Below are 144179 nucleotides of genomic sequence, written 5' to 3'. Positions count from 1 at the left end.
ATCACCTTGGGGTGGACATGCTGCATTATTGGAATAATGCAGACATTTCCGGATGGCCTCAAACCGGGGACGTGTCATGACCATACTGTACAGTGGGGTCTGGTATAGGACGTCCCCACTCCAGTATTGCCTGACACTGGGTTTTTGGACTAGACCCATATGCAGCACGAGGCCCCAAAATGTCCTCATCTCGGCTGCACTGACCGGTGTCCAGCCACCGGGTCTAGCCAAAAATGAGCCTGGGTTTTGAGCGACGAACTGTTGGGCGTACAGATTCGTCTGCTCAACCATCAGATTTACCAGTGGGTTACTGAAAAAAAAATAAAAAATAGTCAATTTCAGTAAACCCCACTGTGGTAATCTGGTGGTGGGGGGGGGGGGCAAGTGGGGGCTGGTGGGGGGGGGCAAGTGGCAGGGGGGGGTCTGGGGTCTGATAGATGGATCAAAGAAAGTTTTAAATAAAAGTGCTTTTTTTTCCCTAACTAACTTTTCCCTTCTTTCCCTGCCTAACGGTGCCTCTCCCTCACTGACCCTAACCTACCTGGGTGGCGATAGGTGCAGGATGGTGATGGATATCGATTAGGGGGACTCAGGAGCTGGTGCTGGACGATGCTGCCGGGTGCTCGTGCAGAACAGGAAGAGGAGGGGAGAGAGGAGCGCAGGAAGTTTGAATCTCGCGCCTCTCTCCCCTGCACCAATCAGCACCCTGGACAGCAGTATTCAGCACCAGGGCCAGCACCGCCTCTCCAAATCTTTGGACTGCGATTGGTGGTGTATAATTACACCACCGATCTCAGTCTTTGTCCGGTTCATCGGGTCACAGGACACTCGAATGGACCGGAAACGCAGAAAAACGCAGGTCTGAATTGACCTGCGGTTTTCTGCGATCGCCGATACGGGGGGTCAAATGCCCCCCCCCCCCCTGCGTTGTTACGGGATGCCAGCTGAATGATTTCAGCCGGCATCCCGTTGCGATTAACCCCCGCGGCGCCGGAATCCCGATTTCAAGTACCGGTACGCCCTGAGTCCTTAAGGATTCGGGAAATAGGGCGTACCGATACACCCTGCGTCCTTAAGGGGTTAAGCTATGGGGGCTGAGGTGGTTAAACCAAAAGGTTCTATTACACACCTTGCTTTTTGTGTGATCTCTCTTTGTTAACTACTCCTGGGAAGGGTAATGATGGTCTTGAATTTCCTCCATTTGTACACCATCTGTCTGACTGTGGAATTCAAAGTCTTTAGAGATGGTTTTGTAATCTTTTTCAGCCTGATGAGCATAAACAACTTTTCTTCTAAGGTCCTCAGAAATTTCCTTTGTTCAGGCCATGATACACTTCCACCTGATTGTCTTCTCATTGAAAACACCTGACTCCAATTTCATGTTAAAATTTTTGCTAATCCTAAAGGTTCACATACTTTTGCCACTCACAGATCATTTTCCTCAATAAGTAAATTACTGAGTCTAACATTTTTGACTCATTTCTTTAAGGACTTGCATGAAATTTATGCACAAATATAGAACATTCTAAAGGAAAACCTTCAAGAACCACTGTAAGTATGTTAGAGGATAATTATTGATATAAGGCTATGTACTCTTTTACAACAATTTATGACTACTCCCATTGACCTAAAACAAAACAAAAAACATTTTGGATTAAAAATCTCCAGTAGTTTTGTGTCACCATGGTTACAGACTACAAATAAATAAGTCTGATCTTAGGCTCAGTTCACACCTGAGCGTTCTGAAAGGTGCGCTCTGTATGCGCGATTGTACGGGCGTTTACAAGCGCGCATACAGAGACAAGTGTGGACACAGTGTCGCGCGTTCCCGAAAGTCTATGTACGGGAACGCGCGACAAGCGCCCAAAAAAACGCTCCTGTACTTGTGTGAGCGTCGGGCGTTTTACAGCGCGATCGTACGCGCTGTAAAACGCCCAGGTGAGAACCAATCCCATAGGGAAGCATTGGTTTCTCCTTGTTGAGCGTTTTACAGCGCGTAGGAACGCGCTGTAAAACGCTCAGGTGTGAACTGAGCCTAATGTGTTAAGTCTCATGCACGTGATAAAACCATAATACAGAATTATATGCTATTTAGTAATATACTGTTAGAAGACTGTTACTTAGGAATATTTATAGAAGTGATTTAGCTTTTTTGAGATCAATTCGAGCAAAAAAAAATAAAAAATCTTAACAGTGAATCTCAATCCTTGTGTGTTTTGCTTTAGGGAATGTACTTTTGCTTTTTGTGCTGCTTTATAATTATTCAAAAGAGAATATATATATATATATATATATACAGTATATATATACATACCGGTGTGTGTATATATATATATATATATATATATATACACACTCACCTAAAGAATTATTAGGAACACTATACTAATTTGGTGTTGGATCCCCTTTTGCCTTCAGAACTGCCTTAATTCTACGTGGCATTGATTCCACAAGGTGCTGATAGCATTCTTTAGACATGTTGGCCCATATTGATAGGATAGCATCTTGCAGTTGATGGAGATTTGAGGGATGTACATCCAGGGCACGAAGCTCCCGTTCCACCACATCCCAAAGATGCTCTATTGGGTTGAGATCTGGTGACTGTGGGGGCCATTTTAGTACAGTGAACTCATTGTCATGTTCAAGAAACCAATTTGAAATGATTCGAGCTTTGTGACATGGTGCATTATCCTGCTGGAAGTAGCCATCAGAGGATGGATACATGTTCTCATTCTGTTTACGCCAAATTCGGACTCTACCATTTGAATGTCTCAACAGAAATCGAGACTCATCAGACCAGGCAACATTTTTCCAGTCTTCAACAGTCCAATTTTGGTGAGCTCGTGCAAATTGTAGCCTCTTTTTCCTATTTGTAGTGGAGATAAGTGGTACCCGGTGGGGTCTTCTGCTGTTGTAGCCCATCCGCCTCAAGGTTGTGCGTGTTGTGGCTTCACAAATGCTTTGCTGCATACCTCGGTTGTAACGAGTGGTTATTTCAGTCAACGTTGCTCTTCTATCAGCTTGAATCAGTCGGCCCATTCTCCTCTGACCTCTAGCATCCACAAGGCATTTTTGCCCACAGGACTGCCGCATACTGGATGTTTTTCCCTTTTCACACCATTCTTTGTAAACCCTAGAAATGGTTGTGCGTGAAAATCCCAGTAACTGAGCAGATTGTGTAATACTCAGACCGGCCCGTCTGGCACCAACAACCATGCCACGCTCAAAATTGCTTAAATCACCTTTCTTTCCCATTCTGACATTCAGTTTGGAGTTCAGGAGATTGTCTGGACCAGGAGCACCCCCCTAAATGCATTGAAGCAACTGCCATGTGATTGGTTGACTAGATAATTGCATTAATGAGAAATAGAACAGGTGTTCCTAATAATTCTGTAGGTGAGTGTATATATATATATATATATATATATATATATATATATAATGTGCTAAATAGCCCAAAATGATTACTTTATACCTTATCCAGTCCACAGTGAGTGTGTGCTGACCTCCGCTATCCTCCCACTTCAGGCTTCCCACTCCCTCGGGAATGGATATATGTTCCTCCTTTGGGGACTTTCAGTTGGCATGATTACCCCAATTAATATCATGTAATAATATATACTACTCACAAAAAGTTAGTGATTAGGGATGAGCGAACCCGAACTGTATAGTTCGGGTTCGTACCGAATTTTGGGGTGTCCGTGACACGGACCCGAACATTTTCGTAAAAGTCCGGGTTCGGGTTCGGTGTTCGGCGCTTTCTTGGCGCTTTTTGAAAGGCTGCAAAGCAGCCAATCAACAAGCGTCATACTACTTGGCCCAAGAGGCCATCACAGCCATGCCTACTATTGGCATGGCTGTGATTGGCCAGTGCACCATGTGACCCAGCCTCTATTTAAGCTGGAGTCACGTAGCGCCGCACGTCACTCTGCTATGATCAGTATAGGGAGAGGTTGCAGCTGCGACGTTAGGGCGAAATTAGGCAGATTAACTCCTCCAAAAGACTTCATTCTGTGATCGATCTGCAGCTGTGGATCATTGAAGTGCTATTATTGACTTGCTCACTTTTTTGAGGCTGCCCAGAGCGTTTTTAGATCACTTTTTTTCTGGGGTGATCGGCGGCCATTTTGTGACTTGTGGTGCGCCAGCACGAGCTATCACCAAGTGTATTTAACCATCGATAGTGTGGTTATTTTGTGCTATATCCTACATCAGTTGCAGGCTGAGCCTGTGTCACCGAAGTGCATTTAACCATCAACAGTCTGGTTATTTTTTGGCCATATACTACATCAGCTGCAGGCTGAGCCTGTGTCACCCAAGTGCATTTAACCATCAACAGTCTGATTATTTTTTGGCCATATACTACATCAGCTGCAGGCTGAGCCTGTGTCACCCAAGTGCATTTAACCATCAACAGTGTGGTTATTTTTTGGCCATGTATTACATCAGGGGCAAGTTGAGCCTGTCACACAGCGCAAAAAAAAACAGGTCTCACATCTCTATTCAACCAAATCTGCACAGTTTTAGCTGGTCAAGTTATTTTTAGTGACCGTAAAAGCAGACTTTTTGTTCTGGGTTGAAAAAGCATTCCCAAATTTGCCATTCTGAAAATAACTAGTTTGTGGTATTTGAGGCCTACTTGAAATCTATCCCAAAAAGAAAATCTTACATTGAAGGTATTGATAGTGTCATTCAGAAAAACCTAAGACACACGCTAGCGTGCTGATAGAAGTGTCATTCTGTGATTAAACCTATAACTGTCACACAGCGCAAAAAAAAACAGGTCTCACATCTCTATTTAACCAAATCTGCACAGTTTTAGCTGGTCAAGTTATTTGTAGTGACCGTAAAAGCAGACTTTTTGTTCTGGATTGAAAAAGCATTCCCAAATTTGCCATTCTGAAAATAACTAGTTTGTGGTATTTGAGGCCTACTTGAAATCTATCCCAAAAAGAAAATCTTACATTGAAGGTATTGATAGTGTCATTCAGAAAAACCTAAGACACACGCTAGCGTGCTGATAGAAGTGTCATTCTGTGATTAAACCTATAACTGTCACACAGCGCAAAAAAAAACAGGTCTCACATCTCTATTCAACCAAATCTGCACAGTTTTAGCTGGTCAAGTTATTTGTAGTGACCGTAAAAGCAGACTTTTTGTTCTGGGTTGAAAAAGCATTCCCAAATTTGCCATTCTGAAAATAACTAGTTTGTGGTATTTGAGGCCTACTTGAAATCTATCCCAAAAAGAAAATCTTACATTGAAGGTATTGATAGTGTCATTCAGAAAAACCTAAGACACACGCTAGCGTGCTGATAGAAGTGTCATTCTGTGATTAAACCTATAACTGTCACACAGCGCAAAAAAAAAACAGGTCTCACATCTCTATTCAACCAAATCTGTACTGTTTTAGCTGGTCAAGTTATTTGTAGTGACCGTAAAAGCAGACTTTTTGTTCTGGGTTGAAAAAGCATTCCCAAATTTGCCATTCTCAAAATAACTAGTTTGTGGTATTTGAGGCCTACTTGAAATCTATCCCAAAAAGAAAATCTTACATTGAAGGTATTGATAGTGTCATTCAGAAAAACCTAAGACACACGCTAACGTGCTGATAGAAGTGTCATTCTGTGATTAAACCTATAACTGTCACACAGCGCAAAAAAAAACAGGTCTCACATCTCTATTTAACCAAATCTGCACAGTTTTAGCTGGTCAAGTTATTTGTAGTGACCGTAAAAGCAGACTTTTTGTTCTGGATTGAAAAAGCATTCCCAAATTTGCCATTCTGAAAATAACTAGTTTGTGGTATTTGAGGCCTACTTGAAATCTATCCCAAAAAGAAAATCTTACATTGAAGGTATTGATAGTGTCATTCAGAAAAACCTAAGACACACGCTAGCGTGCTGATAGAAGTGTCATTCTGTGATTAAACCTATAACTGTCACACAGCGCAAAAAAAAAACAGGTCTCACATCTCTATTCAACCAAATCTGCACAGTTTTAGCTGGTCAAGTTATTTGTAGTGACCGTAAAAGCAGACTTTTTGTTCTGGGTTGAAAAAGCATTCCCAAATTTGCCATTCTCAAAATAACTAGTTTGTGGTATTTGAGGCCTACTTGAAATCTATCCCAAAAAGAAAATCTTACATTGAAGGTATTGATAGTGTCATTCAGAAAAACCTAAGACACACGCTAGCGTGCTGATAGAAGTGTCATTCTGTGATTAAACCTATAACTGTCACACAGCGCAAAAAAAAACAGGTCTCACATCTCTATTCAACCAAATCTGCACAGTTTTAGCTGGTCAAGTTATTTGTAGTGACCGTAAAAGCAGACTTTTTGTTCTGGGTTGAAAAAGCATTCCCAAATTTGCCATTCTGAAAATAACTAGTTTGTGGTATTTGAGGCCTACTTGAAATCTATCCCAAAAAGAAAATCTTACATTGTAGGTATTGATAGTGTCATTTAGAAAAACCTAAGACACACGCTAACGTGCTGATAGAAGTGTCATTCTGTGATTAAACCTATAACTGTCACACAGCGCAAAAAAAAACAGGTCTCACATCTCTATTCAACCAAATCTGCACAGTTTTAGCTGGTCAAGTTATTTGTAGTGACCGTAAAAGCAGACTTTTTGTTCTGGGTTGAAAAAGCATTCCCAAATTTGCATTCTGAAAATAACTAGTTTGTGGTATTTGAGGCCTACTTGAAATCTATCCCAAAAAGAAAATCTTACATTGAAGGTATTGATAGTGTCATTCAGAAAAACCTAAGACACACGCTAGCGTGCTGATAGAAGTGTCATTCTGTGTTTAAACCTATAACTGTCACACAGCGCAAAAAAAAAAACAGGTCTCACATCTCTATTCAACCAAATCTGCACAGTTTTAGCTGGTCAAGTTATTTGTAGTGACCGTAAAAGCAGACTTTTTGTTCTGGGTTGAAAAAGCATTCCCAAATTTGCCATTCTCAAAATTGTGGTGAACGGGAACAATGAGGAAAACATCTAATAAGGGACGCGGACGTGGACATGGTCGTGGTGGTGTTAGTGGACCCTCTGGTGCTGGGAGAGGACGTGGCCGTTCTGCCACAGCCACACGTCCTAGTGAACCAACTACCTCAGGTCCCAGTAGCCAGCAGAATTTACAGGGATATTTGGTGGGGCCCAATGCCGTTCTAAGGATGGTAAGGTCTGAGCAGGTACAGGCATTAGTCAATTGGGTGGCCGACAGTGGATCCAGCACGTTCACATTATCTCCCACCCAGTCTTCTGCAGAAAGCGCACAGATGGCGCATGAAAACCAAGCCCATCGGTCTGTCACATCACCCCCATGCATATCAGGGAAACTGTCTGAGCCTCAAGTTATGCAGCAGTCTCTTATGCTGTTTGAAGACTCTGCTGCCAGGGTTTCCCAAGGGCATCCACCTAGCCCTTCCCCAGGGGTGGAAGAGATAGAATGCACTAACGCACAACCACTTATTTTTCCTGATGATGAGGACATGGGAATACCACCTCAGCACGTCTCTGATGATGACGAAACACAGGTGCCAACTGCTGCGTCTTTCTGCAGTGTGCAGACTGAACAGGAGGTCAGGGATCAAGACTGGGTGGAAGACGATGCAGGGGACGATGAGGTCCTAGACCCCACATGGAATGAAGGTCGTGCCACTGACTTTCACAGTTCGGAGGAAGAGGCAGTGGTGAGACCGAGCCAACAGCGTAGCAAAAGAGGGAGCAGTGGGCAAAATCAGAACACCCGCCGCCAAGAGACTCCACCTGCTACTGACCGCCGCCATCTGGGACCGAGCACCCCAAAGGCAGCTTCAAGGAGTTCCCTGGCATGGCACTTCTTCAAACAATGTGCTGACGACAAGACCCGAGTGGTTTGCACGCTGTGCCATCAGAGCCTGAAGCGAGGAATTAACGTTCTGAACCTTAGCACAACCTGCATGACCAGGCACCTGCATGCAAAGCATGAACTGCAGTGGAGTAAACACCTTAAAAACAAGGAAGTCACTCAGGCTCCCCCTGCTACCTCTTCTGCTGCTGCCGCCTCGGCCTCTTCCTCCGCCTCTGGAGGAACGTTGGCACCTGCCGCCCAGCAAACATGGGATGTACCACCAACACCACCACCTGCGTCACCAAGCATCTCAACCATGTCACACGGCAGCGTTCAGCTCTCCATCTCACAAACATTTGAGAGAAAGCGTAAATTCTCACCTAGCCACCCTCGATCCCTGGCCCTGAATGCCAGCATTTCTAAACTACTGGCCTATGAAATGCTGTCATTTAGGCTGGTGGACACACACAGCTTCAAACAGCTCATGTCACTTGCTGTCCCACAGTATGTTGTTCCCAGCCGCCACTACTTCTCCAAGAGAGCCGTGCCTTCCCTGCACAAACAAGTGTCCGATAAAATCAAGTGTGCACTTCGCAATGCCATCTGTGGCAAGGTCCACCTAACCACAGATACGTGGACCAGTAAGCACGGCCAGGGACGCTATATCTCCCTAACTGCACACTGGGTAAATGTAGTGGCGGCTGGGCCCCAGGCGGAGAGCTATTTGGCGCATGTCCTTCCGCCGCCAAGGATCGCAGGGCAACATTCTTTGCCTCCTGTCTCCTCCTCCTCCTACTCAGCTTCCTCCTCCTCTTCTTCCACCTGCTCATCCAGTCAGCCACACACCTTCACCACCAACTTCAGCACAGCACGGGGTAAACGTCAGCAGGCCATTCTGAAACTCATATGTTTGGGGGACAGGCCCCACACCGCACAGGAGTTGTGGCGGGGTATAGAACAACAGACCGACGAGTGGTTGCTGCCGGTGAGCCTCAAGCCCGGCCTGGTGGTGTGCGATAATGGGCGAAATCTCGTTGCAGCTCTGGGACTAGCCGGTTTGACGCACATCCCTTGCCTGGCGCATGTGCTGAATTTGGTGGTGCAGAAGTTCATTCGCAACTACGCCGACATGTCAGAGCTGCTGCATAAAGTGCGGGCCGTCTGTTCGCGCTTCCGGCGTTCACACCCTGCCGCTGCTCGCCTGTCTGCGCTACAGCGTAACTTCGGCCTTCCCGCTCACCGCCTCATATGCGACGTGCCCACCAGGTGGAACTGCACCTTGCATATGCTGGACAGACTGTGCGAGCAGCAGCAGGCCATAGTGGAGTTTCAGCTGCAGCACGCACGGGTCAGTCGCACTGCGGATCAGACCCACTTCACCACCAATGACTGGGCCTCCATGCGAGACCTGTGTGCCCTGTTGCGCTGTTTCGAGTACTCCACCAACATGGCCAGTGGCGATGACGCCGTTATCAGCGTTACAATACCACTTCTATGTCTCCTTGAGAAAACACTTAGGGCGATGATGGAAGAGGAGGTGGCCCAGGAGGAAGAGGAGGAAGAGGGGTCATTTTTAGCACTTTCAGGCCAGTCTCTTCGAAGTGACTCAGAGGGAGGTTTTTTGCAACACCAGAGGCCAGGTACAAATGTGGCCAGACAGGGCCCACTACTGGAGGACGAGGATGAGGAGGAGGTGGAGGAGGATGAGGATGAAGCATGTTCACAGCGGGGTGGCACCCAAAGCAGCTCGGGCCCATCACTGGTGCGTGGCTGGGGGGAAACACAGGACGATGACGATACGCCTCCCACAGAGGACAGCTTGTCCTTACCTCTGGGCAGCCTGGCACACATGAGCGACTACATGCTGCAGTGCCTGCGCAACGACAGCAGAGTTGCCCACATTTTAACGTGTGCGGACTACTGGGTTGCCACCCTGCTGGATCCCCGGTACAAAGACAATGTGCCCACCTTACTTCCTACACTGGAGCGTGATAGGAAGATGCGCGAGTACAAGCGCACGTTGGTAGACGCGCTACTGAAAGCATTCCCAAATGTCACAGGGGAACCAGTGGAAGCCCAAGGCGAAGGCAGAGGAGGAACAAGAGGTCGCCAACGCAGCTGTGTCACGCCCAGCTCCTCTGAGGGCAAGGTTAGCATGGCAGAGATGTGGAAAAGTTTTGTCAACACGCCACAGCTAAGTGCACCACCACCTGATACGGAACGTGTTAGCAGGAGGCAACATTTCACTAACATGGTGGAACAGTACCTGTGCACACCCCTCCACGTACTGACTGATGGTTCGGCCCCATTCAACTTCTGGGTCTCCAAATTGTCCACGTGGCCAGAGATAGCATTTTATGCCTTGGAGGTGCTGGCCTGCCCGGCGGCCAGCGTTTTGTCTGAACGTGTATTCAGCACGGCAGGGGGCGTCATTACAGACAAACGCAGCCGCCTGTCTACAGCCAATGTGGACAAGCTGACGTTCATAAAAATGAACCAGGCATGGATCCCACAGGACCTGTCCATCCCTTGTGCAGATTAGATATTAACTACCTCCCCTTAACAATATATTATTCTACTCCAGGGCACTTCCTCATTCAATACTATTTTTAATTTCATTTTACCATTATATTGCGGGGCAACCCAAAGTTGAATGAACCTCTCCTCTGTCTGGGTGCCGGGGCCTAAATGTGTGACAGTGGCCTGTTCCAGTGGTGGGTGACGTGAAGCCTGATTCTCTGCTATGACATGAATACAGATTCTGCGCTGACATAAGGCCAGATTCTCTGTTACGGGACCTCTCTCCTCTGCCTGGGTGCCTGGGCCTAAATGTGTGACAGTGGCCTGTTCCAGTGGTGGGTGACGTGAAGCCTGATTCTCTGCTATGACATGAATACAGATTCTGCACTGACATAAGGCCAGATTCTCTGTTACGGGACCTCTCTCCTCTGCCTGGGTGCCTGGGCCTAAATGTGTGACAGTGGCCTGTTCCAGTGGTGGGTGACGTGAAGCCTGATTTTCTGCTATGACATGAATACAGATTCTGCGCTGACATAAGGCCAGATTCTCTGTTACGGGACCGCTCTCCTCTGTCTGGGTGCCGGGGCCTAAATGTGTGACAGTGGCCTGTTCCAGTGGTGGGTGACGTGAAGCCTGATTCTCTGCTATGACATGAAGACTGATTCTGCGCTGACATGAAGCCAGATTCTCTGCTATGGCATGAAGAGACTGATTCTCTGCTGACATGAAGCCAGATTCTTTGCTATGGCATGAAGAGACTGATTCTCTGCTGACGTGAAGCCAGATTCTCTGCTATGGGACCTCTGTCCAGTTGATATTGGTTCATTTTTATTTTTTTAATTTTAATTTTAATTCATTTCCCTATCCACATTTGTTTGCAGGGGATTTACCTACATGTTGCTGCCTTTTGCAGCCCTCTAGCTCTTTCCTGGGCTGTTTTACAGCCTTTTTAGTGCCCAAAAGTTCGGGTCCCCATTGACTTCAATGGGGTTCGGGTTCGGGACGAAGTTCGGTTCGGGTACGGATCCCGAACCCGAACATTTACGGGAAGTTCGGCCGAACTTCTCGAACCCGAACATCCAGGTGTTCGCTCAACTCTATTAGTGATATTTGGCTTTCGGGTGAAATTTATGGAAAACGTAAAAAGTTGATGCTACAGTGATATTATATCATGAAAGTAGGGCATTTAAAGAGGACCTTTCATTACAATAAAAAATCTAAACTAAGTATTCAGACATGGAGAGCGGCGCCCAAGGATCTCCCTGCACTTACTATTATCCCTGGGCGCCGCTCCATTCTCCCGGTTTAGGCTCTGGTATCTTCAGATTTTCGGCTCAACTTGGAGGAGCCTGCTCTTGTTCTCCTAGGCGTCTCCTTCTCCCAAGCTGGAGTGCTGGCCAATCGCAGCACTCAGCTCATAGCCTGGGAGAAAAAAAACTCTCAGGCTATGAGCTGAGCGCTGCAATTGGCCAGCGCTACAGCCTGGGAGAAGGAGACGCCCAGGAGAACAAGGGCAGGCTCATCCCGGTTGAGCCGAAAATCTGAAGATACCGTAGCCTAAACCGGGAGAATGGAGCAGCGCCCAGGGATAATAGTAAGTGCAGGGAGATCCCTGGGCGCCGCTCTCCATGTCTGAATACTTAGTTTAGATTTTTTATCGTAATGAAAGGTCCTCTTTAAGTAGAAGCAGCAATGGTGATTTCCTCATCTAACACCAGTGGTGGGTGTACCCCCACCAAAAAATGTTAATGTCTCAATAACTTGTTATGTGGCCTTGAGCATCAATTACAGCTCGACAACGACGTCTCATGCTATTCCCAAGTCGACTTATTGTCTGCTGAGGCATGGCATCCCACTCTTCTTGAAGGGCGGCCCTCACGTCATTGAGGTCCTGGAGTACAGAGTTACGAGCCTCTACACGGCGACTCAGCTGATCCCATAGGTTTTCAATGGGAATCAGGTCTGAAGAAAGAGCAGGCCACTCCAGTTGAGGTCCCCCAGTCTCCAGCAGCTGTTCCCTAATGATGCGACCTCGATGAGCTAGTGCATTGTGGTCCATGAAGATGAAATTAGGCCTGTGTTGTTCATGTAGAGGAACAATGACTGGATTAATGATGTTCTTCGAGTAGTATGGGCTTGTCACTGTACCATTCAAAAAGTGTAGGGCATTTCTGCATTGACTAGACACCTGCCCACCCTGTAACACCACCACCAAAGGCTCATCTGGTGACAACAGTGGCTGATGCATAACATCGTTGGCGGCCATCATTTCTGCTCAGAGTGAATCGACTTTCATCTATGAACAGCACTGAGGCCCGCTGGTCCCTCGTCCAGTGTAGACGCTCCTTTGCCCATGAAAGACGATGATGCCTGTGCCTGGTGGTGTGGTCAGGTCATTTAGCACGCAGACCACGATGATGTAAATGTTTTTGAATGGTCTGACGTGACACTTGGGTGCCTCTCACCTCTTAAAAATGTGCTCGGAGTTGTGTAAAAATCATCATCGGGTGCCGCAGGGCATTGTTCACAATGAAGCAGTCATCAGTATGGGATGTGGCCAAATAACCTCCACTTCTATGCCTTTCTGTGACTCTTCCAGTCTCTCTGTATCTCTGTGACAACCTGCTGATGACACTCTGGGACAGTCTAAGCTCAGTGGTCACTTACGTCTGAGAATATCCTGCTTGAAGCCTTGCAGTGGTGAGGTACTGTTGATCAATTGTTAGGAGTCGTCTTGGTCTCATGATGTCAAAATGTGAACAGCATGATGAGGAGGACTGTGTAAATACCAATTCAAACTGAACCAGGAAATTTATTGGGCGATTCATGGATCAAACACCTGTTGTGCATTTTGCCTTTAAAGCTCCTTGTTAGAGAACAGCAAGTTGTGCAAGTACTGAAACATTGTACAGTTGGACATGTGCAATCAAAAGTTTAGAGAAGGTCACATTAAGTTCACCTGTAATGGTTAGAGTGCATTTCAGGTTCATTCTGAAATTTCACCCACAAGCCAAAGATCCATAACTTTTTAGTAGTGTATATTGACTGACATGTATATGGCATCACTCTGTGTCTCTTCATTTGTTTGTGACCTGAAATTTGACCATGTGATCTTATTTCAGTTGTATTTATTGTATAATTTCTTTGAATGTCAATACACAATGATTTGACAAAAAATACTACTGTGAACATAAAAATACAAGTACAGTTATTAACTGTTGATACACAGTGGTTAAAAATGTACACAGACACAGTGTAATAGATACACCTAGTGAATTATGGCTTTTCTGAAGAAAACCGGCTTAAAGGGGTTTTCCGGGACTTTAATATCAATGGTGGGGGTCTGACACCTGGCACCCCCTGCAGATCCGCAGGTTGAAGAGAAGGCCACATGCCCATTGTTTACTTCCACACTGTTGACATTGCAGCGGCGAGCTTAAAAGAAGGCATCCATCCCATTCACTTCATTGAGAGACACGTATCTGAAGTGCAAGGGGGCTGCAGTGTTAGATTTCATAATCTACATTATAATCAGAGATTTTAATAAATAAAATACAAGTTACGTATAATAAATATTTTCCTACAAAACTATATTTCAATCTTCTCAGCTCCTTCTGCTCTATAACATGCTGCACAGATTGCACTGCATTTCATGGTGAAAGGTTTTCTTTAACAAAACACTGATCATATTCCATTCCCTCTTTTAAATGGAGAGCTATTGGTGGCAGAGGTAACCCAATGCTCCTGTACTTTGCATCCATATGTTTTCTACCTACGTTGACACCATTTTCACTGCATACTCTCCATAATGCAGACAGTCCTTCTTTTAGCTCTTATTGTGACCTCTTTCTCAGGAATAACCCTCAATGGCTTTGCAGCGGCTGTCAATATAAGGGACTGGAAATTCAAAGCTGATCTGAAAGCTTCTGATTACTATTTAGCTATTGTTGCCTTATCCAATCTCTCTCACCAGTTGTGGTTAGGATTCACGTGGCTCTGTGATGATGGCTGGAATTATGACACCTTCTGCCAAATTACCTTTGCCCTGAAGATGATGTCCACTCAATATAGCATTGCAGTGGCTGGAGGTATGTGCTGGTTTTATTGTGCCAAAATAGCTGGGTTTACCCACTGGTTACCGAAGATGTATAGCCGACTGTATCTTAAATCACCCAGGGTTGTCATCGGTCGCATCATCATTGTGTGCACCACCCTGGGGTTACCACTATTCTGGATGAAAAAGCTAGAACCGTCTACCAGCTCAGACTCTTCTTTCCACAACTCAAGTTCCTTATATGATTGGCAATTGGAAGAATATTTTGAAGTGTATAAAATTTTAGTTTTGATTGCTGGTTATACACTTCCGGTCTTGCAAAGTTTGTTTTCTGCTGGTCGTATTACATTATCTCTCATGAAGCACATGAAGAGGATGCGAGGCACCATGGAGAAAAAGCATGGCGTTCTCATAGAAGCCCACCGCCGTGCTGCCATTACGGTGTTGTCTTTGCTTGTGTTAATCCTTGTGCGCTTTGTGACTTCTGTTATTATTCTGATGGAGGTGTTTCCTCAACAAGATTTCCGCTCAACTCTCTGTAAAGTTATCTCTAGCTTGTATGCACCGATGCTTGGGATTGTCCTTGTTACAGGTAATTCCAAACTCAGGAGAGTGGCAAGCGAGATCAGAAGGAAAATAATTGGGACGTTAAAGCTACAAACATCAAAAAAAGAAAACAATCCGTCCATCAGATAAAACCTTACTTCAGTTGTTTCACAATAAATAGCAGTTTCTTTTTACGCTGAGTTTATATATTGTACATACGATAATCTGTACGATTGAGCAGTGAGGACCAATTAAAGGGAATATGTCTTCACAAAATTACCTATTGTTTAAATTACGTTTTTATGTTTAACATATTTTTTAAGAATTTTTGATGATGTAATTTTTAATTTTCCATGTCAATATATATATATTTAAACAAAAATCATAAAATCCTGCAGTTTTCACACTGGCCACTAGGCCTAATAACATGTGCCACTTCTTGGTCTATATAGATTACTTGACTGCAGTTACCTGCTTATCTGTCATTCTAATCCTACCTGTAATGATACCACCTCTGTCTATAGATAAGACAGGATCCACCATTCACAGTAGGTGATTGTCAAAGCTTATCTTTTCTTCCCTTGTACAATGACCTCTGCACAGGTCACAGAGCGTGCCTAGAAAACTCTCCTATAGAAGTCAATGAGGTTAGCTCTAGGGATGAGCGAACCCGAACTGTATAGTTCGGGTTCGTACCGAATTTTGGGGTGTCCGTGACACGGACCCAAACCCTTTCGTAAAAGTCCGGGTTCGGTGTTCGGCGCTTTCTTGGCGCTTTTTGAAGGGCTGCAAAGCAGCCAATCAACAAGCGTCATACTACTTGCCCCAAGAGGCCATCACAGCCTTGCCTACTATTGGCATGGCTGTGATTGGCCAGTGCAGCATGTGACCCAGCCTCTATATAAGCTTGGGTCACGTAGCGCTGCACGTCACTCTGCTGATTCAAGCATAGGGAGAGGTTGCTGCTGCGACGTTAAGGCGAGATTAGGCAGATTAACTCCTCCAAAAGACTTAATTCAGTGATCGATCTCCAGCTGTGGATCATTGAAGTGCTGATATTCAATTGCTCACTTTTTTTAGGCTGCCCAGAGCGTTTTTATATCACTTTTTTCTGGGGTGATCGGCGGCCATTTTGTGGCTTGTGGTGCGCCAACACAAGCTATCACCAAGTGCATTTAACCATCAATAGTGTGGTTATTTTGTGCTATATCCTACATCAGGTGCAGGCTGAGCCTGTGTCACCCAAGTGCATTTAACCATCAACAGTGTGGATATTTTTTGGCCATATACTACATCAGGTGCAGGCTGAGCCTGTGTCACCCAAGTGCATTTAACCATCAACAGTGTGGTTATTTTTTGGCCATATACTACATCAGGTGCAGGCTGAGCCTGTGTCACCCAAGTGCATTTAACCATCAACAGTGTGGTTATTTTTTGGCCATATACTACATCAGGTGCAGGCTGAGCCTGTGTCACCCAAGTGCATTTAACCATCAATAGTGTGGTTATTTTTTGGCCATATACTACATCAGGGGCAAGTTGAGCCTGTCACCCAGCGCCTAAAAAATAGGCCTGACATTTATATTCAACCAAATCTGTACTGTTTTAGCTGGTCAAATTATTTGTAGTGACCGTAAAAGCACAGTTTTTGTTCTGGGTTGAAAAACTATTCCCAAATTTGCCATTCTCAAAATTAGTAGTTTCTGTTATATCAGGCCTACTTTAAATCTATCCCAAAAAGTATATCTTAGATTCAAGGTGCTGATAGTGTCATTCTGAAAAACTTAACACACACGCTACCGTGCAGATACAAGTCTAAGGCTCCATTCACACGTCCGCAATGTGTTTTGCGGATACACGGAGACACGGATCCGCAAAACACGGAAAGCGGCAATGTGTGTTCCGCATTTTGCGGGCCGCACATTGCCGACATAATAGAATATGCCTGTTCTTGTCCGCAATTGCGGACAAGAATAGGACATGTTCTATTTTTTTGCGGAAACGGAAGCACGGATGCGGAAGTGCGGATCCACAAATGTGGATGCGGACAGCACATTCCGTCCCCATAGAGAATGAATGGGTCCGCACCCTTTCCGCAAAATTGCGGAAAGGTTGCGGACACATTTTGCGGACGTGTGAATGGAGCCTAATTCTGTGATTAAAGGTATATCTGTCACACAGCGTGTAAAAAATAGGCCTGGCATTTATATTCAACCAAATCTGTACTGTTTTAGCTGGTCAAGTTATATTTAGTGACCGTAAAAGCACAGTTTTTGTTCTGGGTTGAAAAACTATTCCCAAATTTGCCATTCTCATAAATAAGTAGTTTCTGCTATATCAGGCCTACTTTAAATCTATCCCAAAAAGGATATCTTTGATTCAAGGTGCTGATAGTGTCATTCTGAAAAACTTAACACACACGCTACCGTGCAGATACAAGTCTAATTCTGTGATTAAAGGTATATCTGTCACACAGCGCGTAAAAAATAGGCCTCACATTTATATTCAACCAAATCTGTCATTACTTGTGTGCCTGTATTAGTGTAATACGGTACCTAAATAGATAGCCAGACAGTGTTAGGTGTCTGTAAAAAAAAGGCCTGAATTTTAATTCAATACATTGGCCCGAATAATATTTTTCTTATTGTGGTGAACGTTAACAATGAGGAAAACAACAAGTAAGGGACGCGGACGTGGACATGGTCGTGGTGGTGTTAGTGGACCCTCTGGTGCTGGGAGAGGACGTGGCCATTCTGCCACAGCCACACGTCCTAGTGTACCAACTACCTCAGGTCCCAGTAGCCGCCAGAATTTACAGGGATATTTGGTGGGGCCCAATGCCGTTCTAAGGATGGTAAGGCCTGAGCAGGTACAGGCATTAGTCAATTGGGTGGCCGACAGTGCATCCAGCACGTTCACATTATCTCCCACCCAGTCTTCTGCAGAAAGCGCACAGATGGCGCATGAAAACCAAGCCCATCAGTCTGTCACATCACCCCCATGCATATCAGGGAAACTGTCTGAGCCTCAAGTTATGCAGCAGTCTCTTATGCTGTTTGAAGACTCTGCTGCCAGGGTTTCCCAAGGGCATCCACCTAGCCCTTCCCCAGGGGTAGAAAAGATAGAATGCACTAACGCACAACCACTTATGTTTCCTGATGATGAGGACATGGGAATACCACCTCAGCACGTCTCTGATGATGACGAAACACAGGTGCCAACTGCTGCGTCTTTCTGCAGTGTGCAGACTGAACAGGAGGTCAGGGATCAAGACTGGGTGGAAGACGATGCAGGGGACGATGAGGTCCTAGACCCCACATGGAATGAAGGTCGTGCCACTGACTTTCACAGTTCAGAGGAAGAGGCAGTGGTGAGACCGAGCCAACAGTGTAGCAAAAGAGGGAGCAGTGGGCAAAATCAGAACACCCGCCGCCAAGAGACTCCGCCTGCTACTGACCGCCGCCATCTGGGACCGAGCACTCCAAAGGCAGCTTCAAGGAGTTCCCTGGCATGGCACTTCTTCAAACAATGTGCTGACGACAAGACCCGAGTGGTTTGCACGCTGTGCCATCAGAGCCTGAAGCGAGGCATTAACGTTCTGAACCTTAGCACAACCTGCATGACCAGGCACCTGCATGCAAAGCATGAACTGCAGTGGAGTAAACACCTTAAAAACAAAGAAGTCACTCAGGCTCCCCCTGCTACCTCTTCTGCTGCTGCCGCCTCGGCCTCTTCTGCTGCTGCCGCCGCCTCGGCCTCTTCCTCCGCCTCTGGAGGAACGTTGGCACCTGCCGCCCAGCAAACATGGGATGTACCACCAACACCCCCACCTGCGTCACCAAGCATCTCAACCATGTCACACGGCAGCGTTCAGCTCTCCATCTCACAAACATTTGAGAGAAAGCGTAAATTCCCACCTAGCCACCCTCGATCCCTGGCCCTGAATGCCAGCATTTCTAAACTACTGGCCTATGAAATGCTGTCATTTAGGCTGGTGGACACACACAGCTTCAAACAGCTCATGTCGCTTGCTGTCCCACAGTATGTTGTTCCCAGCCGGCACTACTTCTCCAAGAGAGCCGCTCCTTCCCTGCACAACCAAGTGTCCGATAAAATCAAGTGTGCACTGCGCAACGCCATCTGTGGCAAGGTCCACCTAACCACAGATACGTGGACCAGTAAGCACGGCCAGGGACGCTATATCTCCCTAACTGCACACTGGGTAAATGTAGTGGCGGCTGGGCCCCAGGCGGAGAGCTGTTTGGCGCACGTCCTTCCGCCGCCAAGGATCGCAGGGCAACATTCTTTGCCTCCTGTCTCCTCCTCCTCCTACTCAGCTTCCTCCTCCTCTTCTTCCACCTGCTCATCCAGTCAGCCACACACCTTCACCACCAACTTCAGCACAGCCCGGGGTAAACGTCAGCAGGCCGTTCTGAAACTCATATGTTTGGGGGACAGGCCCCACACCGCACAGGAGTTGTGGCGGGGTATAGAACAACAGACCGACGAGTGGTTGCTGCCGGTGAGCCTCAAGCCCGGCCTGGTGGTGTGCGATAATGGGCAAAATCTCGTTGCAGCTCTGGGACTAGCCGGTTTGACGCACATCCCTTGCCTGGCGCATGTGCTGAATTTGGTGGTGCAGAAGTTCATTCGCAACTACCCCGACATGTCAGAGCTGCTGCATAAAGTGCGGGCCGTCTGTTCGCGCTTCCGGCGTTCACACCCTGCCGCTGCTCGCCTGTCTGCGCTACAGCGTAACTTCGGCCTTCCCGCTCACCGCCTCATATGCGACGTGCCCACCAGGTGGAACTCCACCTTGCACATGCTGGACAGACTGTGCGAGCAGCAGCAGGCCATAGTGGAGTTTCAGCTGCAGCACGCACAGGTCAGTCGCACTGCGGATCAGCCCCACTTCCCCACCAATGACTGGGCCTCCATGCGAGACCTGTGTGCCCTGTTGCGCTGTTTCGAGTACTCCACCAACATGGCCAGTGGCGATGACGCCGTTATCAGCGAACATTTCCGGGAAGTTCGGCCGAACTTCTCGAACCCGAACATCCAGGTGTTCGCTCAACTCTAGTTAGCTCCTGTCCACTGTGTCTATGGACCATGGAGCTGCCTTAAAGCAATTTTCGTAATTTTCTTAAGATGGTCGCCCCCATAATCATGTTCAGGAAATAGAATAAAGAAATCTGCAATCAGAAAATAAAAACTGATTAGAAAAAATGATATGTGTCGCTATCTGGTTTTAACCGGCAGATAACATTTTTGATGACACATTTCCTTTAAGAGCAATCTATAAATTACAACATTACACATGCAGCATATTAAATACAATGAGTGTAAATAGCATGTGTGAGTTACACAAACCTTACATTGAAGAAGCAAATTCAGGAGCATGTAAGAGATTCAGACAACCCTACTACTCCTCTAATGTATCTCACCATTTTCAGCCTGACCAGGGAGGCAAATGGACAAGACAACTACTTAAACAGGTTATCTCATGACTAATGTAAAAAATGAAAATCAAACATCATATACTAAATGACCATCTCTTGCTAACAAAGCTAGAACCAGCCCTACATAGTAACATAGTATATAAGGCCGAAAAAAGCCCTCTGTCCATCCAGTTCGGCCTGTCATCCTGCAAGTTGATCCAGAGGAAGGCAGAAAAAAAACCTGTGAGGTAGAAGCCAATTTTCCCCACTTAAAGGGTTTCTACCACCAGATTTTGACATATTTAGCTGTCTGACACTAGCGATCTGCTAGTGTCTGCTGTACCTAACCGTGTTCTTGTATTACCTTTGTCTGCTACGGTTAACCTTAAAAACTTACTTTTATTGATATGCAAATGAGCCTCTAGGTGCTATGTGGGCGTCTTTTCAGCAGAGGCTCCGTCTACTCTCCATGTCTACCGCCCATCTCGTCCCTCCAGCCCGCCCCTCTCGTCTAGATTGACAGCGTACTTCGCTCCATCTCGGCCGAATTCTCGCGCCTGCGCCGTGCGTTTCTGTATTCGGCACAGTGACTGTCGGACCGCTCCCTGCGCCGAAGATGGTGGTAGAAACCCTTTAAGGGGGAAAAAATTCCCAAACAATCAGAATAACTCCCTGGATCAACGACCCCTCTCTAGTAGCTATAGCCTGTAATATTATTATGTCAGTGTAAGGCCTCAGGCACACGACCGGTGTGTGCATCCGTGGCCGTTGTTCCGTTTCCCGTGATTTTCTGCAGACCCATTGACTTTCAGTGGGTCCGTTGAAAACTCGGAAAATGCACCGTTGTTCATCCGCGGCCGTGATCCGTGTTTCCTGTCCGTCAAAAAATATGACCTGTCCTATTTTTTGGACGGACAACGGTTCACGGACCCATTCAAGTCAATGGGTCCGTGAAAAAACACGGATGCACACAAGATTGGCATCCGCGTCCGTGGCCGTAGGCTACTTTCACACAGACGGATCCGCAGATCCGTCTGCATAAAAGCTTTTTCAGAGCTGAGTTTTCACTTCGTGAAAACTCAGATCCGACAGTATATTCTAACACAGAGACGTTTCCATAGTGATGGGGACGCTTCAAGTTAGAATATACTACGAACTGTGTACATGACTGCCCCCTGCTGCCTGACAGCACCCGATCTCTAACAGGGGGCTGTGTTCCGCACAATTAACCCCTCAAGGCACCCCCCCTCCCCAGTTTTAAATTCATTGGTGGCCAGTGGGCCCCCCTCCCTCCCCTGTATTACTGTACATTCATTGGTGGCCAGTGGGCCCCCCCTCTCTCCCCTGTATTACTGTACATTCATTGGTGGCCAGTGGGCCCCCCCTCTCTCCCCTGTATTACTGTACATTCGTTGGTGGCCAGTGGGCCCCCCCTCCCTCCCCTGTATTACTGTACATTCATTGGTGGCCAGTGTGGCCCCCCCTCCCTCCCCCTCCTAATTAAAATCCCCCCCCCCATCATTGGTGGCAGCGGAGAGTTCCGATCGGAGTCCCAGTTTAATCGCTGGGGCTCCGATCGGTAACCATGGCAACCAGGACGCTACTGCAATCCTGGTTGCCATGGTTACTTAGCAAGTTTTAGAAGCATTATACTTACCTGCGAGCTGCGATGTCTGTGACCGGCCTGGCGCTCCTCCTACTGGTAAGTGACAGGTCTGTGCTATAAGCAATGCACCGCACAGACCTTAGGAATTTTGTCTAGGGGGGGTCCAAAAGACAAAAAAATGTGGCAGGTGTAGTGCGCTGTGCCGAATCTTTTGCCTGCCCATTTTTTAAATGCGGGGGGGGGGGGGGGGGGGGGGCGTAGTGTGTTGCGCTGATTCTTTTACTTGGCCATTTCTAAAAGCTCCTTAGGGACAGAACAATGCGGTGCGCGCCCATTATTAAAAGCCCCTCCTACATATAATAGGCCACTCCCAACAAACACTGTACAGCTGAAATTCTATAGTTGAGGCCTGTCTACACATCATATGGAGAGGGGGGGGGGTCTGTCCTGGCTGCACTGCCTGCTCATACAACAAGCTACAGCCAGGAAGCTCCTCCGCTCTCCTCCCTCCCCAGATCCTGCTCAAGGCCTGTGGTTCCCCTCACCATCTGCCACCCGCCCCCGTGGCCTGCTGCCCCCTTTGGCCGTCCTCACCCAGCTCTGAATCCTCCTTCTGCAAATAGCAGGGGGGGGGGGGAGCCGGAGCATCTCCTCTCCTACATAGCGCCACATACCTCTTACATCCAGTGATGTCCCCTTTGTTGTAGACGTTCTCTTTCCTCATCTTCTCCATTCAGACCAGACCGCCATGATGATTTTTCAGCCATCTCCTGTCTCTGCAGAGATTAACAAACAGACATTAGTTTCCCACATTTTCATCATCTTAACATCTTCTGAACACCCTTTCCTGCCACCCCCAATACTATACTGCAGAGAAAGTCCCCCTGGGAATACTACTACCACACAGATAGTGCCCCCTTCAACAATTATTGGCACACAGTGCTCTAAAAAATAACTGCGCCCAGACACTAATAGTATAAAGATAATGTCCCCCAAAAATTATTGTGCTAAGCTGATACTGTGCCAGGGTGCCCCCCAAAGTAACAGTGCTCCCCAAAATCCCACCAATAGAAATAATTCTCTGCCAGAGCACACTTAGTAGTAATAATGCCCCTATAGTGCCCATACTAGTAATCATGTTCCTCATAGCCCCCCAGTAGTAGTAAAGCTCCGCATAATACCTCCTAGTAGTAATAATTCTCCCTATAATATGACAGTACATGAAATACCCCCGCTTAGTGCCCGCTGTTGAGCTAATGTCCCCATAATGTATGCCAGTATAAAATACCCTATATAGTGCCCCAGTAAATGCCCTCATAGTGCTCCTCTCCCCCTTCCCCATAGTGTCCCCCATAATATGCACGTAAAAAATGCCCCTTCTAAGTGCCACCATATGCCCCAATAGTGCTCCACTCCCCCATAGTGCCCCCAAATAATGCCCCATAGTGCCGCACTCCCCTATAGTCTCTCATAATGTGCCAGTAAAAAAAAGCCCCTTTAGACCCCCCAGATGCCCCCATAGTGCTCCTGTCCCCCATGGTGCCCCCCCCCCCATAATTTGCCAGTAAAAAATGCCCCTTCTAAGTGCCACCATATGCCCCAATAGTGCTCCACTCCCCCATAGTGCCTCCCATAATGTGCCAGTAAAAAATGCCCCCTTAGTGCCACCAGATGCCATAATGCCCCCCATAATGTGCCAATAAGAAAATAAAGGCCCCTTTAGAACCTCCACTTCCCTATAGTGCCCCCGAATAATGCCCCTATAGTGCAGCCAGATGTCCCATAGTGCCGTTCTCCCCTATAGTGCCCCCCATAATGTGTCAATAAAAAAAAGCCATATGTCACAGAAATTGTAAGCTATTCAATTAAAATATAACTTTTAATAGATAATGTTAATAGAGGTATAATTTTCCAAAATTTCTTGATATATTTTCACTTGATATTTATCAATTGCCAGAATAAAGGTAGAAACAAGACCCACCGTGGACTTCAATGCAGTAGGTCATATGATAAGGAAGGTAAGAGGTGTAGCACTTACAGTTAGATGTTTTCTAAGTGAGATCCGGTGAGGTCAGGAGGAACAAGTATCCCTGTTGATACCCTAAGGTGTCTACCCCTGCCTACAGGCAGAGCACCCGCCCCGAAAGGGGCGACCCCACCTCTCGGTGGCTAAACCCTTTTCTTACCCTCACGTGACCCTAGATGTTACCTCACGGCGGGTTCAAATGTTCTCCTCTGTTGAATAGGACAAAGGTGTCAGTCCTAAATGATGGAATTTTTGTTGACCCGACGCGTTTCCCCAAGTCAGTCCTTGGTTCCTCAGGGGACCATGATGGTTAAATTCACGTAGCCGAAGGATGGTGGCTATATGCTTGCAGTGGCTGATGATCTGCCCCTTTAGAGCCCCCATAGTGCTCCTCTCCCCCATGGTGCGCCAGTAAGAAATGCCCCCAGAGTGCCACCCCCCAAAAAAATTGGGCTCTAAGAATTGTCAGATGCCCCCATAGTGCCAGCTCCCCACCTCCAAAAATAAAAAATTAAAAAAAAAGAATTACCTCCATCAGCAGCGATGTGAAGCAGGCCTCTTCCGGCCTATGTCCCTGCTGTGTGCTGCCCGGCTCAGGCGACGCGATGATGACGTCATCGCGCCGCCTGAGCGGCCTCTGATAGGCTGCAGGCATTAGTGCCTGCGGCCTATCAGAAGAACAGGGGAGGGACACGCCTCTCCCTCCCCTGCCGCAGCACAGGCATCTGTATCACTGATTTTCAGCGATACAGATGAATATGGAGATGAGCGCTTCTCTCCTACTGCCCCCCCCTTCCCGCACCGCTGCCGCAATTACATCCAGGGCCGCGCCGCCTGTGGTGATCTGCAGTGCGGCCCTGAGGGATAAAAAAAATTAATATTGGCTGGTTGTTCTAGGGGGGGGGGGGGGGGGGGGGGGGGGGGGGGGGGGGGGGGTCCAGACCTGCTGGACCCCCCCCTGTAGGTGCGCCACTGCCTGTACCTCACATGGATCCAGAGATCTCCACATTCATTGCTCTGCTAGATTTATATCAAGCTGACAGCTCAAGGGGAGTGTCTTTTCTGTGGCAGCAAATGGGGGCATGTCCATTCTGCTGCAGCTCTCTCCCTATCACAACTCAGGAAGCAGTTGAAGGTTGAAACAGAGCATGTGCAGCCATCTCAGTGAGCAGGACAAAGAAAGAGAACAAACAGCAGGTGGCGCTATACAGATAGATTTTATTGAATAGCTCAGTAGCAGGAGCGGACATACCGCCTGTGCAGCCAGTTTGGCTGCACAGGGGCCCAGTTTAAGAGAGAAGGGGGGGGGTCCTGTGCAGCTTCGGTGGCAGGGCAGCTTAGGCTACTTTCAAACTAGCGTTAATATTTTCCGGTATTGAGATCCGTCATAGGGTCTCAATCAGTGGCGGATCCAGAGCCTGGTCTCGAGAGGGGCACTTCCAGATTATTTTCTGTCCGCCGCCACAAAACAATGGTGCTTATAGAACAGACTACACAGTGTAGAGGTATACTGTATATTGTGTGGCACAGTGTAGAGGTATACTGTATATTGTGTGGCACAGTGTAGAGGTATACTGTATATTGTGTGGCACAGTGTAGAGGTATACTGTATATTGTGTGGCACAGTGTAGAGGTATACTGTATATTGTGTGGCACAGTATAGAGGTATACTGTATATTGTGCGGCACAGTGTAGAGGTATACTGTATATTGTGCGGCACAGTGTAGAGGTATACTGTATATTGTGTGGCACAGTATAGAGGTATACTGTATATTGTGCGGCACAGTGTAGAGGTATACTGTATATTGTGTGGCACAGTGTAGAGGTATACTGTATATTGTGTGGCACAGTGTAGAGGTATACTGTATATTGTGTGGCACAGTGTAGAGGTATACTGTATATTGTGGGGCACAGTGTAGCGGTATACTGTATATTGTGTGGCACAGTGTAGAGGTATACTGTATATTGTGTGGCACAGTGTAGAGGTATACTGTATATTGTGTGGCACAGTGTAGCGGTATACTGTATATTGTGCGGCACAGTGTAGAGGTATACTGTATATTGTGTGGCACAGTGTAGAGGTATACTGTATATTGTGTGGCACAGTGTAGGCTATATGTGTATAACATAAACATATTTCACATGAAAACTTACAATTACTTGGCTTGGCCCTTGGGGATCTTGGACACCACTTCAACACTTTGGCCGGGGGCTGGGTGGAGCTGATGTTGTGTTTTATCCTAATGAGAAAGATTTCATAATAAGGATTTGGAGAAGGGGCAGAGGAATAGCAGAGCAGGGAGAGGCCGGTGCTGCTACTAGGGGGCTCATACCATGGGGGAGTAATAAAGCCCACCTTAATGCCCCCCCAGTAGAAATAATTCTCCTTATAATGTCACAGTGCAAAAAATACCCCCTTGTAATGCCCCCAGTTGAGCTAATGTCCCCATTGTGCCCCCATAATGTGCAAGTATAAAATACCCCTTCTTAGTGCCCCCGTAGATGACCCCATAGTGCTCCTCTCCCCCCTTCCTCATAGTACCCACCATAATGTGTCCCACTATAAAATTCTACTGTACAGAGCCCCCCATATAAAACACCCCTTCTTTGTGGCCTCAGTAGATGCCCCTATAGTGCCGCCAATAATGTGCCAGTAATAACAGCCCCCCCATGTGCCAGTAATAACAGCCCCCCATCATGTGCCAGTAATAACAGCCCCATCATGTGCCAGTAATAACAGCCCCCCCATCATGTGCCAGTAATAACAGCCCCCCATCATGTGCCAGTAATAACAGCCCCATCATGTGCCAGTAATAACAGCCCCCCCATCATGTGCCAGTAATAACAGCCCCCATCATGTGCCAGTAATAACAGCCCCCCATCATGTGCCAGTAATAGCAGCCCCCCCATCATGTGCCAGTAATAATAGCCCCCCCATCATGTGCCAGTAATAACAGCCCCCCATCATGTGCCAGTAATAACAGCCCCCCATCATGTGCCAGTAATAACAGCCCCCCCATCATGTGCCAGTAATAACAGCCCCCCCATCATGTGCCAGTAATAACAGCCCCCCATCATGTGCCAGTAATAACAGCCCCCAGCAATGAAAGCGTTCATCTCCCTGTGCCCCGCCGCCGCCCCCCCCCCCCACACTTCTGAGCAGCTCGGATCCATTCATAACGGATGCAGATGGTTGTATTATCAGTAACGGCAGCGTGTTTGCTGAACCCTGCCGGATCCAGCAAAGACACTAGTGTGAAAGTCGCCTTATCTCTTTATATTCATCTGTATTGCCGTCCTCAGGAGAGCAATACAGATGAATGGTGTGGCGTGGCAGGGGAGAGGCATCTCCCTCCTGTTTCTCTGATAGGCTGCAGGCCTAGTGCCTATAGCCTATCAGAGGCCGACGCAGGCGGCTTAATGATGTCATCACGCAGCCTGAGCCATACAGCTCGGGACACAGGCCAGAAGAGGCCTGCATCGCATCGCTGAAAGCGGCATTGAGGTAAGTATGTGAGTTTATTTTTTTCATTTACGCTATGCTAGGGGCCCTATCTTATATACTGGCACACATGAGGGGCACTATGGAGGGGGAAAAGAACTATGAGTCCCTATCTTATATACTGGCACACGGGGGGCACTATGGAGGGGGAGAAGCACTATGGGGCGCTATCTTATATACTAGCACACATGGGGGGCACTATGGAGGGGAGGAGCACTATGGGGCCCTATCTTATATACTGGCACACATGGGGGCCCTATGGCAGGGGAGGAGCACTATGGGGCCCTATCTTATATACTGGCACACATGGGGGGCACTATGGAGGAGTTCTATGGGGGCCCTATCTTATATACTGGCACACATGGGGGGCAATATGGAGAGGGAGAAGCACTATAGGGGCCCTATCTTATACTGGCACACATGGGGAGTACTATGGGGGCCCTGTCTTATATACTGGCACACATGGGGACACTATGGAGGAGGGGGAGAGGAGCACTATGGGGGCATCTACTGGGGCCCTATCTTATATATTGGCACACATGGGGGCCCTATCTTATATACTGGCACACATAGGGGGCACTATGGAGAAGGGGGGAGCATTATTGGGCATTTACTGGGGGCCCTATCATATACTGGCACTCATGGGGGACACTATGGAGGGTGAGGAGCAGTATGGGGGCCCTATTTTATATACTGGCACAAATAGGGGCACTATGGAGAAGGGGGGAGAGGAGCACTATTGGGGAATTATATAGGGGCATTATACTGGCACACATTATGGGGGCATTTTATACTGGCACATTATGTCAGGCACCATGGGGACAAGGGGAGGAGCACTATATATGAGTATTTTATACTGGCGCAAATTAAAGGGCACTATAGGGGACCTTAGCTCAACTGAGGGCACTAAGAGGGTTTTTTGAGCACACAGTAGGAAGACATTGGCACATTATGAGGGCACTATGGGGACATTGGCTCTGCTGGGGGCATTAAGAGGAGGTATTTTTTATACTGCCAAACAACAGGGCATTTTTATGTACTGGCGTACATTATAAGGGGCATTTTTCTACTTTCACACATTATAAAGAGAATTATTACTACCGGGGGCATTATGGGGGGCTTTATTATAATTGGGGGACTATGAGGAACATGAATACTAGTATGGGCACTATAGGAGCATTATTGCTTTTGGGGCACAGTGGGGACATTATTACTGTTGGGGGCCCTGTTACTACTACATGCAGTCTGGCAGATAATTATTTCTATTGGTGGGACTTTGGGGAGCACTATTACTGTGGGGCACACTGGCACAATATCAGCTTACCACAATTATTTTTGGGGAACATTATGTTTACACTATTAGTGTCAGGGGCACTGTTTCCTGGGCACAGTTATTTTTTAGGCCACTGTGTGCCAATAATTACTGAAGGCGGTACTATCTGTGTAACTAGTATTTTCAATGGGACTGTGTCACGGCTGTAAGTGAGCAACTAGAGCATACACAGAAAATAGAGCTACTGACCGGACCCAAACTAGGGAGGATAAAGGGTGACCCCTGTCAGACCCTCAAAGCTTTCCCTATGCTGCTAAGCACATACCCGGATCCTAATGGTGGAACGAGGCATGCCCGCGTTCCTAAGACTAATGACCACTGTAACCCCTACAATAGTGGAAGGGGCACGGCCACCAGTGCCCTGCTCAGTATATGGAGGGAACCGTGGTCGCCTCGGATCCGGTCAGAAAACAAACAGAGACACTACAATGTCTGCACACTTAGCTGAAGGTGCTGCGGCAGCAGAGAAGACGGATCCAAAGACAGGAGGCAATATCCGGAGTACTTGCTGCAGCAGAACAAAGGTCCAGTGAAATGATAGCATACAAGTGAAGATACTCAAGCAAGAGCTACAACTCAAATGAGAAATATAATCCACACTCTACAAAAGGAGGAGGGGTGATTTAAAGGCAGAGAAATCAAACATAGGAGGAACAGCTGGAAGGAAGGAAACAGAAAGTAATGACCTCATCCCAGGGGCGGAGAAACAGAGCAGTGAGAACTCCTCCAAGCTCTGGTAGTGACATCATCACAGGGGTGGAGAAACAGAGCTGTGAGAACGTCTCAAAGCTCTGGTAGTGACAGTACCCCCCCCTCTACGGGTGGACTCCGGACACCCAGGACCCACCTTCTCAGGATGAGCCCTATGAAATGCCCTGGTGAGGCGAGTGGCTTTAATGTCCGACACCGGAACCCACATCCTCTCCTCAGGACCATAACCCTTCCAATGAACGAGGTACTGAAGAGAACCGCGGACAATGCGAGAGTCCACAATTCTGGAAACCTCAAACTCCAGATTGCCATCAACCAAAATCGGAGGAGGAGGCAAAGAGGAGGGTACCGTGGGCTGGACATATGGTTTTAAGAGAGATCTGTGAAATACATTATGTATCTTCCAAACCCGTGGAAGATCAAGACGGAAGGCAACAGGATTGATGACTGACAAGATTTTATAAGGCCCAATAAACTTGGGACCCAATTTCCAGGAGGGAACCTTCAGTTTAATATTTCTTGTAGACAACCACACCAGATCACCCACATTCAGGTCCGGACCAGGCACACGTCTCTTATCAGCCACACGCTTATACTTCTCACTCATCTTTCTAAGATTACTCTGAATCTTTTGCCAAATGGTAGACAAAGACGAGGAAAATCCGTGATAAAGTCCATGGACAGGTGTGTCCAAGGACGGGAAGGTATGGGTAACGGGAGAAGGGAACCTGAAGGCCGTGAACGAGGGACCTTAGCGCGAGCGCACGTCTCACAAGCAGCCACAAAACCCTCCACCGACTTACGAAGAGCCGGCCACCAAAATCTCAGAGCAATGAGATCTACCGTGGCTCTACTCCCGGGGTGACCAGCAAGAACAGTATCATGATGCTCCTTGAAGAGTTTGTGACGTAGCTCAGGAGGCACAAACAACTTCCCAGAAGGACAACGGGCAGGTGCCTCAGTCTGGGCAGCCTGGACCTCGGCCTCCGAATCAGAATATAGAGCAGAAACAACTACCCCCTCCGCCAAAATGGGACCCGGGTCCTCGGAGTTTCCTCCTCCCGGAAAACAGCGAGAGAGAGCATCAGCCTTCACATTTTTGATCCCAGGGCGGAATGTAACGACAAAATTGAATCTGGAGAAGAACAGAGACCATCTGGCCTGTCTCGGATTCATACGCCTGGCCGACTCCAAGTATGCCAGATTCTTATGGTCGGTAAAAACGGTGATAGGGTGCCTGGCCCCCTCCAACCAATGGCGCCATTCCTCGAAAGCCAACTTGATGGCCAACAACTCCCTATCTCCCACATCATAGTTTTTCTCTGCCGGGGAGAGTTTTTTAGAGAAAAAGGCACAGGGTCGCCATTTGGAGGAGAAGGGCCCTGGGACAAAACCGCACCCACACCCACCTCGGAAGCATCCACCTCAACAATAAAAGGTAAGGAAACATCGGGATGCACCAAGACGGGAGCAGACGCAAAACTCTCTTTAATCTTAGAAAAAGCTGCAAGCGCCTCCTCCGACCAAGAGGAAAAATCCGCCCCCTTTTTTGTCATGTCAGTGAGAGGTTTGACAACAGAGGAATAATTCAAAATGAACTTTCTGTAATAGTTCGCAAAACCCAGAAAGCGCATCAATGCCTTCTGATTCTCGGGAAGCTCCCAATCAAGTACAGCACGGACCTTCTCCGGATCCATGCGAAAACCAGAAGCAGAGAGGAGAAAACCCAGAAATTGAATCTCTGATACCATAAAAACACATTTCTCCAGCTTGGCGTACAATTTATTTTCCAGCAGAATCTGCAGAACCTGAAAAAGATGATCCTGATGGGTCTGAACATCAGGGGAAAAAATCAAAATATCATCAAGATACACCAATACAAATTTCCTCATTAAATGGTAGAAAATACTGTTAACAAAATGCTGAAAGACGGCCGGAGCATTCATCAGGCCGAAAGGCATAACGAGATTCTCGAAATGCCCGTTAGGGGTATTAAAGGCCGTTTTCCATTCACCCCCCTCTCTGACCCTGACCAGGTTGTACGCGCCTCTCAAATCCAATTTGGAAAAAACCTTGGCCCCAACAATTTGGTTGAAGAGGTCCGGGATCAGAGGAAGGGGATAGGGATCGCGAATCGTGATACGGTTCAGCTCCCTAAAATCTAGGCAGGGTCTCAGAGAGCCATCTTTTTTTTTAACAAAAAAAAAAACAGCGGCAACAGGTGATTTTGAGGGACGAATATGCCCCTTATCGAGACTCTCGGAGATATAGGTTCGCATTGCGATTCTTTCCGGTTGTGAGAGATTGTAGAGGCGTGCTTTTGGCAGCTTGGCGCCGGGAATGAGGTTAATGGGACAGTCAAACTCCCGGTGAGGAGGTAGCTCCTGAACACCGCTCTCGGAAAACACGTCCGAGAAATCAGAGAGAAATGATGGCACAGTTTTAGTAGACACCTCTGCAAAAGTCGCTGTGAGACAATTCTCTCTACAAAAGTCACTCCACTCATTTATTTGCCTTCCTTGCCAATCAATAGTGGGGTTATGTCTAGTGAGCCAGGGTAACCCCAAAACTAGAGGAGAAGGCAATCCTTTAAGGACAAAACAAGATATATCCTCCACATGAGTGTCACCCACAGCCAACCGGATATTGTGAACAATGCCCTTCAGAGATCTCTGTGAGAGTGGAGCAGAGTCAATAGCAAAAACAGGTATATCCTTTTCTAATGTACAAACCTGAAAACCATGCATGGCTACAAATTGAGTGTCAATAAGATTGACGGCCGCTCCACTATCGACAAAAATCTCACAAGAAATGACTTTGCTCTCTAGCGCCACCCTGGCAGACAGGAGAAAACGGGAACTGCAGGTCAGAGGAAAAGCATCAATTCCTACATCAACTTTGCCCAAAGTAGCAGATGAAGCAGAGTTTGATGATTTACCTATTGAGATTTTTCTCTTATTATCGCTCTTAGTACAGTTCAAGAATCTCCTAGACGGACAAACATTTGCCAAATGACCTATGCCCCCACAACAAAAACACACCATACTCTGAGGACTAAATCCTCTTTTATCAGGGGCAAGTCGACCTAGCTGCATGGGCTCCTCCTCAGAGGGGACCGAGACAGGATGAGGCCCTTGCACACTGAATGAGTCCGCACCACTGCCCCTAGACTGACAATGGCTGGACAGAGAGGTCTCGTTTCTTTCTCTTAGACGCCTGTCAAGGCGTACCGCCAATGACATGGCAGACTCTAAGGACGTTGGTCTCTCATGGAAAGCAAACGCATCTTTCAATCTCTCTGAGAGACCATGACAGAACTGACTCCGGAGTGCAGCATCATTCCAACCGGAATCAGCTGCCCATCTCCCAAATTCAGAACAATAAAACTCTGCAGACAGTTTGTTCTGGCATAAAAAACGTAAGTTAGATTCGGCCAGCGCAACACGATCCGGGTCATCATATATCTGCCCCAGGGCCACAAAAAATCTTTCCACGGATCGAAGGGAGGGATCCCCTGATGGCAGCGAAAATGCCCAAGTCTGAGCATTACCCCTGAGCAGGGAGATGGCAATCCTCACCCTCTGCTCTTCATTACCAGAGGAATGGGGACACAAGCAAAAATGGAGTTTGCATGCCTCTCTGAAGCGAACAAAATTCTCACTGCCCCCGGAGAACGTTTCCGGAAGTGAGACCTTTGGCTCGCAACAGACTCCATGGGCCGGAGCAGAGCCCAATGCTTGAAGCTGAGTCATAGATTGACGGAGATCCGCTACCTCCAAAGAAAGACCCTGCATGCGGTCAACCAGGCCAGAAAGCGGATCCATGTAAAAAAAGACGGTTTTGGTGGATTATAATGTCACGGCTGTAAGTGAGCAACTAGAGCATACACAGAAAATAGAGCTACTGACCGGACCCAAACTAGGGAGGATAAAGGGTGACCCCTGTCAGACCCTCAAAGCTTTCCCTATGCTGCTAAGCACATACCCGGATCCTAATGGTGGAACGAGGCATGCCCGCGTTCCTAAGACTAATGACCACTGTAACCCCTACAATAGTGGAAGGGGCACGGCCACCGGTGCCCTGCTCAGTATATGGAGGGAACCGTGGTCGCCTCGGATCCGGTCAGAAAACAAACAGAGACACTACAATGTCTGCACACTTAGCTGAAGGTGCTGCGGCAGCAGAGAAGACGGATCCAAAGACAGGAGGCAATATCCGGAGTACTTGCTGCAGCAGAACAAAGGTCCAGTGAAATGATAGCATACAAGTGAAGATACTCAAGCAAGAGCTACAACTCAAATGAGAAATATAATCCACACTCTACAAAAGGAGGAGGGGTGATTTAAAGGCAGAGAAATCAAACATAGGAGGAACAGCTGGAAGGAAGGAAACAAAGTAATGACCTCATCCCAGGGGCGGAGAAACAGAGCAGTGAGAACTCCTCCAAGCTCTGGTAGTGACATCATCACAGGGGTGAAGAAACAGAGCTGTGAGAACGTCTCAAAGCTCTGGTAGTGACAGACTGTTTCTGCAGTATGGTATTGGGGAGCACAGTATTGGGGGTGGCAGGGTGGGGTGTTCAGAAGGTGGGAGGATGATGGAAAACTAGGAAACTAAGGGTACTTTCACACTAGCGTTTAAGTTTTCCGGTATTCAGTTCCGTCATAGGGGCTCAATACCGGAAAAAACGCTCCAGTTTTGTCCCCATTCATTGTCAATGGGGACAAAACTGAAGTGAACAGAACGGAACGCTCCAAAATGCATTCCGTTACTTTGCGTTCCCAGTACATGTTGTAGTTTGCTTTCCGTCCTGGGATGTGAAGCAAGACGGATCCGGCATTACCCCCAATGCAAGTCAATGGGGACGGATCCGTTTTCTCTGCCACAATAGAAAACTGATCCATCCCCCATTGACTTTCAATGGAGTTAATGACGGATCCGTCTTGGCAACGTTAAAGATATGTTAAAGATAATATAAACAGATCCGTTCATAACGGATGCAGATGGTTGTATTATCAGTAACGGAAGAGGTTTTTGCTGGACCCTGCCGAATCCAGCAAAAACGCTAGTGTGAAAGTAGCCTAAGATGTCTGTTTGTCAAACTCTGCAGAGAGAAGAGATGGCTGAAAGAAATCATCATGGCGTTCTGGTCTGAAAGGAGAAGATGAGGACAGAAAACATCTACATCAAAGGAGACGTCACTAGATGTAAGAGGTATGTGGCGCTGTATTAGGCTACTTTCACATCTGCGTTAGTGATTCTAGCAGGCTGTTACAGCAGAGAACAGCCTGCCAGAATGCTCCAGCACTGCTGGATGCAGGCGGAATGCCCGCTGGCCCCATTGTCTATAATGGGGTCCGGCAAAGATCCGGGCACAATCTGGCAAAAATGCTGAGGTGGTCGGATCGTAGGTGGCCGGATCGTAGTGGTCGTAAACTGCTGTGTGACCAAACGGCAGGGCGCAGAAGGAAAGGAACGCCGTATAGTTTCTGGAAGGCAGATTTTGATGGCCTTTTTTTTTTGGCACCATGTCCCATTTGAAGCCCCCCTGATGCACCCCTAGAGTAGAAACTCCATAAAAGTGACCCCATCTAAGAAACTACACCCCTCAAGGTATTCAAAACTGATTTTACAAACTCGGAGCAAAAACAGAATCGGAGCAAAAAATATAGCATTTTGTTTAGCTGTTAACCCTTGCTTTGTTACTGGAAAAAATTGAAAGTTTGCCAAAAAATCTAAATTCTGAAATTTTATCTCCATTTGCCATTAACTCTTGTGCAACACCTAAAGGGTTAACGACGTTTGTAAAAATCAGTTTTGAATACCTTGAGGGGTGTAGTTTCTAGAATAGGGTCATTTTTGGATGGTTTCTATGATGTAAGCCTCACAAAGTAACTTCAGACCTGAACTGGTCCCTAAAAATTGGGTTTTTGAAAATTTCTGAAAAATTTCAAGATTTGCTTCTAAACTTCTAAGCCTTGTAACGTCCCCAAAAACTAAAATGTCATTCCAAAATGATCCTAACATGAAGTAGACATATGGGGAATGTAAAGTAATAACTATTTTTGGAGGTATTACTATGCATTATAGAAGTAGAGAAATTGAAACTTGGAAATTTGAAATGTTTTCCAAATTTTTTGTAAATTTGTTTTTTTTTTTATAAATAAAAATGATTTTTTTTACCTCATTTTACCAGTGTCATGAAGTACAATATATGACGAAAAAACTATCTCAGAATGGCCTGGATAAGTAAAAGCGTTTTAAAGTTATCACCACTGAAAGGGACACTGGTCAGATTTGCAAAAAAATTTTTTGTTACAAACCCAGTCTTCAGCCGGAGCCTCATGTTGTATTACTAAATATCATGTGTATATTTCATGGGTTTTCTACTATGTTTTTAATATGTTTGTTTGGGATTAGTTATTCACCTGCTTTACATGAATATAGATGTGGACTGTTTCAAGTTTCACATGAGGCTATGACTAATGACCTGTGAGGTCAGAAATGTGTCAGCCAATTTACTTGTCTCTGTACATTTGCCTAGGTTTATTTTAATGATGATGAAATAAAGCTCAAGTTTTATGGAGCCTAGTGCCTGTCAGGTTTTTGTATAATTTCAGTAAATGCCTGACTGAACATGCTGTATGTACATTTTAACCCTCTCCCACACATTAACATAAATGTACTTTAAGTTTTTGACTACCCCCTTTCCCAATTTTACATATAAAAAATATAAACAATAAAATAATAAACATATGAGGTATCGCCGCGTCCGAAAATGTCTGAACTATTAGAATCTTTAAAAAAAAATCCTGTACAGTGAACGCCTTAACGGAAAATAAATGAAAAACACACGATTCACCATTTTTTATCATCTTGTCTCACCCCAAAAAAAATTGAATAACAGTGATCAAAAAGTTGTACATACCACAAAAACGATACCAATAAAAACTACAGTTCGTTACACAAAAAAACAAGCCCTTATACAGTTCTGTAGACTGAAATATAAATTTTTTTATGGCTGTCAGAAGTAATTAAAGAGGACCTTTCACCTGTATAAACGATGTTAACTGAGTATGCTGCCATATAGAGCGGCGCCCGGGGATCTCACTGCACTTACTATTATCCCTGGGCGCCGCTCCGTTCTCCCGTTATAGGCTCCGGTACCTTTGCTTCTTAAGTTATAGTAGGCGGGTCTTCTCTTGTCCTGTGGGCGTCTCCTTCTCCTAGGCTGCAGCTCTGGCCAATCGCAGCGCACAGCTCACAGCCTGGGAGGTTTTTTTCTCCCAGGCTGTGAGCTGTGCGCTGCGATTGGCCAGCGCTGCAGCCTAGGAGAAGGAGACGCCCACAGGACAAGAGAAGACCCGCCTACTATAACTTAAGAAGCAAAGGTACCGGAGCCTATAACGGGAGAATGGAGCGGCGCCCAGGAATAATAGTAAGTGCAGTGAGATCCCCGGGCGCCGCTCTATATGGCAGCATACTCAGTTAACATTGTTTATACAGGTGAAAGGTCCTCTTTAAACTAAATAAAAATCGCTGTAATCGTATTGAGCTTCAGAATAAGGAAGTAATTTCATTTTTAACACACAGTGAACACCATGATGTTAAAACCCCAAAAACCTTGGTGGAATTGTGTTTTTTTTGTTTTTTTTTTAATTTTACCCCACAAAGAATTTTTTTCCTGTTTTCCAATACAGGACATGGTAAATTAAATAGTGGCATTAAAAAAATGTATCTTGTCCCGCAAAAAATAAGCCCTCAGATAGCTATGTGAATGGAAAAATAAAAAAGTTACGGCTATTGGAACGCGGGGAAGAAAAATTCATTAATCCAGTCTTTTTTTTTTTTTTTTATTCTTTATTTAAATAAATACAAAAGTCCAAATATCCAAATATGCATTAGTAAAATCATACAATACAATCCTTGTATCAGATATATAGGACATCAACGATATCCCATCATACATCAATTCCCATAATAATATCTTATGGCATTTGTGATATAATGAAAGGAACCTCGTCGGAGCGAGGACCCTTTTCGACTGGCCCATAACCATATCAGGCTAAGAAAAGAAAAAGCAAATAAGAACATAACCCTAGCATTAAAACAACATTACCAGTATGAGTAAAGTGCATAAATGGACACAGGCTAGGAAGAGCCGTTTTTAGACAATAACAACAGTAGTAGAATGACAATACACACTGACAATAGACACTAAGGGGGGAGGGGGGGGGGGGGGGGGACTGAGTATAGGGTGAATCAAAAGTATAAAGTAGAATCCGCAGTTTAGACCAGAAGGTCCTGATACTCCTGAGACTCCTGAAAAGAAAACCAGGGGGCCCATGAATCAAGAAAGGCTTTATGCCTAGCCCTCAGCTGGGAGGTAAGTTCCTCTATTCTCTGGATCTCCTCCACCTTTTGGATCCAAAAACTGATAGTCGGAGGCACCGAGAGCTTCCACCTCGCGGGGATACATGACCTAGCCGCTATCACCAGGGAGCACAGACAAGACTTCCGGAGAACACTCATTGGCAGATCCGAGAAAAATAGTAAAAAGAAACCAGGGGTGTGTGGAATCGTAAATCGGAAAATTGAAGACAAGGTCTTATGTACCAGCCGCCAAAAAGGACGAATTTTTGGGCAATCCCAGAAAATGTGTAACATGGAGCCCATATCGGAGTCACAGCGCCAGCAATTAGGAGACGCAGATGGGAACATTTTCTGCAATCTAGTTGGAACATAGTACCACCTGGACATTATCTTGTAGCCCGCCTCTTGGAACCTACTCGCTATGGAAGACTTGTACAGTAGAACGAAGAGTTTTAACCAGTGGTCGGGAGGGATGTTAACTCCTAGGTCTTGTGACCATTTAGCCACAAACGGAGGAAGGTAGTCCTGACGAGGAGCTATCAAGGACTGATAACATTCAGAAAGGGAATGTCTGTAGGCGCCTACCCCAACACAGGTTTTTTCAAACGATGTGAGAGCCCTGTCATATCCCGTGGAGGTCGGAATAGAAGAAAGAAAGTGCGTCAATTGCCTAGCTCTCCAGAAGCGCAAGGAGCAGGGATCTGTTATACTTAGAATCTCGTCATAAGTGCGCCATCTGCCTGAGGTTCTGAAGAAGGGAGCTCGGGACCTACCATTAGTTCTCCACTGCAGGAACGGACCGCCCTTGCATCCCGCTGGGAAAGTGGGATTCCCCAAGATGGGAAATAAAGGTGAGGGGGAAGGGGAGATCAGAGGATTATCTCTGATTCTATGGAACTGTGAGATAGTGGGTCCAATTGTGGGATGATTAGCTAGGGCTGAAGGTAGTTTAACAGCCACCCAGGGCAGAGACTCTAATGGGTAGTTCGAGCATAATTGTTCAATTGATACCCATTGCTTGAGCTGCGAATGCCTACACCAATCCACTATCCTCTGGAGCAGGGAAGCCGAGTGGTATTTACGTAAGTCAGGTACTCCTAGCCCCCCTTTGTCCCTCGGTATATGTAAGAGAGATCTGGCAAGTCTCGGGCTACCCTTTGCCCAAATAAACCTAAATATGTCTCCATGCATCTTGTTAAAAAAGCTAGCAGGTAGTTTGATAGGGAGGGTCTGAAAGAGGTACAACACTCGTGGGAGAATATTCATTTTGAAAATGGCGCATCTTCCAAACCGTGTGCAGTCCTTTCGACCACTTCTTAAGGTCTTCCCTAATCCGTTCCCGGAGAGGGATAAAGTTTCTGTGCTATACCTCTTTCAGATTTGTGGGGATATATGTACCTAAGTATTTCACTGCCCCAGAAGCCCACTTGAAAGGGAAGGAGGCCACTAGGTCTGCCACGAGTATAGTAATCCAGTCTTTGTGCCTCTGCATGAACAACACAGGCCTAATTTCATCTTCATGGACGACAATGCGCTAGCTCATCGAGGTCGCATCATTAGGGAGCGGCTGCTGGAGACTGGGGGACCTCAAATGAGTGGCCTGCACTTTCACCAGACCTGAATCCCATTAAAACCTATGGCTCGTAACACTGTACACCAGAACCTCAATGACCTGAGGGCCGCCTGGCCCATGGGATGCCATGCCTCATCAGACAATAAGTCGACTTGTGAACAGCAGGAGAGATTGTTGTCAAGCTTTAATTGATGCTCAAGGAAACATGACAAGTTTTTGAGACATTGACATTTTTGTGGGGGTATACCCACCGCTCGTGTTGGCTTTTGTTTCAATAAATTGTTTGAGATGAGGAAATCACCATTGCTGCTTCTACTTAAATGCCCGATTTTCATGATATATCACTGTAGCATGAACTTTTTACGTTTTCCATAAATTTCACCCGGAAGCCAAATATCCCTAACTTTTTAGTAGTGTATATCAATCTGCTCAGCTCCTTCTGCTCTATAACATGCTGCACAGATTGCACTGCATTTTATGGTAAAAAGTTATCTTTAGAAAAACACTGATTGTATTCCCCTCCCTCTTGTAAATGTAGAGCTATTGGTGGTAGAGGTAACCCAATGCTCCTGTACTTTGCATTCATATGTTTTCTACCTACGTTGATGCCATTTTCACAGCATACTCTCCATGATGCAGACAGTGCTTCTATTCGCTCTTGCTGCGACCTCTTTTTCAGGAATAAGCGTCAATGGTTATGTAGTGGCAGTCAATCTATGGGACTGGAAATTCAAAGGTGATCTGAAAGTCTCTGATTACTATTTATGTAGTGTTGCCTTATCCAATCTCTCTGTCCAGTTGTTATTGGGATTTATGTGGTTCTGTGATGACGGCTGGAACTACGGCACAGTCTGCCAGATTACCTTTGCCCTGAACATGATCTCCACTCATTATAGCATTGTACAGTCTGGAATTATGTGCTGGTTTTATTGTTTCAAAATGGCAGGGTTTACCCACTGGTTACTGCAGAAGTTTAGCAAACTGTACTTTGAATCACATAAACATATCATCATTCGTGCCATGCTTTTGTGCACCGTCCTGGGGTTACCACTATTCTGGATGAAAAAAACAGAACCGTCCACCAGCTCAGACTCTTCTTTGTTCAACCTAAGTTCCTCCTCCAACTTATATGATTTGAAAGTGGAAGAATATTTTCAAGTATATAAATTTTTTGTTTTGATTGCTGGTTATACACTTCCGGTCTTGCAAAGTTTGTTTTCTGCTGGTCGTATTACATTATCTCTCATGAAGCACATGAAGAGGATGCAAGGTACCATGGAGAAAAAGCATGGCGTTCTTATAGAAGCCCACCGCCGTGCTGCCATTACGGTGTTGTCTTTGCTTGTGGTAATCCTTATGCACTTTGCGACTTCTGTTATTATTCTGATGGAGGTGTTTCCCAAACAAGATTTTCGCTCAACTCTCTGTAAAGTTATCTCTAGCTTGTATGCACCGATGCTTGGGATTGTCCTTGTTACAGGTAACTCTAAACTCAGGAGAGTGGCAAGCGAGATCAGAAGGAAAATAATTGGGACTTTAAAGCTACAAACATCAAAAAAATAAAATGTGTCCGTCCATATTGTTTAGCTGAAACCTCACTCCAGTTGTGTTAATTCCAGACTCTGGAGTGTGATACGAGAGATTACAAGGAAACTAACTGGCACAATAAAGCTACAAACATCAAAAAAAGGATACAATCCGTCCATGTTATTAAGATAAAACCTCACTCTAGTTGTTGTACAATAAATGTCATTTTCTTTTTATCAAAAAGAAGAAGTCCAGCTCAGTTCAGGTGCAAAATAAGTGGCTCTTTTATTCCAGCGGTTATAAAATTTCCATGCAACAAGGTGTAAACAGTGACGCGTTTCAGACCTCTATAACATAAGGGTTCTACCTCATGACAAACACACAAAGTAGTAGGAGCCCCCTCTGATAAATACCTATCCAATCACAGACTGATTAATATCACCTGGGAGAGGGAGGTGTCAGGGAGAGGTCCCACTGAGTCTTTAGTTAAAAAAGTATAAGATATGGCTATGTGATTAAAATCATAGAGGCAGTAATGCGTTCATATATGTTTTGACAAATAAATATATATGTCTTCACACAAGTACAAAAAACAAGAACAGAAAGAAAAATTGAAAAAATACAATACAATGGGCAGAAAATAGTGATGTCGGTAATAGTAGTATTAGCATATTCAATATGGCAGCATTGCAAGATATTATCAACATATTCAATATTGCAAAATAAGGTCATGACGTTTATTAAGACCTACTGGCTGACGGGATCCCATCTGAAAAATCCAGAAGACCTCTCTATTAAGAAGTTTCCTTCTATGGTCTCCTCCCTGTTGGTGGTAAGAAAACCCTCTCTATACTCTGCACTTTCAGGCCAGATATGTCCCCTTCATGCAATACCGCAAAGTGTAGACTAGCAGCTGAAAGGTTGCGGCTCCTATAATGCGGTATGTCCAAAATGTGCTTGCGTATCCGGTTTTTTAGTGGATTAATTGTGCAGCCCACATATTTCAGTTAGCATATTTCACAGGTGATCAAGTACACCACGTATTTGGTATTGCAATTAATATATGATTGTATGTTGAACATTTTACCATCTGCTGTGGACTTGAAAACCTTGTCGGTGACCATATGCTCACAGCAAGCACATTTACGGTGTCCGCATTTAAAGCTACCTTTAAATTAAGCCATGTGGGTTGTATAGGTTTTTCTTCTATGAAAAAACTCGGACTAATTGAGTTACCCACAGTTGGAGCTCTTTTAGCAGCACATCTCATGCCATCAGATACAATATTAGCCCATTGCCCATCAAAATCCAAGATGTGAAAATATTTTTTCATGATTTTACAGATCTTGGGAAATTCCTGACTGTATTGTGTTACAAAATAGGTGGTACATTTTTCCATATTGGGAGCACTAGCTCGTGCCTGGTTAGAACGAAGCTTAGGAAATACCAACTGATGTCTATCCATGTCCGAGACTAATCTATTGGCTCGTTCTATGTTGCTAGGTGTGTATGCCCTACGCAACAGTCTGGTTTGTATCTCAAAAGCTTCTTTGTTGTAAGTGTCAATGTCTGAGCAGTTACGGCGTGCTCGTATCAATTCTCCTTTTGGAATGTTACGGATGGTGTGGGGTGGGTGGCATGAGTGTGCGAATAACGTGGTATTGCCAGCCAGTTCTTTGCAGTAGGTGGATGTATTAACCCTACCAGTTAAAGGGTTGCCCCTCAGGCACAAATCCAAAAATTGAATTTCTGCAGTGTCAAAATGAAAAATAAATTGTATCGGATCCAAACAAGAATTAAAGTAAGCAATCAGCTCTGGTATGGACGCCACACCACCAGACCACACCATAAGTAGGTCATCGATGTAACGTCCATACCAGAGCAGGCGATCCATAAAAGGAGAGGTGTCGATGAGGAGAAAACAACCCTCTCACCATGCCATAAATACACTGCTCAAAAAAATAAAGGGAACACAAAAATAACACATCCTAGATCTGAATTAATTAAATATTCTTCTAAAATACTTTGTTCTTTACATAGTTGAATGTGCGGAGAACAAAATCACACAAAAATAAAAAAATGGAAATCAAATTTTCCAACCCATGGAGGTCTGGATTTGGAGTCACACTCAAGATTAAAGTGGAAAAACACACTACAGGCTGATCCAACTTTGATGTAATGTCCTTAAAACAAGTCAAAATGAGGCTCAGTAGTGTGTGTGGCCTCCACGTGCCTGTATGACCTCCCTACAACGCCTGTGCATGCTCCTGATGAGGTGGCGGACGGTCTCCTGAGGGATCTCCTTCCAGACCTGGACTAAAGCATCTGCCAACTCCTGGACAGTCTGTGGTGCAACGTGACGTTGGTGGATATAGCGAGACATGATGTCCCAGATGTGCTCAATTGGATTCAGGTCTGGGGAACGGGCGGGCCAGCCCATAGCATCAATGCCTTTGTCTTGCAGGAACTGCTGACACACTCCAGCCACATGAGGTCTAGCATTGTCTTGCATTAGGAGGAACCCAGGGCCAACCGCACCAGCATATGGTCTCACAAGGGGTCTGAGGATCTCATCTCGGTACCTAATGGCAGTCAGACTACCTCTGGCGAACACATGGAGGGCTGTGCGGCCCTCCAAAGAAATGCCACCCCACACCATTACTGACTCAATGCCAAACCGGTCATGCTGGAGGATGTTGCAGGCAGCAGAACGTTCTCCACGGCGTCTCAAGACTCTGTCACGTCTGTCACATGTGCTCAGTGTGAACCTGCTTTCATCTGTGAAGAGCACAGGGCGCCAGTGGCGAATTTGCCAATCTTGGTGTTCTCTGGCAAATGCCAAACGTCCTGCACGGTGTTGGGCTGTAAGCACAACCCCCACCTGTGGACGTCGGGCCCTCATATCACCCTCATGGAGTCTGTTTCTGACTGTTTGAGCAGACACATGCACATTTGTGGCCTGCTGGAGGTCATTTTGCAGGGCTCAGGCAGTGCTCCTCCTGTTCCTCCTTGCACAAAGGCGGAGGTAGCGGTCCTGCTGCTGGGTTGTTGCCCTCCTACGGCCTCCTCCACGTCTCCGGATGTACTGGCCTGTCTCCTGGTAGCGCCTCCATGCTCTGGACACTACGCTGACAGACACATCAAACCTTCTTGCCACAGCTCGCATTGATGTGCCATCCTGGATAAGCTGCACTACCTGAGCCACTTGTGTGGGTTGTAGACTCCGTCTCATGCTACCACTAGAGTGAAAGCACCGCCAGCATTCAAAAGTGACCAAAACATCAGCCAGGAAGCATAGGAACTGAGAAGAGGTCTGTGGTCACCACCTGCAGAACCACTCCTTTATTGGGGGTCTCTTGCTAATTGCCTATAATTTCCACCTGTTGTCTATCCCAATTGCACAACAGCATGTGAAATTGATTGTCACTCAGTGTTGCTTCCTAAGTGGACAGTTTGATTTCACAGAAGTGTGATTGACTTGGAGTTACATTGTGTTGTTTAAGTGTTCCCTTTATTTTTTTGAGCAGTGTATATTGGCAATGGAGGAAGAGAATTTTGCCCCCATCGACACCCCTGACATCTGCAAAAAAAATGTATTGTCAAATAAAAAATTATTGTGCCTGAGGAGAAAATCCACTACTGAGATGACATATGCTCTGAGTTCAACAGTGTAATTGCTATAATGGTTAAAAAACCAACTTAGGGACGTGAGGGCTAAATTATGTGGAATGTCGGTATACAGTCGTGGCCAAAAGTTTTGAGAATTACATAAATATTGGAAATGGGAAAAGTTGCTGCTTAAGTTTTTATAATAGCAATTTGCATATACTCCAGAATGTTATGAAGAGTGATCAGATGAATTGCATAGTCCTTCTTTGCCATGAAAATTAACTTAATCCCAAAAAAAACTTTCCACTGCATTTCATTGCTGTCATTAAAAGACCTGCTGAGATCATTTCAGTAATCGTCTTGTTAACTCAGGTGAGAATGTTGACTAGCACAAGGCTGGAGATCATTATGTCAGGCTGATTGGGTTAAAATGGCAGACTTGACATGTTAAAAGGAGGGTGATGCTTGAAATCATTGTTCTTCCATTGTTAACCATGGTGACCTGCAAAGAAACGCGTGCAGCCATCATTGCGTTGCATAAAAATGGCTTCACAGGCAAGGATATTGTGGCTACTAAGATTGCACATCAATCAACAATTTAGAGGATCATCAAGAACTTCAAAGAAAAGAGGTTCAATTCTTGTTAAGAAGGCTTCAGGGCGTCCAAGAAAGTCCAGCAAGCGCCAGGATCGTCTCCTAAAGAGGATTCAGCTGCGGAATCGGAGTGCCACCAGTGCAGAGCTTGCTCAGGAATGGCAGCAGGCAGGTGTGAGCACATCTGCACGCACAGTGAGGCGAAGACTTTTGGAAGATGGCCTGGTGTCAAGAAGGGCAGCAAAGAAGCCACTTCTCTCCAAAAAAAACATCAGGGACATATTGATCTTCTGCAGAAAGTTTGGTGAATGGACTGCTGAGGACTGGGGCAAAGTCATATTCTCCGATGAAGCCTCTTTCCGATTGTTTGGGGCATCTGGAAAAAGGCTTGTCCGGAGAAGAAAAGGTGAGCGCTACCATCAGTCCTGTGTCATGCCAACAGTAAAGCATCCTGAGACCATTCATGTGTGGGGCTGCTTCTCATCCAAGGGAGTGGGCTCACTCACAATTTTGCCCAAAAACACAGCCATGAATAAAGAATGGTACCAAAACACCCTCCAACAGCAACTTCTTCCAACAATTCAACAACAGTTTGGTGAAGAACAATGCATTTTCCTGCACCATGGAGCACCGTGCCATAAGGCAAAAGTGATAACTAAGTGGCTCGGGGACAGAAAATGACATTTTGGGTCCATGGCCTGGAAACTCCCCAGATCTTAATCCCATTGAGAACTTGTGGTCAATCCTCAAGAGGCGGGTGGACAAACAAAAACCCACTAATTCTGACAAACTCTAAGAAGGGATTATGAAAGAATGGGTTGCTATCAGTCAGGAATTGGCCCAGAAGTTGATTGAGAGCAAGCCCAGTCGAATTGCAGAGGTCCTGAAAAAGAAGGGCCAACACTGCAAATACTGACTCTTTGCATAAATGTCATGTAATTGTCGATAAAAGCCTTTAAAACGTATGAAGTGCGTGTAATTATATTTCACTACATCACAGAAACAACTATAACAAAGATCTAAAAGCAGTTTAGCAGCAAACTTTGTGAAAACTAATATTTGTGTCATTCTCAAAACTTTTGGCCACGACTGTATAAAGACTTAAAGAGGACCTTTCACTACTCTACAAACTAAAAACTAACTATATCAGTGGGCAGAGCGGCGCCCAGGGGTCCCCCTGCACTTACTAGTATGTCTGGGCGCCGCTCCGTTCGCCCGGTATAGGCTCCGGTGTCTGCGCTCCCTCAGCTGTACTGGAGTGATTTCTTGTATGAGGCGTGTCCCTTGTTGCAGCGCTGGCCATTCGCAGCGCACAGCTCATAGCCTGGCGTACCGGGCGAACGGAGCGGCGCCCAGACATACTAGTAAGTGCAGGGGGACCCCTGGGCGCCGCTCTGCCCACTGATATAGTTAGTTTTTAGTTTGTAGAGTAGTGAAAGGTCCTCTTTAATGTCTGCTGTGATCGACACAAAGTCCTCCTTCCACTCAAAATCTGAGAAGGCTAGTAAAAGGAGGGAGTCTACCCATTCTGAAAATTGTTCAGAATAGGATCCAATCCCAGCTACAATGGGCCTGAGGGGGGGAGACATTTTTGTGGATCTTGGGCAGTGCATGAAAAATTTGAATCACCGGGTGTTCCACATAGATGTAATCCTTTTCTTTGCTGCTGAGACATCCAGATGACACCCCTGTTTCCAAAATACTCCTCATTTTTCGTTGAAAGGAAATGAGGGGATCACCAGATAATTGGGTGTACACCTGCGTGTCATGCAGCATAGTTATGACAAGCTGTTTGTACAGGCCCCTATCCAAAATTACCACCGCTCCGCCCTTATCAGCCTCCCTTATTATAATATCCTGTCTATCCTTTAAATCCCGAAGTGCAGCTCTCTCTGCCGGAGTCATATTAGAATGACTGTTAGACCATATGGTGTCATGTAAGAGACATAGGTCTTTTTCTACTAGTCCCTGATATTTGTCTAGTGCTGCAGATCGGGATTGTATCGGATAGAAACCTGAGTTGGAGGTCCTAAAGTGACTTGAAGAATTAATATGACCAGGCTCATTGTTCAGCATGGTTTGTAGAGAGTTGCAATGTACCATCTCAACAAATACCAAACCACTAGTGTTACTAATAGTAGATGGCACATTGCAGCTCCCACCTTCCAAGTCATTAAGAATATCACACGATAATGTAACTAGGGGGGACATATGGATCGACCCCTCACATGCATTTATTACAGGTGATACAGAAGGGGAGGATACAGTGGTGAAATCGCGAGTATCTTCTATCGACCCATCTTGGAAATGTTTTTTCAAAGTAAGATTACGGGCAAATCTGTTAACGTCCAAAATGGTATGATATAAATCAAAATGATGAGTAGGGGAAAAAGATAGGCCTTTTTCAAAACATCGACCTGATCCGATGAAAGGATGGACGCCGACATATTAAGTAATCAAATGGCCAAGAGAGGAGAGAAGGCGCTCATAGGTGAGGGTAAACAAATTGATGTCCCTTCCCCCTACCCAGGATGAGTGAAGTTAATCACCTGGTTTGGTTTGCACTAATTGTGGTGCAACCTTAGTGGAGGGAGGTTCGAATGGTGGAGGTTGTCTGGGATGGTGCTGCCGGATGGTGTCCGAGACGACTCTGGGCGGGGGCCAAACCGCCACTTGGGTGGATATTTGGATATATAAAAAAGGTCTCGTCTGCACTGGATTCGTGCGGCGAGCCGATGGACTTAAGGCGCAAATCACAACGCAAGCTTGGATACGAGATTTTTTATTTTGAAAAGACGACGCGTTTCGGGGTACTCAGGACCCCTTTATCAAGTCTGTATCCTCGGCACCGTGAGCCCGCTGGTGCACTCTCCTGGAGGGTCCCTTTCAAAAGGAATACTAGTCAGCGCTGGTAATTGATGTTGGAGAGTGTTCTGTTGTAGCGGCGCTGCTGTGCTTGCTGCACGTGCGGTGTGCAAAGATGGCATTCATTTTTCTCACCATTTCATTGTCATTATCCATCAGGCGTAATGATATATGTACCATGTTCCACACAGGAGTAAGGAAAAAAGCCGCTGTGTTTGGATAAATCCACGCAGGGAGTGCACGCCACCAGGTAACAGTCAGATAATTGAACGTAAGGCAGCTCTCATCTGCTCCACCACACCCTCTGGGCACGGACACCGCGCCTAGACGCGGAAATGGATCCAATGTATCAAAAAGAAGAAGAAGTCCAGCTCAGTTCAGGTGCAAAATAAGTGGCTCTTTTATTCCAGCGGTTATAAAATTTCCATGCAACAAGGTGTAAACAGTGACGCGTTTCAGACCTCTATAACATAAGGGTCCTTCCTCATGACAAACACACAAAGTAGTAGGAGCCCCCTCTGATAAATACCTATCCAATCACAGACTGATCAATATCACCTGGGAGAGGGAGGTGTCAGGGAGAGGTCCTACTGAGTCTTCAGTTAAAAAAGTATAAGATATGGCTATGTGATTAAAATCATAGAGGCAGTAATGCGTTCATATATGTTTTAACAAATAAATATATATGTCTTCACACAAGTACAAAAAACAAGAACAGAAAGAAAAATAGAAAAAATACAATACAATGGGCAGAAAATAGTGATGTCGGTAATAGTAGTATTAGCATATTCAATATGGCAGCATTGCAAGATAATATCAACATATTCAATATTGCAAAATAAGGTCATGACGTTTATTAAGACCTACTGGCTGACGGGATCCCATCTGAAAAATCCAGAAGGCCTCTCTATTAACCCCTTAGTGACCACCCATACGTGTTTTTACGGCGGTCACTAAGGGGCCTTAGGCTGGGCCGCCGCGTTTTTACGGCGGCACAGTTTAAGCGCCGCGCGGCTCCCCCGTGCAGCGGGGAGCGCGGACCTGGCTCTCACATGAGAGCCGGGTCCCTGCTCTAACAGCCCGGAACGGCAGGAGTGCCGATCCGGGCTGTTTAACCCTTTACATGCCGGGCGCAATGGCGCCCGCTGCATGTAAAGTGGTGACAGAGGGAGCGGACTCCCTCTGTCTCCCATCAGCACCCCGAAAATGCGATCGCGGGGTGCTGATGTGCTGGGAAGCTTACCTTGCTTCCGATGAGGGCCCGAGCCTGTCTTCAGTTACTTCCAGCAGGCTGTGCCTCTCTGGCGCAGCCTGCTGGTCAATGTTCGAATAGCATTGCTATTGAAATGCAATGCATTATAGAGATAATGCATTACATTTTAAAAGCAATCAAAATACTGTATATTATAGTCCCCTTGTGGGACTATTAAGTAGTAAAAAAAATAGAAAAAAAATACACATTTATTAAATAAAAAAAATTCCATAAAATAAAAAAATATGCCTTTTTTTCCATTGAAAATACGCTTTTCAATGAAAAAAATTGCAAAAAGAAAATATCCCCCATATGTTTGGTATTGCCGCGTCCGTAACGACCGGGACTACATAAATATTACATAAATTATCCCCTATGGTGAACGCCATAAAAAATAAAAAAAGACAGAATTTCTAATTTATTCTTAGTTTCCACCGAAAAAAAACGTAATAACAAGCGATCAAAAAGCGGCATTTACTCCAAAATCATACCCATGAAAAATACAAGTCGTCTTTCAAAAATCAAGCCCTCACACGATTCCATATAAAAAAATTAAAAAAAGTTATGGGTCTTGTGAAGTGGCAATGCAAAATAATTTTTTGGGTTAATAAAAGGTGTTTTATTGCAAAAAAAAGTAGTAAAACGTAAACAAAATTATAAGTATTTAGTATCACTGTAATCGTACTGACCCAGAGAATAAAGATATTATGTTATTTGCACCGAAAAATGAACGCCAAAAAATGTATAATGTAAAAACGCAGTGGCAGTATTGCTATTTTTCCCCATCTCCCTCCCAGAAAGAGTTAATAAAAGTTAATCAGAAAGTTATGTGTACCCCAAAATGGCGCCATTAAAAACTACAACTTGTCCCGTAAAAAACAAGCCCTCATAAAGCTATATAGACGAAAAAATAAAAAAGTTATAGCTCTTGGAACGAGACCATAAAAAAAGGAAGAAAAACGCTTGGTCATAAAGGCCCAAACAGGCTTGGTCACTAAGGGGTTAAAGGGTTTCTGTCACCCCGCAAAACTCATTTTTTTTTTTTTGGATAGTTAGATTCCTCATAGGGCGATATAGGAGAATATAATGCTCTTACTTACTTTCATGCGGCCGATTCTTTATAAAACGAACTTTTATAATATGTAAATGAGGGCTCTACCAGCAAGTAGGGCGTCTACTTGCTGGTAGCTGCTGCAGAAATCCGCCCCCTCGCCGTGTTGATTGACAGGGCCAGCCGTGATCTCCTCCTCCGGCCGGCCCTGTCAGTAATTCAAAAATCGCGCGCCTCGCGTCATTCGGCGCAGGCGCTCTGAGATGAGGAGGCTCGTATCCTCAGCACTCCCTCAGTGCGCCTGCGCCGATGACGTCTTCTCTTTCGGTGATGTCATCGGCGCAGGCGCACTTGAGGGAGTGCTGAGGATACGAGCCTCCTCATCTCAGAGCGCCTGCTCCGAATGACGCGAGGCGCGCGATTTTTGAATTACTGACAGGGCCGACCGGAGGAGGAGATCACGGCTGGCCCTGTCAATCAACACGGCGAGGGGGCGGATTTCTGCAGCAGCTACCAGCAAGTAGACGCCCTACTTGCTGGTAGAGCCCTCATTTACATATTATAAAAGTTCGTTTTATAAAGAATCGGCCGCATGAAAGTAAGTAAGAGCATTATATTCTCCTATATCGCGCTATGAGGAATCTAACTATCCAAAAAAAAATATATGAGTTTTGCGGGGTGACAGAAACCCTTTAAGAAGTTTCCTTCTATGGTCTCCTCCCTGTTGGTGGTAAGAAAACCCTCTCTATACCCTGCACTTTCAGGCGCGGTGTCCGTGCCCAGAGGGTGTGGTGGAGCAGGTGAGAGCTGCCTTACGTTCAATTTTTTTTTTATGTTGCATTTATATATTGTACATATGCAAATGATAATCTGGACTCTGAGACGAGATTCATCTCTGTACAGTATTGGAGTGTATGATTTCGTTGAATAACTTTGGTAGTTGATTTTTAAAGTGGAAAACCAGGTTCCGAGGTACAAGTCAGAACCAAAGCCGAGTTCAGTTTCCAGTTTTAAAGTGGTTTTCCACTACTGATCAGATACTGATGACCAAAAACACTTGGAAAACTCCTTGAATCAGCCTGACCAGGGAGGCAAATGTAAAAGGCAACTACAACTAGTTTTCCTTGTTTGCTTGGGATCATTTACCTGCTACAAATGAATATAGATGTGGACTGTTTCAAGTTTCACATGAGGCTATGACTAATGACCAGTGAGGTCAGAAATGCGTCAGCCAATTTACTTGTCTCTGTACATTTGCCTATGTTTGCTTTCATGAAGATGAAATAAAGTTAAAGAGGACCTTTCACTACAATAAAAAATCTAAACTAAGCATACAGACATGGAGAGCGGCGCCCAGGGATCTCCCTGCACTTACTATTATCCCTGGGCGCCGCTCCATTCTCCCGGTATAGGCTCCGGTATCTTCATATTTTCGGCTCAACTGGGTGGAGCCTGCCGGCGTCTCCTTCTCCCAGGCTGGAGCGGCGCCCAGGGATAATAGTAAGTGCAGGGAGATCCCTGGGCGCCGCTCTCCATGTCTGTATGCTTAGTTTAGATTTTTTATTGTAGTGAAAGGTCCTCTTTAAAGGGGTTATCCAACCCCTATAATGCCTCCCCAAATGCCCGGGCCCCACACACAGATTGTACTTACCTCACTCGCCGGCACCCGCTGCATCTCCCCGTCGTGTGTATGAAAACATCCGGGGATGTGAGGGCGGGGCAGCCAATAGCAGGCCGCGACGGGAATGAGCCTCCCTAGCCTCATCCGCTTGATTAGCCCCCCACAGTTCTGACTTGGTATAGTTGAAGAAAAAGCTGTATTCGTACCAAAGTGACTCCACCAGTATGTACCAACATTGGGAACGTGTTGCTCCTACAAAAACCACATGTATATCCAAATCATACAGAGTCAAAATAATCATGAAATAACAATTCCTTTATTTCATCATCATATTAATATTAAAACCATAGAAAAGAGTCCACATAACAAGGGTGAAACAAATACATAAGTGAGGGACCACTGGAAAAAGGCTAGCAATATTTCTCTCAACATCCAGGCAGACAGGAATCCATAGTAACGTATCACCGCCTCATTACTCTCATAACAGAGGTAATCTTAGCAGTAAAACAGTTTTAACATTTGTCCAACCATAAGACTAAACATATAAACCATGTGTAAACTGAAAGTACATCTGCCATACCAGTGTCCCTCACTCACCCAACGTGTTTCACTGCACCTGCATATGGTCTCACAATGGGTCTGAGGATCTCATCCCAGTACCTAATGGCAGTCAGGGTACCTCTGGCTAGAACATAGTAGTGTTGAGCGCGAATATTCGAATCGCGAATATCGCCACTTAGAGAATTCGCTAATATTTCGAATATAGTGCTATATATTAGTATTCGCGAATATTCTAATTGCGAATATCGGCACTTAGCAACATCCCTAGCAACCAATAGAAAAAGTTGCCTATAGGAGTAGTGTTGATCGCGAATTTTCGTATAGCAAATTTTATTGCGAATTTTCCAATTTTTCGCAAGCAAGAAAATAATGACTGGAGATCACGAATTCTCAAATATATGACGAATATTCGCCCAAATATTTGCAAAATATTGCAAATTCAAATATTGCCCCTGTCACCCATCACTGGAACATAGAGGGCTGTACGGCCCTCCAAATAAATGCCTACCCACACCATTACTGACCCACTGCCAAACCGGTCATGCTGTAGGATGTTGAAGGCAGCACAACGTCCTCCACGGCATCTCCAGACTATGTCCCATGTGCTCAGTGCAAACCTGCTCTCATCCGTGAAGAGCACAGGGCGCCAATGTCTACTAATCTTTCTGTTCTCTGGCAAATGCCAATCGCCCTGCATGGTGTTGGGCAGTAAGCTCAACACCGACTTGTGGACGTTAGACCCTCATGGAGTCTGTTTCTGACAGTTTGAGCAGACACATGAATATTAGTGGCCTGTTGGAGGTCATTTTGCAGGGCTCTGGCACAAAGTAAGAGGTAGTGGCACTGCTGCTGGGTTGTTGCCCTCCTATGGCCCCGCCACATCTCCTGATGTACTGGCCTGTCTCCTAGTATCTGCTCCATGTTCTGGACATTGTGCTGACAGACACAGCTAACCTTCTTGCCACAGCTCACATTGATGTGCCATCCTGGATGAGCTGCACTACCTGAGCAACTTCTATGGGTTGTAGACACCGCCTCATGCTACCTCTAGGGGTGAGAGCAATGACAAAAGTGACCAAAACAACAACCAAAAAGGATGAGAACAAAGAAATGGTCTGTGGTCAACACCTGCAGAACCACTCCTTTATAGGGGGTTGTCTTGTTATTTCAACCTGTTGTCTGTTGAATTTCCACAACAGCAGGAGAAGTTGATTCACAATCAATGTTGCTTCATAACTGGACAGGTTGATTTCACAGAAGTGTGATGGAGTTACAATGTGTTGTGTTCCCTTTATTTTTTGAGCAGTGTATATACATGTAGGAAACAGACAGAGCGGCTGACTGGCCTGGTCTGAGAAAGCGATCTTGACTAGCCACGGAAGTGAGGGTTGCAAGGGAGCAGGGGGTTGAGAAGGAGTTGCTGGTGAGACCTAGTTCAAAAATCTGCTGTGCTGCCCAGTCAATTCTAGCTCTACTCTTTCATAGATTTCTGTGGTCTTGTGGACAAAAAGTTGCACCGAGTTGCATAGGCTCCACCTCAGCATTTTGGTGGCCTTAGGAAGTGTATACAAGCTTTTGGGACTTAAATGTCGCAGAGGAAGATAGTTATTCCCTCCATCATTCCCTGAGACGTCTGTCAAGCCACAGCTCCAAGGTCATGGTAACGTCAAGCAAGTAAGGAGGAGGATAATTCACCAGCATATCTTTCAATGTATCAGAGAGTTACTGACGAAATCGACATCTAAAGGGCCGGATCGTTCCACCTAGAAGTCACACACCACTTGCGAAAAGTGATTCCGCAAACGTCCCTCTATCAGATTCATCATGAAGAAGACCCAGAGCTGAAAAAAAAAATCATCAACAGATGTCAGCTTAGGAGACTCAACCAGCAGCGAGAAGGCCTATTCCTGTGGGTCACCTTGAAGGAAAGGAATACTGACTCTTCGTCATTGAGAACTAGAGGAATAGGGGCGTACCCGAAAATACAATTTGCAACTCTCTCTAAACATCCAAAATTGTTTTCTTTTACAAAAAAAAATGATCAGGAAGCTTCCTAGGGTTCCAAGGACACCGTCAGGCTAGTAGCTTCCTCAAATCTTTCCTAATTATGTACTCTCTCCGTCAAATCTTGTCCCAACTGAATAAGGCCATGCATCTGGTCTACTAAAGGCAGCATGAGATCCATACTGTCAGTGCACGACAGACAAAATATATATTTACGGCCTGAGAGACTGTCACAGGGGCAAAAAGTTAACGCTAACTTCCACCCGCATCTCTGTCCCTGCCTAATTGCACGACCCCCTAAGTGACGGACTACAACTGGTCAAGGGTCCCTGCTTATTTCCATGCTGGGGCTTACCAGAGAAAAGCAGAGGGAAAAAACAATAAACAAAGCGACACGCAGGGACACTTAGAAAAACCCAGAACCAATGTACTTAGAGTCAAACATACCGGATCAAAACCAAGAGAGAACAATGAAGCCAAATCAGAAAGCAGATCATAAAAAATACCAAGCCAAGGTTATACATGAGCGGTCAAGTCAAGGTCCAAATATGTCAAGCAGAAGCAAGTCCAAAAACCAAGCCAGGGTCAAACCAGGAGATGCAGAAAAGCCAAATCAGAATCCAAGAATCAGCGTCAAAAGGAGTAGACAAATTCAGAACAATCCACAAGCCAAAGCGCTAGTAAGGTATATAGAACCATTCACAGGCAATCTGTGACCAGCAGATTGCCTGTTTAAATATCCTGCACTTCCTGATCACATGATACACTGGCTGGTCACGTGACATGCCCAGCCTCATGTGACCTATAGCATCAGAATACCTGACATGGGAGATCAGACTGTCTCCCTGGAAGGTACGCAGAGAATCACGTTTGCTGGTAGTGACAGATCGCATGTTAGTTTCTGCAATCGGGCGTACAGTTACGTCCAAACTAACACCCCACGTTGTAACACAAGAAAGTGTCACAGCGCCAGACTCTCCCCTTTCACGAACAGAAGAGACGCTAGAGAAGCCAGCAAGGGTCCTATTAAACCCGCCACTTGCAAGCAATCGCTCTGATTGGTCAGTCTGTACGGCGCTTGCGTGGGCATTGGCCTCACCATACTTAGTGCACATCCGCCGAGATGGCCAGAGCTGAAGGAGGATTGTGACGTTGCATTGGAGGGGACAGGCTGGATGGAGCAAGGAGAAGTACAGGGAACAAGTAGTGAAGAGGAGGGCTTGGGTTCTGGCAGAAGGCATGCCTGCGCTCCTATACAGTTATGCACGCCCCGCTGGGCACCTTGAGACCACATTTGCTGTATGTTTTGCATTGTGTCAGGGCTACATATAGTCAAATTTTCTGACAGATTTCCTTTAAAAATGTGGCATAGCCAATGAGTTATTCAATAAAATGCATCTATATAACACTACCTGTTTGCTTCTGATTTCTTTGTCCTGCTCACTGAGATGGCCGCACATGCTCAGTTTCATCCTTCAACTATCTCCTGAGCTGTGATAGAGAGCATGGACACGCCTCCTGAGCTGTGATAGGGAGAGCATGGACACGCCCTCTGAGCTACAGCAGAAAGGACACTCCCCTTGAACTGTCAGCTTGATATAAATCTAGCAGAGCAATGAATGAGGAGATCTCTGGATCCATGTGAGGTACAGGGCTGGTTCTAGCTTTGATAGAAAGAGATTGTCATCTTCTATATGATGTCTGATTTTCATTTTTCACAATACAGTCCTGTCAAAAGTTTAAGACCACTTGAAAAATGGCAAAAAATCATATTTAGCATGGATGGATCTTAACAAGGTTCCAAGTAGAGCTTCAACATGCAACAAGAAGAAATGGGAGTGAGACAAAACATTTTTTGAGCATTCAATTTAATAAAAACAACGAATAAACTGAAACAGGCTGTTTTTCAGCTGATCAAAAGTTTAGGACCACACCTCCAAAAAAAAAAATAAACCCCCCCAAAACAGAAATCCAACTTCCAAACATGAACTCGGTAATGAGTAGCTCCGCCGTTATTGTTTATCACTTCCAAAATTCGTTTCGGCATGCTTGATGCAAGCGTTTCCATGAGGTGAGTGGGAACATTTCTCCAAGTGATGAAGACGGCCGCACGAAGGCCATCTACTGTCTGGAACTGTTGACCATTTTTGTAAACTTCCCTTGCCATCCATCCCCAAAGGTTCTCAATTGGATTTAGATTAGGGGAACACGCAGGATAGGCCAAAAGAGTGATGTCCCTTGTCCTGCGGGCATTGTGTACTGTAGCGTTGTCCTGTTGAAAAACCCAGTCGCTACCACACAGACGAGGGCCCTCAGTCATGAGGAATGCTCTCTGCCACATCTGGACATAGCCAGCGGCCGTTTGACGCCCCTGCACTTCCTGAAGCTCCATTGTTCCACTGAAGGAAAAAGTACCCCAGACCATTATGGCACCCCCTCCACTGTGGTGCTTAGAAAACATCTCAGGTGGGATCTGCTTGTCATGCCCGTAACATTGGATACCATCAGGACCATGAAGGTTAAATTTTTTTCTCATCAAAGAATAAAACTTTCTTCCACCTTTGAATGTCCCATGTTTGGTGCTCTTTTGCAAAGTCTAAACAAGCAGTTCTGTGGCGTTCAAGGAGACGAGGTCTTTGAAGACATTTTTTGTTTTTGAAGCCCTTCAGTCTCAGATGCCGTCTGATGGTTATGGGGCTGCAGTTAGCACCAGTAAGGGCCTTAATTTGGGTCAAGGATCGTCCAGTGTCTTGACAGACAGCCAATTGGATCCTCCGGCTCAGTGCTGATGAAATTTTTTGGGGTCTTCCACTTGACTTTTTTGTTCCATAACCCTCAGGATCATTTAAGAAATTCCAAATGACTGTCTTAGTGCGTCCCACCTCAGCAGCGATGGCGCGCTGTGAGAGACCCTGCTTATGCAGTTCAACAACCCGACCACGTTCAAAAAGGGAGAGTTTTTTTGCCTTTGCTATCACAACGTGTGACTACCTGAAAATGACAATGAATCCACATCTTTGCACAGATTTGGCCATTTAAAGGCATGTGGTCCTAAAATTTGGATCAGCTGAAAAACAGCCTGTTTCAGTTAATTGTTAGTTTCAATTAATTGAATGCTCAAAAAATGTTTTATCTCACTCTCATTTCTTCTTGTTGCATGTTGAAGCTCTACTTGGAACCTTGTTAAGATCCAACAATGTAAAATATGATTTTTTGCCATTTTTCAAGTGGTCTTAAACTTTTGATCAGGACTGTATTCATGGAATAACCACTTTTATACTACTTTTTACACAACTGTCGCATCCGGTTTGGAGAAGACCTTTTTAAGTTTCAGCATGAGACAGCCCCAGTGCACAAAGCTGAATAATGACATGGGGGTAACGAGCTTAGTTTGGGGGAACTGGTGTGGCAGAAGAGTGCCTGCACTACAACCCCATCCAACATCTTCAGGAGAAACAGGGACACCGACTGTGAGCCAGAGCTTCTCGTCCAACTTCAGTGCCCATCGCACTAATGGATCACCCAAGAGGGCAGCCCAGCGCATACTGTAGTAACTTCATCCTGCCCCCAATATTTGCACTTTCGGGGCCAGTCGCTGTTGTCTTCTGGTATCAGCCATTTCCACTTATTAAGGCCTCATGCACACGGCCGTGTTCCACGGCCGAGAGCGGTCCGTGGTAACCCGGCCGGGATTCCTGCTGACAGCAGGAGCGCACGGCGTCATTGGTTTCTATGACGCCGTGCGCTTCATGCAGCCGTTGATGTACAGTAATACACTTGTATAGATCATACGAGTGTATTACTGTTCAGCAGCGGCTGCATGAAGCGCACGTTGTCATAGCAACCAATGACGTTGTGCGCTCCTGCTGTCAGCAGGAATCCCGGCCGGGTTACCACGGCCGTGTGCATTTGGCCTAAATCTGGTAAAACCTAATACGACTCCTTTGAAGACCACGTTCGCTTTTCACATCACGTTTAAAAAAAGTCGCAAATTTTACAACTCACTTACGTTTTAGGCTACTTTCACATTAACGTTTTGGCTTTCCGTTTGTGAGATCCGTTCAGGGCTCTCACAAGCGGTCCAAAATGGATCGGTTTTGCCCTAATGCATTCTGAATGGAAAAGGATCCTCTCAGAATGCATCAGTTTGCCTCAGTTCTGTCACGGCTGTATGAGCAACAAGAGTATACACAGTAAAAAGAGCTACTGACCGGACCCAAACTAGGGAGGATAAAGGGTGACCCCTGTCAGACCCTCAAAGCTCTCCCTATGCTGCTAAAGCACATGCCCGGATCCAAATGGCAGAACGAGGCATGCCCACGTACCTAAGACTGATGACCACTGTAACCCCTACAATAGTGGAAGGGGCACGGCCACCGGTGCCCTGCTCAGTATATGGAGGGAACCGTGGCCACCTCAGATCCAGTCAGAAAATAACCAGGTACACAACAATGACTGCACACTTAGCTGAAGGAGCTGCAGCCGCAGAGAAAACGGATCCAAGGACAGCTGGCAATATCCGGAGTGCTTGCTGCAGCAGAACACAGGTCCAGTGAACTGATAGCTTACAAGTGAAGATACTCAAGCAAGAGCTACAACTGAAATGAGAAATATAATCTACGCCCTACAATAGGAGGAGGGGTGATTTAAAGGCAGGGAAATCAAACGCAGGAGGAACAGCTGGGAGGAAGGAAACAGAAAGTAAAGACTTCATCACAGGGGCGGAGAAACAGAGCAGTGAGAACTCCTCCAAGCTCTAGTAGTGACATCATCACAGGGGTGGAGAAACAGAGCTGTGAGAACGTCCCAAAGCTCTGGTAGTGACAAGTTCAGTCACCATTCAGTTCTGGAGGCGGACACCAAAACGCTGCCTGCCTGACGAAACGGAGCAAAGCGGATCCGTTCTGACACACAATGTAAGTCAATCGGGATGGATCAGTTTTCTCTGACACAATAAAAAACTGATCCGTCCCCCTTTGACTTTCAATGGTGTTCAAGACGTCATGGCTATATAATACAAACGGATCCGTTCATGACAGATGCATGCTGTTGCATTATTGTAATGGAAGCGTTTTTGCAGATCCATGACGGATCCGCAAAAAATGCGAGTGTGAAAGTAGCCTAAGGGTACTTTCACACTAGCGTTATTCTTTTCCGGCATAGAGTTCCGTCAAAAGGGCTCTATGCCGGAAAAGAACTCATCAGGCATATCTCCATGCATTCTGAATGGATAGAAATCTGTTCAGTTTGCATCAGTATGCCTTCTGTTCAGTCACTGTCAGGCGATTTGGCCGGACATAATACCGCAGCATGCTGCGGTATTATGTCCGTCCAAAATGCCTGATCAGTCGCCGAAATGACAGATCCGGCATTTATTCCCATTGACCTCCATTAGTGCCAGATCTGGCATTGCAAAACAACTGAAGGACGGATACGCAGACCGGGAAAACTGTGAAAAAGACGGATCCGTCCATCCGCATGACAAGCGGAGAGACGGATCCGTTCTTGCAATGCATTTGTAGACGGATCCGCCTACAAATGCTGTCAGTTGTCACGCTGATTGGCGGATCCGGCCGACGACCGGATCACACTTAACGCTAGTGTGAAAGTACCCTTACAATGAAAATCTTGCCATAAATGGTATAATAAACACCGCCATTTCCATTAATACCAATGTCTGAAAACGTGGGCAGATTTTCAGATCCGAGAGCAGCTCGTCTCCATTACTTTTTTTATATTTTCTGCGCCTTTTGTACATTGAAAAATATGGGAAATCATCGACCTGACTTGTAAGATATGAAAGATACCAGGGCCGACAATAAATGCCTTCCACTATCCTATATGATATACATACTAAGTATATCCATACTATAAGATAACATGCATGTAAGTGTTGGGTAAGGACAGGTTCCCCTGAACAGCGCGTCCAGTACCTACTTCAGACGCCGCTGAGGTAAAACAAAATGGCCGCCGCCGTCCCTGACTAAAAGCAGACCGTGGGCGGAGCCAGCGCGTCACCTGACCATTGCAAGTCGCCATGGAGCCCGGCTCATACACTTCCGGCAGTTCCTATAGCAACCAGTAACGCTTTTTCTGGTTTCCGGTCCAGTGTATTTCGCCTGGAACCGGGTGGAGAGGTGAGTGACGGCTTCATCCTGCGGACCGGCGCTCAGCATGGCCGCTGTGTGCTAGGCACCACATGTACTTCTGTCCCAGCGTCCTCTATCACATACTGTATGGGCTCCATATGGTGGTCTGACCTAATACCCCTACCATGTCTCTGATATACGGTATCAGAGCTCTCCACTCTAATGGGATTTGGCAGGATTAGTGTTATGGCTTATTGTAAAAAAAAATATATTGTGCAGTGCGCTATCCCCACTGGTGTTGTCCCTTCTTCCTTTTTCTTCCTCTTGGACCCTCACTCAATAGCAGACCCCGGTATGTGGAACTTTACTAAAAATACTTGAGCACCCCTGCTCTTTCTAGGGAATTCTGTAGGTTTGGAAACTTGGAAATGTTTTTTCCAGATCAGATATATACAGAAGTCCTTTAGTCCGGCATCTGATGGTTCAGATAATGTGACAACAGTAGACTGATGTTGGATTGCTAGGATGTAATCTGGCTAATCAGCTTCTTGCGGTGCGTCTGCAGCTCATGTTCATGGCGTCTCCTCTACTGGCGCTCCAAAAGGGATGCTGCTGAGCGGTGGGGCACACTGTAACGATGGTGTCTACTGCCCATCAACATAAGGTCAGAGCCAATGGAGATGAGGCGCTGTGGCCCCACTGCCTAGAATGCACTTGCCCGTATATAACATCCAGTAGTTTGGAATTTCTTATAATCTGGCATCCCACTCGCGACATTTTTATTTTGCAGATGTCTGACGCTGAAGACGACGTTCTGGACGAGGAGCAGGAAGGTGAAGAACCTCTAGAAGAGGCAGATGAAGATGGAGAAGCAGGAGATGAAGAGGGAGAAGATAAGGCAGAGGAGAAGGAGGAAGAGGAGGGAGAAGAAGAGGAGCCTGAGAAAGAAGAGGTGAGAACCTGCTCCGGAGAGGTGGGAATCAGCAGACACAGGAGCAAGAAATCAAATCAGAGTGTCCAAAACTGTATTCTGTACATTTTATCTGTTTCTGGGAAAGCTGGGTGCAACCACTATGGAGCCTTTACAGCTTTTCCAGGCTCCTGAATGGCAGATTGTTGAGCACTGATTCAGCCTTTTTCTGTCCTTTGTGTTTCAGCCGCCTCCTCATGTGCCGCTGACTGAGGAGCTGCTCAGGGAAGGACTGTCGCTGCTGTGTAAGACTGGGAACGGTCTCGCTCATGCCTACGTCAAATTAGAAGTTAAAGACAAGTACGTTCAGTCATCTGTGCTGCAGGTTATGAGTTATCAATCTCTGTTCATGTCAACTGTTCTTCAGACCACAGCCACTGCAATTACCCGCCCCTCTCCACCTGTGTAAGACTTAAAGATATAACCCACATAAAAAGCTCAGTAACTTTATTATTACATACTGATCATGAGATAAATCCCATATTATACTTCAGAGCTGCGCTCACTATTCCCCTGGTGGAGTCACTGTGTACATACATTACTTATCCTGAGTTACATCCTGTATTATACTCCAGAGCTGCACTCACTATTCTGCTGGTGCAGTCACTGTGTACATACATTACTTATCCTGTACTGATCCTTAGTTACATCCCGTATTATACTCCAGAGCTGCGCTCACTATTCTGCTGGTGGAGTCACTGTGTACATACATTACTTATCCTGAGTTACATCCTGTATTATACTCCAGAGCTGCACTCACTATTCTGCTGGTGCAGTCACCATGTACATACATTACTTATCCTGTACTGATCCTGAGTTACATCCTGTATTATACTCCAGAGCTGCACTTACTATTCTGCTGGTGCAGTCACTGTGTACATACATTACTTATCCTGTGATGATCCTGAGTTACATCCTGTATTATACTCCAGAGCTGCACTCACTATTCTGCTAGTGGAGTATAATACAGGATATACCGGTAACTCAGGACCAGTACAGGATAAGTAAAGTATGTACACAGTGACTCCACCAGCAGAATAGTGAGTGCAGCTCTGGAGTATAATACAGGATGTAACTCAGGATCAGTACAGGATAAGTAATGTATGTACACAGTGACTGCACCAGCAGAATAGTGAGTGCAGCTCTGGAGTATAATACAGGATGTAACTCAGGATCAGTACAGGATAAGTAATGTATGTACACAGTGACTCCACCAGCAGAATAGTGAGTGCAGCTCTGGAGTATAATACAGGATGTAACTCAGGATCAGTACAGGATAAGTAATGTATGTACACAGCGACTGCACCAGCAGAATAGTGAGTGCAGCTCTGGAGTATAATACAGGATGTAACTCAGGATCAGTACAGGATAAGTAATGTATGTACACAGTGACTGCACCAGCAGAATAGTGAGTGCAGCTCTGGAGTATAATACAGGATGTAACTCAGGATCAGTACAGGATAAGTAATGTATGTACACAGTGACTGCACCAGCAGAATAGTGAGTGCAGCTCTGGAGTATAATACAGGATGTAACTCAGGATCAGTACAGGATAAGTAATGTATGTACGCAGTGACTAAACTTTTATTTAGATGAAATAAATAGTGTACGAGTTGACCTATGTATCATACATGTAAGTACTTTGTGAAGTAGCCATGTTGTACTTCTCCTGCAGGGAGCTCACAGACATCTCAATCCTGGAGTCTTTCATACACCTCCGCTATGTGGATTTGTCCCAGAATTCCCTTCGAGAGCTGTCTGCGCTGGGACCCCTCACTCACCTGCTGAGTCTGCGTGTAGACCAGAACCAGCTGGTCAGTGTCGGTGGACTGGGGGAGCTGCCTTACCTACAACAAGCAAGCCTGGCCCAGAACCGTATGCAGAACCTGCAGGGAGTGGCACACCCGAGACTGGAGACTCTCAATCTCATAGGTCGGTGCTGATCATCAGATCACAGAAAATGACCTCTATGATGAAAAAAAATAATCACAGAGTCAGCCTGATCTGGGAAAGCTGGGTGACAGTTAGTATGGTGGCTATCACATCTTCTGTTCGGCTATAACCCAGCTTTCCTTCAATCTTGAATGGCGGATCTGCTTTGTGTTCCAGTGATTCCTCTTTTGCATTAGTATTAATGCACAACTAGACAGATGTTCCATTCAGGGGTCCGGGGAGGCTGAATGACAACCCCCATGGGAGCTTAAATAGCAGTCCTATCATGGTCACCCAGCTATCCCAGAAGCAGAGGGTGGGATTGGGGTGGGGCGAGTTTGTCCTGTGCTTCATGTTTTTGTGTCTCCTCTGTCTGGGCTGTAGGTAATGAGCTCCGTACCTTGGAAAGTCTGGAGTGCTCCAAGCTGAATAGCCTGCACACACTGGAGCTACGAGGGAATAAACTGCCGAGCACCGCCGGCCTCTACCTGCCCAACCTGCGGGAGCTTTACCTGGTGAGTGGCAGGTTTTACTGGGCTTGGTCCTCCTGGTGCTGTGTCGTCTGCTTGACTCCTGGACGCTCGCACTATGCAGTCAATATGTGGCATTCATCCATTTTGGATGATTATGTGGGCAGCCAGCATTCATACATATGCTTTACAGCAGCCACATGACCCTGGGCACCAAAGAGGAGATGTTCCTTCACTTCTATGGGAGAGTGTTGTGGGCATGCTCTGCCACCTGTACACGGGCAATGGTGCAGGGAGGGGGAGGCGGTGAGCTGCAACCATCGCCTATTTTTAATGGTGGATTCCGTGTTGTCCATATATAGGTGTTATTCGTCATTGTAACCCCGACTGTGATGATAATGAGATAACTGCTGAGAAGAGATCTACAGAACACGGTAGCATATTGTCATGTACTCCCACGGTGAGCCCCCTTCCCCGTGGCGGTGCAGTCGGTGGTGCACCGTCGCCGTGGCATCCAGCCCTGTCGAAAACAGTGTACAGGGACACAGGCCAGTGCGGGCGTGCTGTGTTTGCTGACTTTAGAACTGCTGGGCCAATCAGGCTTTGCACCGGTGTCCCTTACTTCTTTACAGCGGGATATTTAAACGAGTGACATCTGTAATTGGTCCTCCTGCCTCACAAGTGTGTTCTCAACTACTCCTTTGATTCTTGGATCTCTGACCAGTGATGGCCAGTTCGCAGTGTTCACCCGCGAACACACGCGGGCTGCCATCTTGTCTCACAAGTCCGGCGATGCACAGGTAAGCCCTTACCTGTGCCAGTGACGGGAGCCGGTCTAAAATCAAGTGCGGTCACCGGGAGCAGGCCGTTCCGAGAACAGCCGCCGGGGGCCTTCATCGGGCTGTTCTCGGAACTGCCTGCTCCCGGTGACCGCATTTGCTTCAGACCGTCTCCCGGCACTGGCACAGGTAAGGGCTGTGCATCGCCGGACTTGTGAGACAAGATGGCAGCCCGCATGTGTTCACGGGCGAACACTGCGAACTGGCCATCACTGTCTCTGACCGATCCTGACTGCCAATTTTACCACTGACATAAGCTTGTTTTGCCATTATAGATGTCATGGCAAATAAGAAAACATCACCAAAACTGTTTAAAATATACATTTGTCATAGAAAACTTGTTTTAAAAACGAAGCCATTTTCTGATGATACATTCCATGTACGCAGGTCCGCAGCTATTACCTCGCAGCTGGGGTAACTGACTGGTTGATTTTTCTGCACTGGTAATGTAGCACCCATTAAAACCAGTGGGCATCTCTGTATGTTGCCTGCCAGTTCTTCGGCAGTCACTAGTTGCTGCAGCTCGGTGGCCCCTCTGTTGCCTCTACACGCTGTAATGGGTCTATTGAACTGCGTGGTCCGAAGCGGATAAAAGCTCCTTTATCATTACTTGCCAGGATGCAAAGTTATGTCATGATGCAAAGGGGTCAGTCATTATTTTAGGATAGTGGGTGCAACCATATAAATCAGGGATGCTTAACCTGCGGCCCTCCAGCTGTTGTAAAACTACAACTCCCACGATGCCCTTCTGAAGGATGATAGCTGTAGGCTGTCAGAGAATGATGGGAGTTGTAGTGTTGCAACAGCTGGAGGGCCGCACGTTGAGCATGCCTGATATAAATCTTCCCCCTTCACTTCCTTTTTATCTCTGGATTCCCTGAGCAGCAACGCCAGATTTTTTCCTTCCTAAAGGTAATATATCTTTAAAAATGATCTATTATTATTACATGTTTCTTTTAGGTTTTTTTTCCTATTTGCCGTAAAATACATTGTGATCTCTTAGGCCTCTTTCACACGGGCAAGAATTCCGTGCGGGTGCAATGCGTGAGGTGAACGCATTGCACCCGCACTGAATCCGGACCCATTTACTCCAATGGGTCTGTGCACATGAGCGGTGATTTTCATGCATCACTTGTGCGTTGCGTGAAAATCGCAGCATGCTCTATATTGTGTGTTTTCATGAAACGCAGGCCCCATAGAAGTGAATGGGGCTGCATGAAAATTGAAAGCATCCGCAAGCAAGTGCGGATGCGGTGCGATTTTCACGCATGGTTGCTAGGAGACGATCGGGATGGGGACCCGATCTTTATTATTTTCCCTTATAACATGGTAATGGAAAATAATAGCATTCTTAATACAGAATGCTTAGTAAAATAGTGATGGAGGGGTTAAAAAATAAAAAAACAATTAATAAACTCACCTTAATCCACTTGAACACTCAGCCTGGCATGTCTTCTTTCTTTTTTGATGAAAAGGACCTGTGGTGACGTCACTGCGCTCATCACATGGTCCATCACCATGGTGATGGACCATGTGATGAGCGCAGTGACGTCATCAAATGTCCTTTAGCCAGGTCCTGAAGAAAGTAGAAAGAAGAGGAGATCCGCTATGCGATCAAGTGGATGGGGTGAGTTAAATTTGTTTATTATTTTTAACCCCTCAATGGACATTTTACTTTGCATTCTGTATTAAGAATGCTATTATTTTCCCTTATAACCATGTTATAAGGGAAAATAATAAAATCTACACAACACCGATCCCGAACTTCTGTGTAGAAGTTCGGGTCTGGGTACCAAACATGCCGATTTTTCTCACGCGCGTGCAAAACGCATTAAAACGCTTTGCACTCGCGCGGAAAAATCACGCATTTTCCCGCAACGCCCATGTGAAACCAGCCTTACAGTTTTTACACTGGTCCCTCACAAATAACTGACAATTCCTGCCACTATTCAGCATGTGCTGTGTACACAGGAGGCAGGGTCAGTAGTCATCTCATTATCATCACCAGCAAGATTACAATGACAGGTAACACCTCTATTATAAAACTGAAGGAAAGTAACACAGGATCCACCGTTGACAACATTGATGGACACAGCTCACCTCCTCCCTGAGCATGCCTACAATACTGTACCATATTAGTCACTAGGTCATATACCTCGTACGGTATGATCTGTTGATTAGACTGGTACATATGTTGTATTATCACTGGTAACTGATTGATCAGGATTTTTGTATCTCACTGTAAATCCTCCAGGCCCAGAATAACATGACGACGTTGGAAGGACTAGAGAACCTGGTTCATCTGACCAGCCTTCACCTGAGGGATAACCAGCTGGAGACTCTGAATGGGCTCTCAGGAAACATGCGGGCCCTGCAGTACCTCAATCTCAGGTTCGTATGACCTAGTCGATAGTCTCTCACCCAAAGGTCCTGGTATTCCCTCCGCTCCCTTCACCCCTGTGTACCCCTGTGTAGAGGTAACCTCATACCCAGACTGCAGGAGGTGGAGAAGCTCAAGGTCCTGCCCATGCTGCGGGCGCTGGTTTTACGGGAGAACCCCTGCGAGGAGGAGGACGGTTACCGCCTGGAGACTCTGATTGCTCTGCCTCATCTGGAGAGACTCGATAAGGATTTTTTTGAGGAGGAAGAAAGAACCGAGGCTGCGGAGACACAAAGGTCGAGAATGGAGGACGGGGTAAGTACAAAGCAGACGACAGAGGTTCACACGTTGCGTATGAGGTCGAAGGATTCGAGGTTGGTCACACAACAATCTTCTTCTCTCTTTCAGATCGCCGAGTCCTAAAACAATCCCCAATGTTCATGTACTCGCCAAAGAAAAACGTCCTCCACTGGTACAGCGGGATGAACTGTAAAAACTGTCATCACAGTGAACAATGCCTAACACCGAGTAATACTCTGCACACATCAATTGGGGGAGGGAGGGGGACGACAGCCTTGGGAAATACTCTGCAGGTCCTGGACCAGGCGTTCTCTATTGCAGTACTCTGCCATACGGGAGCCTATCCTGTAATATTCTGTTGGTGCCATCTGTAGTCACCATCTTAGAATATTCTGCAGGTGTCAAAAACGAAGGTAACCATCTTAAAATACCCTACTAGGGTTAGAAGGTAGGTTGTGCTGTTCTAAAATACCCCATAAGTGATGCAGGTTGGTTGGTGTGAACCATCTGCTGGTATTAGAAGGAGGGAGATGTATTCATTAATAGTATGCAGGTGCCATAAGGGGAGAGCATACCTTGCCGCGATGTTCTGCAGGTGCCATAAGGGGAGAGCCTAGCCTGTAATACTCTGCAGGTTCCAGGGCTTCAGTGCTCCGTTTTTGGAAATCACTGCAAATAGTAAATGGAGATCTGTCTCTATCACCTGTGTCAAGGCTTGCTTTTATTCATCAATGTTTCTTTGGTTCAGACTGCACGGATGCTCGACCTGCGTCTCTCCAGCTGTTGTAAAACTACAACTCCCACCATGCCCTTCTGTAGGCTGTCAGGGAATGATGGGAGTTGTAGTTTTGCAACAGCTATGAGAGCCGCAGGTTGAGCATGCCTGGTTCAGAGCATAAGGCCCCTTTCACACGAGCGTGACGGATCGGCTCCGGATGCGTTCAGTGAAACTCGCACCATTTTGCAAGCAAGTTCAGTTTTTTTCTGCGCGGGTACAATGCGCTTTGAGCGCGCGTGATAAAAAACTGTAGGTTTACAAACAACATCTCTTAGCAACCATCAGTGAAAAACGCATTGCATCCGCACTTGCTTCACTGAAGCCCCATTCACTTCTATGGGGCCAGGGCTGCGTGAAAAACGCAGAATATGGCTACATGCACACGACAGTATGTGTTTTGCAGTCCGCAAATTGCGGATCCGCAAAAAAACCCGGATGATATCCGTATGTCATCGTTTTTTTTTTTTTGCGGATCTATTGTAACAATGCCTAAAACGGACAAGAATAGGACATGTTCTATTTTTTTTGCGGGGCTACGGAACGGACATACGGTTGCGGATAGCACGCGGTGTGCTGTCCACATTTTTTGCAGACCCATTGAAATGAATGGGTCCGCATCCTATCCGCAAAAAAAACAAAAAACGGAACAGACACAGTTACAAAATACGTTCGTGTGCATGAGGCCTATAGAACACGGACGCAACGCAGAACTGATGAGTGAAAATGAATGGGTCAGGATTCAGTGCGGGGGCTATGTGTTCACGTCACGCATTACACCCGCGCGGAAAACTTGCTCGTGTGAAAGGGGCCTAACGGCTCTCCTGCTCCCTGCCTGCTAGTATACGTCTATACAGCTGACAGGTAACGCTCCAGCAGTGTATAGCTGGAGATAATTTTTACTTGCAGGTCAATTTCCGCACTTAAAAAATGCTACGTTTTCAGAAGATTTGGCAAATCTCATTCCCTTTGCTGGTACTGTATTATGCTGTGGTTTTTCCGTATAAACATCCATGTGGAAAAACCGTACGTAATCCGCAACGTGTGCCGGTAGCCTAGCCTTCCTCCTCTCCCCCCCTATGATTACCAGTCTCAGCATTTGCTGCTCATCCTCAGCCAATGTGTGTTCTACATGTCTTATCTGCATTTTCCCCTGCACCACTTATAGTTTAATATCGCCACCTGCTGTATGACAGAGAATACTGCACGTCCTCTCTGTATACACCACAGGTTGATAATCAAGGACCTACAGGGGCGGCCGGGGGCAGTTTATTACATTATGGAGATCCCACAAGTGACCCACAGATTCTACTAAGGCTACTTTCACACTGGCGTTTTGGCTTTTCGTTTGTGAGATCCGTTCAGGGCTCTCACACGCGGTCCAAAACGGATCAGTTTGGCACTAATGCATTCTGAATGGAAAAGGATTCGCTCAGAACGCATCAGTTTGCCGCCGTTCCGTCTCCATTCCGCTTTGGTGCCTGTCTGACGAAACTGAGCCAAACGGATCCGTTCTGGCACACAATGCCGTGTTTGCGTGGGTTTCCTCCGGGTTCTCCGGTTTCCTCCCACACTCCAAAGACATCCTGATAGGGACCTTAGATTGTGAGCCCCACTGGGGACAGTTGGTTGCTAATGTCTGTAAAGCGCTGCGGAATATAATAGTGCTATATAAGTGCATAAAATAAATAAATAAATGGGGACGGATCCGTTTTCTATGACACAATAATAGAAAAGGGGTCTGTCCTCCATTGACTTTTAATGGTGTTCAAGACGGAGCCGTCTTGGCTATGTTAAAGATAATACAAACGGATCCGTTCTGAACGGATGCAGACGGTTGTATTATCTGAACGGATCCGCACCAAACGCGAGTGTGAAAGTAGCCTAAGTGCTATGCTAAGTATTTAATCATAATGCACGGCACCCCCATAATGACAGGCAATGTACTTCCATCAGGTGCCATGAATGTAGTGACTCCCCCTCCACAATGAATTGTTATAGAAGTTTTCCTTTCATAAACAATAGAGCGATCAATTGTGCCAGGAGAACGCCCCCCAATAAACAGACTGCGCCCTCAAACAATAGTGACAGCAGAATGTCCCCAATAAACAATACTCCTCCTGTCCTACTGCCATAGAATTCTTGCTGGTAGCAGTCACCACTAGGGGGAGCTCACAGCGTGCCTCTTTATACAGGCCTCATTGAAGTCAGTGTAATAATATAAGTATGTATGCAGTCACCTTCCCCTAGTTGGAGCCATGGTGACACGCTGCTTCAGGCACATTACCGTACTTTACATAGAGCATATACTTTTACTAGCAAAAGCATCTGTTATACATCCTTTGCAGCTTCCGATAATTGCTCTTACTTAAAGGGGTTCTCCAGGAATTTGATAATGATGGCCTGTCCTCAGGATAAGTTATCAATGTCATATCAGCAGGGTCTGACTCCTGGCACCCCTTGCCCATCGGCCGTTAGAAGAGGCCATGCGTTCTGGTGGGTGCTGCGGCCTCCTAACAGCTTGCCAAGCACAGCGCTGCACATTGTATAGTGGTTGTGCATGGTATTGCACCCGGGACCCCAGGAATGGGACTGAGCTGTGCCTTGGGTCACCTGACCAATGTATGGTGACGTCACTGGCCTGGGAAGAGGCCTAAGGGGTCATGGAGTGCCGAGGACTCTTCTAGCAGCTGATCGGCGGGGCCGCCTGGGATCTGATGATGATGACCTATCCTTTTGAAACCCCTTTAAAAGGCCCCGTCCTAATGACAGGTTCACTGCCCTGCATGAACATACATTGCCGTTCCATAATGGTTTTCAGACCCTAAAGGTAAACAATAATGGTCCCATTCACTGACAGCAATCAGAGATCTTGAAACTGCTGAGGCACAGTTTTGTATAAACTCCCTTTAAATGTATCAATGCCATGTACAGCATGTCCCCTTTAATTACGGATGGAGCTGGCGCCCCCATGTAACAGGATTCCTCGCTGGCTTCCTTCCAGAAGGGAATGCTTTGCCGTCCACCATATAATAAAGGCCTGAGGATAAGATCCAACTAATGGAGAAGATGCAGGGAAGTGACAGGAGAATAGCAGGCCATCCCTGACATTTCTATCAGTGTGGGGGAGGGGTGCAGCAGCGGGGGGGGGGGGGGGGGCACGTGGGATACAGAATACCTCTGATCCACGTGCCGCACTGTGAAGAAGTCGGCAGGAGCGGGGGGCAGGCAGACTGCCAGGGGCCTAGTCAGGGTGACACTATTTAAATGTACTGACAGTGTGTTAAAAAATATATGCATCATAGGAACAGTGTGTGCGTGTGCTGGGAGGATCGGGGGCGGCCGACAGAGCATCGGGGGCGAGGTGCCCCCTGCATTGCCTCCTTCAGCCCCCTACACGTCAGAAGAGCTGGGCTGTAAGTATGGCATCCGTAATGCCCACCTGTATTATAAGTGATCTCTTTTTTTACACTGCGTGGCAGAGAGGATTCAAAAAAGAGCAGCGCCAGTCAGTAATCCCCTGCAATCCCTGACAACAGGCAGTACCTCCATAACACTAGCAACCATAGTCGATGCCGCTGTAGCACTGCCAGCCATAGATGTTCCCCCATAACATTGCCAGCCACGCTATTGCCTCCAAAACATTAGCAACCACAGTCAGCGCCTCTATAACATTACCAGACATAGTTGGTCCCCCTATAACATTGCCAGATACCCTCCTTACCTCCATAACCTTAACAATTGTAGTTGGTGCCTCCATAACATTGCCAGATACCCTCCTTACCTCCATAACATTAATAACCGAGTCAGTGCCTCCATAACATTGTCAGTACCTCCATAACATTAGTAACTGTACTCAGTGCCTCCATAACATTAGTAACTGTACTCAGTGCCTCCATAACATTAGTAACCGTACTCAGTGCCACCATAACATTGCGAGATACCCTCCTTACCTCCATAACATTAATAACCGAGTCAGTGCCTCCATAACATTGTCAGTACCTCCATAACATTAGTAACCGTACTCAGTGCCACCATAACATTAGTAACCGTACTCAGTGCCTCCATAACATTGCGAGATACACTCAATACCTCCATCACCTTAGCTATTGTAGTTGGTGCATCCATAACATTGCCAGCCACAGCAGTACCTCCATAACATTAGTAACTGAGTCATTGCCGCCATAACATTGTCAGTACCTCCATAACAGTAGTAGTAACCATACTCAGTACCTCCATAACATTAGTAACCATAGTCAGTGCCTTTATAACATTACCAGATACCCTCCTTACCTACGTAACCTTAGCAATTGTAGTTGGTGCCTCCATAACATTGCCAGCCACAGTCAGTACCTCCATAACATTGCCAGCCACAGTCAGTACCTCCATAACATTAGTAACTGAGTCATTGCAGTCTATGTAAAACTGCCAGTCATAGTTATTCCCCTGTAACATGGATAGCAAGTCAGTACCTCCATTAGATTAGCATCCAGTCGATACCTCCATAAACACTGACAGCCATAGTCAATGCTGATGTAAAATTGCCAGCCATAGTTATTCCACCCCCCCCCCCCCCCCCCTTCCCCAGAACATTGAGAAACAGCTTGTGCCTCCATTACATCAATAGCGGTAACACTGCCTCCATTACATCGGTGGCTGCAGAACATTAGCAGCCATACTTGATGCCTCTGTAAAATTGCCAGCCATAATTATTCCCCCTGTAAGTGCTCCTGCACATGAACGTGTGCGCTCCATATCACAGATGCAGTCCAATTCACTTGAATGGGTTCGCAATCTGCAAGATACGGAGTGGAGGCACGGACCACTATGCAGGACTTCTGTGGGATTTCGGTCCGTGCTTCCACACCCCAAAAAAAGAAAACATGTTTTATTTTTTGCGGTGCGGACTGTATCCACAGACGGCGGGTACACGGCTGGTGCCTGTGCAGTAGCAGTCTGCAGCACTGGCACAGGGTGCACAGGTGTGCATGAGCCCTTACACTGATAGCAACATTCATTAGCCATAGTCAGCGCCATCTTAACATACTTCTTTCTATACATGTGCCAGTCAGAGTGAGACCACTATATAATGCCAGTGACAGCATGCCGAGTAAGACAAATTATATTATCACAACAGAGAATAAATGCTAGCACTTGCTAAAATGTTCTGTGTGTACAGTGCCAGAGACCCCAAATACAGTGCCAGCCAGAGACCCCAAATACAGTGCCAGCCAGAGACCCCAAATACAGTGCCAGCCAGAGACCCCAAATACAGTGCCAGCCAGAGACCCCAAATACAGTGCCAGCCAGAGACCCCAAATACAGTGCCAGCCAGAGCCCCCAAATACAGTGCCAGCCAGAGACCCCAAATACAGTGCCAGCCAGAGACCCCAAATACAGTGCCAGCCAGAGACCCCAAATACAGTGCCAGAGACCCCAAATACAGTGCCAGCCAGAGACCCCAAATACAGTGCCAGCCAGAGACCCCAAATACAGTGCCAGCCAGAGACCCCAAATACAGTGCCAGCCAGAGACCCCAAATACAGTGCCAGCCAGAGACCCCAAATACAGTGCCAGCCAGAGGTCCCATACAGTGCCAGCCAGAGGTCCCATACAGTGCCAGCCAGAGGCCCCATACAGTGCCAGCCAGAGGCCCCATACAGTGCCAGCCAGAGGCCCCATACAGTGCCAGCCAGAGGCCCCATACAGTGCCAGCCAGAGGCCCCACAGAGTTCCAGCTACAGGCCCATACAATGACAGCTACAGACCCCATTTAGTGCCAGCTAGAGTCACTAAATGTCTCTAGTCATTTATACCCCAGACAATGTCACATAGGAACCCCAATACAGAGATCCCATACAGTGCCAACAACAGACATGGCAGGTGCCGGCAGACCCTACTTTCCATATAATCCAGGGCCTCATGGTGCCCTGGGCAACTTGCAAAATAGGGCCTCCCTATACACCATTTTTAGACGTTTTCTGATAATTATATCCTGGCATATCAAACCCAAATCGTGCCACAATAAGGAGCTGGACTACTCTGCAGCAAAATACCACCACCGTAAGGAGCTCACATAATACTGTGATATGATTCCCAAATAATAATACCGTACTTACAGAAGTATTAGATTATATTTCTGTGCTGGAAATAATTACCAGATTAGGGTCCTGGATTCTTATTCCAAAGGCAACATCTGCACGGAGTTTGTATGTTCTCCTGTGTTTTCGTGCTTTTCCCTCGTTTCCTCCCACACTCCAAAAATATACTGATCGGTTACTTTGGGACTGAGCCTGTGAGCCCCAACCGGGACAGGCACCGGCATGATATCCTGTAGTTACATGGTTTGTAAGGCTGGAATAGACACAGGTCCATGAAGTCCAACCTGCGATCCTACCGTGTTGATTCAGAGGAAGGAAAATAACCTCTATGAGGGGATGCCAATTACCCCATATTAAGGGAGAAAAATTCCTTCCCCACTCAGAATGAATCCCTCTCCAGAAATCTAGTGCCAATAACCTGTGATATTTTTACAGTCGCGAAAGGCATCCGGGCCCCTTATGAACTTGTACAACGAATCAACTATCACAACCACTGTGGCAGAGCGCTCCATAGTCTCACTGCTCTTACAGTAAAGAATCCTGTCTATAACGATGGTCTCCAGACACAGAGGACGTCATGATCACAGGCCTAGATATAACTACCATTAGACGGATCTCTGTACTGTCCTTTCATATATCTGTAATTTGTAATTAGATCGCCCCTTAATCAGTTTTTTTTCCCTTACCTTGGTTGTCCTCCTCTGCCCCCGCTCATGTACTCCTATGTCCTTCTTGTACACAGGACTGCATTTGTGGGCCAACATGATTTAGAGGCAAAACCATATTCTTCCCAAGAGCATCTATGCCTCTTTTGGTGCATGCCACTATTTTATTAGCCTTGGCAGCAGCTGCCTGGCATTGGTCACTAAAGCTTCGTTTATTGTCCCCAAGTCTTCTTCAGCTGCCATTTTCCACAGTATTTTACCTTTTATTATACAATTGTACGTCACCTTACATTTTGCACGTGGAACTTCATGCGAACGTCAATCCCCTCCAAACCTCCAGGTTCCCCATATCCCTCCGTGAGATCATAGTTACCCTCCTCAGTGTTGATTACTTTGCAGAGATGACCGTCTCTGCACAGCGCGGTGGAATACGCTGGTGCTATAGAAGTAAGAATGATTTTTTTTTATTATTAAATGCTAAATTCCATGAATTTGCACCACAGTCCTCTTGTGGGGGCAGAGTCCAAGAATGAATCGTGGTGCCAAATTTTGGGGTGATTATTAAAATGAAACAGGTATCCCCGTCTTATGAAGTGGTGATCAGTGGGTGTCTGACCTGTGGTGACTCCACCAATCCTGCCGCCGATGAAGTGGTGATCTATCACAGTGTCCCCTGTTTTCCCGGCACTGTGGAAGGTATGGCCACTACCAACTGAATACGGCCAAGCCATACGCAGCCTGGGCACCACTTCCCAGGTCTCAGGATCAACAGGGTTTGGACCCCATTGAAGATGAACTGATGGGAATACCCCTTTAATGGGTACCTATCACCTGGTTTGGAACCACTAAACCACCACCCTGCTGTTATACTACCAGGGTTTAGAGTCCCAAAAATGCCTGTAGCAAACCCATCCTTCCCTGGAAAAAAAAAAGAAAGGAAATTAAATTCAAACTTGCTGTGAGAAGAGTCCTGGACTCTTCTCCAGCAACAACAGGCGCATGGACAATGTGCGGATGAAGCCAAAGATGGTACGCCTTGCTTGTGAAGGGAGGTGTACCATCCTCATAGTGGTGTAACTAGAAATGACTGGGCCCCACAGCAAATTTCTGATTGACCCCCCCTCCCCCAGAAACTTCTGCACAACCCCCTCATCCCATTCAACCCCGATTCCTGTGGCTATTCAAGATCGCTCTCCCAGACAAGGCCCGTCAGCCGCTCCGTCCGTTTCCTATAGTCTCACTGTATGTAATGTCATGTATAATATTGCTGGGGGGGGGAAATCCAGACAATAATATCTTTTAGTCCTCCTCCTGGGTGGGCCCCTGCTGAGTTTGGGCCCCAAAACAGCCGCTTCCCCTATAGCTACGCCCGTGTAACCGTGGCTCCATCATGCACATGCTCCTGATACCACTAGAGAAGAGTCGTGGACTTCTCTCCCAGTAAGGGCTCATGCCCACGAACGTAATGGGCCCGTGCTGCGGTCCGCAATGCACGGGCACCGACCATGGGGCAGCCGCATGCGGATCACGGACCCATTTACTTGAATGGTGTCCGCGATCCGCACCGCGAAAAAGTAATGCGTGCACTACTTTTTTTGCGGTGCGGAGGCACGGCCAGAAACACCACGGAAGCACATCGCAGTGCTTCTGTGGGGTTCCGATCCGTGCTTCCGCACCGCATCTCCGGTTTTCCGGACCCATTCAAGTGCGGGCTGCAATACGGCCGCGGCGAGGTATCGGCCGTGTTAATGAGCCCCGAGTCTGAATTTCATTCATTTATCTTTTGCACGGCGCATGGGTTTGCTAGGGGCAAGTTTGGAACCCTAAACCCCAGCTGCATAACGGCATGCTGGTAGTAAGGGGGCCCCCAAAACTAAATGACGGGTTCCTTTTCATCTGCAATTTCATACTGCTGGCCAGGGGTGTCTCTGTAGTGGGTGCAGAGGTTGCAGTTGCATCTGGTGCCTGAGGATTTCACTACAGGAGTACGACCATCGCGGGGCCCTCACAGGTACGGACGCTTGCAGGCCGTATGCACTATACACTACTCCCTAGCTCGGGGGAAGTGATGCAGCATTATTTTTAGAATTTGGTATTGTTTATTGTATGCAGCTGGTGAGAAGCAGGCCTTGCACACGCCATGCACGCATACATCCAGTGTAATACCTAGCACACACACAGTTACTTTCTAGTCCTGCAGATAAATCCCCCCCCCCCTTTTGTGTTAGAAATTACAGGAAGAGCAGGGGGGGAGAGAAGCGAGGAGGGGGAGAGACAGCTAGAGGGAGAATGAAAACAGTTCTGTCGCTGTGACCTCTCTCTCCTCCTTCTTTTACATATGGAGGAGACATCTTAGGCCCAAAAAACCCAACTTTGCAAGACCCCCCCCCCCACCCTACTAAATCTGTATGCCTGTGTCTGCGAGACCCCCTCAACCAGTACTTCTGAGACCTCAAGTAACAGAGAGAGAGAGAGAGAGGTGAGAGAGGGAGGGTTAGACAGACAGAGAGACGCAGAGAAAGAGAGGGAGGTAACAAGGCAGGGGGAGTAACCAGCAGGAGGGGGGAGGGAGGGAGCAGTTTAGGAGGGGGGGAGGAGGAGGTAAAAAAAACATTTTTTTCGTCTTTTGTGGGATTTTCACTGCACAACGGATTAAAAAAAAAAAAGCAAAAAAAGAAAAAAGCTTTTTTTTTTTCATTCTTTCTGCCGTGTGGCTGGTTTCTCCCGCACCCCCTTTTCCTTTTGGCCCGAGCCAGCATCGCAGGCACAGAAAACCCTAGGCACGATGATTCGTCGGGGCTCCCACGGCGATGTTCCGCTTGGCCCTGGATGATTGCGAACGTCTCCTCCGGAGGGGTCTGGAATGCTGCAAATTTAAAGGCGAGAGACAGAGAGAGAGAGACACATGAGGAATCGCAGCCTCCTGCGCCCCCGAATCCTTTTGTTAGGTGGGTGCCGCTGCGCTCGTTCTGGATCCTTCCAGAGATTCGCGAGCCGAGATTGAGCTGGAGGTGTAAAGAGATTTACACACGTACACACGCGTATCTATGTAACGATCCAGCCGAAGGGGACCGGGGGGGGGGAGCTCAGGCGACACGCTACATGAGACACATATGAAGCCATTGATCACGGAGGTGGACGGGAAAGACATTGAACACACAGACATACAAAGATACGCACACCCCCCTCCTGTGGGATCCCCTGCGTGTACACACCCCCGGCACCAACATACACAACTGCGCAGTACACATGGAGGGGCAACTCGTGCACTCACTAACTGCCCCTGTGCTCAACAGCTTGCAATCTACATGGAGCGAACACAGGAGAGGCCTATGAAGGGGAGCAGGTATTGCTAGATTTCTGGAATACTGCTGACGGGTTGGTGCAATTAAATGTATACTGTTGCTTTAAATATCGTCGATTTCACCATGTTACCAGAGATAATTGTATAGAAATCTGTTCCTATAGAAGGAGTCGACTTGTCGTCGGCCCCGCTGTGTATGGCTCTACGAGCAGATCATGCCATGAAATGTGTAATGTGCCGCGTGCAGCGCTACGTTCAGATATGTGGACTGTTGTGCGAATACCCCAATGGTTATCGCTCCGTGTGGTGTGTGTGCGCAGACTGAGGTCAGGTGAGGTTTGCAGAGTTGTGACTGATGCTGTATGGAAATGTTACATCAGGACAGAATAATCGCGAAAAAACTGTAAATATAAGTCCTTGAGTCATCCTCTTCTGACGAGCTGCTCAGCCCTATCCGTTTCTAGGAAAGCTGAGTGACAGTCCATATAGCCACTGTCACAACTCCTGCCGAGGTGGTTACCCACCTTACCTGCATTCCTGAATGGCAAATCAGTCAAGCTATGCCCCCCCCCCGGCTCCTGTATCGGGCTTCGGGAAAGCTGGGGTTCAGGGCATATTGGTGCTCCGACAGCTCGTGCTTTACATTTGCAATGTCTAATGCTTATATGATGTCCATTCCATGCAGATTATTCATGATTAGTATGTGTCGGGGGAACGTTGATCACCCCAAAAATGACAGATTTGTCTGATGTTTTTTGAACTGTTGCTGCGTACACACAGGGGTGGACGTAGAGTAATGAGGTGCCATAGCAAAACTGAAAATGGGGTATCCACCAATGTTTGCGCTAATTTTACGACCACCGACTTCTCTTTTTGGTCCAGTCGTCACCCTTGTTTGCGATGGATGGGGGTTCGCGTAGGAAGCGGGGAGCCTGATCTGAAGCCTCTCCTTCTCACATGCCCCAGCGACGCTGCCATCTCTGTACTCCCTAGAGTATGCAGAATATACATGATGCCATGTGAATCAGACAGACACGTCCAAAAGATTGGGAAACAGAGCCCCAAATCATGGTACTCCCGTTCCCCATTCTTGATGGAGAGTGGAGCACCCATGTATGATCATTCTCCACTGAAGTGACTGGGATCCATGTAGACCTCCATCCACTAGAACCACCCAAGAGCCTGAAAAAGGGGGTCTCATACCTCATTCTCAAATGGAGAGGTGGCCAAACATGTACAAACACTAACTATCCAGTGGCCTTTCCCTTCCAGTACAGTGCCCACCTCTCCTGAGGGAATGAGGAAGAAGACTTCCATATTGGAAGGATTGTTAAGGCGGGGGCACAGCGGCTAGGCCCACTCACTGATCGAATATGGAGGTTCTCCTAGCTTCTATGAGAGGTAGAACTTGAAGCCTCATGTCTGGGCCCTCAATGATCAAAATTTATAGTTCTTTTCTCTTTACATGCGATAGAGGGACCTTTTGGACCTCCTCAGTTTCGATGGCCCAGGTGAGGTCACAACCTTTAGGACTCCTATAGTTCTGCTCCTGGCTCCCAAACATGCACAAACACTTTCACCATCCAGTGCCCATTTCCTTCCATGATAGTGCCCACCTCTACTGTGGGGTTGAGGAAGACTTCCATATGCTCAGGATTGTTGGGGGCACGGTGGCTCAAACATAGAGGTTCTCCTTGCTCCAATCAGAGGTATAACTTGAAGCCCCCATGCAATGTCTGTTACAGGACCCCCAAGGATCACAATTGATATATTGTTCATCTCATTACATGGGGTACAGGACGTCGTCAGACTGTACGGCCCCGGTGAGGCCACAACTTTTACACTTCATATAATTATGCCCCTGGCTCCCATTCACATCAGTGGAGTGTTACCATGCATTTACAGTGACTTCTTCATAAAGAATGCACCCACACGTTCTTGAGATCAGTGGGGTGTAAGCAGCTGCAAATCACATGTTTATGACCTGTCTGCATTCTCATAACACTTATGAGGAGCTTTTATATTCCACAATAAACTAAGTGCATGCGATTAAGAGAGATACCTTACTTTTTAGGGGGAAGTGCATCTTCATCACCTTCTAGCAACCTGTCATTCATCTTTCCCTGCAGGAACTGTGTAAATGTTCTCAAAACTTCTCAGCCACCAGAAAATCTGTCTAGAGAAAATAGAGGGAGATGAAGCTGCAGATTCCACTTCTCTCGCTCTCTGAGACTTCATGCTGAGAGAGGGGAGGAGGAGCAGCATGGAGCTGGAAGATATCTGATCAGAGTGCTAGCATCACACCAGGAAGGGCCCACCTGTACAGCAGGTACGGGGAAACATTATATATATATATATATATATATATATATATATATATATATTATAAAGTATGTATTCTAGTGTCAGATCCTCCTTAATATTTAAAGTAGCTGTATATAACAGACAGCCCCTTTAATGGTTTTATATGTAAAGGAATTCATTTGGAATTACTGCATTAATTAAGAGTTCTTAGAGGAGGTCTTCCATAAATTCAGGCCTCTGTATGTTATGGAGTCTTTTGCATTCCATAATACAGCGAATCTTGTTGGTGGCACTGTAATAGTTGGATTGCTTTTAACTCACAACATGCAGTCTCACAGAAAGAGAGAAAGAGAGAGAAACTGCAACTGCATCCAATCCCCTCTCACAGCATGCAGTCTCAGAGAGAGAGATATTGCAACTGCATCCAATCCCCTCTCACAGCATGCAGTCTCACAGAGAGAGAGATATTGCAACTGCATGCCCCTCCCCTCTAACAGGCTGCAGTCTCACAGAGAGAAACTGCAGCTACATGCTCCTCCTCCCCCTCACATTATAGAGAGAGAAACTGCAACTGCAGCCCCATCCCCTTTTACAAGATGCAGTCTCAGAGAGAGAGAGAGAGAGACAAACAGCAGCTGCATCCCCGTCCCTCTCACAGCATGCAGTCTCATGGGCAGAGAGAGAAAGAGAAACTGCAGCTGCATTCTCCTCCCCTCTCACAGACAGAGATAGAGAGAGAGAAACTGCAGCAGCTTCTCTCCCTCATTCTAGGGATCAGTAAGGGATTTAGCACTCAGATCCCCACCGATCTCAACTTTTGATACAGTATGTCTCTATGACATATCAAACATTTTGTAAAAAGTTAGTGACCCTTTAAAGTTGTCCTGTAATTATTATAAACATTGTCATTGTCACCATACATGATATTGAACATGTCTGATCTCTGACCCAGAAGCAAGCACAGTGTGCTCAGTCTGCCTCATTGTCAAATATCCCCCAAAACATAATAATCAGTCCCATATAAATGTGATGTATTACAATTGATCATTTCAGTATCATAGAAGTAGCAATTATTACTAACGGACGCCATTTATGGTCAGGTTGTTAAAGAATCACTAAATCTAAATTCAGCAGCTCATAAAAATCTAGCGGTATTATACGAAGAGCGCCTATAAATGACCTTTATTTATAATAATCTTTACTTTTATTCTTTATTTTATAAAAAGGAAAGTAGTTGTCGCTCACTGATGGTTAGCGAGGATGGTATCAGTTACACGAAGCATACTGTGGGGTTTAGCTCTGGTAGACAGGATTAGCGGACGCAGTACAGAGGCAACAACAAGTTCTTTGGATCAAACAGTTCAGTGTTTTATTCACACTTTAGGCAAGTGACAAAACAAGCAGTCATATTCAAAGAAAAAGTCACCTTGCGGTGTTGGTGGTAATTCACACCATGCGGCAATTCTGCCTCAAAAAATCCTTGACCATAGCAGCACCAACCTGTTTTCACGCCAAACGGGTAGCAAGTCTTCATCCAGACAGAAGGCTCCCAGATCCAAACACAGAGACACAGCTTCTGAGCCCAGCTGCCTATTTAAGGACAGCCAGGTGCTGCCAAAACCCAGACCGCAACTTAAACTCTGGTCCGGTATTTCAACTCACCTGGCTGTAAATCAGCCCAGCAGCACATGCTGGGAGGAAAATACCTGTTTTCCCAGACAAAACCTCTCACTGTGTCACATACACCCCCTTTGTTCAACCCTGATGGGGTGAAAACACGCCAGACAGTGTACCCGGGACAGGACATCCGCGTTTCCCTGTAACCGGCCTGCCCTGTATTCCACCGAAAAAGTAAAAGTTTTGTAGGGAGAGAAACCATCGGGTGACCCGGGCATTTCTGTCCTTGGCCTGGCTCATCCACTTGAGAGGGGAGTGATCAGTCACCAGGCGGAATTTTGTCCCCAATAAATGAAAGCGGAGAGACTTGAGTGCCCACTTGATAGCCAGGCACTCTCTCTCCACTATACTATACCGGGTCTCAGCTGGGATGAGCTTACGGCTGAGGAAGACAACGGGATGCTCCTCTCTGTTGACTTCCTGAGACAGTACATCACTGAGGCCTACTTCGGAGGCATCCGTCTGTACTATAAACTCCCTCTTGAAGTCGGGCGTCACCAAGACTGGGAACCCGCACAGGGCCGACTTCAAAGTGGAGAAAGCCTCCTCCGCCCAATCATCCTAGCGAACCATCATTGACTTGTGTCCCTTCAAGAGTCCTGCCAAGGGCGCCGCTAGAGTAGCAAAGTGGGGAACAAACCTCATGTAATAGCCCACCATTCCCAGGAATGACTTTATTTGCCTGGTGGTGACAGGTCGGGGCCAATTCCGTATCGCCTCTATTTTGTTCACTTGGGGTTTGATGACTCTGCGCCCAATGACATACCCCAGGTACTTAGTCTCTTCTAACTCTATCGCACATTTTTTTGGGTTAGCGGTTAGGCCAGCTTTCCGAAGGGAGTCCACTACAGCCTGCACTTTGGGTAGGTGAATTTCCCAGTCGGTATTGTGGATGACAATATCGTCCAGGTAAGCCGAAGCGTACCGATGATGTGGACAAAGCACAATGTCCATTAGTCGCTGAAAAGTGGCGGGGGCGCCATGCAGACCAAAGGGTAAGACCTTATATTGATACAGACCCTCAGGCATGATTAAGTCAGTTTTTTCTTTGGCAGCCTCCGTTAAGTGCACCTGCCAGTACCCTTTTGTGAGGTCCAAAACAGAAAAATACCGTGCTTGTCCTAACCTCTCGAAGAGCTCAACCACCCGGGGCATGCGATACGCACCGAATTCGGAAACCTCGTTAAGTTTTCGAAAGTCGTTACAAAAACGCAACGTCCCGTCCAGCTTGGGTATCAATGCTATAGGACAGGCCCACTCACTTTTTGACTCCTCAATGACGTCTAGCTGCAAAATTAGCTGCACCTCCTCCGATAAGGCCTGTCGCCGAGCTTAGGGTAGCCGGTATGGTTTTAATCTGACTTTTGCCTGAGGCTCAGTGACAATGTCATGCTGGATTATGGAAGTGCATCCAGGGAGGTCCGAGAACAGATCCGTGTTCCGACTAACGAACTCCCTGGCCTCCTGAGTCTGTTTAGAGGAGAGGCTGTCAGAAAATTTAACTGTGGCAGCCATCTCTCTTGCATCAGACAGAGGAGCCGGAACCTCCTCTCCTAGAAAACCCGGCCGCGAGCTGTCTTCTGTACAGGTTTCCCTATCTTTCCATGGTTTGAGTAAATTCACATGGTAAACCTGCTCCGGCTTTCGCCGCCATGGCTAGTGTACCTTGTAGTTTACATCTCCAATTTTCTCGAGTACCTCGTAGGGCCCCTGCCACCTAGCCAGGAACTTACTGTCCACGGTCGGCACCAGAACCAAAACCCGATCACCCGGGTTAAAGATCCGGACCCAAGCCTGCCGATTATATACCCGACTCTGGGCTCGCTGAGCTGCCTCCATATGCTCCCTAACAAGAGGCAACACTGTCTCTATCCGAACTTGCATCTGGGTAACGTACTCAATGACACTTTTATGTGGAGTGGGTTGTTGTTCCCACGCCTCTTTGGCCACGTCCAAGAGACCGCGAGGGTGTCTGCCATATAGCAGTTCGAAGGGTGAGAACCCAGTAGAGGCCTGGGGTACCTATCGCACCGCGAACATGAGATAGGGCAGAAGAAGGTTCCAGTCCTTCCCATCTTTAGCCACCACCCTTTTCAACATATTTTTTAATGTTTGGTTAAACCTTTCTACCAGACCGTCCGTTTGCGGATGGTAAACGGACGTCCGTAGTTGTTTTATGTGCAGCAACTTACAGAGTTCCATCATCACCTTGGACATAAAAGGGGTCCCTTGGTCGGTCAGAACCTCTTTAGGTAGTCCTACTCAGGAAAACATCTCCATTAATTCCTTAGCTATGAGTTTGGCCGAGGTATGTCGCAGTAGCACCGCCTCCAGGTACCGAATGGCGTAGTCTAGAATGACTAAGATGTGTTGATGACCTCTGGCGGACTTCGGTACTGGGCCTATGAGATCCATAGCTATTCGGTCAAACAGTACTTGATAATCGGGAGAGCTACTAGGGGACTACGGAAATGTGACTGGGGGCTAGTTATCTGGCAGGTCGGGCAAGACTTACAAAACTCTTCCACTTCTTTGAATATGCTGGGCCAGTAAATCCACTGTAGAATACGATCCTGAGTTTTCTGCAGCCCCAGGTGATCACCGAGGTGGGCTAGATCTAACACAAGCTTGGGATAATCGTTGGGGACCACCAATTGTTCAATAGGTTCACCCCGTAGTTGGTTTACCCGATACAACATATCCTGATGAACCACAAAACGGGGAAACACTGACACTGCCCCAGGTTGTTGTGGTTCACCATCTATTATTAACACATAATCCCAGGCGCGTAATAGGGTTGGGTCCCGACGTTGGGCAGTACCAAAATTATCCCCGGAAAAATTGAGGTCTGCCAATTCAGGACCCGGCAGCAAGTCCTCCACATCTCCCACCATCACACTTAGCGGGGTTGTCTCCCCCTCTTCCACCAAAGTGGCGGTCACCCCTAGTGCTGGCCCTTCGGTCTCAGGTTCCCAGGGTTCTGGTCTCCCCCCTGAGCCGGGCCACTCTGCTAGGGTTACCCCTGTCTCATGAGCATCAGTCACTCTCATAGCAGGCCGACTTTCCGGCCAGTATACTCAGGGGACCGCACCAGGGTAGCCCTTACTAGGGTCACCAGAATCCCTGAGTCCAGCAGAACCTCCGCCGGAGTGTCTCCCATTTCCACCTGGCACAAATGATCTAGAGACTCTGTGGTACCTGTTGCACAAAGCCTCCTGGCATATAGCGATTGACGGTAGCCATGGCCAGGCTCCTGACACCGCCAGCAAACTATCGAAGCCAGGTCTGCAGTGGGTACATCCCGACAGAACCCTCCTTTAGATTCCTGGTAGCTTCACAGCGTTCCACCAGGTCCACCATCTCAAGGGCATTGCCAGGAGACACCTGACCGATACAGTTCTGGAGAGGGTATGGCAAAGCCCTCCAGAACATATCGGCCAACATACGATCCAGCATAGCAGTGGGACTCAGCACGTCAGGCTGTAGCCATTTTTGCAAGAGGTGAAGCAAGTTATAATATTGGGGTCTTGCAGGCTCAGCCGGGTTGATCCCCCACTGATGCAACTGCTGGGCCCGGACCAACACATTTACCCCCAGTCTTGCCAGAATCTCACCCTTGACTTTCTGGTAGTCGGCTGCTTGATCGTCCGGCAAGTCGGAATACACCCGCTGGGAATCGGATGCCAGGAACGGAGCAACGACCTCAGCTCACTGGTCACAGGGTAGCTTTTCCCTGATGTCCACTTTCTCGTACATCGCCAGGTAGGTTTCGATGTCGTCTGTGGGGTTTATCTTAGGAATCGCGGCACGGACTGCTTTCCGGGCACCGTGGACGCTCGGGGTTGCTCCTGCTGTCTGCAAAGCTATCGTGTTGTAGCAACAACTGGTTAGTCTTCTGCTGCTGCTTATTAGCCTCACGTTGCTGCAGGTTTGTCTCCCGCTGCTGCAGATTAGCCTCCATGAGGGCCTTCACAACAGCCTCCATTTTGTCATGGGGCACTGGTTGTAATACAGGTGGTTTAATGTACGACATACAACCGTGCCTGAAAAATGCAGAAACAAAAAAAAACGCGTTCACGCCAGCCTCACTACTAATGCCCGCATTGTCCACCAATTGTGGGGTTTCGCTCTGGTAGACAGGATTAGCGGACGCAGTATAGAGGAAACAACAAGTTCTTTGGATCAAACAGTTCAGTGTTTTATTCACACTTTAGGCAAGTGACAAAACAAGCAGTCATATTCAAACAATAAGTCACCTTGTGGTGTTGATGGTAATTCACACCATTTGGCAATTCTGCCTCAAAGAGTCCTTGACCATAGCAGCACCAGCCTGTTTTCACGACAAACAGGTAGTAAGCCTTCATCCAGACAACAGGCTCCCAGATCCTAACACAGAGACCTCGCTTCTGAGCCCAGCTGCCTATTTAAGGACAGCCAGGTGCTGCTAAAACCCGGACCGGCACTTCAAATCCGGTCTGGTATTTGACCTCACCTGGCTGTAAATCAGCCCAGCAGCACATGCTGGGAGGAAAATACCTGTTTTCCCAGACAAAACCTCTCACTGTGTCACAATACGTATAGGAGCCGAGAAATTATACACAAAATCCAGGATTTCTCCAGGTTTATGTATTTTATAAGTTCCACAAATGCCTGATTTTCATCATTTTCAAGATCTCTACATGCTGTCAGTGAATGGTGTGGTCTATTATAAATACACAATACTGTTATCTGGGAACTGCAGGGCAGAAGCTTTTGGAGACTGTTTTGTACTGTTTTCAAGCCATTTTATGTTACTTTCATTTGGGAACTGTATGGCGGTATTATGCATAGCTGTTTTATTTGGACCGTGCATAGGGGTATAGCTCTTATTTAGACTCTGTGTGACCCTGATATATAGGTGCTCTATGGCACTGTCGGGGGACTAAGTATGGTGTTATTGTTTTGGTTGTTTTGTAGAATTATTTGGACACTACATGGCACTGCTATTTATGCTCTGTATGGTAATATCTGAAGGATTGTTCTTATTATATTTTTGATTATATAAGTTTTACTTACCTGAATAAGGCCTGCTTCACATATATCAGTTGTACCCAGCCAGCTGCTTTAGGTCGGGAGTTGGACACAACTGATATATGTGTATGTGCACTTAGTGCACAGATCTGGGAGCTATACACCGATAGCACCGGTCAGTTAAACCTTTCCTTCCTGCACACCAGTAGAGATGGCCTTGCGGTTCGCCCGGCGGTCGTTTCGCGGCGAACTTTGCTCGTTCGTCGAATATGCGAACATATGGCGATGTTTGCATGCGCCATATTCTTTTGCATTGCGCCGAACTTTGACCCATGACACATCCATCAGGTGGAACAGGACAGCCAATTAAGACGTTTCAGCACATGGACACACCCCCACCCTATAACAGAACCCGATCTGGCAGCCATTTTACATTCTGTGTTTTGCCAGTGTAGGGAGAGGTTGCTTTGTGGAGCAGGGACAGACTGTTAGGGACACCAAACGCTAGCTAATAAGGCCACAAAAGTCCTTTTAAGGACTGGTATAGGTGTGCTATCGATAGGTGTGATATACTTATAATATACTTTCTAACATAGAAAGTATTTTATAGTACATTTATATTGTGCAGCAGTTGTGTGCGGTTCTGCTGCGATACTGCAGCTATATAGAGGCACAAACGCCATTGGAATAACTAATTGCAACTGGTGTGATATACCTGTTGCCCCCCAAAAAACTGATTGAGGGGTGTGAAATACCTATAATATACTTTCTAACATGAAAGTATATAGTGCATTTGTATTGTGCAGCAGTTGTGTGCGGTTCTGCTGCGATACTGCAGGCATATAGAGGGACAAGCGCTATTGGAACAACTATTTGCAATGGGTGTGATATACCTGTTGCCCCCAAAGAACTGATTGAGGGGTGCAATATACCTGCTTCCACAAAATACTGATTGAGGGGTGCAATATACCTGCTTCCACCAAATACTGATTGAGGCCTGCGATACACCTGCTTCCACAAAATACTGATTGAGGGGTGCGATATACCTGCTTCCACCAAATATTGATTGAGGCCTACGATATACCTGCTTCCACAAAATACAGATTGAGGGGTGCAATATACCTGCTTCCACAAAATACTGATTAAGGGGTGCGATATACCTGTTCCACAAAATATTGATTGAGGGGTGCGATATACCTGCTTCCCCAAAATACTGATGAAGGGGTTTGATATACCTGCCTCCACAAAATACAGATTGATTGGTGCGATATACCTGCTTCCACCAAATATTGATTAAAGGGTTCTATATACCTGCTTCCACAAAATACTGATTGAGGGGTGCGATATACCTGCTTCCACCAAATATTGATTGAGGCCTGCGATATACCTGCTTCCACAAAATACAGATTGAGGGGTGCAATATACCTGCTTCTACCAAATATTAAGGGGTTCTATATACCTGCTTCCACAAAATACTGATTAAGGGGTTTGATAAACCTGCTTCCACAAAATACTGATTGAGGGGTGCGATATACTTACTTCCCCAAAATACTGATGAAGGGGTTTGATATACCTGCTTCCACAAAATACAGATTGATTGGTGCGATATACCTGCTTCCACCAAATATTGATTGAGGCCTGTGATACACCTGCTTCTACAAAATACTGATTAAGGGGATTGATATACCTGCTTCCACCAAATATTGATTGAGTCCTGCGATACACCTGCTTCCACAAAAATACTGATTGAGGGGTGCGATATACCTGCTTCCACCAAATATTGATTAAGGGGTTCTATATACCTGCTTCCACAAAATACTAATTGAGGGGTGCGATATACCTGCTTCCACAAAATATTGATTAAGGGGTTCTATATACCTGCTTCCACAAAATACTGATTAAGGGGATTGATATACCTGCTTCCACAAAATATTTATTAGGGGGTTTGATATACCTGCTTCTACAAAATACTGATTGAAGTGTGCGATATACCTGCTCCCAAAAAATACAGAATAAGGGGTTTGATATACCTGCTTTCACAAATTACAGACTGAGGGTTGCGATATACCTGCTTCCACCAAATATTTATTAAGGGGATTGATATACCTACTTTCACCAAATATTGATTGAGGCCTGCGATACACCTTTTTCCACAAAATACTGATTAAGGGGATTAATATACCTGCTTCCACCAGATATTAATTGAGGCCTGCGATATACCTGCTTCCGCAAATAACTGATTAAGGTGTTTGATATACCTGGTTCCACAAAATATAGATTGAGGGGTGCGATATACCTGCTTCCACCAAATATTAATTAAGGGATTCTATATACCTGCTTTCACAAAATACTGATTGAGCGGTGCGATATACCTGCTTCAACAAAATACTGATTAAGGGGATTGATACACCTGCTTTCACCAAATATTGATTGAGGCCTGTGATACACCTGCTTCCACAAAATACTGATTAAGGGTATTGATATATCTGCTTCCACCAAATATTGATTGAGCCATCGACCCCCGTATAAAAAGCATAAAGGGCAAGGACCAGTACTGGGTGGCAACATACTTAGACCCCCGATACAAACACAAAATGGCGGACATGTTACCAACATCACAGAGGGTTGGCAGAATGCAGCATTTCCAGGCCTTGCTGCGAGAGATGCTGCATTCTGCTGTTGCAGGCGCTGGCAGAGGAATTTCCACCCACAGCGAAACAGATGCGGGTACGAATCCTACCGCGCCTGCAAGAAGAGGGCGGTTTGAAGATGTGTTGGTCACTTCGGATGTGAGATCATTCTTGCAGCCAACCCATCGACAGCCGCCCTTCGGATCCAGCCTCAAGGAACGCCTAGACCGACAGGTGTTTGACTATATCGGGTTAACGGCCGACATGGACACTCTGAGAAGCGAGGAACCCCTGCACTACTGGGTGTGCAGGCTTGACCTGTGGCCAGAGCTGGCACAATTTGCCATGGAACTCTTGGCTTGCCTCTCGAGTGTCCTGTCCGAACGAACGTTCAGTGCAGCAAGGGGGATCGTGACCGATAAGCGCACTCGCCTAGCTCATGACAGTGTAGACTACCTCATATTTCTTAAAATGAATGATGCATGGATCTCTTAGGAATTCAACACCTGTGACGACTACGTGTAAGTGAATTTCCTCATGCCAGCCCACACATATACGCCACCACCCAGAACAAAGAATAGTCCTTGTCTTATGTATATACAGCGGCATAACAGGCCTTTTCTGTCAGGTGAATGCCTAATTTTTGGGGCCTCTACTCCAGTGGCCTACAGTAAAAATTTTATCCAGTGACCGCCTAATGTACCTCCAGACACATAATCACTAGTTCTTTTCTGTCAGGTGAATGCCTAATTTTTGGGGCCTGTACTGGCCTACAGTAAAGTTTTTAGCCGGTGAGCGCCTATTGTACCTCCAGCCACATCATCACAAGTTCTTTTCTGTCGGGTGAATGCCTAATTTTTGGGGCCTGTACTGGCCTACAGTAAAATTGATATCGACTGACCGTCTAATATACCTCCAGTCACATAATCACTTGTTCTTTTCTGTCAGGTGAATGCCTAATTTTTGGGGCCCATATTCCCGTGGCCTAAAAATTCTTCTAGGCTCCAGCAGGGCACATTTTTGAAAGTTTCCCTTTAAGATGAATAAAAATGGCCCCTGATTAAAATACATATTTTTTTGTGGGAATTTTTGCCATTGATCCCCCTCTGGTATGTCACTGTCCATGTTGTAGGACTATTTGTGCACTTCTAGTAAGTATTTGGTGGCTGCAAATATGACCTGAAGATTTTTCAGGTTCGCCTGGCATTAAAGTGAATGGGGCACGCCACGGTTCACGAACATTTGTTCGCAAAACGTCCCGGCCGATGTTCATCACTACACACCAGAAAATGTGAAGTTGGCTTAAAGCTTTAGGCAAAGTTTGTCCATGGACATTGATGCTGCAAGGGAACTGTAGCAGGGATGCGGAAAATTAACAGTAGCAGGGATGCTGCAGAGTAACTGTAGCAGGGATGCTGCAGGATAACAGCAGCAGGGATGCTGCAGGATAACAGCAGCAGGGATGCTGCAGAATAACAGCAGCAGGGATGCTGCAGAATAACAGCAGCAGGGATGCTGCAGAATAACAGCAGCAGGGATGCTGCAGAATAACAGCAGCAGGGATGCTGCAGAATAACAGCAGCAGGGATGCTGCAGAATAACAGCAGGCAGGGATGCTGCAGAATAACAGCAGCAGGGATGCTGCAGAATAACAGCAGCAGGGATGCTGCAGAATAACAGCAGCAGGGATGCTGCAGAATAACAGCAGCAGGGATGCTGCAGAATAACAGCAGCAGGGATGCTGCAGAATTACAGGGCAGGCATGCGGCAGAATAACAGTGCAGTGATTCTGCATGATAACAGTGGCAGGGATGCTGCAGTATAACAGTGGAAGGGATGCTGCAGAATAACAGTGGCAGGGATGCTGCAGAATAACAGTGGCAGGGATGCTGCAGAATAACAGTGGCAGGGATGCTGCAGAATAACAGTGGCAGGGATGCTGCAGAATAACAGTGGCAGGGATGCTGCAGAATAACAGTGGCAGGGATGCTGCAGAATAACAGTGGCAGGGATGCTGCAGAATAACAGTGGCAGGGATGCTGCAGAATAACAGTGGCAGGGATGCTGCAGAATAACAGTGGCAGGGATGCTGCAGAATAACAGTGGCAGGGATGCTGCAGAATAACAGTGGCAGGGATGCTGCAGAATAACAGTGGCAGGGATGCTGCATGATAACAGTGGCAGGGATGCTGCATGATAACAGTGGCAGGGATGCTGAAGAGTAACAGGAGCAGGGATGCTGAAAAGATGCTTTCAAGTACCATCAAATACATGCAGCATATCAGTATCCACCTTACTCATACTCCAAGATAAAGAAATAATTCAGCCCAACCTTAATAAAACAGTCTACCCCTCTGACAAAAGACATCTTAACTAAACTTTAGAGCAGATCCCATGGTATTAGGGGCTACCCATTTTTTTTGATAATTCACAACTTTTAATTGATCATTGACAGCATAGTAACTTAACAAACAGTTAAAAAAAATCCCTACACCATGCCCGTCCTGCCGATTACTTGTGCACTGGATGTTGCAGCATTATGTGGACATTATATGGAAGTACAGGATAATGTATGACGGTATTATATAGTCACTGAATATCAGTAGTGCCTGGATACTATGTAGCAGTAATATGTGGGTACAGCATGGTAGTACTATTTGTATACTACTTTAAGGTATTCTTTGGTAATGTATAGTGCTGTGTAGGAATGAGAGAGAGCTTTTACTAAAATCCCTTGAATATCTCTAGCCAGCCATTCTTAGGCCTTTACCTGACAACCGAGCAGTTTAGAGGAGAGAATGTTAAAGGGAACCTGTCATCAACTTTATGCTCTCCATACTAACGGCAGCATAAAGTAGAGACAGGTGAGTGGATTTCAGAGGTCTGTCATTTAAAAGTTAAAAGTAAGTGGTTGCCGAGAACCAACATCACAATCATTGCAGACTGGGCCTGGAAAAGAGTCCCGGCCACCTGAGAAGAGTCCTGGTTATTCATGATCTCCTGCTCTCCTGCCCACCTGCTGATGACTGACAGGCTTCTACCTAGTTTTCTCCCTCTCTCTCTAGGAGAGAACTGCCAATCATCAGCAGATGGCGGGAGAGCAGGAGATTATAATAACCAGGACTCTTCTCAGGTAGATTTGACTCTTTTCAGGGCCTGTGCTGCAATGATTATGATGCTGGTTCTCGGCAACCAATGACTTTTAGCTGATGACTGACACAGCGCTGACATCAGCACTTCTGTCACTATTTTATACTGCCCTCAGTGAGGTCAGCATAAAGTTGATGACAGGTTCCCACCACCCTGACCTGCCTGTTTTAATAGTTTCATGCATTCCCCATGTAATAACAGTTCTGGAGCATCTATTCTTATGGCTCTATGTGGTGCCATTCCTTTATTATTTCTACTAGAACTTATGAATGAATTGCTATTAGCCTTCAGTAAGGGTACAGAGGGGAGGTAACCGGTTGGGGGGGTGTACCTGCACAGTCTGAAAATGGCAGCACTGATTGGATAGAGTCAGTCAGTGCCGGTACACCCCCCCCCCCCAAACCGGTTACCTCCCCTCTGTACCCTTACTGAAGGCTAATAGCAACTCATTCATAAGTTCTAGTAGAAATAATAAAGGAACGGCACCACATAGAGCCATAAGAATAGATGCTCCAGAACTGTTATTACATGGGGAATGCATGAAGCTATTAAAACAGGCAGGTCAGGAGCGGTGAGAGGTCCTCTTTAAATCTAGGGAGCCCTACAGACTGATTTTAGCTACAGCCGCAGTGCACAGGAATACACTGACTTGTATGCAGTCTTTTGGACTGAAGCTGTCACTGAATGGTTGAAACTGATTAGTAGCACCACAAAAATGCATCTCTCTTGTCTAGGCCTTAAAGGGTTTATCCCATAATTAATGTAAAAAACTGTAAATCAGCTATCATATAGTACATGACAACCTCTTTCTAACAAAGCTAGAACCAGCCCTGTATCTCACATGGGTCCAGAGATCTTCTCATTCATTGCTCTGCTAAATTTATTTTAGCCTGGCAGCTCAGGGGGCGTGTCCTTTCTGTTACAGCTTTCTCCCTATTACAGCTCAGGGGGTGTGTCCTTTCTGTTACAGCTTTCTCCCTATCACAGCTAAGGGGCGTGTCCTTTCTGTTACAGCTTTCTCTCTATCATAGCTCAGGGGGCGTGTCCTTTCTGTTGTAGTTCTTTCCCTGTAACTGCCACAGCATCTAAGGCTACATTCACACAATGGCTATGAAAAACGGGCACACTTTTTTTTTATGGCCATCTTTACATTCATTTTCCGTCCGCCTATCCTTGCATCCATTTTGCATCCGTTTTTAATAGCCGTTAACCACCTCAGCCCCCAGAGCTTAAACACCCTTAAAAACCAGGCCACTTTTTACACTTCTGACCTACCCTACTTTCACCGTTTATTGCTCGGTCATGCAACTTACCACCCAAATGAATTTTACCTCCTTTTCTTCTCACTGATAGAGCTTTCATTTGGTAGTATTTCATTGCTGCTGACATTTTTACTTTTTTTGTTATTAATCGAAATTTAACGATTTTTTTGCAAAAAAATGACATTTTTCACTTTCAGTTGTAAAATTTTGCAAAAAAAACGACATCCATATATAAATTTTGCTCTAAATTTATTGTTCTACATGTCTTTGATAAAAAAAAAATGTTTGGGTAAAAAAAAAAATGGTTTGGGTAAAAGTTATAGCGTTTACAAACTATGGTACAAAAATGTGAATTTCCGCTTTTTGAAGCAGCTCTGACTTTCTGAGCACCTGTCATGTTTCCTGAGGTTCTACAATGGCCAGACAGTACAAACACCCCACAAATGACCCCATTTCGGAAAGTAGACACCCTAAGGTATTCGCTGATGGGCATAGTGAGTTCATAGAACTTTTTATTTTTTGTCACAAGTCAGCGGAAAATGATGATTTTTCTTTTTTTCTTTTTTTTCTTACAAAGTCTCATATTCCACTAACTTGTGACAAAAAATAAAAACTTCCATGAACTCACTATGCCCATCAGCGAATACCTTGGGGTGTCTTCTTTCCAAAATGGGGTCACTTGTGGGGTAGTTATACTGCCCTGGCATTCTAGGGGCCCAAATGTGTGGTAAGTACTTTGAAATCAAAATCTGTAAAAAATGGCCGGTGAAATCCGAAAGGTGCTCTTTGGAATGTGGGCCCCTTTGCCCACCTAGGCTGCAAAAAAGTGTCACACATGTGGTATCTCCGTACTCAGGAGAAGTTGGGCAATGTGTTTTGGGGTGTCTTTTTACATATACCCATGCTGGGTGAGATAAATATCTTGGTCAAATGCCAACTTTGTATAAAAAAAATGGGAAAAGTTGTCTTTTGCCAAGATATTTCTCTCACCCAGCATGAGTATATGTAAAATGACACCCCAAAACACATTGCCCAACTTCTCCTGAGTACGGAGATACCACATGTGTGACACTTTTTTGCAGCCTAGGTGGGCAAAGGGGCCCACATTCCAAAGAGCACCTTTCGGATTTCACCGGCTATTTTTTACAGATTTTGATTTCAAACCACTTCTCACGCATTCGGCCCCTAAAATGCCAGGGCAGTATAACTACCCCACAAGTGACCCCATTTTGGAAAGAAGACACCCCAAGGTATTTTGTGATGGGCATAGTGAGTTCATGGAAGTTTTTATTTTTTGTCACAAGTTAGTGGAATATGAGACTTTGTAAGGAAAAAAAAAAAATAAATCATCATTTTCCACTAACTTGTGACAAAAAATATAAAATTCTAGGAACTCGCCATGCCCCTCACGGAATACCTTGGGGTGTCTTCTTTCCAAAATGGGGTCACTTGTGGGGTAGTTATACTGCCCTGGCATTTTCCAGGGGCCCTAATGTGTGGTAAGTAGGTAAATGACCTGTGAAATCCTAAAGGTGCTCTTTGGAATGTGGGCCCCTTTGCCCACCAAGGCTGCAAAAAAGTGTCACACATGTGGTATCGCCGTATTCAGGAGAAGTTGGGCAATGTGTTTTGGGGTGTCTTTTTACATATACTCATGCTGGGTGAGAGAAATATCTCGGCAAAAGACAACTTTTCCCATTTTTTATACAAAGTTGGCATTTGACCAAGATATTTATCTCACCCAGCATGGGTATATGTAAAATGACACCCCAAAACACATTGCCCAACTTCTCCCGAGTACGGCGATACCACATGTGTGACACTTTTTTGCAGCCTAGATGCGCAAAGGGGCCCACATTCATTTTATGAGGGCATTTTTAGACATTTGGATCCCAGACTTCTTCTCACGCTTTAGGGCCCCTAGAATGCCAGGGCAGTATAAATCCCTCACATGTGACCCCATTTTGGAAAGAAGACACCCCAAGGTATTCAATGAGGGGCATGGCGAGTTCATAGAAATTATTTTTTTTTGGCACAAGTTAGCGGAAATTGATATTTTATTTTTTTTTCTCACAAAGTCTCCCTTTCCGCTAACTTGGGACAAAAATTTCAATCTTTCATGGACTCAATATGCCCCTCACGGAATACCTTGGGGTGTCTTCTTTCCGAAATGGGGTCACATGTGGGGTATTTATACTGCCCTGGCATTCTAGGGGCCCTAAAGCGTGAGAAGAAGTCTGGAATCTAAATGTCTAAAAAATTTTACGCATTTGGATTCCGTGAGGGGTATGGTGAGTTCATGTGAGATTTTATTTTTTGACACAAGTTAGTGGAATATGAGACTTTGTAAGAAAAAAAATAATAATTTCCGCTAACTTGGGCCAAAAAAATGTCTGAATGGAGCCTTACAGGGGGGTGATCAATGACAGGGGGGTGATCAATGACAGGGGGGTGATCAATGACAGGGGGGTGATCAGGGAGTCTATATGGGGTGATCACCCCCCTGTCATTGATCACCCCCCTATAAGGCTCCATTTAGATGTCCGTATGTGTTTTGCGGATCCGATCCATGTATCAGTGGATCCGTAAAAATCATACGGACATCTGAATGCAGCCTTACAGGGGGGTGATCAATGACAGGGGGGTGATCAATGACAGGGGGGTGATCAGGGAGTCTATATGGGGTGATCACCCCCCTGTAAGGCTCCATTCAGATGTCCGTATGTGTTTTGCGGATCCGATCCAATGTATCAGTGGATCCGTAAAAATCATACGGACATCTGAATGCAGCCTGACGGGGGTGATCAATGACAGCGGGGTGATCAGGGAGTCTATATGGGGTGATCACCCCCCTGTAAGGCTCCATTCAGATGTCCGTATGTGTTTTGCGGATCCGATCCATGTATCAGTGGATCCGTAAAAATCATACGGACATCTGAATGCAGCCTTACAGGGGGGTGATCAATGACAGGGGGTGATCAATGACAGGGGGGTGATCAGGGAGTCTATATGGGGTGATCACCCCCCTGTAAGGCTCCATTCAGATGTCCGTATGTGTTTTGCGGATCCGATCCATGCATCAGTGGATCCGTAAAAATAATACGGACATCTGAATGCAGCCTTACAGGGGGGTGATCAATGACAGGGGGATGATCAGGGAGTCTATATGGGATGATCACCCCCCTGTAAGGCTCCATTCAGATGTCCGTATGTGTTTTGCGGATCCGATCCATGTATCAGTGGATCCGTAAAAATCATACGGACATCTGAATGCAGCCTTACAGGGGGGTGATCAATGACAGGGGGGTGATCAGGGAGTCTATATGGGATGATCACCCCCCTGTAAGGCTCCATTCAGATGTCCGTATGTGTTTTGCGGATCCGATCCATGTATCAGTGGATCCGTAAAAATCATACGGACATCTGAATGCAGCCTTACAGGGGGGTGATCAATGACAGGGGGGTGATCAGGGAGTCTATATGGGGTGATCACCCCCGTCATTGATCACCCCACTGTAAGGCTCCATTCAGACGTCCGTATGCGTTTTGCGGATCCGACCCATCTATCAGTGGATCCGTAAAAATCATACGGACATCTGAATAGAGCCTTACAGGGGGGTGATCAATGACAGGGGGGTGATCAGGGAGTCTATATGGGGTGATCAGGGGTTCATAAGGGGTTAATAAGTGACAGGGGGGGGTGTAGTGTAGTGTAGTGGTGTTTGGTGCTACTTTACTGAGCTACCTGTGTCCTCTGGTGGTCGATCCAAACAAAGGGGACCACCAGAGGACCAGGTAGCAGGTATATTAGACGCTGTTATCAAAACAGCGTCTAATATACCTGTTAGGGGTTAAAAAAATCACATCTCCAGCCTGCCAGCGAACGATCGCCGCTGGCAGGCTGGAGATCCACTCTCTTACCTTCCGTTCCTGTGAGCGCGCGCGCCTGTGTGCGCGTGTTCACAGGAAATCTCGCGTCTTGCGAGATGACGCATATATGCGTGACTCTGCGCAGGGCTGCCGCCTCCGGAACGCGATCCTGCGTTAGGCGGTCCGGAGGCGGTTAAAAATGGATGGATTTCATTATTTTTTATTTTTTTTATAAAATCCCAACCCTTGCAGTATACATAATGTAGTGGCCCCCAGCAGTAATAATGTCCCCATAGTGGCCCCCAATGTCCCCCATAGTAGTCCTCAGCTACAATAACGTTTGTTTTTAGCCATAAAAAAAAAAGTCACTCATCCCGATTCATTGTGAAGGACCTGCACGAAGTGTGATGACATCACCATGCGCTACCAGCGTGATCACGTGGTGACGTCATGATACTTGACCACGGGTCCTTTGGCAGGTCCCTCAGAATCAAGAGAGGTGCGACTGCCTCTACATGTGCAAGTGGATGAGGCGAGTGATTTTTTTTTTAACCCCTAAAAGGCCATACTACACTATTGTACCCATTTTTAGCGGCCATTAGACGGGTGCACTCCTGTCTAAGCGGCTGTTAAAAACAGTCCCATTGATTTCAATGGATTTTGTCTGGCCAATGAGAACAGACAAAAAATAGGACCTGTTCTATTTTTTTGACGGCCGCTATTCACTGGCTGTTAAAAAAGCGCCCGTGTGAATAGCCCTATTGGCATCAATTTGTTCTAAAAACGTCATGTGAATGTAGCCAAACAGAAGATGTAGCTGAGAGTGTGCGACCGCCTCAGTGAGGTGGACAAGAAATAAAGAAAAGAACAAACAGCAGGTGGCGCTATACTGATATATTTTATTTAATCACTGGCTATAGTAAATTTTTAATTACATGCAATTACAAAAGTATTCATAACCAGGTCCTGGGTTGAAAAATGTAGAATATTGTTTGTGGCACAACTCATGAAAATACCCAGGGATATTTAAAGGGGTATTGAGGGTGCTGTTTAAACATGAAAAAGCAGTACTTACCGCAGGGATCCCCCATTGCACCTGTACCAACGGTGCCCACTCTTTGCTTCATGGTCCAGAAATGACATTGCAACACATGGACACGTGACGTCTGCATCCAATGGCTGACTGTAATGGTGGCAGGTTGGTCACCGGTGTTTGCACGCAGCGCTAATTTGTCAGACAAAATATGACGGAATCTGCAAACCATCAAATGTAACAATTTGTTACAAAACGTGGAAATATGCAATTTATATAGAACAGAAATACAAAGCTATTAAAGGGGTTATCCAAATTCAAAAACATGCCCCCCCCCCAATGCCCGGGCACCTCATATAGATTATACTTACCCCGCTCCCTGGCACCCGTGTCGCTCCTGATCCCCGCAAGGCCGCTGCTGCATCAAAACATCCGGTGACGGGGAGAGCAGTCAATAGCAGGCCATGACGGGGGCGAACCTCGGGTGATGCTAAGAAGGCTCGTCCCCATGGCGGCCTGCTATTGGCTGCAGCAGTGGCCGTGCGTGGATCAGGAGCGATGCGGGGCAAGTATAATCTATATGAGGGGCCCGGCCGCCGCCCAGGCATTGGGGAGCACGTTTTAGACTTTGGATAACCCCTTTAATGGAAAGATGGGACCACCAGTAACCACAAGAATGAAGGGGCCCATGGCTCGCTACTGACTGCTGTGATCCTTCATTTTTTTCGAGTTTCAAAAAAGTCTGTGGGGGAGATTTATCAAAGCTGGTGTGAAGTAGAACTGGCTTAGTTGCCCATAGCAACCAATCAGATTCCACCTTTCATTTTCCACAGCTCCTTTAGAAAATGTAAGGTGGAATCTGATTGGTTGCTATGGGCCACTAAGGCAGTTCTACTTCACACCAGCTTTGATAAATCTCCCCCAATGTTTCCTAATACTGAAACTTCATTTTAAAGAGCTCCTCCAGCTAAATATAGGAAAAATCTCATGGATTTACTAGGTCAAGGCGGATAATTGATTGTCAAGGCGGACGATTTGCAGTTGCAGATTTTCGTGCATCAAAACCTCTGCAAAGAGATGGGGATTTTAAGAAATGTAGGAAAACCGCTGCGTACAATGACCTGTGGTTCGGATATGAAATCTACATCATGTCCATTTATGCTGCGGATCTCCACCGCGGGTTCCAACATCTGCAGTGAGCTTTTCCACTGTATTCTCAGTTATACCTGAGGTCTCACACACACGACCGTATATATGCAGCAGTGCAGAGGATGGGAGTGGTAGTGGCCATGATGAGATGTTGTGTCACGGTGTAACTCCCTTAGGCCCGTGGCTCCCTGGGGATGGGTGCAGTGGAAATGTACCGTAGTTTAAAGAATGAAGGCCGAAGTAAATGTACAGCAGTCTCTTAACTTTCCGAGGAGTAATGGCCTCACTGGAGGACTGGTTATACTATTCTACACTTTTCAAACCAGCACCTGGATCTGAAGACTTTTGTAATTGCATGTAATTAAAAATTTAGTATAGCCAGTGAGTTATTCAATAAAATGTATCTGTATAGCGCCACCTGCTGTTTGTTTTTTTCTTATTTCTTTGTCCCGCTCACTGAGATGGCCGCACATGCTCAGTTTGATCCTTCAACTGTCTCCTGAGCTGTGATAGGGAGAGCATGGACACGCCCCCTGAGCTGCAGTAGAAAGGACACGCCCCCCTGAGCTGTCAGCTTGATATAAATCTAGCAGAGCAATGAATGAGGAGATCTCTGGATCCATGTGAGGTCCAGGGCTGGTTCTAGCTTTGTTAGAAAGAGATTGCCATGTCCTATATGATGTATGGCCTCTTTCACATGAACGATACAGATTGTGTCAGGGTACGTTCAGTGAAACTCGCACCATTTCGCAAGTTGAGTCAGTTTTGTCTGCGATTGCGTTCAGTGTCTCAGTTTTTTCTGCTTTGATGAGTTTTTCACGCGTGTGAAAAAAGCCTAAAGAATTACAAACATCTCCTAGCAACCATCAGTGAAAAACGCATTGCATCCGGACTGCATCCAGGTTACATACGGATGCGATGCGTTTTTTACTGAAGCCCCATTCACTTCTATGGGGCCAGGGCTGAGTGAAAAACGCAGAATATAGAACATGCTGTGATTCTCACGCAACGCAGAAAAGATGCGTGAAAAACAGCGCTCATGGGCACAGATCCATTGAAATGAATGGGTCAGGATTCAGTGCGTGACATGAACGCATTGCACCTGCGCAGAAAACTTGCTCGTGTGAAAGAGGCCTATGATTTTAATTTTTTAAATTAGTCATGGGCTAACCCCTTTAAGGTCCTCTGGAGTAGGAGCTCTAGCATGTACTTCCTCTCCCTTCTAAGACTACCCCTCCTGGCAGGAAGCAGGATCAGCCCACTCCTACCGGGAGGGGAGGAACAGGGTGGTTGGCCTGTTCCTGCTAACCATACTCCTTGTGCTTGGGCCTAACAATGCATAATAAACCGTTTTCTGGGGTCCTGCGTATGTATTTTGCAGTCTGCAAACCGCATATCCGCAAACTGTGTGCATGCTGCATTTTTGCCAGCCCAGTAGTAGAGATGCCGATTCTTATCCGTAAAACAGAATAGGACACAGTCTACAAATCGTGCAACGGACACACGGATGCAGACAGCACATGAATGACATCTTTGGGCTGTCCACATTTTTTTGGGACCCATATAAATGAATGGATCCGCATCCAAACAGCAAAAAAAAAAAATGCAAATCGGACCCAGACCAAAAATACCTTAAAGGGACTTTTCAAGACCACAAAATGTTTAAATAAAATCTGGGATCGATTATAAAATAACGAAAGAAGACCATCACTCTCCTATCAGCACTGCTGATTCCGCTGCAGTGATGACGTCACCAGATCTCTGCAGCCGATCCCTCGCTGTAGTCACGAGGGGCGGTCCTTGCAGTAGTCAAGGATGTCATTGCTGCAGAGAGCGGCATTTCAGTGAGGATGTCCCTGACTACCTCACGTGACCTTTCAGGCCAGTGATTGGCTGCAGAGATCATGTGGAGCAGTCAGTGACATCACTGCTGCGGTGCTGTACTGAAGTGGGAGCCGATAGTAAAATTATAACAATCCCTGTTTTTATTTGAAAATTTTTGGGTCCTCGATAAACCGCTTTAAAGGGGTTCTCCAGGAATAAGGACATTTTAGCCACTGCCCTCAGCCAGAATCACTAAGCTAAAGCTTCATGCGCTGATCCTCCAGTCCCTGCAGTGTTTACATCTGACGCAGCATGGGCATATGCTCCGCTGCGGCGGTGACGTGCTGCTTGGTGGCCACATCACCGCTGAAGCCAGTCATTGGCTGCAGCGGAGCATACAACCATACCCATGGTGCACTGGATGTAAACACTCTGGGGACCACAACATGGACACATCGGAGACAGTGCGGGGGAGCAGGTAAGCATAAACGTTCAGCGTAGGCAGGCTGCAGGTGCTAAAATGTTCTTATTTCCGGAAAACCCCTTTAAGGCCAGATTCACATGTGTAGTTTCTGATGCCTCTGTACACGCTAGGCTTTGGCTAAGGCCTCATGCACACGGCTGTAAATAAGTTATGGTCCTTGGTAGCGGAATCCATAATGGAATTCTTAGAGAGCCCGAACCTTTGCACGCCGAACTTGAAACACAATTTCGCTCATCCCTAGTAACAGGCCTTCCATAGAGGAGAATGAGGCATCTACTCTACCTCTGTGCGCCTCCTGCTTCATACAGAAGGTTTGTACGGAATAAACACAGATTTCTGTATGTATGGAGGTATATCTCTGTAAGGCCTCATGCACACGACCGTCTGTATTTTGCGGTCGGCAAAAAACACGGATGACGTCCATGTGCATTCGGTATTTTGCGGAATGGAACAGTTGGCCCTTAATAGAACAGTCCTATCCTTGTCAGTAAGGCGGACAATAATAGGACATGTTCTATTTTTTTTTTTTTGGCGGAACGGAAAATACGGACATACGGAAACGGAACAGACGCGGAAAGAAAATATGTTTGAGGCCTAATGCAAAATATGTTTGAGGCCTAATATTGTGCATGAGGCCTAATGCAGCGTCCTACTGAGGCACCATACAGCGGTGTATGTGATATGTGGAGCACCTCATTCACCCAGCAGGACTATTCAGATGCTGCATTGTCCCCATTAGGCTCATCTAGAAGGTATTTTTTCACACATTGATACATACAGTAGGTGCAGGCACCGGCACAGTCACCGGGCAGAATGTATAGAAATGCTGCAGCCAAGCCACCGGCGACTCTGTCCTCTCCAAGGACCGCACAGTCCTCAGTCACTAACCTAGAAGACTGTGAGAACTGCACCTGCAGGGGACTCTTCCTGCCAGGCCCTGCAGCTAAGCCCCGCCCCCTGGTCACATGACCACCAGCACATCTCCTCTTCCAGCAAGCCGGGTGACTGTGAGTATGAAGCCTCTGGATCCCGAGGAGGGTTCACATAAATATGCAGATGGTCCATGGGGCCTTGCACATCCCTGTTCACACTGAATCCCTGCTGCAGCACACTGCGTCCTTGAAAGTTTTCCCCATTGACTTCAGTGAGACAAAAGTACATGCAGTTGTGGGGCTGATAGGCGACCGTCATACAGTAGGTGCACATTTTACATTAGAGCATGTTCACATGTGGCAGATTGGTTGTAGAAATTTCTTGCACTGAAAACTGTGGAAATGGGGTTGTTTCTGCAGCACGCTTGCGGATTTCTGCAAGCCCCGCGGCAGATGAGTGAGAAATCGCTGCAAAAAAATCAGCGTACACAATGGGGCAGGTGTACTACTGAAAATGCATCGGGTTTTTGGTGCAAAAGTGGCGCACATTTTTTGCGCTGCATTAGAGACCTTTCTAAAGCCTCATTCACATGTAAGCAGTGCTGAGCGAACTTGTGTTTTAAGTTCTGCGTCGGGTTATCGAAGAATCGCGTTATGGATTCCGCTACCACGGACCACAACGGAATTCGGAATCCATATCGGGATTCTTCGAGAAGCCGAACTTTAGACGCGGAACTTAAATTAAAACACAAGTTCGCTCAACGCTACATGTAAGTGTTCTCCACAGACAGCACGCGTCCTCTTTCATTTTAATGTGAGTATTTGCACATCGTTTGTTTTTTACCACGGTCCGTGGGTCCGTATTTTTAGCACGGATGCTTGCTCTGTTTTGTCCGTTTTCACGGATCCATCATGCCCATTATAGTCTATGGGTCCGTGAAAACTACAGATGCAAACACGGATGTCATCCATGTTTCACGGATCATTAGGAGGAGATGCTTTGAAAATTATTCTTCAGCTCTGCAGTGTCAGCGAAACACGGATGACACGCGGACAGCAAAATACGGACACGCGGTTCCTTCATGGACATCTTCACGGAGGCCTGCAGTGATGCATGCATGCAACGTTTTTTGTCCATCCGAAGACCAGCCCAGTCACCGCCAGACCCCATTATATACGTTCAAGTGAATGTATTGTAATTACACTGTGCCGCCACTGCAAAAAAGGGAACGTATATTCTTTCCGTGACCGTTAGGTTTTTTTTGCAGACCGTATACGGAACCATTCATTTAAATGAAAAAAAAAAAACGGTAGTTACTCCGTGTGCATTCCGTTTCCGTATGTCCGTATTTTCGTTCCTCAAAAATAAAATAAAAAAATGTCCTATTATTGTCCGCATTATGGACAAAGATAGTACTGTTCTATCAGGGGCCAGCTGTTCCTTTCAGCAAAATACGCAATGCCCACAGCGGATCCGTTTTTTGCAGACCGCAAAATATACACGGTCGTGTGCATGAGCCCCAACTCTGAAGCAGCGCTCACACGAGCACCGCCACCTCTTCAAATAGCTGATCAGTTCGGGTGCCAGGAGTCGGACCCCCGCCAATTTTATATTGATGACCTATCCTGAGGAGAGGTCATCAATATCTTTGCACTGCAGAACCCCATTAAGGTCTCATGCACACGGCCGTTCCGTGCATTGGGGACCACAATTCGTGGTCCCCAATGCACAGGAAACGTCCGTGCGGTGGCCAGAAAGGATCCAGACCCATTCAACTTAATTGGGTCTGTGATCCGTATGCACTGCAAAAAAATAGTGAATCGGTCCGCATCCGTGATGCGGAGTGCACACAGGCCGTTGCCCGTGTATTGCGGATCCGCCGTATGCGGGCCGCAATACGGCCACACAACAGCCGTGTGCATGAGCCCTTAGTCTAATCATAATTATTCCAAAGGTTTTTGCAAAAAGTTGCAATGATATATTTGGCCAAATATTTTTTTAGCCCCTCCCACAAAACATCTTTCCAATGTGCACATGGCCACCTGCATCAAGAATGGACGTGTCGATTGTTTTCTGCTTCCCCCTGCCCCTTTCTGCACGAATCCATGCAATTTGTCTTATATGGGTTTTATCATCTCCCCGCACCTGATTTCTGGCGTAAAAAAAGTCGCAAAGCTCATGCTTGCGACTTTTTGAATGCCATTGCGAAAAAATATTGTCGCCCTGGACACTTTTTCGAAAAGGGGCAGCTCAGAGCTGCTGTAGATTTCTATTTAGGCCGAATGCACACGAGTGTATTACTGTAGTGCAGCGGCGGCATGAAGCGCACGGCGTCATAGCAACCAATGACGCCGTGCGCTCCTGCTCTGAACAGGAATCCAGCCCGGCATACCACGGACCGCTCTCGGCCGCGGAACACGGCCGTGTGCATTCGGCCTTTAGGTGCACGAACTTCCAAAGAATGCGCCTAACATATGACGAGGCATACGCAGGGGATATCGGCGCCAGTCTTGATAAATGGCCCCGTGTTAATGCTTTTTTTTTTTTTTTTTTTTTTTTTTGGTGGCAGCTTGTCTTTTTCCTATAGATAAATCTGTGGAAAATGCCTAGAGAGACACTACGGATCAAACAAAAATTTCAAGGGTTCAAGGGGGGGTTTCCCATCTCAGACAATAGGGGCATATCGCTAGGATGCGGGTCCCACCTACACCGAAACGGAGCCCTGAAAGCAGTGGAGGGCGCACTGTGCATGCGCAGCCGCCCTCCATTCATTTCTATGGGGCTGCCAATAGCCGATCACTGACTCGTTTATTTCGGTCGGCCCCATAGAAATGAATGGGAGCAGTGGCCGACCAAGTGCGGTGTGCTCCCATTCACTTCTATATGGAGAGTCCGGCCACCACCGCCCCTGCTCCGTTCTCCGTCTAGATGTGGGTCCCAGCACCTGTCAGACAATGGGGATATGCCCCCATTGTCTCAGATGGGAATATCCCTTTGAGATTTAGCTTAAAAATAAGATTTATCAATCCTGCTGCAACTACTAGTTGCCCATAGCAACCAATCAAATCGATCCTTTCATTTTCTAAAGGAGCTTTAGAAAAATGAAAGGTGGAATCTGATTGGTTGCTATAGGCAACTAAGCCAGTTTTCCTTTGCAGAAGTCTTGATAAAGCCCCTCAGGTGCCTAATTTATGAAAACTGTCTAAAATAAGAACCCTTTGTCGTCCATAGCAACCAATCAGAGCTCAGCTTCAATTTTACCAGTTCAATAATAAAAGCTGAGCGCTGATTGGTTGCTATGGACAACAGACAGTTTTTATGCCTATGGCATCTGCTTTGAACCCCCCCGTCCCCCTTGTCCCAGTTTCTGACTGAGAAACCACGGAAAAATGGAAGCTGGTTAGTTGCTATAGGGTTTGTCCCATGAAAAATTTTCAAATCAGCACCTGGATTTGAATATTTTTGTAATTGCATGTCATTAAAAATGTAGCATAGTTACTGAGTTTTTTCCAACGAAATGTGTCGCTGTATAGCGCCACCTGTTGTTTGTTCTCTTTCTTATTTTTCTGTCCAGTTCACTAAGGTGGTCGCACATGCTCAGTTCCATCCTGTAATTGTAACCAGCTGAATTTAAAGGGGTTCTGCACTTTGTTTTAACTGATGATCTATCCCCTGGATAGATCATCAGCATCTGATTGGCGGGGGTCTGACACTTGGGACCCCCGCCGATCAGCTGTTTGAGAAGGCAGCGGCGCTCCAGCAGCGCCGCTGCCTTCTCACTGTTTACCGCAGGCCCAGTGACGTCACGACTTGTATCAACTAGCGTGGGCGGGGCTAAGCTCTGTTCACTTCAATGGAGCTTAGCCCCGCCCATGCTGGTTGATACTAGTCGTGACGTCAGTGGGCCGGCTGGAGCGCCGCTGCCTTCTCAAACAGCTGATCGGCGGGGGTCCCGAGACACTGAGACACCATGGGCTATCATTACAACACGGACATAGGCTGTGTGGATTCCGCATTTGCGGAATGGAAACAGCCAGCCCCGTTTTTTGCAGAATGGCCATGCGGACATATCGACACAGAATGCACGCAGAATGATTTCCGTTTTTTCGGCCCCATTGAAGTGAATGGTTCCGCATATGGGCCACAAAAAAAATTGAATAGAAACGGAAATAAAATGCGTTTGTGTGCATGAGCCCTTACAGTTAGAGAGCTGCGGCAGTAAGGACACACCTGAGGAAAAACAAGCCCCCTGAGCTGTGATAGGGAGAGAGCCCCCTGAGCTGTGATAGGGAGAGAGCCCCCTGAGCTGTGATAGGGAGAGAGCCCCCCGAGCTGTGATAGGGTGAGAGCCCCCCGAGCTGTGATAGGGAGAGAGCCCCCCGAGCTGTGATAGGGAGAGAGCCCCCCGAGCTGTGATAGGGAGAGAGCCCCCCGAGCTGTGATAGGGAGAGATCCCCCCGAGCTGTGATAGGGAGAGAGCCCCCCGAGCTGTGATAGGGAGAGAGCCCCCCGAGCTGTGATAGGGAGAGAGCCCCCCGAGCTGTGATAGGGAGAGAGCCCCCCGAGCTGTGATAGGGAGAGAGCCCCCCGAGCTGGGATAGGGAGAGAGCCCCCCGAGCTGGGATAGGGAGAGAGCCCCCCGAGCTGGGATAGGGAGAGAGCCCCCCGAGCTGGGATAGGGAGAGAGCCCCCCGAGCTGGGATAGGGAGAGAGCCCCCCGAGCTGGGATAGGGAGAGAGCCCCCCGAGCTGGGATAGGGAGAGAGCCCCCCGAGCTGGGATAGGGAGAGAGCCCCCCGAGCTGGGATAGGGAGAGAGCCCCCCGAGCTGGGATAGGGAGAGAGCCCCCTGAGCTGGGATAGGGAGAGAGCCCCCCGAGCTGGGATAGGGAGAGAGCCCCCTGAGCTGTGATAGGGAGAGAGCCCCCTGAGCTGCCAGCTTGAAATAAATCTAGCAGGATAATTGGAGCAATGTATGAGGAGATCTCTGGATCCATGCGAGGTACAGGGCTGGTTCTAGCTTTGTTACAAAGAGATTGTCATGTTCTATATGATGTCTGATTTGTATACATTAATCATGGGATGACCTCTTAAAGGTACAGTGTGATCTGGGGACAGGATGTGGTAGGCCTTTGGCATTATAGATTTTTGTGGTGAATATTATGAGCATTGTCGGTGCAGAGATTATAACTGACCACTACACATCAGCTTCTCTAACCTCCCCCGCTGATTACAGGAAAGCCCGGTAGCCCCCTTCCTCCCCGGCCGGGATAACATAGAATTACGTAGTGACCTTCAAATTAATGCGCAGCCATGTATTAGGTGTTTGCACCGAGTATGTGGACTGGGAGCTACTCTTTACTGTCTCTAGAGGCAACTCAAACTAAAAGCCCTTCCCTCAGAACACGGAAAGTAGCTATAAGTCAGCTGTCCCTTTATTTCTTCACCATCTGTCTCTACCTGATTCATAAAGGGGTACCCCTCATTTAATGAACTGTTGAAACGTCATAGTGAAATATCAGAAGTTTTGATCGGTGGTGGTCTGGGTGTTGACACCTTCATCGATCTGCAAAATAAAGGGGCATCAGTGCTTTCTCTTCTGATTGGCTCTCCTCAGATGGCAAAACAGGCACGACACGGACTCGTAGAATTACAACTATGCTTCAGTGATCGATAGATGAAATCATTACTCAAGGATGGCCCGTCCTGGGATCACCAGGGTTTAAAAAAGAGGATTAGGTCTTCAAAACTTTGTGTGTGACTTAGGCCTCATGCACACGACCGTGGTTTGGGTCGGCATCCGAGCCGGGCATCCATGTTTTGCGGACCGCAAGACACAACAGTTTTGTGGACTGCAAGACCTTAGACATGACTGTTTACATGAAGGGGGAGATTTATGAAAACTGGCTAAAGTTGCCCATAACAACCAGTCTGGTTGCTATGGGCAACTAAACCAGTTTTGATAAATCCCCCCCTTCATATGAAGAACGTCCCCCAAGAACCTCAGGCCTACTTGTATTATTATACGTAGTCTTGTCCATTGCCTATTTTGTCCATTAAAATAATGGACGCCATGATGAGAACGTGATGGACCCCATTATAGCCAGTGGGGTCAGACAGTGTTGGTGTCTGTCATGTGATGGATCCATTTTTGCCTTGTCTTCCATATTTTCATTAGTCAGTGTCGGACTGGAGTTCCTTGGACCTACCAGAGGAAACCCCCCTATTATCAATAATCTCAATGCCTACTAGGTTTTGAATGATAGAAATAGACCCTAGTGGCAAGTGATTATCAGCTCCAAATGTTTTTTTTCTCCAAGACCTTTGTGGCCCACTATTGCATCAGAGCCTGGGCCCACCGGATGATGCTCTGGTACTCTGGTTGGCCAGTCCGACCCTGCCCTAAGTTCTGTACTTCACGCAGATGTGAATAAAGCCTAACCCTTGTTGCAGCCATCACAGTAGTATTGGAATTAGTGGCTAAGGATGTGAGGGTAGGTTACGGTAAGTTGTAGGCCAAGTTCTTCTGTTATGATTTTTGTTTGTTAATTCATTAATCTATATTTGTCTTTCTTTCCCAGGTTAGACTTTGCTTGGTAGACATATTTGCCCCCTTCTCTTAACCCAACCCCCTCCCAGTGCTGTCAGAGGGGCAGTTCATGTTATCGGTTAATTGCAAGGAGATGGGGCCTGTGCACCCTGCAATATGAAAACCCGACAGAACAAAGACTCGGTGAGTACCAGATGACCCAGGCTGACCGTATGAGTGGACCGTTCACCGTCCAACCACACTTCCCTCTGGAAATACTTTGTTCTCCTAGGAACATTTCTACTTCTACTATCTAGCTCTCAATCTGCTCTCATGGACCTGGCTTTGTCAACGCCGCCTATAAAATAAGCTCCTTCATCTCCAAAACTTCTCTTTGCTGCTTGGAGACCCTGCTCAGTCTATTGCGTAAATTCCATAAGTATCTCTTGGTTAATATGACTTGTCCTCTCTTTTCTGTGTCCTCAAGAAGATGTCGATGAGGAGTGGAAGGAAAAAGGAGAGTGTGGGTCCAAGGGAGGAGCGCAGAGCGAGAGGGAGAGCATCTCCTGGTGCAATCAGCACATCCAGTAGCGACAGCAAGAGTGAAAAGGGCAGGCCAAGTGCAAAGGTAACATAAGAGATGGTATCTGTTTACACTTGGTGATCTTGGAGCACCGTGGTTATGCTTTTCCACCTTTCTTTAAGCTTCCTGTCTCTCTTGCGCAGAAGGGCCGCATGGATGACTCTGTCCCTAAGAATAGTAAACGGGAAAGAGTAAAAGACTCCTCCGAGAGTGAGGGAGAAGCAGGGAAAAGTCAGAAGAAAGCTAAAATGGAGGTGAGAGACTCATCATTTGGTAAAACAGAGTCTTCATGTGTTGTGTTCACATATCTGTCTAATAATAATTGGTGGATGTACACAAAGATCTGATTAATACAGCCTGATCTGAACACTGATGATTATCTGCCCTCACCTCTAAGCTAATACGGCTTTGCAATAAAGACCTGAGTGATCTGAGACAGACTGGTCACTAGGGATGTGTTGCCTGCCAACTCCATGTAAAAAGCTGAAGCTGTTAAATGGTGTGTCCATAGCAGTTTCCCATCTTAGCCTGCACTATTATTTAGATTTTCTAAAATTACATTTCAACCTAGAACTTCCATAAAGAAGTTGTCTCATCAAGACAACCCCTGTCCATATGCCCATTTAGGCATATAGATCAGTTGAATGCTGATGTGGTTGTTAAAGATCTATTTAACTTTTCTTTCTTCTTATATTACTATACCATAGAGTTCACAGATACCGGTCAGTTCTTGAGTAGGACCGCCCGCTGCAGCTTGACACATTTACCTAATTTATGCCACAAAACTGGCGTAAAAAATTATAACTGATGTGTACTCTGGGTTTCAGTTTCTGGTGCACGGGACAGCAGAAGATGCAACGAATTTAGTAGCAGTTGTGGGTGCCTCTTAATATATTATGGGTTTTCCAGGATTTTAATACCGAAGGCCCATACTTAAAGGGGTTGTGCCAAGTCTTTCCTGTGCATAGGGGATAACTAGCTGATTACTGGGGGTTTCCGACCGCTTATTTTCGGGACCAGAGATACTACAGAGCAGCTAATGGCGGGGATGCCAGGAGTCAGACTCTTGCTGAGAAGGCCATTAATACAAAAATCCCCAAAAAGCCCTTGTCGGGTATGGCCACACGTGGCATAAAGGCTGCAGATTTTCAGCAGGATTTAAATCCATTTTTGCTGCCAATTTCCACAGCAGATTTCACACTTTGCAATGCATTGGGTGAAGTCCACAGCGAAATTCTTCACAAATCCATGAAGGAATTTGATAAGGTGATGGTCACACATGGCACAAATGCTATGGATTCTCCACAGTGGAATTTCATGCAGAAAAACTGCAACATAATCTGACTTGTTCTGCATGTTTTTAATCTGCAGAATGTCAATGTATGCTGCGGGTTTTATTTGCGACTTTCAACCTTTGCAATGTAAAGACTGAAATCGGTGGAAAGCTCACATAATCCCAGCCCATTTTGGGTGTATTTTGAGGTGGAAGTCCACAGTGGACTCACTATGTTGGGCTGTACCCCAATACTTTAATGTAATATTCATTTCTGTTCATCTATATCCACAGTCTCCTGAAGTTCCCCGTCCACCTCCTGATGAAGAAAGCTTAGATGGGCAGAGCGGTAATGAAGATGGCGGGAGCGACCCCCGTGACATTGACCAGGATAACCGCAGCACATCTCCTAGCTTGCACAGTGGAGACAGTGAAAGTGACGCATCTTCTGTCCCTTCACCAAAATCATTTCCTTCTCTGTACAGGGGACCGGGTTCTCCCCCACCTCCTGCTTCACCAGTTGCTGAAAATCCTGTGTTGCCACCACCACCACCTCAGACTTCTCAGCCACCCGCAACGAGTGAGCCTCAGACTGCTAGACAGTACCCAGCTCCACATCTTCCACAATTATATCCTAGCAGTGGTGGGATGGTAAAAACTGGGCCTACACAGACTTCTCAAGCCAAGCCTCCACCCACTACCCCGATAGCAGGGTTGGGTTCTCCAAGGCCGTTGGCTTCTCCTACAGCTCCTCCTCCTTTACCCACCAGTTCTTCATCCTCAACATCATACCCCCATGTTTCTCACAACTTGCCACCCCCTCCGGCTTTGCGTCCTCTCAATGCATCTCCAGGACTGCCAACCCAGGTGGGAGAAAAAACTGGTCAACCTCTACCTTCTGCTTCTTGTACACTTCGATATCCTCCTTACCCAGGACAGTACCCACCCGGTTATCCTCATCAGTATCCTCCACAAGGGAAATACGGACAGCCTCAGCCAGGACCCCATCCATCTTGGGGCCAAGGTGGACTTGGATTTGGACGGAATGAAGGAGCCCCTCGGTACCCCCAGCCTCCTCTTCAAAATGGACAAGTGGGTGGAGGGCAGAACCTTGGAGGTGGATTTGGTGCACCTCACCACAGTAGTACACGAGCACAGTCCCCTCATAATAATCATCCCCCTCACCCAATGCCTACACAAGGAAGCATTCAACCTCCAGCATCCCAAAGCAGCGTCCTCCACCCTCATGGAGGGGCAACAGGTGGTCAGGGTCAATCTCCAAACCATAATACAAATAATTCTCACCACCCTCATATTCTGCCAAACAGAGGACGTTCTCCTACCCCGCAAAGTAACCAACCACCGGGGGCGGCCCCACAAGCCAACCATCACCCCCCTCATGTTTTGCCTGGTGGCATTATATCTCCAAGTTCACACCATCAGAACAACAATCCGCTTTCAGCTCCTGGGTCAGCAAATAGTGGTGGACAATCGCCTGCACCCCCAAATACATCTAATATGTCATCACAGCCTCCATCTACAGGTGGGAATTTGGGTTACTCCTCCCAAGTAGAGCCTCAGAATCCTCAGTCAACAAATCCTCAGTCAACACATGCCCTCTATCAACCCCATTCAAATTCATCTGTCTGCCATTATCCTCCTAACAATCAGGCTTATGGTAACTACCCATTCCAAGGCTACAAAGGAGCTCCTCCAGCAGCACCACCATATAAAAGTGGGCCCCCACCACCTTATAAGACAGGGACATTTCCTGTTTCGACTCCACCACCAGTCCACACCCAGAGTTTCAAAGATGCTTCACCTACAACTCCTACTACTGCACCCCCACCAGTGCCTCCACCTGCGCCTCCACCACCAGCATCAGCTCCTGTGCAGATTAAGCAGGAACCAATTGAGGAGTGCGAAGCAGAGGGTGAAAGCCCTCTTCCTCCTGCCAACAGCCCCTCGCCTCCACCCAAGCTTGTGGACACGCCAAGTCATGCCAGTCAATCTGCAAGGTAAAATGAAATCAATTAATTTCAGTATTACATTTGACCATGATCTAAATTCCTAAACCCATAAGGGTGCAACTAGGCACCCAAAATCCGTAGCCTCTGTATAGTGCTTAATTTTCTTTGCAGCAGGACTATCCATCTGTATGGTAATCATGCTTCATCCATCAACAGGTTCAACAAACACCTGGATCGAGGCTACAACTCATGCTGTCGGACTGATTTGTATTTTGTGCCCTTGGAAGGGTCAAAGCTTTCAAAGAAAAGATCGGAGCAGATTGAGAGAGCGCGACGAGAAAGTGAGCAGAGGGCACGAGAGGAACGTGAACGAGAACGCGAGAGGGAACGGGAACTGGAGAGGAACGTGGTAAGAGAGCTTTGGTCTCCCAGAACTGTGGCTGTTTCATTCCCCTGCCATTAGTTGGATGATGCCATGTTGTCATTAACTTCGCCCGGCCTAGTGCTTCCAGATAATTGGTGCCATGACTGACCATTGAGACTACAAATTACAATGTCTCTCCCTCTTTCTATGTTTTACTGTAGCAAAAATTGGAGTCTCGATCTCACGACTGTCCTCAGCTGTGTCCTCAGCCCCCTCCTCACCATCCCTCTTTGGCATTGCCTTCTCCATCTTCGGCCCCTTCGCGTCCACCTCATTTTGAACCCCCAGGAGCTGTAGCAGCTGTCCCTCCTTATTTAGGACCTGATACACCTGCTCTTCGTACCTTAAGTGAATACGCCCGTCCTCACGTACTTTCACCAGCTGGGAGAGGACCTCAACCAGGTCACCCACAGCACCACCCATTTTATTTACCTCTCGGAGATCCACTTCTTGCCTATAATTTGCCTGCTGTGTTTGCCAGTGACCCATCTCGGGCAGAAAGGGAGCTGCGAGAAAGGCTGAAACCTGGTTATGAAGTAAAACCAGGAGAGCTAGACCCTCTTCACCCAAATAATCTCCCTCTGCCACCTCCACACCCACCACATCACCCACACCCTCCACAACCACCGCCCTCTACAGCTGGTGTCCCTCCACAAATGGCATTGCACCCTGCCTTCCAGTACCACCACGGGCAGCACTCTCACGCACATGCTTTGGAGAGGGAAAGAATGGCACTGGGGGCCGCAGGAGGGCCTGGAGCTGGACCAGGAGCGGCTGGAGCGGCCCGAGGGGAGGTATCGTATGCGGAGCGACTGGCTGCAGAACGACAACATGCTGAAAGAGTGGCGGCTCTTAGTGGTGACCCCTTGACTAGACTCCAAATGCTGAACGTTACCCCACATCATCACCAGCATTCCCACATCCATTCACACCTACACCTACACCAGCAGGACGCCATACATGCAGGTAAGTGTTAGAGTGCTAGATCTGTATTCAGAAAAATAAAGCATTACATGGTCCAGTCTTTTAAAACCTTCCACATTTCTATCCTCAGCTTCTGCTGGGGTGCATCCACTAATGGATCCGCTTACGTCAGGATCCCATCTCACTCGCATCCCGTATCCTGCAGCTGCCCTCCAAAATCCTTTGATTCCTCACCCTTTGCATGATAGCGACGTCCTCCGACAGCAGATATTTGGTAAGTGCTAGAGCAGTGATTTCATCTTCCGTAATATGGAAGTGGAGGAAGGAGAAGTGACAACTTTTTTTTAAATACATTTCAGTCCATTTATTCATTTGCCTAATAGAATAACGTGAATGTCCATCCTTGTATACAATTTGGTTTTCTAATCTAAATGGGTTTAAAATTGTGTGCTGATCTGCTTTCATGATACAGACCTCTGAATCCTCTGCATAGACATACATCATATGGACTAAAGTATTGGGACACCTACACGTTACACCTACAGGAACTTTTATGACCTCCCATTCTACATCCATAGGTATTAATATGCAGTCGTTCCACGTTCACTCCTCTGGGAAGGGTTTCTACATGCAAAGGCATTAATATAGAGTTGTTCCTCCTTTGCTTTTCTGGGAAGGCTTTCTATAAGATGTTGGAGGGTGTCTGTGGGAATGTTTGGCCATTCATTCAGAAGAACATTTGTGAGGTCAGACACTGATATTCGAGGAGAGGGTCTGCCTCACCATCTGTGTTCCAGTTCATCTCAAAGGTGTTGGATGGGGTTGAGGTCAGGGCTCTATGCGGACAGTCAAGTTCTTCCACACTAAACTCCCCCAACTATGACTTTTTAGAGCTTGCTTTGTGCACTGGGGCACAGTCATGCAGGAACAGAAAAGTGCCTTCCCCAAACTGTTCCACAAAGTTGGAACCAAACGATTTTCTGCAATGTTGGTTTCCCTTCACTGGAACTAAGAGCCCAGACTTTCCAGCTGGCACTATGCCGTCAGGCAGGTAACGTTCTCCTGGCATTTACCAAATCCAGACTCATCAAAGCATGATTCCTGACTTCTCAGAAGACCTTTCCACTGTGGTTATGTGTCCAGTGGTGAGGTACTTTACACCCTCCATATGACGCTTGGCATTGTGCTTGGTGATGAAACCCATGCCATGAATCCCCTGGCACAGCACATTTTTTGTGCTGATGTTAATGGCAGAGGAGGTTTGGACTCTGCATTTATGGAGTCAACAGATTGTTGGTGACTTTTATGCTCTATTCTCCTCAGGGTGGCCCCACCCTGTAACTTTACGTGGTCTCCACTTCAGGGCTGAGTGGCTGTGGTTTCTTGCACTTTACAATAATACCGTTCACAGGTGATGGTGGAAGATCTAGGAGGAAAGACATTTCAGGAATTACTTGTGGCATCTGTGACACGGTATTACAGGACCGCGCTGGAACTCGGTGAACATGGGGCTGGATGTTATACGCCTGTGGCAATGGGACTAAATAAAACACCAGAATTAAATAATTAAGATGTGTGTCCATTACTTTTCTCCATAGATGCTAAGAATAACATGTTGACTTTTTGCAGCCACCACTAGGGGGAGCCTATTTCAACTTTTTGTACAATAAACTCTGTCTTAAAGGGTTTTTCCAGTAGCATAATATTGATGACTTGTCCTTACAATAGGTCATCTATATCAGATCACTAGGGTCTGACTCCTGGCACCCCCAGCAATCGGTTGTTTCCACGGGCTGGTGCACTGCAGAACAGCACTGGCCCATACACTGAGTAGTAGCACTTCTCCGATTTAAGTGAATGAGAGCACAGCCACTACCCAGTGTAAGGAGCTGTGCTGACCCAGTGCGTGTTCTGGAGTGCAGAAGCTCATTTAAACTGTAACCGATCTGATACTGATGACCCATTGTAAGGACAGGTCATCAGTATTACAGTCCTAGAAAACCCCTTTAAAACAGTATGCAGTAAGCTCCCTCTAGTGGTGGCTACGAAAAGCCAGCGTCTGATCCCTATATCTGCAGAGGATGTGGAGCTCTGTATCAGAATAACAAGATGTCTTGGGCACCGCAGGGGAAACACCTGGTTGGTCAGGGCTTCCCCCTGCAAAATAAAGCTGAGAACAGGTCTCGAGGCAATCAGCTGATCATCCTGGGGGCTGAATTTTGAAAGGTGTTGTCCAAAATCAGCTGGATGTGGAAACCGGGGCAATCTGCCATCGGAAAGTATGGCCACTATTATACTCCTCAGGTTTTTTTTAAAGGGATATTCCCATCTCAGACAATGAGGGAATATTGCTAGGATATGCCCCCATTGTCTGATAGGTGTGGGTCCCACCTCTGGGACCTGCACCTATCTTGTAAACAGAGCCTTGAAAGTCACAGAGGGCACACCGAGCATGCGCGGCGCCCTTCTATTCATTTCTATGGGGCTGCCGAAAATAGCTGAGCGTTGGCTCGGCTATTTCCGTCAGCCCCATAGAAACAAATGGGAGCACTCCTAGCGATATGCCCTCATTGTCTGACATGGGAATACCCCTTTCAGGACAAATATGCCCAGTTATGTCCCAGTATAGTTGAGGTGATATATCTATTCATTGACCCTTTCATTGGTTTGGTTTCTCTATCCAACAGCCTCTCCTTACAGAGACCTCCCTTCCTCTCTTTCTGCTCCCCTCTCGGCCGCTCACCAGTTACAGGCCATGCACGCCCAGTCTGCAGAATTGCAACGCCTGGCCCTGGAGCAGCAGCACTGGCTGCAGACCCATCATTCTCTGCAGGGAGTTCCCCTTCCCGGTCAAGAAGACTATTACAGGTGGGTAGATCTTATCTATGAGCTCAAAGACCACATTTCCATGCGACAAGCGGATATTGGGAGTTATCACTGCACCAACTAAAGGGCATCTTTCAGCAGACTTGTGGTTATGAGACTGTCTGGCCTGGCGAACGTGCGCGTGGACTATGTGTTGGTCCCATGTTCCTATGTGCCCGCGTTACTGAGAAAAAGTTTAATATATGCAAATGAGCCTCTAAGAGCAACGGGGGCGTTGCCGTTACACCTAGAGGCTCTGCTGTCTCTGCAGCTGCTGCGCCCCCTGCACTTTGATTGACAGGGCTAGGTATGATGATATTTACACTGCCTGGTCCTGTCAAAGTGCAGAGGGAGCGGCAGCTGCAGAGAGAGCTGAGCCTCTAGGTGTAATGGCAACGCCCCCGTTGCTCCTAGTGACTCATTTGCATGTATTAAAACTACATTTTTCTCAGCAATGCGGGCACATATGAACATGGGACCAACACAGATGCCTTCAGCTGCCAAGCGCACATGTAACAGGTCAGCCAGCGTCATAGGTACAAAACTGCTGACAGATGCCCTTTAATAAAAAATATTTGTGATATGCTGGATAATTAGAGTTCTGAATGTGTTACGAAGCGAGAAGAGTCCGCTTTGCAGTCATTTCATTATGGTTTCAACTATTAAAGAGATTTTCCACCTAGTTTCAGTTTTACAAAAATCTGATTACTATGGCAAAAGGAGGTGCAGAAAAGGGTGGTCCAGATGTATGAGGACCATCAGGGACAGAGACGCAGTCACTGTCTGTGCCAATAGTGACAAGAGTAGAGAGTGTTGATCTAAATCATCATGAGACCCTCTAAGTCATCTAAGTTTGCTTGGTGATGACGCCAGCTCCTCTGTCAAGCTTCCTTATCCTTTCTTTGCCCATCTCAATGCTAATTAGGATTTGACTTGAAGACCTGAGGGGGGTTCTAGGGACTTGCTGTTATTCTGTATCCATGGCAACCAGTCTGAATTGGCACAGACAGTGACAACAAGAAGGGAAGCGGCCTGGCAGCAGTCAGATCATGCCCGTCTGCATTATTAATCAGATTTTTCGGAGAAGAAAAAATGTGAACAGGACCATAGTGAGATGTTTAACATTTGTGCAATCCTTTTATAGTCACTTGAAGAAAGAAACCGATAAAACCTTGTAATGAAGTCATGAAGTTGAAGGTCATCTCACTTGTTGCAAGCATTTTATTGGAAAAGACAGGATGACATCACAGCTCCAGACATGAGACTCTGCTGCCCAAGGAGGGAGGAATATATATCGTGACCAAAAAAGAAAAATACAAAGAATACTCCCAAACTATGGACATTGGTAGCAAGAGAGACATGCCACGCATTGGAGACTGGATGCAGAATCATAGAGAGACCTGTACAGATACGTCTTGTGAGAGTGAGACACAATATGGAAAATGGCACCCAAATTTACCTAAGAGAGTGTTCCTCCGGGGTATATAGACCCCCTACTACAGTGAGACACCCCTTTGCTGACACATTGCACCTTGAAACCAAGAACGTAACAAGATCCTTATGTAGAAAGAGATGGCGTGTAACACCCGAGACGTCTTGTGACAGTCTGTGACCCTCGCACAGTACACTGTGAGAACTTGTATAGGCTAAGAGAGTGTGACAGCCCCACGACTGACAGAAGCACTTGTGACAGAGGCAAACGCCTTCTGCAAAAGAGACACTTCCTATGGGAAAGAGACATCAGAGGATAGTATCAGTGAGACTCCTTATGTGACACGCAGAGAGACAGCCTGCAGTAGAGAGGCCACGCAGTTATAGACAGAGACCGCCTGCTCCATTAACCTGACATCTAATGGACATGATTTTCTTTTTGTATGTAACGTGTCACTAATCGTCTGTCCCAGGTGTGACTGCGCTCGGCTCTCTCCCCCGTATGTGTCTGTCTGTACGTACGTATGTTCTCATCATGGGACGTCCGCACCGAGGCAGGTGAACATGGATGGCGGTGAAGTCACCTGACAATTCAAGGGGGGAGAAAGCCAGTTATGACGCAATATGAGCAAATCGGGTAAACCCAGGTCTCCAAAATTTCCACAAGGGCAAATTTATCAAAATAGTCTTCGTTGCTCATAGCAACCAACCACGGTGTGGCTTTTATTTTACAGAGCGATTTAAGAAATTAAATCTGAGCTCTGATTGGTTGCTATGGGCAAAAAAGAGTCTTAATAAATGAGGCCCCTCTAATATAAGGCTGCTTTCACACTAACGTTTTCAATTCCGCTATTGAGATCCGTCATAGCAAGCAGCATTTTTCTGTCCGCGATGTGGTGCGGAGCAAGACGGATCCGTCCCGATGCACAATTTAAGTCAATGGGGACGTATCCGTTTTTCTCTGACACAATAGAAAACAGATCCGTCCCCCATTGACTTTCAGTGGTGTTTATGACGGATCCATCATGGCTATAGAAGACATAATACAACCGGATCCGTTCATGACGGATGCATGCAGTTTTGTTATTGTAACTGAAGCGTTTTTTCAGATCCGTGACGGATCCGCAAAAAAACGCTAGTGTGAAAGTAGCCTTAGCCACGACTACAGCAAGGGCGGCGGCCATTTTATGGCAAAATCAATTTTCCTTTGCCAGGAACCTTGCTATCTCATACTTGCCAACATTCCTGCCTAGGCCTCACCCTGAGAATGCCCACTTCTACCCATTATTGGCTTGGGCCAGCCTGAATTTGCCAGAATTGTCTCTCAAAATTAGGGACAATTCCTGCAAATTCAGGGTGGTCGGCACATGGAACTAGTGTCCTCTCAGAGGCCCAATGGACCTCCTGGTTTATAGCTACTACCATTCCGATGGAGTCATCACAGTAAATGTTACGGTCTAAGTAGACGCACCATTTTTTCAGATTTCGAAAACCTTCAATAATACAAGTTGTGAAATTTTTCTACCTAAAATGGCCGACTTCCTTTAGCGAACACAGCCTGTGACAAAATGGCTGCCCTAATGGTGTGTAGGTGAACTGTAAAATGGCGGGTTTTACCATCTGTTGGGGGAAATTTACAAAATGGCTGCTATCGCATATTGGACACAACAGATATAGTTAAGACCACTGCCTCCTTTATTATCAAATCCTTCATCAGCCTCCCTGCGATGTTGCTAACCATCCTGATGACATCATCACTTACAAAAAGATATTGTAACATGAATACCGTGGGGGAGATTTAAAGGGAAAACTGGCTTAGTTGCCCATAGCAACCAGTCAGATCCCACCTTTCATTTTTAACCCTAACCCTTTGGAAAATGAAAGGTGGAATCTGATTGGTTGCTATGGGCAACTAAGCAAGTTTTCCTTTACACCAGTTTTGATAACTCTCCCCCTGTGTTGTCAGTGATGCGTCAGGTGAACTGAAGACGCCATGTCCTCTGCCTCGCGGTCTGTAGATATCGGTGTATGGATGTACATATATATAAGTGCGTGTGTGGCTCTAGTCTGCCTTGTATATATCCCTATGTGAGCAAGGATACGCCTTCTTGTCACTTTGTATATATGTGAGTGTATGTATACCCTGTACATAGCAGTGATTGCGGTGTTTTTCGGATCACTTATGTTTGAGTGTGTACGTATATCTCTCTTTATGTATATACCAGTGATGACTGAGTTTTTCATATTTGTATAGACCTATATTTGAACCCTGAGTATAGAATATATAGCGGTATGTGTGCGCGTGTATATGCACAGGGATATGAGTGTCGCATTATCTGTGTTCTATGAACCTAAATATTTTATTTTGCTGAGACAGACTGGTTGCTAAGGACGTGCTGCCTGACAACCCCATAAGTCTGCAGCTGTTACAGTGTATCCATAGCAACCAGTCTGTCCCAGATCTCTATCTCCATCTGTATTATTAATCAGATTATTCTAAAAATAAAAGTTTTTTTTTTTTTATCAAAATCTGATTACTATGGCACCAAGAGATATAGGAAAAAGTGTGATGTTTACTGCCAAACCTCAGGTCAGTGACAATGCTGCTGAATATGTGAGTAATGTGAGAAAACCCGTATATAAGGCTCACAGTCTATGCATTACAACCAGTCCGTCTTAAATGACTCACGCTTAAAGCTGGATTGGCAGTGCGAAAAAGGGGGATATTATCTTGGTTGTACGCACTCCAAGCCATTCCTTGTTTGATCCTGCATTATTAATCAGATTTTTCTAAAAAAAAAAAAAAAAAAACATTTTTACCACACTCAAGGTTTCAATGTCCAATTTGGAAACTGAGATATGCAATTGAAAACCATAGAGGAACTGAACTCATAGCACATATTAGGCAGAATAATTCTTAAAGTTCTAGGGTTTGAGCACTTAAAGGGGTTTTCCAAAGGAATAGTTTTGTATAAAAAAAAAGTAGAGACGAGGTAAAAATAAAATAGAAAATAGTGATTACTCACCTCAGTGATTCCCAATTGCTGCCATTCCAATAGGGCTATGGTCCCTGCTGCTCTCCACTTCCTGGACTATGGCTCGACACCCAGGAAATGCCTCAGACTGTCCACTCAGCTAGTCACAGGCCAATGAGGTGACCCATTAGTTAGTGATGTCAAGAGGGAGTAAAGACCAGCGAGTCCCCTAAAACAACAGGAGTGGCAGGGGATCGGTGAGTGTCACTCTTTGAATTTTTTTTTTTTACAACAGGTTGACACTTTTTTTTTTTTTTTTTCCTGGGCTGGACAACGCCTTTAAACCTCTACTCCAGTGTCCCCACGATAAAACTTCTAGTTTTCAGCCTTGTCATAAAGGCATCATGTGGAACCAAATCTTTCTCCATTTACATAGTATTATCAAGGATTAACACGTAGATGCAAATTGACTCTGAATTGGATTATTTCTGGTTAATTTAGTGTATGTTCATATTAGGTAGGGGTAAGGAGGTAAGACGTTACAATGGGTATGCTAATTTGCATACTTTTCCCAGGGAGCATTGCCTGTGAGCCTCCCTACACCAGTTGGACCTCCACAAGGAGAACCATACCTCCCCAAGATGTGCATGAGCTTCCGACGTTAGTTACAGCATCTGACTCAATATCTTGGTGTGATATATTTATTTTTTTATGTATTTATTTTACTATTTTTGTTTTTAGCCCTCAGGTAAGGAGGGGTTTAGATATATTTTAGAGAGAAATTCCACTCATCACTGTCCCCTATCCTGATAACTATATGGTGAGCTAAGGCCTCTTTCACACTTGCGTTGTCCGGATCCGGCGTGTACTCCACTTGCCGGAATTACACGCCGGATCCGGAAAAACGCAAGTGTACTGAAAGCATTTGAAGACGGAACCGTCTTCCAAATGCGTTCAGTGTTACTATGGCACCCAGGACGCTATTAAAGTCCTGGTTGCCATAGTAGGAGCGGGGAGCGGTATACTTACAGTCCGTGCGGCTCCCCGGGCGCTCCAGAATGACGTCAGAGCGCCCCATGCGCATGGATGACGTGATCCATGTGATCACATGATCCATGCGCTTGGGGCGCCCTGACGTCACTCTGGAGCGCCCGGGGAGCCGCACGGACTGTAAGTATGCTGCTCCCCCGCTCCCTACTACACTTACCATGGCTGTCAGGACTTTAGCGTCCCGGCAGCCATGGTAACCACTCTGAAAAAGCTAAATGTCGGGTCCGGCAATGCGCCGAAACGACGTTTAGCTTAAGGCCGGATCCGGATCAATGCCTTTCAATGGGCATTAATTCCGGATCCGGCCTTGCGGCAAGTGTTCCGGATTTTTGGCCGGAGCAAAAAGCGCAGCATGCTGCGGTATTTTCTCCGGCCAAAAAACGTTCCGTTCCGGAACTGAAGACATCCTGATGCATCCTGAACGGATTTCTCTCCATTCAGAATGCATTAGGATAATCCTGATCAGGATTCTTCCGGCATAGAGCCCCGACGACGGAACTCTATGCCGGAAGACAAGAACGCAGGTGTGAAAGAGCCCTAAGGAAGTGACAACAGCTCTGGGTTTCCCTTACACTACGAAGGAGTGAAAGGAAATCTGATCTACATGCAAGTCCCTACCATCTCAGCCCTGGTTTCATGAACTTTTTGGATGCTGTGAGACTTCACAATGGGCACTTATTGGTGGTATCCAGAGACCCCCTATGTCTTGTTAAATTTTAGAGTTTAGTAATGTGTGATAGGGAAAATCATCAAGAATCCCACCAATGTTCATTTGACATATTGCAGAAGGTCCTCTGATCTAGACCTCCCACCTCAGATAGGGGTTTCTGTCAAAATTGTCACAAAATCAACGGTCAGAGCTGGTCATACAGCATAACTGTTGGCCGAACACTTGCTCGGCTGACTGCAGTCAACCCCTTTCCTCGTACACTAGCATGCTAAGCTTGACCCTTGAAATCCATCATGCTAACCATTCTTTCCTCTGACGTCTGCCACTGGAGGAGAGCTGGGACACCCCATATGAAATAAATGGGCTTGGCTGATGTTCATCTAAATGTGTATGACCTGCTTTAGGGCTTGTGTGCAATCGCGGTCCCGAATACACGGGCAACATCCGTGCGGCTGCCGCAGAGGGATCACTTGAATAAAAAAATTTGTGCTTCCATGGGGTTCTGCACCGCATCTCCTGGATCGTGGACCCATTGAAGTGAATGGGTCCGTGATGCGGGCTGCACACGGCCGGTGCCCGTGTATTGCGGACCCGCTGTATGCGGGCGGCAATACGGCCACGGTCGGCACACATTCGTGTGCATGAGCCCTTAGTCTGAAGAGTAATGTTTGTCCTCAGCCTTGGACGATGTTTTGAGGACTTCAAAGTACCAGTGAAGTTTGTATCTTAGACCTTGGCACTTTTTGGCATTTCTTAGTTATGTGGCTTTAGACTGAGCATTCACTTTATAGATCCGAGATATTCTCATGTATAGTAGCGGTATAATTATACCTAAAGCATAAAGTGTGAGATTGTCCATAATTGTTGGAGCCATTGACTTATCTTCTACTTTTTGCCTTAGACTTAGGTCTGAGGGAAGAAATCCCGTAATGAAACGAGATAATTTATCTTGCTGGGCACCAGAGTTGGACCTGCCTACCCGAGGATCCACCATTAGGCCCAGGTTAGAGCACAAAAATGGGGTCTATCCACAGCAGAGTCCATGAGGTCCAACCAAGAACAACCCAATCTGGAGCGGACAGTAGAGCAGAACACAGGGTTTATTCCAATTTATATCTCAACGCACGTGCACTTGGCTCCATTGGTGGGTCAAAGACCTCAATCCAACACTACTGGGGACAAGTTAAGACCCAAAGAGTATCCCAAATATTCCAAAAAATATCCAGTCAAGTAGTCTATGTTTTGGTCCCTGAATGTCTTGATGAGATACTTCCACCTCAGTGTATATATTGTTCATCATCTGCACCTACGGGCGAGTCTTTCATATATATCGACCTCCTCTACTCATCATTTTATAAATGACGTATGTAAGTGGAGAGAATGACTGTAAAACCTGTATTTATATATGAGATGTGTGTATTTGTACATATATGTGTGACCTTGTCTATGTACATACGTTCACGCGTGTGCGAGAGAGATGGGGGAGAGTGAGAGCCTATGGAAATATAACTGTATAAATATATATGGATATTACACTCCTTCATCCTCCCAAGCCCCACCCCTTTTGTACTCTCCACCTCCTCTTGCGCCTTTGCACGATGACTTTGCACGGCCACCTGTGTAACGCGCGGACGGGGGGGTTGGAATAAAGTGAAAAGGCACTTACACCACAGATGTGGAGACTTTTTATTTGTAGACACCAGCAATGGACTTTTTGATTGGCTGTTTTTTCATGGCGCGTTATATTATAGATATTATTATGAAAACTGAACCTTCCATCTAGCTCACAGAAGAAGACCTGGTGGAATAACAGTGTGTCCTCCACAGATCTCTCCATAACAGTGTGTCCTCCACATATCCCCCATAACAGTGTGTCATCCACAGATCCCCATAACAGTGTCCTCCACAGATCTCTCCATAACAGTGTGTCCTCCACAGATCCCCCATAACAGTGTCCTTCACAGATCCCCCATAACAGTGTGTCCTCCACAGATCTCTCCATAACAGTATGTCATCCACAGATCCTCCATAACAGTGTCATCCTCAGATCCCCCATAAGACTCCATTCACACGTCCGCAAATGGGTCTGCATCCGTTCCGACCCATTCATTTTCTATGGGGATGGAATGGATGCGGACAGCACACAGTGTGCTGTCCGCATCCGCATTTGCGGAGCGTGGCCCCGATCTTCGGACGTGTGAATGGAGCCTAACAGTGTGTCATCCACAGATCCTCCATAACAGTGTGTCATCCACAAATCTCTCCATAATAGTGTGTCATCCACAGATCCTCCTAACAGTGTGTCACCCGCAGATCCTCCATAACAGTGTCATCCACAGATCCTCCATAACATTGTCATCTACAGATCCTCCATAACAGTGTGTCATCCACAGATCCCCCATAAATGTCATCCACAAATCCCCCATAACAGTGTGTCATGCACAGATCCCCCATAACAGTGTGTCATGCACAGGTCCACCATAACAGTGTCATGCACAGGTCCCCCATAACAGTGTCATCCACAGACGTCCCCATTACAGATGGTTTTACCTCTCTCACATCTGGGGCACCTGTACCGAGCACAAGATCAGCATTTTACAGAAAACACTGGTACACATGGGGGGTCTGGCTGTGGAACTCCTCGACCCTGATAAATGTCTGACCTATAAAGTAAGGATGAGGAAATTGATTTGTCTCATTAGGAAGAGCTCTACACCTCTCGGAGGGGCTGTCCCCACAGGTGAAAAAGCGCCCACCTGCCTGTTGATTGACAGCGCTGGACATCTTGTAAGGCCCTGACAATCCGGGCCTTGCACCGCTGCGCTGAGTAGCATTGCAGGCGCTGAAGCTCAAAATCGACTTTGGGAACAATGACTGCGCATGCGCTGCTACACTTCCTGGTAACCGCAGCTGAACTTGCACAGATCCCCCATAAGTGTCCTCCACAGATCTCTCCATAACAGTGTGTCCTCCACAGATCTCTCCATAACAGTGTGTCCTCCACAGATTCCCCATAACAGTGTGTCCTCCACAGATCCCCCATAAAAGTGTGTCCTCCACAGATCCCCCATAACAGTGTGTCCTCCACAGATCCCCATAACAGTGTGTCCGCCACAGATCCCCCATAACAGTGTGTCCTCCACAGATCCCCCATAACAGTGTGTCCTCCACAGATCCCCCATAACAGTGTCCTCCACAGATCCCCCATAACAGTGTCCTTCACAGATCCCCCATAACAGTGTGTCCTCCACAGATCCCCCATAACAGTGTGTCCTCCACAGATCCCCCATAACAGTGTGTCCGCCACAGATCCCCCATAACAGTGTGTCCTCCACAGATCCCCCATAACAGTGTGTCTGCCACAGATCCCCCATAACAGTGTGTCCTCCACAGATCCCCCATAACAGTGTGTCCTCCACAGATCCCCCATAACAGTGTCCTCCACAGATCCCCCATAGCAGTGTGTCCTCCACAGATCCCTCATAAGTGTCCTCCACAGATCTCTCCATAACAGTGTGTCCTCCACAGATCTCTCCATAACAGTGTGTCCTCCACAGATTCCCCATAACAGTGTGTCCTCCACAGATCCCCCATAACAGGGTGTCCTCCACAGATCCCCCATAAGTGTCCTCCACAGATCTCTCCATACCAGTGTGTCCTCCACAGATCTCTCCATAACAGTGTGTCCTCCACAGATTCCCCATAACAGTGTGTCCTCCACAGATCCCCCATAACAGTGTGTCCTCCACAGATCCCCCATAACAGTGTGTCCTCCATAACAGTGTCATCCACAGATCCTCCATAACATTGTCATCTACAGATCCTCCATAACAGTGTGTCATCCACAGATCCCCCATAAATGTCATCCACAAATCCCCCATAACAGTGTGTCATGCACAGATCCCCCATAACAGTACGTCATGCACAGATCCCCCATAACAGTACGTCATGCACAGATCCCCCATAACAGTGTGTCATGCACAGATCTCTCCATAACAGTGTGTCCTCCACAGATTCCCCATAACAGTGTGTCCTCCACAGATCCCCCATAACAGTGTGTCCTCCATAACAGTGTCATCCACAGATCCTCCATAACATTGTCATCTACAGATCCTCCATAACAGTGTGTCATCCACAGATCCCCCATAAATGTCATCCACAAATCCCCCATAACAGTGTGTCATGCACAGATCCCCCATAACAGTGTGTCATGCACAGATCCCCCATAACAGTGTGTCCTCCACAGATCCCCCATAACAGTGTGTCCTCCATAACAGTGTCATCCACAGATCCTCCATAACATTGTCATCTACAGATCCTCCATAACAGTGTGTCCTTCACAGATCCCCCATAAGTGTCCTCCACAGATCTCTCCATACCAGTGTGTCCTCCACAGATCTCTCCATAACAGTGTGTCCTCCACAGATTCCCCATAACAGTGTGTCCTCCACAGATCCCCCATAACAGTGTGTCCTCCACAGATCCCCCATAACAGTGTGTCCTCCATAACAGTGTCATCCACAGATCCTCCATAACATTGTCATCTACAGATCCTCCATAACAGTGTGTCATCCACAGATCCCCCATAAATGTCATCCACAAATCCCCCATAACAGTGTGTCATGCATAGATCCCCCATAACAGTGTGTCATGCACAGATCCGCCATAACAGTGTGTCATGCACAGATCTCTCCATAACAGTGTGTCCTCCACAGATTCCCCATAACAGTGTGTCCTCCACAGATCCCCCATAACAGTGTGTCCTCCATAACAGTGTCATCCACAGATCCTCCATAACATTGTCATCTACAGATCCTCCATAACAGTGTGTCATCCACAGATCCCCCATAAATGTCATCCACAAATCCCCCATAACAGTGTGTCATGCACAGATCCCCCATAACAGTGTGTCATGCACAGATCCCCCATAACAGTGTGTCATGCACAGATCTCTCCATAACAGTGTGTCCTCCACAGATTCCCCATAACAGTGTGTCCTCCACAGATCCCCCATAACAGTGTGTCCTCCATAACAGTGTCATCCACAGATCCTCCATAACATTGTCATCTACAGATCCTCCATAACAGTGTGTCATCCACAGATCCCCCATAAATGTCATCCACAAATCCCCCATAACAGTGTGTCATGCACAGATCCCCCATAACAGAGTGTCATGCACAGGTCCACCATAACAGTGTCATCCACAGACGTCCCCATTACAGATGGTTTTACCTCTCTCACATCTGGGGCACCTGTACCGAGCACAAGATCAGCATTTTACAGAAAACACTGGTACACATGGGGGGTCTGGCTGTGGAACTCCTCGACCCTGATAAATGTCTGACCTATAAAGTAAGGATGAGGAAATTGATTTGTCTCATTAGGAAGAGCTCTACACCTCTCGGAGGGGCTGTCCCCACAGGTGAAGAAGCGCCCACCTGCCTGTTGATTGACAGCGCTGGACATCTTGTAAGGCCCTGACAATCCGGGCCTTGCACCGCTGCGCTGAGTAGCATTGCAGGCGCTGAAGCTCAAAATCGACTTTGGGAACAATGACTGCGCATGCACTGCTACACTTCCTGGTAACCGCAGCTGAACTTGCACAGATCCCCCATAAGTGTCCTCCACAGATCTCTCCATAACAGTGTGTCCTCCACAGATCTCTCCATAACAGTGTGTCCTCCACAGATCCCCCATAAAAGTGTGTCCTCCACAGATCCCCCATAAAAGTGTGTCCTCCACAGATCCCCCATAACAGTGTGTCCTCCACAGATCCCCATAACAGTGTGTCCGCCACAGATCCCCCATAACAGTGTGTCCTCCACAGATCCCCCATAACAGTGTGTCCTCCACAGATCCCCCATAACAGTGTCCTCCACAGATCCCCCATAACAGTGTCCTTCACAGATCCCCCATAACAGTGTGTCCTCCACAGATCCCCCATAACAGTGTGTCCTCCACAGATCCCCATAACAGTGTGTCCGCCACAGATCCCCCATAACAGTGTGTCCTCCACAGATCCCCCATAACAGTGTGTCCTCCACAGATCCCCCATAACAGTGTCCTTCACAGATCCCCCATAACAGTGTGTCCTCCACAGATCCCCCATAACAGTGTGTCCTCCACAGATCCCCCATAACAGTGTGTCCTCCACAGATCCCCCATAACAGTGTGTCCGCCACAGATCCCCCATAACAGTGTGTCCTCCACAGATCCCCCATAACAGTGTGTCTGCCACAGATCCCCCATAACAGTGTGTCCTCCACAGATCCCCCATAACAGTGTGTCCTCCACAGATCCCCCATAACAGTGTGTCCTCCACAGATCCCCCATAACAGTGTCCTCCACAGATCCCCCATAGCAGTGTGTCCTCCACAGATCCCCCATAAGTGTCCTCCACAGATCTCTCCATAACAGTGTGTCCTCCACAGATCTCTCCATAACAGTGTGTCCTCCACAGATTCCCCATAACAGTGTGTCCTCCACAGATTCCCCATAACAGTGTGTCCTCCACAGATTCCCCATAACAGTGTGTCCTCCACAGATCCCCCATAACAGGGTGTCCTCCACAGATCCCCCATAAGTGTCCTCCACAGATCTCTCCATACCAGTGTGTCCTCCACAGATCTCTCCATAACAGTGTGTCCTCCACAGATTCCCCATAACAGTGTGTCCGCCACAGATCCCCCATAACAGTGTGTCCTCCACAGATCCCCCATAACAGTGTGTCCTCCATAACAGTGTCATCCACAGATCCTCCATAACATTGTCATCTACAGATCCTCCATAACAGTGTGTCATCCACAGATCCCCCATAAATGTCATCCACAAATCCCCCATAACAGTGTGTCATGCACAGATCCCCCATAACAGTGTGTCATGCACAGATCCCCCATAACAGTGTGTCATGCACAGATCTCTCCATAACAGTGTGTCCTCCACAGATTCCCCATAACAGTGTGTCCTCCACAGATCCCCCATAACAGTGTGTCCTCCATAACAGTGTCATCCACAGATCCTCCATAACATTGTCATCTACAGATCCTCCATAACAGTGTGTCATCCACAGATCCCCCATAAATGTCATCCACAAATCCCCCATAACAGTGTGTCATGCACAGATCCCCCATAACAGTGTGTCATGCACAGGTCCCCCATAACAGTGTCATCCACAGACGTCCCCATTACAGATGGTTTTACCTCTCTCACATCTGGGGCACCTGTACCGAGCACAAGATCAGCATTTTACAGAAAACACTGGTACACATGGGGGGTCTGGCTGTGGAACTCCTCGACCCTGATAAATGTCTGACCTATAAAGTAAGGATGAGGAAATTGATTTGTCTCATTAGGAAGAGCTCTACACCTCTCGGAGGGGCTGTCCCCACAGGTGAAGAAGCGCCCACCTGCCTGTTGATTGACAGCGCTGGACATCTTGTAAGGCCCTGACAATCCGGGCCTTGCGCCGCTGCGCTGAGTAGCATTGCAGGCGCTGAAGCTCAAAATCGACTTTGGGAACAATGACTGCGCATGCGCTGCTACACTTCCTGGTAACCGCGGCTGAACTTGAGCTTTAGCACCTGCACTGCTATTCAGAGCAGCAGCATTGGGCCCGGATTGTCAGGGCCAGGCTAAATGTCCAGCGCTGTGAATCAACGGGCAGGTGGGCGGCGCTGCGGGGGCAGCCCCTCAGAGGTGAAGAGCTCTTCCTAATGAATCAATTCGCTCATCCTTACTACCAAGTGAAAACCATTTTCCAGGCAACCCTTTGTGGGGTACCGATGTGCTGCCGAGGGTCTACGAGGCGCTGCCGCAGCAAAAGGGTAAAGGCATGAAGAGCTATCCAATACATTGGCTCAGGTTTAGTAACGTGTCTGCTCTGAAAAACTGTCGAAAAAAGTGGCGCATCTACGGTTTCTTCACTTTTTCTCCCACCATGCTTAAGAAATGCTATTTTACACCCAAATTTTGCGGCAATTCTGGCGTAAAAAGCCGTTCCACACTGCACCTTCCGGATTGTGGACCCATTCAAGTGATGCGGGGTGCACACGCCCGGTGCCCACATATTGCGCACCCGCTGTTTGAGGACCGCAATACGGGCAACGGCCGCGTGCATGAGCCCTTATGGCTGTTTCCAGGTGTAAATGACAACTGAAACCTATTCATTCGGGGAATTCAATCGAGGTGCACAGACTGGCGGAGGGTGCACTTTGTCATATATTAGGCCTGTCCACCATCTATTGGATTAGTAAATCTGGGAGTTTATATACAGAAAATACAAAGCATTTGGCAAAAAAAAACTCGGTTACTACAGTAATCAGCTCAGTGATCAGGAGGGGCCCCCAGGAGCCTGGAAGTATAATAGAGAGAGACTGCACATCCAGAGCAGAGGCCCCCAGTTCTGGTGCAGAGATGTGGCTCTCCAGCAGAACTACAACTCCCAAGACATGATGGGAGTTGTAGTTTTGCAAGAGCCACAGCTTGGGGCTTGTGGATTCCTCCTCCTGAGGATCTGTATTCCGAGCACCCGCGAGACGCAGGAAGGAGTCACTCAAGGACATTCCTGTCTCGCCTCGTACACTGCGCCGCCTGAGAGCACAAGAGGTCACGGCTCTCGTCTCCTAGCAACAGAGCGGGGACGGCACGCCTCCTTCCTTGGCCTTCCAGGGGGCAACGCCCGGTTTTTACATCCAGCCAATCAGCACACACTAATCTGCATATTACCCTTGGAGCAAATCGGCGCGCACAAATCTGCATATTATTACACCAGGATTCATTCCGCTTAGACTGTATCACGTCACGTGCCTCCTGCACTCATCCTTCATATTACGGCTGGCGGTGCTTCTACAGAGGATTCTGACATGACGTCACAATGTGTCGCCCGGGTAACAACAAGTCGCCGTGACTTTAATAGAAGCCGCCTGACCCCGGGCTCGTGCTGGCGGCGTCCGCTCGTCCGGTTTAATAGCTCTTTTGCTATTTGTCTAGAAGGTTCCTGGTTTCAGGAGCCGCCCTCTAGTGGTCAAAGATAGATGTGGTGTTCTGTTTATAGAAACTGGTATATGATGGCATGTTGTTAATTATTAGGGATTCGTTTCTGGAGCTGAGGAATTAAAAATAAACTCATCCATTTGATGTGGATGAGGTGAGCTTTATTTTTAACCCCTCATTAGCCATTTTATTTAGCATTCTGTCTTAGGGCTCTTTCACACCTGCGTTATTGTCTTCCGGCATAGAGTTCCGTCGTCGGGGCTCTATGCCGGAAGAATCCTGATCAGGATTATCCTAATGCATTCTGAATGGAGAGTAATCCGTTCAGGATGTCTTCAGTTCCGGTACGGAACGTTTGTTGGCCGGAGAAAATACCGCAGCATGCTGCGCTTTTTGCTCCGGCCAAAAATCCGGAACACTTGCCGCAAGGCCGGATCCGGAATTAATGCCCATTGGAAGGCATTGATCCGGATCCGGCCTTAAGCTAAACGTGCCGGAGCCGACATTTAGCTTTTTCAGAGTGGTTACCATGGCTGCCGGGACGCTAAAGTCCTGACAGCCATGGTAAGTGTAGCGGGGGAGCAGTGTACTTACCGTCCGTGCGGCTCCCCGGGCACTCCAGAGTGACGTCAGGGCGCCCCAAGCGCATGGATCACGTCATCCATGCGCATGGGGCGCTCTGATGTCATTCTGGAGCGCCCCGGGAGCCGCACGGACTGTAAGTATACCGCTCCCCGCTCCTACTATGGCAACCAGGACTTTAATAGCGTCCTGGGTGCCATAGTAACACTGAAAGCATTTGGAAGACGGTTCCGTCTTCAAATGCTTTCAGTACACTTGCGTTTTTCCGGATCCGGAGTGTAATTCCGGCAAGTGGAGTACACGCCGGATCCGGACAACGCAAGTGTGAAAGAGGCCTTAAGAATGCAATTTTTTCTCCATTATAACAATGTTATAATGAAAAATAATAAAATCACCTGAACCCAAACTTCAGTGAAAAAGTTTGGGTTGGGGTACCAGAACTCGCTCAACCCTATTTATTATTAACCCTTAGGCTACTGGAGGTTTTTGCGTTTTTCATTGACCCCACCCCCCCCTATTCTCTTTGAGCCATATTTTTTGCAGGACAAGTTGTACTTTCTAATGCCACCATTAACCACCTCAGCCCCCAGTGCTTAAACACCCTGAAAGACCAGGCCACTTTTTACACTTCTGACCTACACTACTTTCACCGTTTATTGCTCGGTCAAGCAACTTACCACCCAAATGAATTTTACCTCCTTTTCTTCTCACTAATAGAGCTTTCATTTGGTGGTATTTCATTGCTGCTGACATTTTTACTTTTTTTGTTATTAATCGAAATTTAACGATTTTTTTGCAAAAAAATGACATTTTTCACTTTCAGTTGTAAAATTTTGCAAAAAAAACGACATCCATATAGAAATTTTGCTCTAAATTTATAGTTCTACATGTCTTTGATAAAAAAAAAATGTTTGGGTAAAAAAAAAATGGTTTGGGTAAAAGTTATAGCGTTTACAAACTATGGTACAAAAATGTGAATTTCCGCTTTTTGAAGCAGCTCTGACTTTCTGAGCACCTGTCATGTTTCCTGAGGTTCTACAATGCCCAGACAGTACAAACACCCCACAAATGACCCCATTTCTGAAAGTACACACCCTAAGGTATTCGCTGATGGGCATAGTGAGTTCATAGAACTTTTTATTTTTTGTCACAAGTTAGCGGAAAATTATGATTTTTTTTTTTTTTTTTTTTTCTTACAAAGTCTCATATTCCACTAACTTGTGACAAAAAATAAAAAGTTCTATGAACTCACTATGCCCATCAGCGAATACCTTGGGGTCTCTTCTTTCTAAAATGGGGTCACTTGTGGGGTAGTTATACTGCCCTGGCATTCTAGGGGCCCAAATGTGTGGTAAGGAGTTTGAAATCAAATTCTGTAAAAAATGACCTGTGAAATCCGAAAGGTGCTCTTTGGAATATGGGCCCCTTTGCCCACCTAGGCTGCAAAAAAGTGTCACACATCTGGTATCTCCGTACTCAGGAGAAGGTGGGGAATGTGTTTTGGGGTGTCATTTTATATATACCCATGCTGGGTGAGAGAAATATCTTGGCAAAAGACAACTTTTCCCATTTTTTTATACAAAGTTGGCATTTGACCAAGATATTTATCTAACCCAGCATGGGTATATGTAAAAAGACACCCCAAAACACATTCCTCAACTTCTCCTGAGTACGGGGATACCAGATGTGTGACACTTTTTTGCAGCCTAGGTGGGCAAAGGGGCCCATATTCCAAAGAGCACCTTTCGGATTTCACTCCTCATTTTTTCCTGAATTTGATTTCAAACTCCTTACCACACATTTGGGCCCCTAGAATACCAGGGCAGTATAACTACCCCACAAGTGACCCCATTTTGGAAAGAAGACACCCCAAGGTATTCTGTGAGGGGCATGGCGAGTTCCTAGAATTTTTTATTTTTTGTCACAAGTTAGTGGAAAATGATGATTTTTTTTTTATTTTTTTTTTCATACAAAGTCTCATATTCCACAAACTTGTGACAAAAAATAAAAACTTCCATGAACTCACTATGCCCATCAGCGAATACCTTGGGGTCTCTTCTTTCCAAAATGGGGTCACTTGTGGGGTAGTTATACTGCCCTGGCATTCTAGGGGCCCAAATGTGTGGTAAGTAGGTAAATGACCTGTGAAATCCGAAAGGTGCTCTTTGGAATGTGGGCCCCTTTGCCCACCTAGGCTGCAAAAAAGTGTCACACATCTGGTATCTCTGTATTCAGGAGAAGTTGAGGAATGTGTTTTGGGGTGTCTTTTTACATATACCCATGCTGGGTGAGATAAATATCTTGGTCAAATGCCAACTTTGTATAAAAAAATGGGAAAAGTTGTCTTTTGCCAAGATATTTCTCTCACCCAGCATGGGTATATGTAAAATGACACCCCAAAACACATTCCCCAACTTCTCCCGATTACGGAGATACCAGATGTGTGACACTTTTTTGCAGCCTAGGTGGGCAAAGGGGCCCATATTCAAAAGAGCACCTTTCGGATTTCACAGGTCATTTTTTACAGAATTTGATTTCAAACTCCTTACCACACATTTGGGCCCCTAGAATGCCAGGGCAGTATAACTACCCCACAAGTGACCCCATTTTGGAAAGAAGAGACCCCAAGGTATTCGCTGATGGGCATAGTGAGTTCATGGAACTTTTTATTTTTTGTCACAAGTTAGTGGAATATGAGACTTTGTATGAAAAAAAAAAAAAAAAAAAAAATAAGCATTTTCCACTAACTTGTGACAAAAAATAAAAAATTCTAGGAACTCGCCATGCCCCTCACGGAATACCTTGGGGTGTCTTCTTTCCAAAATGGGGTCACTTGTGGGGTAGTTATACTGCCCTGGCATTTTCCAGGGGCCCTAATGTGTGGTAAGTAGGTAAATGACCTGTGAAATCCTAAAGGTGCTCTTTGGAATATGGGCCCCTTTGCCCACCTAGGCTGCAAAAAAGTGTCACACATGTGGTATCGCCGTATTCAGGAGAAGTTGGGGAATGTGTTTTGGGGTGTCATTTTACATATACCCATGCTGGGTGAGAGAAATATCTTGGCAAAAGACAACTTTTCCCATTTTTTTATACAAAGTTGGCATTTGACCAAGATATTTCTCTCACCCAGCATGGGTACATGTAAAATGACACCCCAAAACACATTCCCCAACTTCTCCTGAGTACGGCGATACCAGATGTGTGACACTTTTTTGCAGCCTAGATGCGCAAAGGTGCCCAAATTCCTTTTAGGAGGGCATTTTTAGACATTTGGATACCAGACTTCTTCTCACGCTTTGGGGCCCCTAGAATGCCAGAGCAGTATAAATACCCCACATGTGACCCCATTTTGGAAAGAAGACACCCCAAGGTATTCAATGAGGGGCATGGCGAGTTCATAGAAATTTTTTTTTTTTTGGCACAAGTTAGCGGAAATTGATTTATTAATTTTTTTCTCACAAAGTCTCCCGTTCCGCTAACTTGGGACAAAAATTTCAATCTTTCATGGACTCAATATGCCCCTCACGGAATACCTGGGGGTGTCTTCTTTCTGAAATGGGGTCACATGTGGGGTATTTATACTGCCCTGGCATTCTAGGGGCCCTAAAGCGTGAGAAGAAGTCTGGAATATAAATGTCTAAAAAATTTTACGCATTTGGATTCCGTGAGGGGTATGGTGAGTTCATGTGAGATTTTATTTTTTGACACAAGTTAGTGGAATATGAGACTTTGTAAAAAAAAAAAAAAAAAATTCTGCTAACTTGGGCCAAAAAAATATCTGAATGGAGCCTTACAGAGGGGTGATCAATGACAGGGGGGGTGATCAATGACAGGGGGGTGATCAATGACAGGGGGGTGATCAATGACAGGGGGGTTGATCAATGACAGGGGGGTTGATCAATGACAGGGGGGTTGATCAATGACAGGGGGGTTGATCAGGGAGTCTATATGGGGTGATCACCACAGTCATTGATCACGCCCCTGTAAGGCTTCATTCAGACGTCCGGATGTGTTTTGCGGATCCGATCCATCTATCAGTGCATCCGTAAAAATCATGCGGACATCTGAATGGAGCTTTACAGGGGGGTAATCAATGACAGGGGGGTGATCAGGGAGTCTATATGGGGTGATCACCACAGTCATTGATCACTCCCCTGTAAGGCTTCATTCAGACGTCCGGATGCGTTTTGCGGATCCGATCCATCTATCAGTGCATCCGTAAAAATCATGCGGACATCTGAATGGAGCTTTACAGGGGGGTAATCAATGACAGGGGGGTGATCAGGGAGTCTATATGGGGTGATCACCACAGTCATTGATCATGCCCCTGTAAGGCTTCATTCAGACGTCCGGATGCGTTTTGCGGATCGGATCCATCTATCAGTGCATCCGTAAAAATCATGCGGACATCTGAATGGAGCTTTACAGGGGGGTGATCAATGACAGGGGGGTGATCAGGGAGTCTATATGGGGTGATCACCACAGTCATTGATCATGCCCCTGTAAGGCTTCATTCAGACGTCCGGATGCGTTTTGCGGATCGGATCCATCTATCAGTGCATCCGTAAAAATCATGCGGACATCTGAATGGAGCTTTACAGGGGGGTGATCAGGGAGTCTATATGGGGTGATCACCACAGTCATTGATCATGCCCCTGTAAGGCTTCATTCAGACGTCCGGATGCGTTTTGCGGATCGGATCCATCTATCAGTGCATCCGTAAAAATCATGCGGACATCTGAATGGAGCTTTACAGGGGGGTGATCAGGGAGTCTATATGGGGTGATCACCACAGTCATTGATCACGCCCCTGTAAGGCTTCATTCAGACGTCCGGATGCGTTTTGCGGATCCGATCTATCCATCAGTGGATCTGTAAAAATCATGCGGACGTCTGAATGGAGCTTTACAGGGGGTTGATCAATGACAGGGGTGTAATCAATGACAGGGGGGGTGATCAGGGAGTCTATATGGGGTGATAACCACAGTCATTGATCACGCCCCTGTAAGGCTTCATTCAGACGTCCGGATGCGTTTTGCGGATCCGATCCATCTATCAGTGGATCCGTAAAAATCATGCGGACATCTGAATGGAGCTTTACAGGGGGGTAATCAATGACAGGGGGGTGATCAATGACAGGGGGGTGATCAGGGAGTCTATATGGGGTGATCAGGGGTGATCAGGGGCTAATAAGGGGTTAATAAGTGACGGGGGGGGGGGTGTGGTGTAGTGTAGTGGTGCTTGGTGGGACTTTACTGAGCTACCTGTGTCCTCTGGTGGTCGATCCAAACAAATGGGACCACCAGAGGACCAGGTAGCAGGTATATTAGACGCTGTTATCAAAACAGCGTCTAATATACCTGTTAGGGGTTAAAAAAAACACATCTCCAGCCTGCCAGCGAACGATCGCCGCTGGCAGGCTGGAGATCAACTCTCTTACCTTCCGTTCCTGTGAGCGCGCGCGCCTGTGTGCGCGCGTTCACAGGAAATCTCGCCCATCGCGAGATGACGCATATATGCGTGACTCTGCGCAGGGCTGCCACCTCCGGAACGCGATCCTGCGTTAGGCGGTCCGGAGGTGGTTAATGATGGCATAAAATGTAGTGGGAAGCGGTAAAAAAAAATCCAAATGGCGTGGAATTGGGAAAAAAAACGCTATTCCTCCATCGTTTTATGGGTTTGTTCCCACGGTGTTTCGTTTGCGGCAAAACTGACCCATGCCCTTCATTCTCTGAGTCAGTACGATTACAACAATACCCCATATGTATATTTTTTTTTTTATGTCTAAATAGTGTAAAAATAAATTTCAACTTTGCTAAAAAAAAATTATAAATTTAACCCCCATATTTACCATACCTCAAAACTTTTTTATACTTATGTCTACTGAGCTATTTAGGGGCTCATTTTTTGCGGGACAATCTGTAGTTTTTATTGATGCCATTTTGGAGTGTGCGTGACTTTTTGATCACATTTTATTTCATTTTTTTGGGTAAGAGAAGCAATGAAAAAATGCCAAATCGGCCATTTTGACCCTTTTTTCCGTTACGCCATTCACCATACTTTTTTTTTTCTATTTAACCACTTCAGCCCCCAGTGCTTAAACACCCTGAAAGACCAGGCCACTTTTTACACTTCTGACCTACACTACTTTCACCGTTTATTGCTCGGTCATGCAACTTACCACCCAAATGAATTTTACCTCCTTTTCTTCTCACTAATAGAGCTTTCATTTGGTGGTATTTCATTGCTGCTGACATTTTTACTTTTTTTGTTATTAATCGAAATTTAACGATTTTTTTGCAAAAAAATGACATTTTTCACTTTCAGTTGTAAAATTTTGCAAAAAAAACGAGATCCATATAGAAATTTTGCTCTAAATTTATAGTTCTACATGTCTTTGATAAAAAAAAAATGTTTGGGTAAAAAAAAAAAAATGGTTTGGGTAAAAGTTATAGCGTTTACAAACTATGGTACAAAAATGTGAATTTCCGCTTTTTGAAGCAGCTCTGACTTTCTGAGCACCTGTCATGTTTCCTGAGGTTCTACAATGGCCAGACAGTACAAACACCCCACAAATGACCCCATTTCGGAAAGTACACACCCTAAGGTATTCGCTGATGGGCATAGTGAGTTCATAGAACTTTTTATTTTTTGTCACAAGTTAGCGGAAAATGATGATTTTTTTTTTTTTTCTTACAAAGTCTCATATTCCACTAACTTGTGACAAAAAATAAAAACTTCTATGAACTCACTATGCCCATCACGAAATACCTTGGGGTCTCTTCTTTCCAAAATGGGGTCACTTGTGGGGTAGTTATACTGCCCTGGCATTCTAGGGGCCCAAATGTGTGGTAAGGAGTTTGAAATCAAATTCTGTAAAAAATGACCTGTGAAATCCGAAAGGTGCTCTTTGGAATATGGGCCCCTTTGCCCACCTAGGCTGCAAAAAAGTGTCACACATCTGGTATCTCTGTATTCAGGAGAAGTTGAGGAATGTGTTTTGGGGTGTCTTTTTACATATACCCATGCTGGGTGAGATAAATATCTTGGTCAAATGCCAACTTTGTATAAAAAAATGGGAAAAGTTGTCTTTTGCCAAGATATTTCTCTCACCCAGCAGGGGTATATGTAAAATGACACCCCAAAACACATTCCCCACCTTCTCCTGAGTACGGAGATACCAGATGTGTGACACTTTTTTGCAGCCTAGGTGGGCAAAGGGGCCCATATTCCAAAGAGCACCTTTCGGATTTCACAGGTCATTTTTTACAGAATTTGATTTCAAACTCCTTACCACACATTTGGGCCCCTAGAATGCCAGGGCAGTATAACTACCCCACAAGTGACCCCATTTTGGAAAGAAGAGACCCCAAGGTATTCGCTGATGGGCATAGTGAGTTCATGGAAGTTTTTATTTTTTGTCACAAGTTAGTGGAATATGAGACTTTGTATGAAAAAAAAAAATCAGCATTTTCCACTAACTTGTGACAAAAAATAAAAAATTCTAGGAACTCGCCATGCCCCTCACGGAATACCTTGGGGTGTCTTCTTTCCAAAATGGGGTCACTTGTGGGGTAGTTATACTGCCCTGGCATTTTCCAGGGGCCCTAATGTGTGGTAAGTAGGTAAATGACCTGTGAAATCCTAAAGGTGCTCTTTGGAATATGGGCCCCTTTGCCCACCTAGGCTGCAAAAAAGTGTCACACATGTGGTATCGCCGTATTCAGGAGAAGTTGGGGAATGTGTTTTGGGGTGTCATTTTACATATACCCTTGCTGGGTGAGAGAAATATCTTGGCAAAAGACAACTTTTCCCATTTTTTTAAACAAAGTTGGCATTTGACCAAGATATTTCTCTCACCCAGCATGGGTATATGTAAAATGACACCCCAAAACACATTCCCCAACTTCTCCTGAGTACGGCGATACCAGATGTGTGACACTTTTTTGCAGCCTAGATGCGCAAAGGTGCCCAAATTCCTTTTAGGAGGGCATTTTTAGACATTTGGATACCAGACTTCTTCTCACGCTTTGGGGCCCCTAGAATGCCAGGGCAGTATAAATACCCCACATGTGACCCCATTTTGGAAAGAAGACACCCCAAGGTATTCAATGAGGGGCATGGCGAGTTCATAGAAATTTTTTTTTTTTTGGCACAAGTTAGCGGAAATTGATATTTTTAATTTTTTTCTCACAAAGTCTCCCGTTCCGCTAACTTGGGACAAAAATTTCAATCTTTCATGGACTCAATATGCCCCTCACGGAATACCTTGGAGTGTCTTCTTTCCGAAATGGGGTCACATGTGGGGTATTTATACTGCCCTGGCATTCTAGGGGCCCTAAAGCGTGAGAAGAAGTCTGGAATCTAAATGTCTAAAAAATTTTACGCATTTGGTTTCCGTGAGGGGTATGGTGAGTTCATGTGAGATTTTATTTTTTGACACAAGTTAGTGGAATATGAGACTTTGTAAGAAAAAAAATATAATAATTCCGCTAACTTGGGCCAAAAAAATGTCTGAATGGAGCCTTACAGAGGGGTGATCAATGACAGGGGGGTGATCAATGACAGGGGGGTGATCAGGGAGTCTATATGGGGTGATAACCACAGTCATTGATCACGCCCGTGTAAGGCTTCATTCAGACGTCCGTATGCGTTTTGCGGATCCGATCCATCTATCAGTGGATCCGTAAAAATCATGCGGACGTCTGAATGGAGCTTTACAGGGGGGTAATCAATGACAGGGGGGTGATCAGGGAGTCTATATGGGGTGATCACCACTGTCATTGATCACGCCCCTGTAAGGCTTTATTCAGACGTCCGGATGCGTTTTGCGGATCCGATCCATCTATCAGTGGATCCGTAAAAATCATGCGGACGTCTGAATGGAGCTTTACAGGGGGGTAATCAATGACAGGGGGGTGATCAGGGAGTCTATATGGGGTGATCACCACAGTCATTGATCACGCCCCTGTAAGGCTTCATTCAGATGTCCGGATGCGTTTTGCGGATCCGATCCATCTATCAGTGCATCCGTAAAAATCATGCGGACATCTGAATGGAGCTTTACAGGGGGTTGATCAATGACAGGGGTGTAATCAATGACAGGGGGGTGATCAGGGAGTCTATATGGGGTGATCACCACAGTCATTGATCACGCCCCTGTAAGGCTTCATTCAGACGTCCGTATGCGTTTTGCGGATCCGATCCATCTATCAGTGCATCCGTAAAAATCATGCGGACATCTGAATGGAGCCTTACAGGGGGGTAATCAATGACAGGGGGGTGATCACCACAGTCATTGATCATGCCCCTGTAAGGCTTCATTCAGACGTCCGGATGCGTTTTGCGGATCCGATCCATCTATCAGTGCATCCGTAAAAATCATGCGGACATCTGAATGGAGCTTTACAGGGGGGTGATCAGGGAGTCTATATGGGGTGATCACCACAGTCATTGATCATGCCCCTGTAAGGCTTCATTCAGACGTCCGGATGCGTTTTGCGGATCCGATCCATCTATCAGTGCATCCGTAAAAATCATGCGGACATCTGAATGGAGCTTTACAGGGGGGTGATCAGGGAGTCTATATGGGGTGATCACCACAGTCATTGATCATGCCCGTGTAAGGCTTCATTCAGACGTCCGGATGCGTTTTGCGGATCCGATCCATCTATCAGTGCATCCGTAAAAATCATGCGGACATCTGAATGGAGCTTTACAGGGGGGTGATCAGGGAGTCTATATGGGGTGATCAATGACAGGGGGGGTAATCAATGACAGGGGGGTGATCAATGACAGGGGGGTGATCAGGGAGTCTATATGGGGTGATCACCACAGTCATTGATCATGCCCCTGTAAGGCTTCATTCAGACGTCCGGATGCGTTTTGCGGATCCGATCCATCTATCAGTGGATCCGTAAAAATCATGCGGACGTCTGAATGGAGCTTTACAGGGGGTTGATCAATGACAGGGGTGTAATCAATGACAGGGGGGTAATCAATGACAGGGGGGTGATCAGGGAGTCTATATGGGGTGATCAGGGGTGATCAGGGGCTAATAAGGGGTTAATAAGTGACGGGGGGGGGGGTGTAGTGTAGTGTAGTGGTGCTTGGTGCTACTTTACTGAGCTACCTGTGTCCTCTGGTGGTCGATCCAAACAAAGGGGACCACCAGAGGACCAGGTAGCAGGTATATTAGACGCTGTTATCAAAACAG

General features: G+C 46.5%; 2 protein-coding genes and 1 non-coding gene across 5 annotated transcripts; all 3 read left to right on the top strand.

Annotated features, from left to right (window-relative positions):
- The first annotated feature begins 60699 nt into the window (after positions 1 to 60699).
- LRRC23 (leucine rich repeat containing 23) lies at positions 60700 to 68268 on the top strand. The gene is made up of 8 exons (XM_040436453.1): positions 60700 to 60743; positions 61486 to 61647; positions 61853 to 61965; positions 63341 to 63597; positions 63982 to 64112; positions 67161 to 67297; positions 67382 to 67601; positions 67695 to 68268. Exons 2-8 carry the CDS (start codon positions 61486 to 61488, stop codon positions 67707 to 67709), a joined length of 1035 nt encoding a protein of 344 aa, XP_040292387.1. The 5' UTR covers positions 60700 to 60743; the 3' UTR covers positions 67710 to 68268.
- Positions 68269 to 71736: 3468 nt separating this feature from the next.
- On the top strand, positions 71737 to 120377 carry ATN1 (atrophin 1). 3 transcript variants are annotated; one of them, XM_040436070.1, is made up of 10 exons: positions 71737 to 71777; positions 110277 to 110428; positions 110712 to 110852; positions 110930 to 111061; positions 112375 to 114098; positions 114267 to 114459; positions 114636 to 115440; positions 115529 to 115672; positions 118086 to 118266; positions 119408 to 120377. In XM_040436070.1, exons 2-10 carry the CDS (start codon positions 110402 to 110404, stop codon positions 119439 to 119441), a joined length of 3381 nt encoding a protein of 1126 aa, XP_040292004.1. In that variant the 5' UTR covers positions 71737 to 71777; positions 110277 to 110401; the 3' UTR covers positions 119442 to 120377. The 3 variants fall into 3 exon arrangements, with proteins under 3 accessions (XP_040292004.1, XP_040292006.1, XP_040292003.1); XM_040436072.1 differs by lacking the exon at positions 71737 to 71777 and adding an exon at positions 77803 to 78075 and having other exon boundaries at positions 110715 to 110852; XM_040436069.1 differs by lacking the exon at positions 71737 to 71777 and adding an exon at positions 77803 to 78075.
- Positions 120378 to 133347: 12970 nt separating this feature from the next.
- LOC121006671 lies at positions 133348 to 133403 on the top strand. Its single transcript, XR_005780355.1, has one exon. It is a non-coding gene; the product is annotated as a U7 small nuclear RNA (small nuclear RNA).
- Positions 133404 to 144179: the final 10776 nt, after the last annotated feature.

This window comes from Bufo bufo, chromosome 6 (genome assembly GCF_905171765.1).
Source record: "Bufo bufo chromosome 6, aBufBuf1.1, whole genome shotgun sequence".
NCBI classification, from domain to species: Eukaryota; Metazoa; Chordata; class Amphibia; order Anura; family Bufonidae; genus Bufo; species Bufo bufo.
This window is presented reverse-complemented; position numbering and strand designations above follow the sequence as displayed.

What these genes read in the sequence shown, in the direction of transcription:
- LRRC23 (XM_040436453.1), top strand. Translation starts at nt 61,486, where the DNA reads ATGTCTGACGCTGAAGACGACGTTCTGGACGAGGAGCAGGAAGGTGAA. An exon ending in AAATTAGAAGTTAAAGACAA is followed by an intron (nt 61,966 to 63,340) that starts GTACGTTCAGTC and finishes CTTCTCCTGCAG; the next exon opens with GGAGCTCACAGACATCTCAA. An exon ending in ACCTGCGGGAGCTTTACCTG is followed by an intron (nt 64,113 to 67,160) that starts GTGAGTGGCAGG and finishes TAAATCCTCCAG; the next exon opens with GCCCAGAATAACATGACGAC.
- ATN1 (XM_040436070.1), top strand. Translation starts at nt 110,402, where the DNA reads ATGAAAACCCGACAGAACAAAGACTCG. An exon ending in GCAGGACGCCATACATGCAG is followed by an intron (nt 115,441 to 115,528) that starts GTAAGTGTTAGA and finishes TTCTATCCTCAG; the next exon opens with CTTCTGCTGGGGTGCATCCA. An exon ending in GGTCAAGAAGACTATTACAG is followed by an intron (nt 118,267 to 119,407) that starts GTGGGTAGATCT and finishes ATCCTTTTATAG; the next exon opens with TCACTTGAAGAAAGAAACCG.